General features: G+C 43.0%; 4 protein-coding genes and 1 non-coding gene across 18 annotated transcripts in view; 2 read left to right on the top strand and 3 right to left on the bottom strand.

The window, feature by feature from the left end:
- Window positions 1–37007, bottom strand: part of pkn1a (protein kinase N1a) — a 48859-nt gene extending 11852 nt beyond the window's left edge. Inside the window, exons 1-8 of one of the 5 annotated variants that reach the window (XM_086211161.1) lie at window positions 36928–37007; window positions 35194–35388; window positions 8188–8382; window positions 6804–6909; window positions 5507–5655; window positions 4561–4681; window positions 970–1115; window positions 266–479 (exon numbers count right to left, since the gene is read on the bottom strand). In XM_086211161.1, the coding sequence (XP_086067287.1) occupies window positions 266–479; window positions 970–1115; window positions 4561–4681; window positions 5507–5655; window positions 6804–6909; window positions 8188–8382; window positions 35194–35214 (952 nt within the window). In that variant the 5' untranslated portion in view covers window positions 35215–35388; window positions 36928–37007. Of the gene's footprint in view, window positions 1–265; window positions 480–969; window positions 1116–4560; window positions 4682–5506; window positions 5656–6803; window positions 6910–8187; window positions 8383–9065; window positions 9279–35193; window positions 35996–36927 lie in introns of those variants that run through there. The other 4 variants (XM_086211159.1, XM_086211160.1, XM_086211158.1 and 1 more) reach the window with 4 other exon arrangements.
- A 4353-nt stretch (window positions 37008–41360) lies between these two features.
- On the bottom strand, window positions 41361–41433 carry trnar-ccu (transfer RNA arginine (anticodon CCU)). Its single transcript has one exon. It is a non-coding gene; the product is annotated as a tRNA-Arg (tRNA).
- A 433-nt stretch (window positions 41434–41866) lies between these two features.
- On the top strand, window positions 41867–51347 carry ift56 (intraflagellar transport 56). Of its 2 annotated transcripts, none has more exons than XM_086210168.1 (18): window positions 41867–42195; window positions 42355–42498; window positions 43004–43096; window positions 43614–43728; window positions 44467–44516; window positions 44816–44961; window positions 46133–46304; window positions 46560–46634; window positions 46737–46839; window positions 46958–47013; window positions 47556–47609; window positions 47692–47755; window positions 47843–47931; window positions 48055–48138; window positions 48235–48304; window positions 49447–49553; window positions 50066–50158; window positions 50312–51347. In XM_086210168.1, the coding sequence occupies exons 1-18, from the start codon at window positions 42193–42195 to the stop codon at window positions 50321–50323; spliced, it is 1530 nt and encodes a 509-aa protein (XP_086066294.1). In that variant the 5' UTR covers window positions 41867–42192; the 3' UTR covers window positions 50324–51347. The 2 variants fall into 2 exon arrangements, with proteins under 2 accessions (XP_086066294.1, XP_086066293.1); XM_086210167.1 differs by having other exon boundaries at window positions 41868–42195; window positions 50066–50199.
- A 1106-nt stretch (window positions 51348–52453) lies between these two features.
- Window positions 52454–69228, top strand: ubn2a (ubinuclein 2a). The gene is made up of 17 exons (XM_086211156.1): window positions 52454–53046; window positions 53910–54026; window positions 54927–55025; window positions 55804–55914; window positions 56681–56781; window positions 58093–58651; window positions 59163–59233; window positions 60480–60609; window positions 61676–61782; window positions 62126–62236; window positions 62920–63063; window positions 63319–63369; window positions 63482–63524; window positions 63797–65278; window positions 65375–65582; window positions 66496–66564; window positions 67566–69228. Exons 1-17 carry the CDS (start codon window positions 52738–52740, stop codon window positions 67610–67612), a joined length of 3759 nt encoding a protein of 1252 aa, XP_086067282.1. The 5' UTR covers window positions 52454–52737; the 3' UTR covers window positions 67613–69228.
- Window positions 69229–70149: 921 nt separating this feature from the next.
- Window positions 70150–128316, bottom strand: myh10 (myosin, heavy chain 10, non-muscle). 9 transcript variants are annotated; one of them, XM_086211147.1, is made up of 46 exons: window positions 128186–128316; window positions 124953–125334; window positions 117844–118000; window positions 106504–106531; window positions 102643–102745; window positions 101593–101622; window positions 101386–101400; window positions 100721–100738; window positions 98228–98320; window positions 95402–95465; window positions 95145–95243; window positions 94828–94971; window positions 94179–94274; window positions 93176–93294; window positions 92234–92386; window positions 91298–91471; window positions 90877–91050; window positions 89073–89187; window positions 88821–88883; window positions 86916–87109; window positions 86546–86667; window positions 86400–86469; window positions 85578–85738; window positions 84400–84508; window positions 83688–83819; window positions 83304–83510; window positions 82773–82910; window positions 82352–82475; window positions 81959–82130; window positions 78716–78928; window positions 78497–78641; window positions 78128–78334; window positions 77909–78013; window positions 76991–77143; window positions 76190–76438; window positions 75894–76106; window positions 75494–75706; window positions 75213–75374; window positions 74996–75124; window positions 74827–74915; window positions 74527–74650; window positions 74248–74337; window positions 73967–74085; window positions 73615–73723; window positions 73355–73527; window positions 70150–72884 (listed from the first exon to the last, which is right to left on the bottom strand). In XM_086211147.1, the coding sequence occupies exons 2-46, from the start codon at window positions 125295–125297 to the stop codon at window positions 72737–72739; spliced, it is 6060 nt and encodes a 2019-aa protein (XP_086067273.1). In that variant the 5' UTR covers window positions 125298–125334; window positions 128186–128316; the 3' UTR covers window positions 70150–72736. The 9 variants fall into 9 exon arrangements, with proteins under 9 accessions (XP_086067273.1, XP_086067277.1, XP_086067275.1 ...); XM_086211151.1 differs by lacking the exon at window positions 88821–88883; XM_086211149.1 differs by lacking the exon at window positions 100721–100738.
- Between the last annotated feature and the right edge of the window lie 818 nt (window positions 128317–129134).

The following is a 129134-nucleotide window of genomic DNA, read 5'->3' as shown; positions in this document are numbered from 1 at the left end:
AAGACATCAGCTTTCAATTAGCCTATAAGAGATATAACACATGATTATTGTATTTACTCATGCTGAAATAAATGGGGACGAAGAGTTACAAATATAAATGTAGATTTAAAGGTTAAAAACTATCTGCTGAATCTTAGCAACAATTAAGTTTATCAAAAACAAACCAAAAAAAATGTATATTTATGTGTCCTCTTTTGGAATGTCCATGTGCATGTATTTGCCTGTGTTTATCTTTACTGACTTCCTGGCAAGACTGATGTCATACCAGTAAGAGGTGAGGGCTTGTTGAGGGTGCTGTACTGGTTGTGGATATAGGGGGCGCCATGGCGTGAACTGAAGGCAGGGGAGGAGGCCAGAACCAGCTCCTCTTTGATGATATTGGCCTTGGGATGGTCCTCGGGCAGCTCTGCCAAACGCTGATCCAGAGAGTCCCTCAGCAGGTCCAACCGCTGAGAGGCTTCGCTCAGACGAGACTGCGCCTGGAGAGCAGCTTTAAGTTAGGCAGGCACACTTGAAACAAAATCCAGTAAAAAGGCTCCGCCACACATCAATCTGCATGAATGCTTACACGTACAGATGTACGATGCTGGTACATCATCGGTAACAGCAGATATTGGTCATTTTTTTGATATCTCTGTATCGGTTTAGTTGGTGACATTAATATCCTAACCTGCCCAGAAAAATCAAGAATAGTTTCTTCATTGCTCATTGTTGTTGTTTATGACGTAGCAACATTAAGAAATCAGCATTTACAAGTGTTTTAGCAAGAAAGAAAATCATTCTGTTTTTTTGTGTGAACAAAATGTTAATATGCTAACTTGTTTTGACAGAGATGATATCAGTATGTTTAAAAATCGTCTATCAGCCATATCAGTTGTAAAATATCAGCATATCAGATATTGGCAAGAAATCCAATAGCGTGCTCTGTGTGTAGCACGCACGCACGTGCTTGTGTGTGTCTCGTCTAACCTCAGACAAAGCTTTCTTGTCCTGGACCTTGCTGGCCCCCAGGAGCCGGAGCACATTTTTGGCTCCTTCTGCGACAGCGTGCTCCACCCTGTAGTGATGTCTCAGCTCCTCGATACGCAGCTCCACCCCACACAGGTCATGGTTACCTTCAGCGGTGACAACACTGAGCATCAGAGTGGATTAACCTAAATCTGTAATCCCACTGAATAAATATGTCTGCACCTTTTAAACAGACGGCTTCAATGTTTTGATTTTGCAAGGTGCATGTTGAAGCTACCGTTGAGTGTTTGACAGCAGTGTGTTATGAGGAACTCCCTCGGGCTTGCCAAGTTAGCTTAATACCTAAATGCATTTCCTGGATGATACAAGAACCTGACAGAGAAAACATTAGCGGTGCCTGGCGGAGGTAATCACACTCTTCCCCAGGAAGCAGCATTAACTTCAACTCCAAATCTTTTATTCCGACCAGCCCTCTCACCTACTCTCATAACAATAAAACACCTTATCTGATCAGCACCTTTTAACACACAGTTACAAAGCAACTTGCCAGAAACGAGTTAACAAATACAGTGATGCACAAAGACAGTTGACAGCCAGGGAGGGCTCCGAGCGGGATAACCTCACTGTGACCGGTGGCAGGAGCGGCGAGGGACCGTTATCTAGTTACTACGTAACTAACAAACATCTTAGGTGCTTCATTTTGGAGAAAAATGTGAGCGGATTAGAGATGACTTAGTAAAAGTAAGCAAAATTTAAGTTTCAATAAAAATAGATTATAGATGAAGTACTGCAGAACATTAGCCAGAGTAAAATCCACAAGTTACCAAAAAACTAAATGCTTGATTATTTATATCGCGCCACAGAAAGAAAAATAAATCAGTGTTTTTCTCAACCCTAACCCTGGTCAGATGAGTCCTTAGAGCAGATACAGAATGATGTCATACAACAACAACAATAATAGAGCTTGACTGATGTTACTGGAATTAAAAAAATCCAGATATGAGGGTTGATCTGATGGACTGTCGTGACTGGCAGTCACCTCCCAATGGGCCTGTAACCATGGTAACACCGCGACCGCAGTTCAGAGCGCGACAGCTCATCTTATGCCTGTAATAGCCAAGCTTGGTCTGGTTTCTAGTTTTAACTGTTAGTGAGGGGTCCTGGTTGATTATCAGCTGTTTCCCACAATGCTGGAAACCTGGAAAAGCCACATGATGACACGACTTCTTCTGCCTCAAGACAAATGAGAAGTCCGAAAAAAAAAAAAAACGAAATTCCAAGTGGAGGAAAACGAACTAACTCAGAAATACCACTTGGAATCTTGGTCATTTTTTTTCTGAGCTCCAATTACTACAACCTGATTTAACAAAATTAAAAATGGTGGCCTTGTTATGAATTTATTTTTGACATTTATTCCGCTTCTGTTGATTTTTTTAACTGCAGCGTAAACGCAATAATGACAGAAGTCAGAAACATGCGGATTTAAATGCTAAGTTGAACGCAGCATCAATACCAATAGATACCAATACATCTGTTTGACAAATATCTCTGAATAATAATCCATTTGCTTGAAAAAATAACTATGTAGGTTCGACTAATGTTTCAAAAATCACGCATTGCTTGCATACTTTAGGCAGGCAGGTCATTGTAGAAATCCTCACTTTCAAGCAAATCATACGCAGACAGAGCCACGTATGCAAAAAAAGATTTTAGAAAACGTCCGTGTTCATTGTCCTCGTCGGCCACATCGAGGAGCGAGCATGAGAAACAACAGAGCCGACCTGGAACACCTAAATGGAAAACCGCCATCAGTAATGTGATTGATAACACTTGTGCTTTTCCTGCTCTGACAAGTGGGAGAAGCGTTGGCTGTGAAAATGCTCTATTGTTGATTGTTTGACTCTATATTATACTCATAGTTACTAGTCATTTCCCCACTATATTGGCAGATGTGAGAGCAGTAATGAGCTCAGTCCTGAAAATTGAGAGCAACACTCTTCACGTCAGTGAGAAATAAATTCCATTTAGGAATGCAGACACGGGGTCAAGCTCCGAGTAGGATGCATTAAGCATAATAGCAGCTAAGTGGTTAGCATAATGGCCCAGTAGCAGCCCCTCAGAGTGGGCAACAAACACAACGGAGCACAGGTATGAAGAGAGGGGGTGGAAGATAAGGAACACATTAGAGTCATTGGGGTAGTGACTTTTAAATGTGTGGCGAGTGAAGCAGAAGGAGCTAGGAAATGATTATAAATGATTTTCATGTCTTGTTAGCGATTCAGAAGGCTGTATGAGAGAGGAAGAGAAAGAAAGGAGAAGAAGAGGAGGGTAGGGGGAGGAGATGGAGGCTTTTATCTCCTAATAAGGTGTTCTGCCTGGAGCCCAGACCCCGCTAGATGACCCCTCCACCGGGTGTGGTGCCTGGAGAGTGTCTGTGTACACTATACACACAAGCATATGTCTCTCTCTGTGTGTGTGTGTGTGTGTGTGTGTGTGCGTTAAAGAGCGTGTCTACATAACCAAGAAGACTGTGGGACAATGAAGTCAAGAACCAACAGAGGAAGTGTAAAAGGGTTATATTTTTTAATGTTTTGGTGCCTAAATTTAAATAAATTGCATAACAATAATTGCTGTTATTTATATCTATATTGCAATTGTCAAACCACAGCAGTGAAAAAGGAGTGATGGAGAGTAGCGCAGCCTTAAATAATCCCTCCAAGCACACATTTCTTAACACTCATCGGCTGACATAAGCAGAAAAGAGAAGATGGCCTTGAGAAGAATACACCATCTTTAAAATGGTTTTACTCTCACTTCCTTCCCTCAGCTCTTCTGCCCCCTCGCTACATTTTAGCAGAGCATCCAGGGCTCGTGACCATCATTAACCGGCTGTTTTTTTCCCCAGCAGAGGGGCCGTAATTGTCCGTAGTGCTCATTGCCCTCTAGACATTCACTGCCCTTAAATGGCATGAAAACATGTGTGTGAGTGTGTGTGTGTACGTGTGTGTGTCTGTGTGTGTGAGACAAAAAAGTTGTTTCATCTGTTAGCTTGTTTTTTTCATCTCTGTTTCAATTTGATTTATAGTGGTAATTTGCCAGGTGGGATTTTTAAAGGCTTTGTATCACTCATTCCCAAATTTGTCCATACCCCCCCCCCCTCCCCCGCACACACACACACTAATTTTCTTCCTCATAAGCAGACACGTGAAAACACTGAGCCAGCTCTTTGTTGATCCGTTTATGCTTTTGTGCAGCTGCCGTCTGAAGCTGCTGCTCAAAAGCATCCAGTCGCAGCCAGCTGGCAGTTGTCATAAAACACTCCGCAACGGAGTACCGTTCAAAACATCTGCTATCACTTATATTGTCTGACAACACTCTCATAGCTCACTATGACGGCTGAGCAAGAAAAAAACAATAATTACCATAATCATAACCAACGCATGGTGGTCAGCAAGGACAAATAACAGAAAAAGACCCAAACTGTTACCAGACATCAGATATTTTCTTGGTGCTCTGATGCTGATTTATCAAGGCTGATCGAGTTTTTTGCCACATTGATAATTTAAGTTGGATATTCCGCCTCAGACTTACCCTGCGTGTCGTCATTGTGCTCCGTGGCCTGCACAGCTTTGCGGATTTGCATTCGGATGATGTCAATTTTGGTTTTACTGTCCTGCAGCATCTGCTGGGCCGTCTGCAGCATCTTCTTATCCTGAAAGAGACACACAGACGAGGCCAGCAGGAAGATAAGAGATGATAATGCTTGAAAACTTTTTCAGTGTCAATCCCTAACACGTCTGCTGAAAGGAGTGTTGACACTGGAGCCTATATTCTTGATCGTCTCGGTTACTGCCGTTGTTTTTGTTGGCATTACGTTGAAGGTTACACCATGAGGCTGCCGTAAAACCATGCGGCACTTGTCATTTAAGGAGCGAAAAATAAAACTGTGTTCCAACGTGAATGACATTTTACAGTATTGGTGATGTGTTCAAGGTCCAGCGCCAGCAGCAAATAGAAAGTATCAACCGGGTAACCGATCTGTGATTAATGTCAGCGTCTGCGCCCCATGATATCCCATCTCCGTTGCTTTAATTTGGTAAGTGATAATCTATCAATATTCAAATCTACCTCACCGTTATTCAACCCCACTTCCATTAAATCACCTTCAACTCTGCTCACTAATCCTCCGCTAGTGCACGCAAATGGCAGCAAGTGATAATACTCAAGTACTTCAGCTGTAAATACGCCAACCTAAAGCAGATTTTGAAGAGGTGTTGAGGTAGAATTTCACAGGGTCCTATCAGAATGTTGAGAGGGGTGAGTGAGTGTTAAAGGAGAGTGAGGAGCAGACGCTGCATAAACAAAGTAAACTGGGGTGCGGGGCTGAAGTAATGAATCTCTAGATTCTAGATCTCTAGAATATCAGCCCGGTCGGCAGTTTGGAAGCTTGTGCATCGTGAAAGTGCGACGTGTGTGTTCTGTACAAGTCACGGGATATAATTTTGGTAGGTGACTGGCTGAGACGAAAGCGCGGTACCTTGGTGGATCCGTTGGCGTAGATGGGGATCATGTTCTCAACTCCTTGTTTGACTTTGAGCTCTATGTTGAGCTGCCTCTCCAGGGCAGCGATGCGCTCTTTGTGGGCCGACGTTCGACTCTCGGCCCCGGGGGACTGAGGACACTCATCTGTGAAGAGAAGGAAAAAGGTTGGAGAGGATATAAAAAAGACAAAAATGAGGTTTCACATGGTTTGCTCTCATATGAAAATACCCTCAGGGGAAATATCATGTCCTGTCAAAAATATCATTCCACCCTTGAATTTTATGTCACAGCACATCAACAGTTGTTACCCTGGAATATACTGAGAAATAAGCGCATTTTCACATCTGCTGTTTTCATCTGTTTGAATCAAACATTTTCTCCTTGGTCATTTTTGAAGGTCTAAAACCGGTAATCACACTCGGGTCCAGACCAAATACACTGGACTGTGTTGGAGAGGTGGTCTCACATAAAAAAAAATAGCAGTATTTTACCAAACTGTTCGGAAAACTGTGCAACTATGAGTTAAACTGCTCCTGTAACCAGACGCGCTCGAATTTTTCTGCACAAACACAGTAGCAGCTTGTGCAGTAAAAAAAAAAAAAAAAAAAATAGAGGAGAATCATCTCCCTAGAAAAAAAAAAAGTACTAGAAACACGCACAAGTCGTCACAACTTTTTTCTTCAGATGTGATTTGAAGTGACCGAACAATATATAGTCCCGGAACACATGAACTAGAGGCGTAAAAACAACCTGACAGCTAATGTGATGGCTCAGTCAGTACAACTGAATCAAAAAAAAAATCTGCAATAAACAACAAAAAAACAAACACCAAGTTGGAAACGATTCTTTGGTTTCTCAAAATTTGTGTCCAGCCAAGATGGAGTAAGTGAAGAAAGCTCATCAGGCCACAGAATAATGCTTCACTGTCTTGTGGCCCTGTTACTCAAGAGTGTGTGGAGAATCGTTTAAATTATGAATACAACTTTAAATCTCTCCTAAATATTAATATATTTTCATTTTTAACAACAACAAAAAAAAAGGTGTCACTCCAAACACCGACCTTACTGCCTACAAGTTAAGTAAAAAGCAAAAGAGGCTTTTAAGTCAAAATTTGGGAAACGCACCTCACTGTGTTTTCTAACAAAAGAAGGTCAGTTCTTGATCAGCAAAGGAGGAAAATTATCCGACTGGTCGAGGGTCTTCACCCCCTGGATGTAAAATCCCATACACTCAATAATACCACCCTACACACTACCTACTTTTTACACCCCAGGAGTGAGATTTTCACATGCCTTTACTTTCATCGCCTCCCTTCACCACGATATGAGCGTCCAGCTCCTGCAGCTGAGCGTGGAGATCATCCAGCTTGCGGTTCGAGCTTCTTAGCTGGTTGTCCACCTGCAGGCAAAAAGAAGAACATCAGTGTGAAAATAGCAAAAGAGTTTTGATGCAGCACATCAACTGCTGCTGGGCACAACCAGCAATTATACTGGGCAGCTCCAGGAAACTAATGTGAGGGTGATTGTGAGGCTGAGAAACACCGTGTGTGGAAATTTTGCGCTTGGTGATTCCACTGAGTGTTGGAGGGTCAAAACACTGACGGAGGAAAAGTGCTATGTCATTCAGAAAGTCCCAACTTTCTGAAACTAAACAGGAAAACATGTCGACATTCCAGTAAATCACTGCAACTTTAGTGAACTGATGTGTCATCACCAGTTTGTGTTCCAGGTGGAGCTCATTTAACTGCCTTCCTGCAGAGACTTTGTGATTTTATCGCAGCTTTGTTTTACTTTTCAAAGAAGTGAACTGGACTTGCAGCCTTGAACAATCAATTTAGAAGATCCTCATCTGTCTTGAAGGATTTTCTTTGCAAATCCCTGTTAATGTTGCAGGTCTGTGGCAATGAGAGGGAATCTTGTAAAAGGGTTCCGCTCCACCAAACTATTAAAGTAACAGGATGCAACTCTTATTCCAACTCATTCTGATGCTTACCTAAATTATAAATGAAAGAACGGCACCTTTTCCGCCTATTCCAGCACTAGTAACTTGATCGGGTGTGAGAATTGACACACACGTCTGTGCCTCAGTGACCCAAACTGATGATCCTTCCCTAGACCTGACCGAGTGTTTCTGTTCATGAACTGAATCACAACTTGTGGGGGGTGTTTGGAATTAGCTGACACATTTCTGACTCATGATCCTCATCAAACGGAACTGTTATATGCCTGAATATTCCCAATCCCTCGTTGGAAGAGCTAGAATGTGCATGTAGTCTTTAGCTTAGCTTGCAGCCTCACCTGCTTCTACTCCTGCTCTCTGCTGTCTCTGCTCTTGGGACTGAAACATGAAACCTAACTGATCCTGGTGATCTGGTGACAATCTCCACTGGTATCTTTTTGCAGTCTCATGTGAGGTGACTGCATGTTTGGATGATTGTCAAGAGATCACGGAGGCTAAAAATCCCCCAGCTTTCCAGTCTACATGCAGAACTTTTCAGTCAACGCCGTGCGGCGGCATCTGTACAGGCCATCATCTAGACTCTGACGTCCTCGCCACTCTAATATCAACGGGAGGATATTACACGGTGACAAGCTTTGTTCAGGAAAAGATTTAGTAGGTTGCTGAAGGTTCTGAGCTGCACTGCAGAGGATCCAAGAGTACTAACAGTAAGCCCACCTGCTGTGCGTTCCTTTTGTCAGTCGTTGCCCGGCGCAGGTTCTCAGCTCCTTCCTTGATCTTCAGCTCCTTTCGGATTTCTCTTCGAATCCTTTCACGCTGCTCATCCAGAAGCTGCTGTACACTCGAGTCAGAGAAGTCCGAGTTCTGGTCCAGACCGAGTTGCTCCAGAATAGACAACCCGCCTGGATCACTCTGGAGACAAAGAAAAGACTAAATGTGACGAACAAAAACAAAAACCTCTGTCGTGGCGATACAGTGCTGAAGCACAACCTCCCAGTCCGGTCATGACAGGTGTTGATAGTGGGGAAGACAGAAGAGGAAGAGATGGTGAGCAGGATGAGGCCGTAATGAAAGGATGGGAAGAGAAAGTGGGGTTTTTTAGGAGGGGGGGGGGGCTGAAAATAGTAGAGAAGGAAAAAGGAGGATGGGGAAAAAGAGCACTGAAGGTGGAACAGGGAATGACGAAATCTTGTTCAGCCAGCGTTTTATAATGTTTCACACAAGTTTGGAAACCGGTAACAAGAAAATGAAGACAAATCTGGATTAATCAGAATCACAATGAGAAATCCAAACATTCGAGACTTTCAGGAGAGTCTCGCTGCCAAATGGGTTAAAAAACCCAACTACACACCAGGGAGAATTGGAGAGTTGCCTCGGGAAATGTTGTGGTCTTAGCAGAGAGAAACATTACGACTGCTACACAATTCCTGACTTGCTTCTCTCTCTTAATCCTGAGAGTTTGCAAAAATTAAAAAGTGATCTGGAGTCACACAATCAGGAACTCAGCAGGAGAGTGAGAGTGTAAATCGCTCATCCGCTGTTACAGGAACACAAAAAGCAAACAAAACAAAAAAACAAGCCAACGAACACTTTACCTCAGAGCTGTCCTCATCTTCCTCGTCACCATGCCAACACATAGTCGCTCGGATGTAATGATCCGGAAAAAAAACAAAACAACACTATGGAGGAGCCTTGGTACGCTCCCGAGTTCAGCCAAAGAGTTGATGCCACACAGAGTAGAGCAACAGGAGTATTTAGGGGTGACCACGATAAAAAGAGATAAAGAGAGGGAGAGTTAAGTGAGAGAGAGGAGGGGGAACGCCTCTTCAAGAGGATATCCGTCCCAACACCAAGCTGCTCAGGCCTTTCCTGTTTCCTCTGTGATTTTTGCTGCTGTCAGAGGAGACTGAGACACAGAGAGAAGAGGGACAGAGACTCTCGACATCAAGAGTACTTCCTGCCTGTCAACATTTTCGTAAATAATTTTCGGATCTGTGGCGGTGAGCCTCTGTGATGTCGACTCTTCCTCAGCTGCTTATTCTCACCCATTAATCAGATCTGGCTCCTAGTTCTTTTGTGACAACCCCCCCCCCCCCACACACACACACAGATAACATCACCAGGGTGGAACAAGGGAAGGACACGTTTTCCAAGTATTGGATCATAGCCAGAGAACCAGGTTGGGATGTATTTCTGCTGCCTCCTCAACCTTCGACTTCCTTTGGCCTCCTCATTTACAATCCCCAGTGGTGATTTCCCTTCCCCTATATAAGAACTATCTCACACACACACACACACACACACACACACACACACACACACACACACAATTCCTATTTATGCAGAAGTGGGTGGAGAATGTAGGATAACGTCATTGTTGCAGTATTCGTTGAAGTATTGAATGTACCCCTTAGAGTCTGTCTGATTTATGTTGATGGGAAAATTTCCAGTCCCCACATTAAATGCAGAAAACATGCTTTGATACCTCATGACATGATGATGTAAGTATAAAAGTAATCAACGTTCTGTCGTTGTCATAATGGTTCAGTACGAAGCTGCAGCCTGAATCTCAGCTTGATCGAATATTCACTGAAGTAGAATTTAGATGTACTTTCCTTAAATCTGCTGCAGTGTCATGAGTTGAAATCATTATCCATCAAGGAGATAATTAGTTTACAAAAAAGGTGATGAATGTAACACTCTAAAATTTGGCCACGGGAATACTTTTAATACCAGAGAAAATACTTCTGTTGCGTTATATATTTACTAGCTGATCCATGATATCAGAACTTTTTTATTCCCTTTTCAGAATTTGTGACAAAAAGTCCAACATCGGTCGGCTCTACTCTAGATAAGACAAATAGTTTTGGCTGAGCATTGTGTCACAGTGAGGTTGAACTTTGACCTTCTGGATACAAAATCTCGAAAATTTATAACATCATTGTTGAAGATAGTTGCGTAGAATCTTAACAGGGGCAACGAATGTGTGTTACGAGGCCACAGTGACCTTCGAGGACCTAACTGCTGTCATTTCATTTTCTTTCCTTTTGTCAGAGTGGATGTTTGTGCCAAATTTGAAGAAATCTACTCCAGCAGTTCCTGAGGTAATGAGATCCTCTTACATACACGTAACCCAAATACATAAGTCCTCCGTCCCCAGCTGTCACAACAGCACCAACTTGAAATCATGAAATGTGAATCCAGAAAAGAACACAATCTCGATTTCTAACGAAGCAGACAGTCCTTCTGTCCTCTCTACTGCCCTTCAGAGTGTTGATGTGGAACATGTGGAACGTGTGGAACGTGTGGAACGTGTGGAACGTGTGGAACTTGTGGATCGTGACTTTTAACACAAAATGTGTCAAAATCGTGTAAACAATATCAGCAGAGCCAGACAACATCAGATGACAAAGCTGTTGTGTACAAAAAAAACAACAACAACAAAAAAAAAACACACTTTTCTTAAGACTCTCCAGTAATTGAGTTGAGGGGTTAAAGAGAGGAAGCTGCTCCTCTTCCTCCTCCAGTTGTTGACGCGGTATAACACAACAAAGATGGCTGCAGCTAGCAGGCATGAATGACTCAGCTCATGCGGCTTGTTAGCGAACGAGCTGAAGGTTGGAACAAGCAGCAGGGTCGCCCGCGGAAGTAATGACCAGCTAATTCAATGGCTAGCGGTGCCATGCGAGGCTAATTCACTCGGACTGAGTGAGCAGCGTAAAGGAGCCGAGGGCTGGATGGAGACGGACAAGACAGATCATGGGTGAAGTGAAGTTGTGTACTTGTGTGTGTGTGTGTGTGTGCGAGTGTGTGGTTGGGGCATGTCGGCCACTGTGAGGGCAACGCCTGGATTTTTCCTAGTGAGTGGTAATGACCACTCAGTCAGAGGTCATGGAAAGGAGGTGCAGTCATCCAGGCATATATGACCTGCACAAAAAACAGACAAGAAAGATGCACTACTGATGAACGAACACACACACATACACATTCACACAATCTCTTATTTTCCAGTGAAACCAAGGGCCATGTCTCTTGGGACGTTAAGCTGACTGAGAGCAGTGTTATTGTAGAGGGTGTGATCTGTGTATGCTTGCGGCTGCAGTGCACTCTGTCCAAAATCAACTTTGGTGAGTGCTGGTGAATGACACGAGGTGAGGCTGCAACTGAAGAAGTGCTAATATGGCCTCCGCAGCAGATGTATGAAAATGCATCTTTCAAAAGAAAATGCAGAAATATTTTGGAATAAAAAATGCTCGTGATATTCAACTTGGATCGGGCGGGAGGTTGAATGCCTTCTGAGACTTGGGATACTTTTGATATCCAGCATGTGTTTAGCAGGAGTCCGTACTTCCTGAGGTGCTATGTTAGCGTGACTTCAAAACATCTGCATTTAACCTTCTACATGGTCACCTGCTGAATCGTCTCCCCCAGTAACAGAAGAACATATACAGCCTAAGAGTTACGAGATTGCACTTTAAGGTGCATCTGTAATGAGGACATGAAAATATGAGCAACGTATGACATCATCTGATCATATTGTGAATTCAAAGAAGTTTGAAAGTTATTATGTTGTGAAAACAGGATATTTGTAATTGTAAAGTGGATTAGCTTCTTCATTGGGGTCCATCCATCCATCGTCATCTTCCGCTTATTCCTACACATTAAGGGTCGCGGGGGGGCTGGAGCCTATCCCAGCGTAAACGGGCGAGAGGCGGGGTTCACCCTGGACAGGTCGCCAGTCCATCGCAGGGCCGACATAAAGAGACAGACAACCATTCACACTCACAGTCATACCTACGGTCAATTTAGAGTATCAATCAGCCTAGTCCCCAGTTGCATGTCTTTGGACGGTGGGAGGAAGCCGGAGTACCAGAGAGAACCCACGCAGGCACGGGGAGAACATGGAGACTCCACACAGAAAGATCTGTGCCCGAGCCGGGACTCAAACCCGGAACCTTCTTGCTGTGAGGCCACAGTGCTGACCACTGCACCACCGTGCAACCTCTTCATTGGGGTTTTCAAATCAATTTGGGAATAAAGAGAATTATAACTCTTTCAAATTCAGCTTGTTTATGTGTACTTTTCAGGATGAACAAAATGTTGAATATCTTCATATAAACTTGTTTTTACACGAATAATGCCGGCCAAATCAGTTACAAAATACGGGCACACCTGCAATCCGCAAAAAACATCCAATATCCTGCATGCCTATTTTAGTTTAGTGTCAACAAGCTAAACTGGCAAAACTATGGGAACTCTGTTTAAAATAGGCCAAGTGTAAGAAAAACATATGCAGAAACTAAGAACGCTGACTGCAACCACACACACCAGCATATGTAGACGACCGAACTGCAGGAGTGAGACGGCAAAAGTCTGTTTGTCCAGTTACACTCATGAAAGCAGGCAGAATGAGAAATTACTGGTGAGGAGAGAAATGGATGAGTCAAACCGGGAGGGGGGGGAGAGGGAGAGAGAGAGAGAGAGAGAGAGAGAGAGAGAGCGAGCAATGGATGAGGCGTAGCTGAGAGGGTCATGGGTTTAACCAGACAGAAGAGACAAATAAAGCAAAGACAGGAGAGAGAGACAGAGAGGGAAATGAGGGCAAAGAACAGCATGGAGTCAGCAACTCACTGCAGCTGCAACATGCAACAAGTGTGCCAGTCTTGAAGCGAGGAAAGAGGTGATTGGTTCTTAAACTTGACTGGATCAATACTGGATCAATACTATCGGCATACGCTTAAAATAACATGGACAATAGCAGAAAGAAGAGAATAGAATGTTAAAATCAAACAGGTGGAGTGGAAAGTAGAAGAGAGATGTTAGCTGTGAGTAAAACTGGCATAGGATAACCCCCCCCCCCCCCATACAAACCCACCCACATGCACACTGTGAGAACAAGGACAGCCAGTGTTTGACCTTTGACCCCACTGGTCATGTGACACATCGCCATCACTTGCCTTCTCCTGCTGTTGACTTCCTCTGTGTTTAAAGAAGGTCAGCACAGGAGTTAACTGACTGGTGAATCTCCTTGTGAGTTTCCACTGTCAACTCTCTCAAACACACACACACACACACACACACACACACACACACACACACACGTGTTCACGCTAAGAGGAATTCATGGACAGTCAGCAGCATGGATGAAAATGTTGAATTTAATACGCTTTGCATCTGTTGCGGCAGCTGGATCCTTCATTTTGAGTGACCTGAAATGAACTCGGCTCAAATGGGCAGCCATTGTTGCCACCAGTCTTCAGCTCAATCCTGGCTGAGGCGGATCCTTCTGGTAACTTACATTCAAAGTTTTTACTGACATCATGGCCAAACTGACACATCAGTCTGAGAAGCTATGACTTCTTTCAGTAAGAGAATCAAATCTGCTTCCTCATCTCTGCTCCTCCCTGACGAATTGGGAAGTTTCTGTTTTGTTATGCAAACCTGGGGCGGAGGCTCCACTCTCACCTGCCTTCGTTCTCAAACATGACCCATGAAAGGCTTTACACGACATCAGCAGGCGCAGAAACATTCCAGAGAATCTATTTTCGATGTGAACAGAAGTCATGTCAGGATACCACCCAATCACTATGAGACTTACGTGCGCTGCGACACGTTGAGTCTGTTAGCTTGAATTCGGGATCTCCCCGGCTCTCGGCTTGTATCATAAAAGGAGACTTTTTTTTTGCAATTTATTTACACATATGATGATTTAAAAGGTTTAAATCAAAATAAAGCAACCGGATCCATTTTCATCCAAGTCATTGTAATTGATATTTTTTATTAACATTTTTCATATCCTTTTTTCGAGACGGTTACCATGAAAGGAAAATTTTGCACGGTTACGCAAAAGACCAATGAGTGAGAAAGTAAACAGGTAGGACATCACCTTTAATCACTTGTCATGAGAGATTGAGTTAAGAATGAATGATCCAGAGGCAGACGTTTCAATGACAAACACCGGGTGGGAATGGAAACCAGTCGAGGTTAAGTGGCTCCGGATCTGTAACCCCTAGTAACTTTTCCCAGACTGGAGACAGGAAGAGGGAATGGCTGCTGAATAGCTTCATGATCTATGGACTAACAACTGAACACTGGCATTCACCTTCCTCACCAGCACCGCATGCCACCTGTCAATCATCATGACACGGATCGCTGCCCGGCTGCGTGAATGACTCTGTCAAGCATCGTCCCGAACAGAGTTGGCCAAACTTTCCGTCTTCAACTCCCGAAACATGAAAGTACAGGAGGCTCGTGAATCCCACTAAGCCCTAAGTTTCTGAACAATGCAAATGTAGGCACACCCACTGATAGGCACTTCAAAACCGAGCATATTAATAGTTAACGTAACAGATTAAAACCTGACTAGAGTATTTACAGTTTATGACGACCACAGCAGCTGAAATAGCACATTTACTTTGTCCCGTGTCCTAAAAATTCAAATACATACTGCCTTTTTGGTTTACCAGCCAAAACTAGGTTGCATGCTTCATTTCCTCAAGTACACACACACACACAGAAGTTTACTTTACTGCAATCCTATTTACACACACACACACACACATCTTGCTGCCAAATAGGTATTAACCCAACAGAAAAAGAACACACCCAAAACCCTCCAAACAAATACACTATTTGTGTCTGAGTAAATCTTCATCTGTTACCTTTTCTGTACTTGTTTGCACTGAATCCAGAAGGGAATGTAAACACACATCTGCCCAGTACAGACGTTTTGAACCGTCTATTTATTCAGGGAGGATTAACACAGCATGTTGAGCTTCTCACAGTGCAGGATAGTAACGTGCAACAAAGTAACCCAAATGCAGCATTTCATTCGTGTTTAACATCAAGATTGTCTTGGAAATATGCTATCACGTGACTAGAGGGAGGGGCATGAAGGTCGAAGTCGCACACATTAAGAAGTGCGTAAGATGAACTGAGACCCTTCACACACCCACAGACCTGAGAATAGCCTAATCTAACGTGTGTGTTTCCCCTGACTGTGTTTTTAAAATCCAAAGCTACAGACAACAATTCTGATTGAATATAAACCTTAACTGGCCGTTAACATATGGAATTGTTGCAGTAACTCCTCTCCAATTTTGGTCTGTTATCATATGAATCTACCTTAAGAAAGAGCAGTAAAGACAGCAGGAGCACTCACGTGTGTGACACACTACATCACATTCATCTGGCAGACAGACACATTCAACCGCTCCATACACATGATTTCATATTCTAGGAGCACAGATAGAGCACTTGTGTGTGAGTATCAGAAAACATAAGCGAGTCTTTTGAGAAACTAAATACAAAAATTAAAAAAACAACAACTTTATTATGCTATTAAGAATTTGTGTTATTTGAGTTATAGCTAAGGGTGGCACGGTGGTTAGCACTGTCACCTCACAGCAAGAAGGTTCCGGGTTCAAGTCTCGGCTCGGGCACAGGATCTTTCTGTGTGGAGTCTCCATGTTCTCCTTGTACCTGTGTGGGATCTCTCTGGTACTCCGGCTTCCTCCCACAGTCCAAAGACATCAAGGATGGCTGGAGTTATGGCTAAAACCACATTTTGTGAAGTCACGCTGCTCTTGACCTTTGACCACAAAAAACCTAGAAAGTTCCAAGAGTCCAAGTGAATATTTGCATCAAATTTGAAGAATTTCTCTAGACCTCTCCACTGTGACATCAGTCACCAGAATGATGGGACAGACGTTCAAGCACACTGTATAAACAACAAAATATCTGCTAGCAATCATGACAAAAGTGTTCTTCTAAGCCAGGAAATGAAACTGCTGCATCAGTCTGATTATCAACAAACCAGTAATTTGCATACGTACTTGCAAGCTAACAGCATCAAGCTTAAATGTGTGATTATCAGTCAAGAATTCCTGTTTTAGTGATTGAAGATTTTGATACCAAAGATTAATGCTGAGATGACAAAGATGACACACACGATACAGAGGAACAAACTAGGACGGGAGAATTCAGCTCTTTGGTGCTGTACTAGTCTATATGACACGTCTACAGTCATTACATGCGTGTATGCGTGTGTGTGTGTGTGTTATTTGATATAACCAGTGTGTAAGTGAGTGAACGAAGCTCAGGCGTGATGTTGATTGCTCTGACAGGTCTGGGTATCTGCTTCAATGAGCTGCACGGGAGTACAGCTCTGCAGCACTGATACCACTATTTCTCTGTCTTGTATGTGTGTATGTGTGTGTGTGTGGGGGGGGGGAGAGAGAGAGAGAGAGAGAAGAGAGGGAGAATCTCTTAAGTGAAGAGTTGGAAATGGGTCGGCATGGCTGATTAGCGGTGAAGCACTGATCTGATGTCAGTTTCGGTTAGTCACTCTTTCTAAAACACACAACAACAGAAGGAGGCTGAAGTTGGTCCTGGGTAGAAGTGCGAGACACACAGACTTCTACCGTTGAACAACGTAAGCTTCTCACTGTTTACCAGCACAAGAAAGGAAATGTGTCTGAGAGACTTTGTGTGTGTGTGTGTGTGTGTGTAGCTGAGTCATATACAGAAAACATCTGGAGGCATTCCTGAGACGCCTGAGTAGTGACAAGAGCCAACCTGGCAGGAAAGAAGGGAAGCAAAGAGGGCGGCAATGAAGGGAAAGTCAAACGAGGAGCAGGGCGAAAAAGAGCAAAGTAATAAAGTCAGTGAGCTACAATTTGTTTCACTTCACTTCCCTGCAGCAGGTCTCTTCATTAGCAACCTCTCACCATTTTTATTGGGACAAATATGGACAAAATTATACAAAACAAGGCTGGTGTCAGGTGAGTTGTACTGCGTGTAATTTCCGAAGAGGATTAAAAAAAACAAAAAACAAAAAACAAAAAACAACCATTTCTGAAGTGAAAAATGAGAGGGGATGGATGAGTCTTGATGGAACAGGAAAGTGGCTGACATAAGCGCGGTGTCACAGTTGAAGACTGTGATTACAAGTGTGAACCGGGGATGCACCGACATCAGGGTGGGATCAGGGTGAGCGGCGCTGGCACGACAGCCATGGCTACAGTCAGGATGGTTGGCGTCCTTGAATTTGACCCACTTTTAAAGAAGTTGTGAATTTGCACAAAAATAAATAGTAAAAAACAACAACAACAACAACAACAACAAACATTTGATGATGATGATGGCCATGATACAAGATGGCCAAGGATTCAAAGTCAAAGTCAACTTTATTGTCAAATATACTATACATGCATGACACACAGCATAGATGATCGATTCCTTAAAGATAGTGTAAAAGTGGAGGTATCTAAAAAATAAAAGTAGAAAATTATGATTTTTTTTTTTTTGAAAAGAAGTGTACTAGCCTCTTAGACTAGCTGTAAAAAAGTAGCACTAGCCCACGGCTATCTGGACTAGTCAAAGGGTAGCAGGCTTGCATGAAGATTGAACCCTGGATATGAAAATCTTGGATGATATTGACGTAACGATATGACGTTAATGTTTTGGCTGACAGTAAATATTTACGAATGCTGATATTATCTGTACACAGAGAAGTTTATATGATATTCACACTGTGTGCATAGGTAAACACTGTGAATCTGAAAAAAAAGGAACATTTCTTTTATTTCTAGAACATTTGGAACAGCTCAAAAGTAATATTAGTTGCATTGTTTCCACTCTAAAAGTTGCAGGGCCACCATAAAAAAAACAACAAAAAAAACAACAAATGGATCAGTTTTAGTTTGAAGCAATTTTTTTTTACAACTTCAAAACTCACATTTGTGAAAAAGTCTGGATCATAAATCAAACAAGAGGGCCCTGACACTGGTGCGTGATCGGGCCCTATATATCCTGACCGAGATCAATGAATCATCAAATTTGGCAATATGAATAGAAATGAGATACTTGTGACTATTAAAGCATTTTGTTCATCTGACCGAAACAAATGCAGATAACATGGTGCATCCCTGGTAGAGTTTGTAAAGGCCTAGGTTTAACCTCACCGCCATAGAGGAAGTGTACGAGTACGACTGAATATCTGATGAATTGTGTTGTTTAACATCCACTTCATCTTGTGATGTAAGTTGTGATCACTGTGGTCGAGACCATTTCAAAAGGACTTAACCTAAAGACGACGAGACATTCAACTCCTTCCTCTTCGCTCTCAGCTCTGATCTTCCCACTGGCGCTACTAAATCATGCTATTCAGGGGGAAATCTTGCCCATTTTGTTTCGAGTAACCTCAGTTCCCTCGCTCATGCTCCTTTTCATCCCCATTTCTGCAAGCTGAAGGAGGAATCTGACTGCACAGAGGAGGAGAAAAGAGACGCCAGCCTTCCCCATGAGACAGACAAAAGGCCAAGAAAGCCTCAGAGCAGAAAGTGGGAGGGAGAGACAGGAACGGACTGAAGGAGGCGGGGGGGGGGCAGACAGACAGGTGGGAGGGAAAGAGGGGCATAGAGACAGAGAGCGGGAAAGAGAGATGGACAAAACCATGTGAGGCGGGAGGGGGAGGAAGATAGTACGGTCGACCCACAGTGCAAGAGGCGACTGGCGGATAAAAGAGCATGTGAGAGGATGCTGGAAGGCCAGGCTCTCAGCCAAACACTTCAGATATCAGGAGAAAGAGCTTGTGTTCAGGAGTTCAATAGTGAACTCTGTTAATAGTCACAATACTACACATACAGTAGCGCAGGATCGCGTCCTACAACCCAGAATTATATCCGTTTGCTTTGCCCCAAAGGATTTTCTGTTGAATACCAGAAAGGTCTGTGGTTAACACAAGCTTAAGATATTTTAATATTTTATTCTACCGTATGAAATACATCAGAATTTGGAAGATTTCAAAGATTTCTATAAAGCCGTGATCGCTAGCAAGTGGCTGAAATAGACTACGAAGATTGTCCCAGACGTTTACCGTCACTACGGTGAAAACAGAAGAAGCAGGAAAGTGCTTGTGGTATCGTCAAAGTCATGAGTCATACGTTACCTTTCTGCTCCACATGATTGTATTTAGGATTTATGCCTCAAAAGTCATACAAGTGATATAAATGTAACAAAAATCTCTCAGCAATAATCCAGAACTCCATATAAAAATCCCACTGGTGTTTTGATTGAGGGGACCCATGGCAATGCTAACTTTCATGTTGGCCCACAAAAACACATCATCCTTAAATCAACTTCCTATTTGGAGTTTTAAATTATTGCATGACATTGTGTCTTGGACCTTTCTTTATAAAGTGATTCATTTTCCCAACATTTATCTTACAATTCATTATCACAATCAAAATATTGGCTTTAAAAGTAACCCCTCTACCTTCTCCTGCAGCCCTGGACCGAGATGTACTTGTGTTGGAAAGCAGGAGCGAGCGCGATAGCCAGGGAAGGAAAAGAGAGAGGGGATGAGGGGGAAGGATGACGTGGAGGAAGACGAAGGAAGGCCAGAGGTTCACGGCTTTGTTAGAGCAGCGGTATGCAAGAGGCATTAGAGATTGATATGTAGCTGGACGTGGAGCTGAAGGTCAATGTTGTCTTGGCACAGATATTCGTACTAAAATAGATGTTTGGAAAATAGAATTAACAAGAGAATGTCAGGGCAGCTGAGGCATGTAATGATTCAAATATTCACTGAAAATAGCATTTCAGACTCGTGATGAACAGGGGGGAAAAAAAGGATGAAAATCGATGAAGTGGAGCAAGAGATGCTCCCCAAAAAATCTACCATGGCACGAGTTCTCCTTTCTGTGTTTAGTCAAGGCTGAGCCTGGGGATCCCCTACGGTTCTGGACCACTGAGACGGCGTTTGCAGGGCCAAGGAGAGGCTGGAGTCAAGTGACAGCGTGGCCAAAGGTGTCGCGAGAATCTTGGAGACGACTGGCTGGGTAACCAAGTGTCATTCGCCGTCATCTTGGAGAGAAAAGTCTTATTTTTTTCAAGATGTTTTACCACCAACTGCGACTGTCTCCGTTACATCTTGATACATTCGCTTTTGGAAAATAAATGTCTGTGTCACAAATGAAATACAGATTTCAACTGAGGCAGTCAATCTGACTTTGCGCAGCTCCCTGTGGGGCCGCAAAACTTTTCTGGCATTAGCTGGAGTACTCTGAAATACCTTCTACACAGACCGTTTTCTATTCCGAAAACATTTTTGTTGCCTTTCACATTGAATGGTTTCTTCTGACGAGAATCTCACAGATGCAACAGCTCTGACAGACGTGTTGCACGGAGCTGATGATCTCAAACCAACTGTCTTGCGGTCTGGACGAACTCGACACCTCATCTCTAGCCGTCTACAGAACTGGCGGAGAGAAAATGCCCTCCTGCCGCTCTTCACTTTAATATGAAGTTACCTGAGGACAATTACTTTGTTGATCTATCAAATACATCTTTCCTCACTTTTGGTTTAAAAAACTGTTATGACCCACCGGCTGCAGCGGGTGTCTAGAGCAAGAAAAAACGGGACGTAACAAGAGCTGTGGTCTGGCCGTGCGGGTTATTGATCAAGACCACAATCCCAGCACAACTAGAGGCACAGCTGGAGATAGCTGTGGCTCGGGTAGCCAACGGTAAGCCCAAAACAATGAAACAAGCAAAACAAAAATGTCTCTAACCTGAAGTACTGGGGAGTTCAAAGCGCCCTCTACCTAAGCTAAGTCTAGCCGAAGGGGCTCAGCACGCTCGTGAGGCTCCCAACGGGAAAACAACAAAAATAAAAGTGGCTAACTAACTTAACTACACTGGGCACTTGCCTGGAACCAAACAGAAATTACAGAGGGGCTTCCGCTCTACCTCTAGAGGGTCTAACACAAAGCGACACTACGTGTGAAATGCACAAACAAAAAGAACAGTATGTGAAATACACAACAAAACTCTCTCTAACCCGGCCACAGCACTCAGGGAGGAAATGAACAGAAGAAACTCTCCAACATGCACGAAGCTACGCTGTCACACACAAATGTAGCTACAACACACTCTGACTAGCACTAGCACACAACGTAGGCACACGGGCGGCGACGTGGCAACAAGATTCACAAGACGCTCCGCTCGATCAATCATGTTACAGTCAGCATTGTGACATCGCTGCAAGCAGACACGCGACAAGAATGTGTGGAAAAGTTGCCTGATGTATCCTGAATGGGATTTAGTTCATCTTTATCTTAGGGCACTTCCTGTGGTGACAGGAAAGTATCATGTCTGGTCTCACATGCTGCTGCCGTCCCCAACCCCATCCCAAAATATCTATTGCTGGTTACAAAACTAAACCAAGAAGAACATGAAGGAGGCTTCATATTTTTGTATTTATTAGACGGCATCCGGTAGAACAATGACATGAAATAATGAGGAAAAACGAGGGAGGGGGATGCAAGAATCTTGGCCAGACTGTAAACCACAGATACTGCCTTTCAAGTCACAGCCTTAAACCCAAATAACGTCTCTGGAAAATCTTCAGAAAAAATATTATATCTGGACGGGTTCTTTAAAGACGGAAAGACAGGACGCTACAAGCCTTGTGGCAAAAATCCCCCAATAACAATATTCATTTTGATTTAACTAAGAGTTCTACAATAAACCAGTTGTCTGACACTTGGCTGATTCATGACTTAACAGCTGAGAGCAAAACCCGCCTTTAAGTTACACAGTGTGTGTGTGTGTGTGTGTGGGGGGGGGGGGGGGGGGTGTAACTGAGCATTTGGGGAGAGAGCGCACATTACATTCACATTTGGAGAGCACCCAGGGGAGATGTAGAGAATCTAACTGAGAAAGACAAAGCATGGAAGTGCATATTTATGTGCCACAAGAGGATCCCTGGGCATTCCCGGCCTTCTGTGTGTGTGTGTGTGTGTGTGTGTGTGTGTGTGTGTGTGTGTGTGTGTGTGCAGGCACCTCAATATGAATGGCTATGACAGTTAGGCTCAGGTGTGGCAGAGACCAGTGCAGCAGGTCTGGTGTGTGTTCATCGGATTATGTAGTTGGAGCAACATGCCTCATTTGACATGGCAGCTCTAAGAAAAACCCATGCCAGTGACTGATCCATTAAAGTCCCAGCTGGCCGACGATATATGTCTGTTTTTTCATTTCCTGGTTAACTTCACCCAACGCCTGTCCTTGATGTTGTGCAAGCGCGGTTTCTGGTGACAATAAACAAGCAGCTGCTTCTATATGAAGATTAACCTGTTACATCATTTTGATTTAATCCCTGAAATCTGTCAAAAACGTTTAATTCTGTTGAAAGCACTCCAGCCCACAGTAGACAATAACCTAAAAGGTCCGGCTTTAATTTTTGTTTCTTTATTTTTTTGAGCTGAGCGACATACAGGAGGGTGTGATGACACACACCAGGCGGGATGAACATATGCACAGAGTAAAGGGGTGTGTTAGTTGACAGGGGGGGGTAAAGGCCTTCTAATTTAATTGGAAATAAAGCTTTTAGGGTTTTATTTTGAAGGGATAAACACAGGTTATATAAAGTATTCAGGGTTCTGAAGAGATTGAGATGATTGAGTAACCGCAGCTTAATGTAAGTGACAGTTTGATCGAAAGCATTTCAGTCCATTCACTAATTACAGAGCACCCCCCCCCCCCAAAAAAACAACACTTTTTGGGTTATTATTTGTCTGCATACATGACGCAAAAATGTGGTGATAAGTAAACGTCAGGTGAGACTCTGCTGGAGAGCAGGAAGCCCTGACTGTGCCTGTTATTATTAAACCTGCAGCCCGATTGCATAAGAAGCACAAATGGCTGCCGTTTAACCTAATTGTTGCAAACATGCAAAAACAAGGAGCTATTAAAGGCCGATAAAAGATGATTAATCACCATGTAAGGAGGTGCAGGACCCGGAGAGGAGACAAAATTGAAAGCCGCTGTCAAAATGAGCAGAAATGCTATTTTTTTCTTGTACTTTTAATACCAGATCTTTCTCCCGTTGACGCGATTAAATGCACAATCTGGACTGCAACTGCTTTTCAGAGACGTTTCATCAAAACAGACAGCCCCAACTGTTTCTCTCTCTCTCTCTCTCTCTCTCTTGCTGTCGCCCACAATAAAATACACAATACATATCAGTCTCAACTTGTACATCTCCTCCCTTTGATTTTGCATGAAACTTTCACAGGACCCTCCCATGAACGCATATGCACGAGTAGGAAACGGACAAGTTGCCATCCCGTGCTGCTGCGGGAGTCAGAATGCAGCCGTGTCCACGTGAGGTCCGCTCGTACATACGGTGGCACAGTTTTAGGCGCGTACTGAAGTTCCCCCCTCCTTCTCTTAGAATCAGATCATATTTACACACATTTAGCTGTGCCTTAAAAAAATGAAGGACTTACTAAAATGTGTGTGTGTACAGGTGAGTGTGGATTGGGTGTGTTTCGATTCTGTTGCCAGCAGTTTCTATAACAGCCCGGCCTCCAGGTAACACACCGGCTCCTATTTATCCAAAACCAGCACTGGGTTCAGGCTTGTCTACGTTCAAATGGGCAGATGGAGCAAAAGAAAAAAAGGAAGTTGTATGCACACTTGTACGAAGAATTAAATAACTGAAGTGACCCGTGCAGCTGCAAAGACAACAACTCCCGCCACACATAAACTGAATGCGGTGGCAAACATGTGACGAAGCCCCAACACACACATTGTGTGTTCTTTCTATAGCCTCATACTGTTCATTTATTTACACTGCAAGCTGGCGGGAGTGCTCATGAGGAGGCAACAATGCAGGACGTTGTTTCATCTACAAACATGCAGTGTTCAAAACAGCCAGACTAAATGTGTTTTTGCAGTGCCGCCTCATTCTGGAGGAGTCTGCATTCAACAAGTTAACACTACAAGTTTATTCCTTCCGAGAGGAACAGCCTGACAATGTAATTATACATTTTATCTGCCGGGTAAAATGTTAGAAAATCCACGCTTATCCATTCAGGGTCGCGGGGAAGGGCGGGAGCCTCTCCCAGCTGACACTAGGCGAGAGGCGGGGTTCACCCTGGACTGGTCGCCAGTCTGTCGCAGGGCCATCAGGAGCAATTAGGGGTTCGGTATCTTGCTCAAGGATACTTGTGCAAGATACCGAACAAGATACTTGAGCAAGATCCTCACTTCCCCCGGTGACCAGATCGAACCAGCAACCCTTCTGTTGCTGGACGGCCACTCTACCTCTGAGCCATGCCACCCCCCCCCCCCCCCCCCCCCCCATGTTAGAAAATGTTCTTTACAATCAACAAAATACCATGTAGCAGACATACAACAGTAAAACAAAGTCTACAGAATAAATAACTGGCGTAAGAAGGGAGAGGGACTGATATTGACTAATATTGCGATTCCGTTTCATATTGTGAAAATGGGAATGCTAATTTTTTGCATGGTTATTCTCATTTTCATTGAAAACATCATTGAAATGGTGGCGAGACTTTAGTGTGGAACAGATGTGTAGGAAGGGAATCTGCAGTACCACGATATTCGATCAAAAATGGAATTTGGAGAGAAAATTAGCCTTTAAAATATCCTGCGCCATCCTGTTATTTGAAAATAGCAGAGGCGTGTCGAATAATTACAGTCCTAATGGAAACATGACAGAACATAAGAATTTGCCCACATCGACTTCAAAAAAGGTTAAAAATGATGAAGTGATGTGAAAAATGAACACAAGTTTTCAATTTGTTCACGTTCATCTGTTTCCTTAAGAGGAGCATGACTCCGCTGGATCACACTCAAGAAGTATTCATCATAAAGATCAGGACCGGGCTCTAAGCCTTTGTCTCTGTTTTGCCATCACTACGGTAACGACAATGTCACAAGCCGATGGTGCAAATGAAACACCACACCTGTACACGCACCCTATTAATCAACTATTGACAACCGGTCTCAGTTGAGAACAAAAATAGTTAAATCTATCACAATCGTGCGTCTCTGACATTATTCGTCTTATCGACGTCAACAGGTTTTCTGACCATCAATCACGCGCCATCAAGCCGGACAGAAGCGGCGCTTGCTCTCAGCGTACAGCCTCCCCCGCTCGACAGTGAGTTCCGACTCCTTTTTTAAGAAAAGAAGACCTGTAATTCATTTTTATTCATGTGAAGACTATGATTCGACTGATCTGCTCTGTGTAGAATCACCTTCCTGCAGCCTGCGCACACCGGCGCTTTTGCACTCGTCCGTCACACGCAGCCTTTCCTCCTGTCTCTTCACCGTGTTCACACTCACAAAACAATCACATCGACACTGAAAATCTACATACTTTCCATGGCGACTCTGATCAATAAGTTGAATGTATGATGGCACTGGTACCAGTACAATCTTATCATTTCCCAGTCCTACTATCAAGCTATACGATACAGGATGTTGTGATCCGCGGAGGTCGTGTGTATTTGTTACGCACGTTTATATATTTTTTAAAAACCCTTTAAACCATTTGTCCAAAAAAATTGCGTGTCTTTCCTGAGGAAAATATCATTATTGTTTTGCTTTTTTAAAAGAGTTCCTAAGTGCCATTATGTTTAGGATATCCTTGCTACGCTAACATTTTAAGAAACCTTTTTTACTTTGACGTTTTAAACTAATTTCCCTTCTCTCGGACAGCGACGGCACCACCACCCACCCCTCTACCCGTCCATCAAGGCTGTCGTTTTGAGCCGAGCTGGTGGGTCTCCCAGTGGGCCAAATGTAATCAGTGTAACTTGATCTCTAACTCTAATAAGAGGGATTGTTTGTGGGGAGATTTCCATAACTCCCACAGTCTATTTATATCTTAAGTCACACCCTCTGTGTACGATGCAGCCCCTCCACATCCACAAAGACCGATTCTGCTGCTGCTGGCAAATATTTGTTCTGATTCAGTTGAAATAAAGAATTAAACGCAGTATTTCGAAGTATTTCTTTTGCTAGCAAAAGCAGCTGTACTGGCAGTATGAGCCTGGGACCTGTGGCCATGATTGGTGTGAAATTATTTAGCAAGTTAACCATGTTTAGCCTGCAAGTGTTTGGTTTTAGGCTGGTCAACAACATAATGAAAAAAAAACAACCACAAAAAACAAGTCTTTTCTATCTAATGACACCCAGGAGGATCGGTCTGAGGGAGGAAGACACGAGGGAAGGGAGTACAGGGCAGCAGCTGGTGTGTAGGTTAGAGAGACGGGATAGAGGGATGGTGGGAGAGCAGAGAAGAGAGGGAGGGGGGCACGATAACAGAAGGGCAACATGGTGGATCACTTTACACTCCACTGTCCACAAGGAGCATTCACCACAGGCATTTTGGTCAGGTTTCACTGCAGCGAAGAGGCCTGAAACGTTGCCTGGGACTGGCGCTGGGAGGGAGGAGAACGCCGCTGAAACATGAAATACCAGAGTAACGTCGGAGGAAAAGACCTGAGAACATCGCTCGCTCAGGTATCACTGACACCAGGTGTTCTAAAATACGTGCCTCAAAAATGTCCCAAGACAATGAACCAACGTCTCTCTCAGACAGATGAAATAAAATGGAGCTTTTCCAGCACTGAGCACATCAAGTTTAACTGAAAACTCACGAGAGCATGTTACAAAGCTGCTACACTTTCAACTTTAATGCAGAAAAACTTTAAAAAGGTACGACTGGAGGTACTCAACAGTTTTGTTTCGTCAGACTTGGTGTTATTCAATATTTTGACATAGGGTTTTTAAATTAGATAGTAAAGGTATTTTGAATGCAAATATCTGCTATCATTCTTTTTGATTCCAGCAGTTAAGTGAGTTAATTGTTGTAATTAGACTCCTGAGTTTGTTATCACAAAATTGCTGCACAATGAACATAGGAAGGGTTTAATTTCAGTGCAGCACAAAACAAGAAATCATTATATCAGTTGCATAAATTGATAATCCATGATTTTTATTGTCCTGCTCTAAAGTTAGAATCAGTTAGATGCTAAACATCAGTAACACGAAGCTTTGCGCATTGTTTGGATTCACAGATGAGTCACTTATACAGGACTGTCACTGGCGCTGGAAGCAGAACAGCGCCACCAATAGCGTCCCGTCTCTTACACGTATCAGCGTCAATGCTGTCTGGTTGCCGCGTGAGCTTTGGGGAACCATGCCTGGTTTATCCCATTAAGTGGTCCGATATTCCTTTGTTCATGCAGAGTTTACCAGCCAGCCCCCCCTGCTGTGGGGAAATCACCATGCTTGAATCACCATAATGTGTGTTAATGGATGAATGAATTATACACTTTAGGGTTGGCAGCGCAGGAGGTGGCCTGAAATAAAAATATACACCAGTATTTTATAGCTAAGATATGAAAGTATATGACGGAAAATGATGGTCCTCCAGCCATGGGCACGTGTGTACGAGGTGCAGCAGTGAAAACAGAAGTATCTACTGATTGCAGGTAACGAGGAAAAATTGTTTCTGCGCGTTAAACTAGTGAGAGATTTCTGTTCTTCTTTTTAAAAAAAAAAAAAAGTTTGGAAAATCAGCTGCTGGGTAAAGAGAAATCATGAGTATGTTGAGGATAAAATAAATGCTTCCATTTTTTTTTCTACATCTTGGTTCTGAAGTCATGAATTATTAAAGTTTAAGTGCATTAAATCTTTTTCTAAACATACCGTTTCCTGATGGTTTTATCATGCACTTTCCCACGTATCTGACATCAGCTCATACCCTCAAGTATTTTTGATCCAGCAGTTGATGTGTTCATTTCCTTATTATGAAGAAAAACATCTTTGACCTTTTGATTCAGGAACTGAAAGGAGCTAGTTTGGTGTCTGGGTTAGCGTGCTCAAGAGATGAGACAACACTTTCACTTTATTTTCCGATGGAGTGAGTGATTATATCATGAATATAAACACAACTATCTCTTCAATAAATCTGAAATTTTAAGCAGATAATGAAGTCTGCAGTCTTCTGACAACCCCAGAGAGCGTTAACTCCACTGAGCGGCTGTTTAAACATGGAAGTGCAGAGCGATGATGCCGGAGATCGATGCATGTGGCCCGGAGGCCCTGGGCACAGCCATAATGAGGAAGGGTCAGAGGTCAAAGTATGTCAGAGCGTAAGGCTGCTGGTGTTGACAAGCCAGGCCAGGCTCCAAGTGAGGAATTACTGCAGTTATATAATGAAGGTATAGAAGAGGAGTACAGAATTTGTACTGATACTGACTTCAGCATCTGTGAACTGTTCTGCTTCACGGGATGAAAAACAGAGCTCAGCAGGAAAAGACCTGATATATTTATGTTGAGGCTGAGTGAACCAGGCTGATCTGCATGCTCCTGCACATCCAGCTGACTTGTCCTGAAAGCAAACAGGCTTCAATGGCTCAGAGTGATTGGTGATGTCATGACAGGGTGAGATCAGCGCTGCCGCTGGCCCGCCAGAGTATCGAGGGAGAAGGAGAGGTCCTGTCTGAACCTGGAATTCAGGCGGGGGTAACTTTGCTATGAGGTCATGTGAATTATGGGACTTGTGCAAAGTTGGAAGGAGAGATGTGAAAAAAGATTAAGACGTCGAAGCAGCTGCTGGAGCTCAGACCAACTATGAAGCATGAACATTAACAAGAGACCTTAGTTCACATGGAGAAATGAAATCACCCGTACGACCCACACACCATTACACGCATTTAACATGCCGGTGTGTACCGCCCCTCTGAGCCAGGCTGGTTAGTCGATGAGGGTGTGGTCACCGATGGCCTCAGCATAGGATGAGGAAAATGAACTGGCAGTGAACTGAATGCGATCTGGGCTGCTGGTGTCGGACAATATATCCCATTGTAGTGCTGTGGCTCTGGAGCCTCATCAGCATAATGTCCCGTAGAGCCCCACCCCCACCCCCTTCATATTGCCCTCCACACTCATATGAACTTTTCTTATCAGAGAAGCAACGATCCGACTACACCAGTGGTTTGATCATGATGGGGGGGGGGGGGGGGGGAGCAGCCGAATGAGGTTTGAAAGTAAAGGGGTGTAGAAAGATGTGACCGTCCCAGGTCGCCACGGTAGCACTTGCATCCTGATGCTTTGAAGGTACAGCTCAAGTAAGGGCGGTAAAATAATATCCAAATAGCGAAAGATAACTACACCCCCCCCCCCCATACAATATAGATTTTCTGGCTCTTCATAGCATATTTTTTCTCCAAACAATTATGAATGTTTCAGAAGGTTTGCAGCTGCAATATGAACAGTACAGTCAGAAGTCAATGTGGTGAAGAAACTTAAAAAAGACTGGAAAATTTAAAGTGGACATTTGGCATTTGATGCACATATACAGTCATATTTTCAGCTCCATTTTTTTATTTTTTTGGTGACAGTGCAGAAAATGGCAGCATATCATGATATCCCAATACTCGCAATCGTATCGTGATACGTTTCGCAGTGCGAGGTCCTTCCCATGCCCCTAAGCTCAAGTCTCCGTTAGCTTCTCTTAGCAGCGCACATGAGAGTCCGACACCGCCCCTTGCCAAAAGTGGTGAAAAAAAGCTCCCTCTAAAGTGAACCTGACAAGACGGAATGCATTATGAACCATTTTTTTAGTTCTTATGTGCCGAGACTGGAAGGAGAGCGACATGAAAAAGTTGAGTTGTATGGGTGGGAATCAGAGTTAAGCGTCACAGTACTATCACAAATCTTAAGTGCCGCAATTGTTTGATAATTCATCTACAATACACCATGATTACGAAACTGGAAAAGAAAAATACCCCGCCAGAGGTAAAAAGCAGGAATTATGCATTTATTGACCGTCTGGTTCTCCGTCTGATTTCCTGAATGCTTTCAATGCAACTCATCAGGTACTGATTCGATTAAATATCGATTCATTTAGAGATACTTCGGTTTCAATACCAATTTTGCCTGGTTGGGAAAGTTTTAACACATTTTCAGAAATATTAAGTTTACATTACAAACTGACCCAAAAGCAGTTACAGTACATGAATACACGTCCTATCTAATGTGACCAACATTCGGTGAAAGTGCAATCGTAGGCGACAACTGAAGTTTCACTTTCAATGACAATGAAATAAAATGATATCCAAGAAAGTGCAACTGAAGTTTAAAACAGCAGTTATTTTAATCAGAAAATAATATTGATATTTAGTACCAGTGTATCAATACTGTATCACAAGAGGAATTACTGCTATGTACTGATGCATTGCTCCAATACCAATAAAAACTCATTTTGGAATCTCTAACTGTACTTCTGTCTGAGCCTCCTCTGTATGTTTAGCAGCCACTCTATACAGTGATAATAGTTTAATCAATACAATCACTTCCTTGAGGGTCAGACAAAGCCCTCTCACACAACAGCCAAAATGAGGTCACCATCATGTGTTCTTCTAAGTATAGACATATTCTTGTGAAGGATTGCACCACATCATGGTCTGTCCTGTTAGCCTCCACTGTTTCCAGATGTCTGCTGCCACAATGAATGAATCAGAACATGAGCGTTCTGTCTCGGAACAATCAGGTACTCCACTGTTCCTCCGTGTATTATTGAGGATTCTGTCTGAACTGCACGGCCTACAGGGCTGCAATGAGAAAAGCCTATTTTGTGTGCATAGCTGTCTCCTTACGTCATGCTGAGGCTTATGGGAAGTACTCCTATGCATTCCCCGGAGGGTCTGACTCTGTATATATCTGTGTGTGTGTGTGTGTGTGTATATAAGTTGTATATCTGTGTGTGTATTTAAGAACATTTGTGCCCACGAACATTTTGTGAAGCAACTGGAGCGTGCTTTGGTTGTCTGGGTATTTCCAGGGAACACCAACTCTGCTAAACATTTCACACACAAGCAACAACCGCCACAGATTCCTTCATGTACTGTACAGAACAGTGCCCCCCCCCCCATCGTTCCATTCTCGTCTCCCCTCTAACCTTTATGAGGAAGTATGACGCGGTTTGTTTCAGACCTCTATGGGGGGGTTAATATTGTCTTCCTGTGGGGGCAAACAAATGCCACGCCAGGGGCACGACTGTAGCGCTCCATTGCCTGCCGCACATCTAGAATAATGAAATCTGCAGGATTTATAAACAAACTGAAAATCTAATCTTCCCAACAGTTCCAACGAGAGTTTGTTCAGTCTCAGCTTGGAAATGACACAGAATGGATGTTACAGTAGTTCATGAGTCAGCCTACACCTCCATCTGTAAATGTTACTGACAGCACTTTTTCATGTCAGTTTAATTACGAACTGCAGTTTATAAAACATCCGGCTGGATACAAAAATACTGCAGCGTGGTTAAAGCTCGTCTCACATTACAAGCTGCGTTTACCATCTTCACGGTCGACATTTTTCAAACGCCCTCACGTATAAATATCAAATACGTTCCATCTTTATGACTTAATTTACAGGGAGCCTGATCCTGTCCGGAATGTTAAGATTACACTGACAAACCCCCTCACGAAACAGGATTATCTAGGCAGATAATTGGTCTCAGGGAGGGTCAAATCAGGTCCTTTCCACCACTTCGGGTTCATTTGAACAGCTGTATTGTGGAATCTGTGTCAAAGCGACTTTTGCATCAGAGCAAATCTTTACATTTTGAAGATTCCATTCCCTGGGTGAAAGAAAAGATCACATCTCAGATCTTCTCAACTAAAAATACAGACAAATTCAGCTCATCCTTTGAACTGTGTGGAAATTTGTCTCTCGTATCCTGATGATGGACAAAGCAGAGATGAATGGTTTCCAGTGTTCCCGACCCAGCAGCCGCAGAAACAAAGATCAAAGGAAGATCTTAAATCTCCGTCCATCCCAGTCTTTGTTTTCTCTCTTTATTGATCATATTTCTCTTTGGCCCTTGAGCCTCCAGAAGGCCTAAACCAAAAAGAAACAATACCCCATGCAGACGTTAGCAGGACAGCACCGGCGGTACCATTGTGATCGCAGCAAGTGAGCCGGCCTCAACTTTCAATCGATGACGTAGCTCCTAAAGTGCTCAGTGGAGCAGGCCGACAGATTTCCCAACACTGGTTATTTTCCATATAGATTTCTGACACAGGGGAAGTGTAATGGAACAATTAGGCATCTATTTAGTGGCTAAACTGGCACGCCTGAGGACATCAAGGCTCAAAAGATAGAATTAGAACTGGTTGAAGTGGCAAAGTAACCCGGCACAAAGCTTTTAAATCAGTCAGATAAATGCATGCCGACATAATTACCCTCAGACTGCGGCTCATTTTACTACTGACACGTGCCGGCTCCACCACTTCCTGATGCAAATGAAAGAGGGGATGGAAAAACAATCCAGAAGAAGCGGTCAGTGTGTTGGGTTGTGCATTCGATAACTGCTGGAATTCATCATTTTTATAATTATTTTCTCCTTTGAAACTGAAAAATATCAGTTCCTGAGTCTGATGAATGATGCTGATCTGTTCTCACCGATATCGTATGATAACCTGCGTTTTTTCATGAAAAGAGCATTTAATGTTGAAAACCTTCAAAAAGGGATGCTTCGTTTTGAAATGTTATCCTTTATGTTCGTGAGACTGATGTGTTGTACGAATAATATGTAATCTGTAATCTGTTTTTGTTACCACTGCCAAGCAGATAGTATTTGGGGGTATTTGCTTGTGTGACTGTCAGCAGGATTAAACCAACTCTGTGAGTGGAGGGGTGTGGCATGTGCCAACAAGGGGGAGGAACCATTACATTTTGGGGTCAGGATTTGTTTGCTGACTTCATCTTGGAAATATGTTCTTCTTCTCATCTTCACATGATTATTAATCAGAAACAAAACAAAGAACCTTCAGGAGAATATATTGATTGTTGTGTCACTATGACAACCCCCCTCATGAGGCGGGGGGATGGGTTCAAAGGGGTATTCAAAGTCCATCCGATTCCATCATTATCTTTACCACCTAAGTGTGACGTGGGAAGCTTCGGGCGAGAGCAAATCCAGACGGATACCCGCATTCCCCCACAGCCAATGTGGAGTCTCAAATTAGCCTAGCTTGCATGTTTTTGGTCTGAGGGAGGAAGCAGGAGCGCCGGAGAGAACCCACGCAAGCACAGGGAGAAGACTCCAACGGGCCAGCAGTGGAATACGCTACTTCTTCATCAGCTGACCAATTCTGCACCAACGTTATCATCACTACTGTGTCACTTCTGCATTTTCACCTGCACCTGGTCCTCACTCACTTGCTGCTAATTGGGGTGTAGGACGTGTATCACGGAATCACGTGTTTCACGGAATTTAAAGTGCAAACAGGACAGTGTGATGGCAAATACACACCTGCACGACAGCGCAGTGGTTCTTGCTCCATCCAACCACCCATGTTGACTTAAATGTCAAGACTATCAAGCTCTGCTCCACCTACTGGCCTCTGTGTCATAATAACGTGACATGTGGCTATTATCTAGCACTAGTGTCTCCACCTGCTACACCAGGAAGTCGTGACCGTCCTGATCACAAAAACTTGTAAGCAGCAAAGTAAGCAGTCACGAAGAGCGTTGCCTTGGGTGCGTTGTCTGAAAACAAACATAACTATTGTGCCTGCATCTCCTCACACACGCTGATGACACAGCCACAGAGGAAGACCCACATCATCCTCATCCTCATCCTGGCTAATCCAGCGCAGAGGTGACTGAGCCCTGCTGGAGCTCTGAGTGTATACATACACACACCCTCTACAAACCACAAGTGGCAGCCGTCATGCATTATTAACAAGACTCAAACTATCTGGTTCCAGTTATGCTGAGTGGCTACTGGTGGTTCTTCAGATCTTTGTGAAGCTTCCAGCAAATCAGAGGAGGATTTCACACACTTGAAGTGGTCACGGTGCTACGAAGGTGTCAGTCCCTCCACGCCAGGGTGACTGCACACCAGCAGTCAACATCCTTACACAGTTTTACCAAGTTCCATGACTCCGAGGACGTTTTCACAACAATACATTCTCCGATCTGTCTGTTAACGTGAGACTAATGACCACTTTAGCAAATTTACCAGCATACATTTAACTGAAATGGACGACGAGCGATGTGGTTTGATACAACATAGACACGCATAAAGTCAAAAGTACAAGATTTTCCCTCAGTCGATCATAGCTGACCTACACGTACACCGATCAGCCGAAACATTAACACCTCTGACAGGTATCGTTTGGATTATAATACACCACAAATCCACCATCAAGAGAATTATAAAGTTTAGTTTTTATTGTATTTTCATGAAGAGTTTCTTTTTTTTCAGCGATCCTTTTGAAAGCTGTAGTTTGTGGGGCTGTTGAACTACACTGGGGTTTACTGAGAGGTGTGTCTCACAGTTTGTCTTTATGAATTGTCCAAAAAATGGAAATTAAAATAATCAACACCTCTTCAAAAAAATCTGAACAGCATCACCCTCAGGAAGGTGGTTTGGTGTTGGTGTATCATACTCTATATGAGCCCAGTCAGTGGGGTTACTGTTTTGGGTGCTGGTGTATACCAAGATATGCAAGTATTTATAATGCAGATTTTCATGACTTTTATAGAATTGTGTAGTTTTCAAATCCCATTGACTTTACAACGGACCATTTAAAAACATAGTTACATTACATTTCAATATAATTTAGTGATTTGGAAGATGACTCGTCTGGGGTTTCAATCCAAATAGTTAATCTGGTCAGAAGTACAGCCATTTCATTAGAAATCACAAGTATAGAATAGTACAATTAAAGGGCCGGAAAAAAAATGGAAAAAAGTACATTTTTAAAGTACATATTTGGAGCATTAGCCACAGGACCACCCAAGATCCAGACGAAGACAAAAGGGTGCAGGCCAGTAGAGACAAATCAGACAAAAGTTGCGGCGCATTCATCCACTTACTTGAACCGAGTCGTTGGCCATCGTCGTCCCTGTCGCCGTTTTCAGCGGTTTCACAGGCGACCTGCGCACATGTGGTATTCGTCCCCCTCCTCAGCCAAGCGCCGCTCCCCTCTCAGAGACGATCGAACACAAAGATGCCTGGAAAATGACCGGCTGTTGGTCCCGGGAGCGCTATCTCAACTTTATGCAAACAGCCTGTTGACACAAAGGCAGTCAAGAGGTAATCCGCATTGTTGGCTAGCCTGGCCGCGCCTGAATGGATCTCGCTGTCCGAGTCTAACCAACGGTAGATCTCGCTTCACTTCAAAATGATCTCAAATGTGTTCAGTTCAGATTCTCCATTAGCAAAAGAGCATCCAGTCTAAACTGAAGACCTCCGCTATCATTGTTCTCCCTCTTGTCACCAGCAGCTACAGAACACCGTAAAAATCTTCCGACACATCCCTTAGTCCCATCCGCTGAGAAAAAAAAGCACCGTAACACAACCACTTGTACGCACTCCTCTTCTTTTCGCCGGTAACATCCGTGCACACGCCTCGGTCTCTTGTCTGTGTCACATGCCACACAAAAAGCCGCCTGTCAGCCCCTCACCAGCCGCTCCGCCGAGTACAATAGACCGCCAGTCCATCCATGAAACACCCCGCTGGAGTCAACACACACACACACACACACAGGCTGAAGGACGCCGTTTTCCGTTTTGACACACTCCCTCATACACAGACACACAGACACACACACTGGATGGGTAACGACGACAACAGCTCATCACATTCAAACGTTGGGGCGGGGAGCACTTGTACGGTACACCCCAGCGCGCGCACCCGACGACAGGGCAATGCCGCCTGAACGTTCATTGGTCCAGCGACGGGTCGCGGGGACGCGCCCGGATGTGTCATGTGTCCACGCACTGGTTGTGGTTGCCAAGTCAACCGTAACTTATAATGAACCAACTGTTGAATCGGGAGGACAAACCCAGCGAAGTAGAAATAATTTACCCTGCAACATCAGTGCTTTACTGCATTAGCCCACATAGCGACGGGTTACCGTTTTACTTCCATATTATATTAGTTTATGTATTTTTTCTATATTTGTGTATTTCATGTGTTACCTTTTTTCTTTTCGCGTGAGGATTTTTTGGGAGTAGAAAACAAAAGGGGGGGGGCACGTTAGCATTAGCTAGAAAGGCTACACGCACACCATGTGTAAGTCGTTACCGTAACATGCTGTAACGTTTCCTTCATCGTCCCTGACAGATTAACAAATCAAAAATGAAGAAACAGGCAAACACTAACGTGAGAGTACATTTCAATCCACTATCACATTACAATTTCTTATTTCCCTATTCTTAGACTGGACATGTAAGACTTTTTTTTTTTTCATTTTTTATGATTTTTTTCCTCACTAGGTCCCTAAATCATGTCACCAAAAGACTCTAAAATAATACCAGATATTTTCAAAACACTGGAAAAACAAGACACTGGAATTCTTTTTGAATATTTTTTAAATTAATTAATAGAAAATCACAAATTTTCCATGTTTTTTTTTTTAATTTGCCAACAATTCATCTGACCCAGAGACTCTAAATCAATACCAGATGTTATAACTATATGAGACAGACACTACTCCTTTTGTGAAATCTGATTTACAACTTTTCATGTGTATTTTTCATGGGAAATTCTCAGTTTACTTTCTCGAGATCTAAACTGGCAATTAAGCAGGGAACCACGACGTTACCTGGAGCGCTTCATCTTTTCATCTTGGGGATTCCTTCCTGGAGAGTGACAGTAAAACTGTTCTGGCACAGATGACGCGGTACACCGAGCCAAGCTGTTGCTGTGCATTGTTTTGGACTCAAGATGATTTTTGCTAATCTAGGGGGAGCTAAAGGTACTTATGCACAGACCTTTCACCCTCTGGGTGCACGGAGAAATGGGGTTTAAGAGAGACGCATCACAGAGCTCTGCTTCCTGGTGAGCCAACCGATGCTTTAATAGAACCGACTTTGCATAGGAAATCAGCAAGTAAGACATCAAGGTCGTTGAAGTGTGTGCAGTGAAAAAGCAGTGACATAATTCTGAATAAAGCCCTGTCAAGATGTTACAGAGTGAGAAAGACGGGGGACTAGTTCACTTCGTGAAGAAGAACGCACCTGAATCGAAACTGAAAGTTACAGCAGGTAAGAAGATCTGCTGGCGGTATGTAGCTTAACGGTGACACCTGGTGTTACAGATGCGAAATTGCAACTTGAAGCAGATGAATGTGGAGGTACAACTTCAGTGTCCTGCCAGGAAATTGGACAGAATGAAAGGAATAAAGGTCCAGATAAACCAAATACAGCAGTAAAAAAATCCCCTGACTCAGAAGTACTGAGATAATGAAGATGAATGGATAATAACTGAAAACGGTTATAGATGGATCAGTCATATCACGCCTACATTCTCAAACAATCTTCTTTCTTCTCTTCTTTCAGCCAAAAAAAAAACATATAGATGCGTAAAATATACTAGACTATAAGTATCAGATCTGTAATACACAGTTTTCATTTTTTATTTGAGTGATCATGTACAAAATATCAAAATAATTTCCTTTATATTTCTACCACCCTGCGTACATAAACTTTGTTTGACTTTGTCTGTTTTCTGAAATACAGTGCTACGATCAGTTTTCCAAAGACCCATAGAAACAGCAAGCAGGTCTGTAACTCTTTCTCAAATTTTGAAAAAAAAAAATCATCCCTTTCATGCTGTCATGTGGTCTCACTCTTGGGAGATCATGTGAAATGACTTAAGAAACTTTTCATTTTGAATCATTTGTTACAAAGTCATAGTTTGATAATAAATGTCGTACTTTGACATTGATTTTCCATGACTCATATAATTTGTAGATTGGCTTTTTTTAGTTTACATATTATTTTTTACATTTGTTTTGAGAATCCTTACATGTCATTGACCCAGATACAAAAAAAGTCATCAAAACTTTGTTGAAAAACATCCGTATTGAAGAGCGCTATCCAAAACCGAGTCATAAGACGCAATTCTATGTCCTGACTGTTCCACGAGTAACTGTGTATTATTTATGAGGCATTGCAATGGAGGAAAATTAGCATTAAATCAAAAATAACTGAACTCTGGGGAGAATGTGAACAGTGGATCTGCTTTTCCTCCCATTCTTTCTTCCCACCACCAACCTGCTTATCCTCACGCTTCTCTAGATTGCCTTCCTTGGGTTCTTTCCCCGCAGCCTCCTTCATTTCTTCCTACTGCTTCTACAGGTCTTGCTGGTCCTCGTGTTTGTTTCCCAGGCTGGCCTGGTGACTGAGCAGTCCACCACCAGAACTGGATGAAAAGACCCAAAAGCTTTGTGTGACTTCCTGCTGCAACTGCAGGACCAGGAAGACCAGGCCAGTGATGAGGATGTGGATGAAGAGGATTGGCTCGACTAATTTCGGTGGGGCATAACTCCACCTCAAAGTCTGAGTTCTTTTAGTCTACACAGAGGAAGAGAGAGTGGGCAGCGAATGGGTGAAGTCTGAACTGAAGGGACCAGGGGTCACCCTCTGTTGATCAGCCTTTGTGTCTGGTGGGCTGATTGAAGCAAGGGTGGCTTTTGTAGTCTTTGACAAATACGCTTCAGGCTAAATAGCACAGACAAGCCCCTGTGTTGACCAAAGAAAGGACCTGGACCACCAATGGCTGCTGTTTGCTGTTTGATTGCTCCGTGCAAGTCAATAAGAAATGTAAATGTTCTGTAACTAGACCCCCCCCCCCCCCCACACACACACACACACACACTCAAAAGGTTCATCAGCCCCCTCCTCTCAGCAGGAACAGATGAGCTAGTAACCTGAACTTTGCATATATTGCATATACCTGTACATCTTCTGCAAATAACAGGAAAAAGGTGCTGTCAAATAAATTTGCAAATAAATGAACAAAGCGTGTTTGAGGAAATAATGAACAGGAAGAAAAATGTGCCAAGGCATTAAGAATATAATTCTTCTGGAACATGCAGTTTCTTTCTCATGGAGTTCATTAATCCTGTGTGGACAGATGAAAACAAATGACATATCTATGGTAAACTTTCAGAAGTACATTTACTGTTCAAAGATAACATTCAAATGTCACAGCTACATCTTCACAGCTTTAAGATGAAGCTTATAATTTCAGAGAGCTGTGTTTGGGTTGTCTACAGAACAAAATAAATAGTTACCTTTATTTATATAACACTTTTCTTCATAATGTTGCTTCACAATCAAAATAAATCCAAGAGCAAAAAGATAACAGTAGACACAATAACAATCGATGAGATCAGAATAAAAGCACATTTAGACATGTCCAAAAGCCTTTTATCAATCACCCTTAGTCAAACCAGGTCAAAAGGTCTGCCATGTCTTATAAAAACATCCATCCATCCATTTTTCTACTGCTTATCCTGTTAAGGGTCATGGGGGGGCTGGAGTCTATCCCAGCTGCCGTCAAGCAAGAGGCGGCGTTCACCAGTCCATCACATAGAGACAGACAACCATTCACACTCACAGTCACACCTACAGTCAATTTAGAGTATCAATCAGCCTCGTCCCCTCTTGATGTCTTTGGACTGTGGGAGGAAGCTGGAGTACCAGAGAGAACCCACGCAGGAACAGGGAGAACATGGAGACTCCACACAGAAAGACCCAGTGCTCGAGCCGGGGTTCGACCCCGGAAACTTCTTGCGGTGAGGCAACAGTGCTGACCACTGCACCACCGTGCAGCCCTTCGGAAAACAAGTCCAACACAAATCTGTTAACATTATAATTGTTGCTAGGGCTCTTTTTGGGACTGTTGGTGTCCCGGACACATCGACCCAGCAACTCAGGAGTCAGCATTTTCCCAATATGAGACAAAACAACTTTTAAGAACTTTAGGTTAATTGTGTTGGTCCTCCAGAGTTGTATGCAGCTGCTCACTGCTCCACAGAAGATGGTGAAATCCAGAGGATGAATTTTGCTGTTCAGTGTCCATGTGACAAAAAAAAAAAAAATCTGTCTCTCTGTCTCTCTCTCATTCTCTCTCCATCCCAGGTTATCTGAGGAGCATGAGCAGATGTCTCACCAGACCACCTCTTGCTTGTTCATCATGAAGAAGAAAGGAACATTTGGAAAGATTGACAGAGCTGTGTCAAGACCTTATATGGTCTTGCTGGACACTGACATGCTTTATTCCAGCTAATTATTATTGTAGGTATTTCCAATGTGAGACACTTACTCATGCTAAAACTGGAGTTGCACAAGTAAGGCCAGCCTGAAAATATTAGCAGACACCATGATTTTGGATAACATGTACAAGAGGCAGTGTGTAAATGGAAAATAAAGGGGTCCAAGAACAGAACCTTGAAGAACACCACAGCTCAAGAAGAAGTAACCAAAGGTCAGGGTCACTGTGGCAGGTAGACATCAATCATGAGATATGTATTGTTTATTTTTGTTCAAAAATCCAACAGGCCAACCATGAACAAAAAGAAAAAGAAAAATAATCGATAAATAATTTTCCTAGTTTGTTATGAAAAAGTAAGATAGTCTTTTTTTTTCTAATGATTTATAACACCCTCAGAGGTCATATTGACCAAAATATGAAGACATTACCCATTTTTTTGTATTTTCACATTCTGTTCTAAGACTCTCACAGGATTATCTGCAAAAAAAGGCCGTAACCCCATAAGAAAAAGGTGGATTGCCTTCAGTCCTCACATGGAACTCCCAAATATCTAAATGCAAATTTTCATGTTGAAAAAACAAAAATTGCCTGATTGAATATGTAGTTTTTTTGTATGGTGTTTTATTCTTTGTTCAACCTGGGTTCACACAATGATAATGTGATTTTTCAGAGGAATGTTTTCTCAAATGTTTTTGTCCCAATCCAACACTGTTGTGATGCCTCCCGGGCGCAGCATTGGGAGGTGACACTGATGTGAATGTTTATTTATTTTTTTATTATTTCAGGACAATGCACATTGATGATGATGAACAAATTGTCTTCTGGTAAATACAACAGTGAGTAACACTTTTTGACTTTGTTATCTTTACCTCCATGAATGACTAACATAGTTAACAAACATCACATTAGGTAGGAAATATTCTGCCATTTGTTAGAAATTTATTACAATTACGGCGATAAGAATTTAAAATCAATCACCCCAGATGGGACTCGAACCCACAATCCCTGGCTTAGGAGGCCAGTGCCTTATCCATTAGGCCACTGGGGCTCCCAAAGACATATACATCAGAAAATCTTATTTGAAATAGACTTCCAGACCGCGTCTGCCCACTCACGAATTTTCCAATCACCAAAATCATTGCAAAATACATATGTATTTTCCTAGTTAAACATGTTAAGTAATATCATAGCGAGCCTTTGATCCGTTGCTAAGCAACAAGGAACAAACCATTTCGAAGCGAAACATCGACAGGTCGTATCATTTCCTGTTAACAACCAAACTCTTTTCGACTATAAAATAAATGTCACTCGCGGGCAATATGCTGGACGCTCCTATTGAACTCGTTATTTTACTATCATCCCTATATCATCCCTACGATGGCCCACTAAGAAATCGAGAGAATGATGCAGACTGAGTGTTTGACGGACAGTCCTCAACACTTGGTCCGTGACGGACTAAGTTTTGAGCGCTTGCTGGTGCTTTTAATGTGACAGTCAGCGGAAACTGTACCTGTAGTGTGGCGTAATCTTGTGTACGATGCAGCTGCTAGCTAGAGCTAACGGAGACCCGACGAGACATTGAAACTTGCTTTAATTTATCGCGGCACTGTAACGCTTCATATCGTTCCTTGGTAGCCATTTTATTGAAACATTAATGTTGTGGTTTAGACGTGAGTTTACTTTACGTCACGCTAACATTTCGTGTCCTTATAGAGGCAACCCAGGTTACCTCGGTTACTGTAAAACGAGCAAACAGGTCTCAGGATAATGTTAGCTATCTTCTCGTTTTAACAAAAAAGTTGTCAACATGGTGAGAAGATTTTTACTGTCATTAACGCCAATTTACAGTTAATGCCTGGCTGGAGCTTTGCAATGCCGTCGTAGTCTAATATATGTATGAGATTTTCCTAATGGCCCAAACCTGTTAAATAAGTTGTTTAAAGAATGTCTGCGTGTTGTACCTCGGTAGATTCTCTCTCGAGTGAAGCCAGCAGTGGGAGGAGAGACACCGGTGAGCATCAGCGAGAAAAAGAAGAAAAACAAGACCAAAGTTCCCCGCTTGGATGAATACCTGCAACAGAGAGACTACCTCGGGGCTCTGACGCTGTTGGAGGTATCTTTGAGGGAGGCAGAGTGTGGCGAGTTCAAAGGGTTTGAGAATGAAGAACGGCAACTTATTTGTCAGGGACATTTCTGCCAGGAATTGCTTATCGACCTCGCCGATCATTTTTTTTTTAGAAAGATGTCATCCTGAGAGTGACACGACCTATTTTACTCAAGAGGATTTGTTGTTACACCATCTTCAGCCTTGTTGCCAACAGTTCATGATACCACGAAAGGAATTGCCTACAAATATGTCACCTTTAGAGTGACTTCACCATAGTTTTTCAGAATTCCCGGATGAAGTCATTTCCTTTATTAATTAAATCAAATGTAAAAAGTGTATTTAATGGGGTCCTCTCTTAGCTGTAGACGCAATTTATTAAAACGCAAAGCCTCCTAGAGATTTGTCTGTACGTTTACCCAAAATTAAAGATTCCCAAAGAGAATCAGTCCTGCATCTACAACTCTGTTACTGCGGATGTTCTGATGCTGTTCTGTCACTGTGTTCTTCCCAGTTTCAGAGAAGTATTGGAGAGAAAGAAGAACATGCAGACCTCTGGATCGGCTTCTGTGCCTTCCACTTGGGCGATTACAAGAGAGCAATGGAGGTAATTTATGTTGTGTGTGTTTGGATAAGGTTGTGTAATAATACTTCTTTCTGTCAGCGTGTTTTATGGTACTCACAGACACTCAATGGTAACGACTATAAATTCCAAGATATCCATAATTGTGCATGAATAATACTTGAAAGCCGACATCAGCTTAGGGAATAGAAATGAAATGCATAATACTTTGCATAGCCATGATACAGAAAGTGACAGGAGTGGGTGTTTCTTGTTCAGAGGAGGTCGTGGAGGTCAGGTACTGTAGACCATTTTTGAAAAGGTGGCTTTGTTTTTGAATTCTAGTTTGTGTTGGGTGGGAGGAGGGTGGTCCAAGATACAGTGCTTGTTCCTGGTGATGGGGGCATCAGCTTGGCGACTTGACATGAAAATCTACCCTCAGTGCCCGTCTGATAAAAGTATAGTGATGTGTCAAAATATGACTTCCTGTTTTTCATATTAATTTTCATTTTATTTTGTGGCTTTGATCTTGTTTGTGATATTTGCTGGCATGTTGTGGCAGGAGTACAAGTCTCTGACCGTGAAGCCAGACTGTCCTGCTGACGTGTGGGTCTATCTAGCCTGTGCCATGTTTTTTCTTGGGCTCTATAAAGAGGCCGAGGAGGCTGCATCTAAGGGTACGTCAGTACATTCCGCTCCTTCCTACACTGATATACTGTATATGTGATGTCTTAGTTTTCCTACAGGTTTTTTTGTGAGAAAGTATTATAAGCATTTTAATGTTGAAGAATCAATTTATCATGTAGCCCTTCCTCTCAAACTACTGGTAACACTGACTGATCCCTGGATCTATTCCATCCTCACGGGTAAGGGCAGATGTCAACAAGTTGGTGTACACCAATAATGTGGTTTACAAATATTGGCAGGGCCAGCATTTCACTTGAAAGAGTAGGCCAACCATTTAGTATTGCATTGCTGAAACATTAATGAGCAACAGTTTGACAACAAGTGATTCAAATCCGTTTTAGCAGAATCAAAAATCCTCCTCATTTCTTCTTCAAAACTGGTGCTCGCTTTATCCATAAGCCTTTAACAGATGATACTGTGGTCTGCTAACGTCCATTCTTTGTAAATTTTGTTTCCCCCGACATCTTCATTCATCACACAGAGCTTTGTGCTACTTTTTCCCCATGCACATGAATGCTCCCCAAGACTTTGATGTTTAAAAACCAGCTGCTTTTCACTTGAATTGAGGATAACAGTGTCTAGTGAAGACTTTCCTTGAGCTGGACACACATCGAATAGTTCTTTCCCAGATGAAGGTTTACTGCTGCCATCTTCAGTTAAGCGATCAACAGGTTATGAACCTCGTCTTCTCTGTCTAACTACATCTGTTTGTTTCTTGTTCTCGGCAGCACCCATGTCCCCCCTCCAAAACCGGCTGCTTTTCCACTTGGCTCACAAGGTTGGACAAATATGTATTTTTTTTTTTAATACAACTATATATAGGTTGATAAATATGTAATATTTTTACTATTATACAATTCATTTTTATCTTTAAAATCTGAGCAACTTTGTTTGCGTTGTAAAAGTGATGGAAACCCACATGGTAGACCTGATAAAATCCTCTGTTTTGTGTCTCCAGATGTATCAGTGTTCCTACTTTTTGTGAGTTATTTCCCCTTCAGTGCGATTCTGCTTTTGCTCCAGTTCTGTCCTCATTTTCACTTCTTCCTTATTGTCTGTGTTCACATCGTGTGCCAGTTCAATGATGAGAAGAAGCTGATGGGTTTCCACCAAAACCTGGAGGATGTGACAGAAGATCAGCTGAGTTTGGCGTCGATCCACTACATGCGCTCGCACTACCAGGAGGCTATAGACATCTATAAACGTCTTCTACTGCAGAACAGGTGTGTTCTCTCCTTCCTCGCGTCATTTACTGTTTTTAAGCTTTTTTGAAAAGTTTTTATGACAAACTTGTTTGTCTGTCGCTTTAACCTGTTTCGAATGAGTAATATTTGATTTGATGGATCAACGAACAACATACGTGCCGAAGTTGTATTATTTTCTGTATGCTAAATGTTAAGTGCACTTTTCTTTCAATTTTTTTTCACAGTTTGAGAATAAGTAACGTCATTGATTTTCATGAATTTTAATGTAATTTTTTTTTATCGGTGCCACATATTAAATGCAGAATTCAAATCCCAGACATCCATCCATCCATTTTTATTTATTTCTTTTTTTAATAACCTGTCCTGTTCAGCAGCTGGGGCAAGCAGTATAAATGTTCCATGTGCCTCGTTATACTGAAGCAGTTTTGCTCTGCAAAGGAGGAATCTGATAAACTCCTCCTATCGCCATCTGTGTTTAACTCTATTGGGAATGTATTGGTTCATTGATGAAGCTACCGGACTGAGGCTCAGGAGTGGATAGAAAGAGAGAACAGGGACAGGATAGGGAAGACGGGAGAGGGGGGGAGACACAGAAACAACAATAGTAAAAAAACAACAGCAACAACAATAACAGAGAAAATGAAAAACATTGGTTGCAGGATTTCCAATGCAAATTTACCATTTGGTTCAATATAATTTGAAATTAATGTCTGAGTGTTTGATTATGTATCGGTTGTGCACCGCGTGTGTGTGTATGCGCGTGTATATATGTGTGTATGTGTGTGCTACGGTTTGTCATTGAATGCCGTGGGTAGCTGACTGTAGCTGATGTGGGGGACCAGAACAACACGCCCCTAGTCCAGGATTGCAGGCAGGTCAGGACCAAGCCACCAGGGCACCCAGCAACCCCCAGAACACCGGGAGCCCCAGGCTGTCGCAGGGCCATCCATCAGGAGCAATTAGGGGTTCAGTATCTTGCTCAAGGATAGTTTGACATGGTCACCGGGGGAAGTGAGGCTCGAACCAGTGACACTTAAGTTGCTAGACAGCCACTCTACCTCTGAGCCATGCCACCCCCAAATCCCAAACAATGACTGGATAATTATTTGATAATATAAAGAATCACTAAGAGAATGTAGGTCAAATTTGTGTGTGTGTATTTTAAAATCAGGTTCATTTTGTCTTCTAGAGACTTCCTGGCTCTGAAGGTGTACGCAGCTCTGTGTTACTACAAGCTGGACTACTACGATGTGTCCCAGGAGGTGTTGGCGGTGTACCTGCAGAGCATCCCCGACTCCACTATTGCCCTCAACCTCAAGGCCTGCAACCACTTTCGGCTTTACAACGGCAAAGCAGCTGAGGTATACACACACACATGCGCGCGCGCACACACTATTGTGTAAAATGGTTCCTCACATGACAGAACAAACTTTTCTGTCTGCAAATTGAAAATGTCAAAATCACTATATATTGCCACTATCTTTGGCTATATAACCATGAAACAACAATATTTTATGTGCATTTCATGCACCAAGTAACACAGAGTCTTGTGATTTCCTGAGGGAGCGTAAACATTAATAGGTCTGACTGAAGCTTGCTCTTTCTCTCCCTCTCAGGCAGAGTTGAAGAATCTAATCGACATCTCCTCCTGCTCCTTTGAGTTTGCTAAGGAGCTTATCCGACACAACCTGGTAAGCTCCTCCCACGCTCAAACTGTGTGAGTGTGTGTCTGTGTGTGTGAACAAGTGTGTGTGCTGTAGTGCGTTCACACTGACTCTCCCTGTGTGCTGCAGGTGGTGTTTCGTGGTGGGGAGGGGGCGTTGCAGGTGCTGCCTCCTCTGATAGATGTGATCCCGGAGGCTCGACTCAACCTGGTCATTTACTATCTCAGACAAGGTGTGCAGCATGTAACGGCATGCAGATCCAGCAAATTCTTTTTTCATGTCACAGTTTGTTTCCTATTTTGGGTGTAATGTTTGACGTGTTACATGTTACATTGATTTTACACTTCTAGATGACATCCAGGAGGCTTTTAACCTCATACAAGATTTGGTGCCTACCACACCTCAGGTGAGGATTCTCACACACTCCTCTAACATGATGCATTCCAGATCTTCCCCATCTCAGTCTAATCAGATCCAAAGGGCACCTGGGGAAAGTAGCCGGTGTCCCCCACTCTTCTATTATATGCGAGTCTGCAACAGAAGCACTCATGTACGTCTGGAAATTTTAGAGAGATTCTCAATGTTTTTCATAAAGGTCCCTACAGTCTTGGACCAAAACAGTTTTATAAGACAGACGGCACTCTCTGTGCGCCAGCCTTAGCGATGCACAGGCTGAGTTGTGTTTGCAGGCTTGATTAACACATTTCCTTTTTTAGACTGTACAGCGCAGATCAACTCGCATAACAAGTCGGGAGCTGAATCTACACGTCACTTTTTTATGTAGAATATAAGGGAAAAAATCAGTTACATTAGCATGTCTCGTCACTTCTTCTTCAGCAAGGTTGAAGGGTTTACCTGCACAAAAATTCACATGCCGATAAATTTCTTCTTTCAAATTGTTTCACCAAAAACGAGACTGAATGTTGTGATTGTTTTTTATGTTCTCAGGAGTACATCTTGAAAGGAGTGGTAAATGCGTCTTTGGGGCAAGAAATCGGATCGGTGAGTATTTCTGTTGAACTTTTACAGTAACGTGGCGAACGTGATGAGTCAGTGTGCGCTACAGATGTGTTGCATCTTCCAGAGGGATCACCTGAAAATTGCTCAGCAGTTCTTTCAGTTGGTTGGAGGGTCAGCCAGCGAATGCGGTACACTCAATAGAGATTTGATCAATTTGATCTTTTTCTCAGAGAAACTGCTTGTGTGAGTGTGTGTTTATCTTCCTCCTGTTTCAGACACTATTCCTGGCCGACAGTGCATGGCCTCCTGCTTCTTCCTCTTGAGACAATTTGAAGATGTTCTCATATATCTGAACTCTGTCAAGGTCAGTGCTGCTCATTACACGGTACATTCAAGTCACAGGCTTGCTACTTTACCATGGTGACAGTGTGAAGGATGGAGTTTTTAAAAGACTAGTTTGTATGATTCTTCTTGTGTATTTTTGCAGGGTTACTTCTATAATGATGATACGTTTAACTTCAACTATGCTCAGGCTAAAGCCGCTCTCGGCAGCTATAAAGAGGCAGAAGAGGTACTTAAACATCCACAGAACTGCATTTTTATTCATCCTGACAGCCGCCTCTAATTATAAATAATAAATTCGACACATTTCATTTTTTGATTTCAGGTTTTTCTTCTGATTCAAAATGAGAAGATCAAGAATGACTACGTTTACCTCAGCTGGCTGGCACGCTGCTGTACGTGTTGTAGTCATTATGGTGATTGTGGTGTATATTTGAGAACAACATCTTTTTGCCATGCAAATTCATTCATAACAAACGTTCAAAGAGAGCATGAAAGAAAGTGACGAAACGGAACTTTGAACGTGAGACTCGAAGGCAGAAAAAAATAACAGTAGTTCACTCAATATAAAATGATGAGGAATTAATCAGTGACCTGCTATACATACTCTCAACATTCCTCTATTAATCAGGTTTATCCTTATTCCTTAAATTACAATATTCAGACTGATCTGTTTTACATGGCCAAGGAAAAATAATGTGCTTCTTAAAATCCTCTTTCCATGCAGCCACACATCTTCTGTGCATTACTCAAATGATATCAACATATCACGTTCGTACTAAGTAGAAAATGCAAAACTCGGAAAGAAGCCAAATAAAACGAATGTATCTCTGAAATCAGGCTCACGTAGAACAGAACAAACGGGAGGCTTTAGGAGGAGCAATGGTCTTAAACAATCTAAAAACGATTAGGCACCTTTGCCCTTTGAAATGATTGGAATTGAGTTTAACCTCACCTTTATTTGATATTGCACAGCTGCACAATGAGAATCCGTCAGTGGTACGTACAATATATATTAAAACACCAGCAGCCACCCCCCCCCCCACACACACACACACACTGCACACATAAACACTTCAAAAACAGATCTCAGGCAATGCGTTGGCACAGCAGGATTTAAAAGTCTCTCAGCAGCATGAATTCGGTATCATCAAGCTGGGAATAGAGAAAAATAGAGAAATAGCCAAAACGGGAGCACTATAATCAAGTCCAAGCTGCACAATGCAGAGGCCTTTCAGTGAAACATGAGAGAAACCAGCAGAGCCACAAGCCATAACTCTTATATTTGCTCACTGAAGCTGAGGTCTGAACATTAGATAGCTAGACCCAGAATCCAGGGTGAGCCTGGCACGCTGCTCGAGTCACGCTCAACAGCAAAGCCAATAAATAGAAATTTCCATTGAAAATTTTTTTCTCCCTTTCTTTCTTCTACATCAATAAAAGTTATCCACAGGCATTTCATATTTTTCAAATTTCCTCCTGAAAGATGCTGTGAACGACGGCTCATTGAACACTTTTTATGTTTTGCTCCTGTCAGACATAATGAACCAAAAGGGTCATCTTGCCTGGGAGCTCTATCTGAAGATGGGTACCTCCTCAGATTCCTTCAGTCTGCTTCAGCTGATCGCAAACGACTGCTACAAGGTGACATCATCCTCACTATTCTGCCTCTGTGGAGACCAAAATATGGGATGCTTGGATTTTTGCTTTTCAGCTGACAGCTGTTGCCATTCTGCAGCTTGCTTTGTTAACAGTCAGTGAGTCATTTTGGGAGTGTATGGAAAAGACAAAAAAATATTTGAGCCAAAATGATAATATTTGACCACCAAAAAGGCTGAGGAGTAATTGAACCATCATTTCAACTCCCGTCTCATTCTGGAAAAAAGGATTGTTGTTTTTGTTTTGTAATCTTAGATATCTCATGACTATGTGGACCTTCATGTTTCTATGATATTTCCACAGCTTGGCACATCTGTGAGGATCATTTTTAATTTGATTGAGGACATTGGATGTGTTCATCTTGAAAATTGCTCTCCAAATGTTTGAGCAGGCTCCACCATTGTATTATTAGCGTTGACTGAATCTTTAACTAATGCTGGTTTGGTAAAGAGGCGGTTTAATCTGACGGTACTCACGATCGTAGCCTGGTGTTTCAGATGGGTCAGTTCTACTATGCAGCCAAAGCATTTGATGCACTGGAGAAACTGGACCCAGGCTCCAACTACTGGGAGGGCAAGCGAGGTGCATGTGTAGGTGTCTTTCAGCTCATTCTGGCTAACAAGGAGCCCAAGTATGTTTGTCTCTTCATTCAAAATTTCAAACATCTGTGGTTGGAGTTTGTAGGATGTTTAAAGAAATCCTGATTTAATCTGGTTTCCTTGTATATTCTGTTTGTGTGGCAGGGAGTCGCTTAAAGAGGTTGTGCTACTGCTGCGAAATTCCGGTAACCCCCAGGTTGAGTACATCATCAGAGTCCTGAGGAAGTGGGCCAAAGACAACCGAGTCCTCCTGTCATGATGGCAGCCTCCTGCGTTGTACCTGACTCCCTTCGGACTCGTGTCAGCAGTAGCCTGTCACGCAGATATCAGCTGTTATTGTATATACAATCAAGGCCACATGACATATGGAGTTATTACTGCCACCATGGAATTGAGTGATTACTGTGGCGTCTGTTTTACTGTCTTTTTATCAGCAGGATTATGCAAAAACATGTTTCATACTTTGATGTACTCTTCCTAGTGGGTCAACCTGATCCACCTCAACCTGGGACAGAAACACTTCGAGAATGTGAGGGTGTGGTCACTTGGGGGGACAGAGTTTTATTAAACTAGGTTACCAACTCTGATATTTCACCACGGAACAGGGGGCTGTTGTAACTGGACTGCAAATGATCAGATTTACTAGCTGAATTTAATTCCTAGCGCCGCCTAGTGGTTAAAGGAAGTAAGCCTGATAGGCTCCAGCCCCCCCCCCCCCCCCATGAGCTTTGACACAGGATAAGAGGAAGAAAATGGATGGATGAATGGATAGTGCGCGTGCTCCAGTTCCACCTAGTGGAAGTAAGAGGTGATATTTGCACCTCAGTACACACATTAGTGTGTTCATTCATTCAAAATCCAAATATTATGAAGTTTCACCTTCCTTTAGCTCTACAGTGCATGAACAAATAGGTAGGGGGTGCTCAGATTATGCTAAATTATGCAGCTGATTTTCCCAAAACCTGCTGGACGAAGGCAGAACCTGTCACATTTTGCAGCAGATCTTTTTTACCTGATGGAATGTTGCATTAGTTGGGTTCGACTGGGTGAGTCTGCCTTTGGCGGCACGTGCCCTCCAGTGCTTTCATCTCTTATCCTGTTGGTTTTGTACTGAAAATATTCATGAACGTAAAGCACATGTTCTGAAATCTAACTCTCTGTGCTTGTATATTAAAATAAATATGCATTTTTAAAAAAATCGTCATTGATACATTTGCATGGATTTCAGTGCTGGAACTGTATGTCCTTTTTTAAATGACCTTAAACGAACGAGACAGAAAACAGTAAAAAAAAAAAGAAGAAAAGAAATCAGGCATAAAATGTAAGCAAAAGAATATAAACGATATAGGGCTGCTCCCATTTTTCCTATTTATCTTTAATATGAATAGAATTGAATTTACAAGAACAACCTTTTGCGTGATTTGTTAATAATGATATAGTTCAGGCTTTCCTCAGAGCCAGACGTCCGCTGTTCCCCAAAATCAACACCTTTTTTTCCCTTCAAGAAAAGTTTAGTGCATACAGCATAGAAACAGAAGGTATTTGAGGACTATCTACTGAGCTGTTGGTTTTCATCTTTTCATCGAACTTGACAACAACAGCATCGTTATTTCAACTGCTTAATCCTCCATTGAAGGTGGAGTTGGGGCCCAACAGCCTGGTTTTGTTCTGGGGGCCCCCAACAGGTTATTTAAGCTGTGGTTTTATATCAGGAGAGACAGAAAATACAAGGCTCCGTCTCAATTATAAAACCACATACTGTTGAATGTACGTTGCTGTTGAGGCTTGTGTGTCAACAGGTGGTCATTAATGCGTGTGTGTGTGTGTGTGTGTGTGTGTGTGTGTGTGTGTGTGTGTGTGTGTGTGTGTGTGTGTGTAAAGGGAGGATAAGCTGACAGACAGTCATCCGGCTGCCGTCAAGGATTTGATGTTTGAGTGTGTGTGCTGGTGTCATTGTGGAAAAGTGCTCAATTCAGCATTTTCTGATCAGACAAAGAGTCCGAGGCTCAGAGTGAAGCTGTGGATTCCGAGCTGAAGCAGCACACCGACGTCAGGACGCAAACACACCGCACAGTCTGCTTATTCCGCAGGTTGTCCTTCACCCCGACACTTTATAAAGGTCATAATAGTACCGATGGTGTTGTTATTATCGCCTGTTGTGACAGAGGCGGGTTTAGGGTCGGGGCACGCGCTGATTGGACGTGATGACGCCCCCCGTGTCACGATGCTTCCGTTCTGTGCGTGCGCGCAGGCGCAGCGACCCCTCTCTTCTGATATTTTATTTACTCCCGAAACCCAAGATGGCTTCTGTGAATGTCTCGGTCCCATAGCAAATTGAGGATGCAAGTAGCTGCCGAAAAAACAACTTTTCCCCGACCGTCGCATCCCCTGGAAGTCATTTCGTATGGTGCGGAGGAGGCCTTTCCATCCGTGTAGGCACTGAGCAGCCGTCGGGGCTTCGCGAAACCTTCTTCAAGCCACCAATTTGGAGTAGTTTCGCGAAGTAGCTCTTCTCCTCGCTGTCGCTGTCTGTCCGGAGCGAGGTTCAGACAGGCAGGCAGCTCATCCAAATGGCCGAACCGAGAAAAGTGCAATTTGTCACCCTCTCGGCCTTCGCAGCTGGAGCAGCCGCGGAGTCTAGGAAACGCCGGCTGGAGGATGAGGCCGACTTCAACTTCGGTAGAGCCGGAGAAGTGGAGGCAACGGCAGCGACCGGGGCAGGAGGTGTTGCCAGCAACGGTCGCCTCGGTAAAACCGGCGAAAGGGACAAGGCTGGAGCCGAGAAGAGGGCGACGGTGCGGCTTAACCTGTCCCTGTCTGAGCCTGACGACCGCTCCTCCGCCGAGTTTAATTACGGTGAACTCCTCCAGAATGTCCAGGTAGGAAGCCTTAGTTGAACTGAGACAACCAGGCCGAGTCAGACTGCTGCTGGAGTTAATTTTAATGCTCTTTGGAGTGTTTGTGTGGACTTGTCATTGCTAAATAAGGGGGGAAGTGCACCTTGTCCTCCAGTGGACTAGCGTGTTTGAAAGTGACCATTAGTGCTGGTCAACACAAAAGACAGTTTTTTGGGGCTCTCCCTCTCTCCGCCAGCCAGTCCACTTGCTGTCCAACTTCAGTGGCTTTTTTATCGAGGATCCTCCTCTCTGGCACATGTAGAGATAAAGCTTATCTTGTGCTGCTACCTGTGTCCTGTGAACTCAGACTTGCCCAGCAACAGTCACACAGCCATTACGGCTCTGGGAGGCAGCACATGCAGCAGTTGGGCCCTGTGGCTGCGGGTGAGACAGAGATGAGAGAGCAGTGCTGATGGAAGGACCAGGATGTAGCATGGCAGCCAGGCAAATGTCAGCTGGGAGATCAGAGAGGAGATCCACTCAGTCTGCCTCTCTGCACTTTTGGATTTTTCACTTGATGCTCACATTTTTTTTGTTTTATTAAAGTGGGGAAAAGTTTGCCAACTAGAGGATAATCTGATTATGATCTGATTCTGATAATTAGGTATTAGTGTAGATCCATACGGTGGCACAGTGTTTGAGATATTTTTTTGTGTTTTTTTTTTTTTTTTTTTGCTGCTCAAACTTAGTTTTTTGTTTTTTTGTTGTTGTTATTTTTAAGTTTTCTGACAAATTTGTTTAAAAAAAAAAAGTATGATCTTTTCTTTGAAGATAATGTCAGAGGCCAAGTCTGCATGATCAGTGCTGTCACAGTTTTAATATTCCATTTTCAATATTTGTTCCAGGCAAAGAATAAACCTCCATCTCTGACTTCGGCCCCTAATCCCAACGACCCGTTCAACGACGAGGAGAGAGAGCGGCTCCAGGTCGAGGCCCTGGCAAAGAAGTTTGAAAATAAATACGTGAGTTATTTCTTTATAACTTCATTTGAAAAAAAAAAAATTGCCCAACATCAGATGCTTGTTGCTATTGGAGAATTTTTTTAGAATTTGACACGCTTGTTAATTAAGTCAATTGAAAATGTATTATTGTAAAACATTTAAAAGAAAAATAAGCTGAATGTCAGAAGTCTGCAGGGGGATTAACAAGGAGATATTGAGACAGTCCCTAAATTACCCCTTGTGTTTTAATATCTATTTCTTGTCACTCACCATCAGACAAATACAACAATATTGGTATCTGCAATAAGCCAGTATCCAGTCTCACATTACTGTTGGTGATTTTTAAAAAAAACATTTTTACGGACTTTGTCATGTGAATTTATTTTCATATTACCTGAAGTTTCAGGATGGCTTCAGAGTTTTTACAGCATTCTTCAAAGCCTTGATTCCGATAGAAGAAAAGATACGTTCTGAAATGTTAAATGAAGGCAGAGCTGAGAAAACGCAGGCGGGATTACTTTTATTTATTTTCTTTTACAGATTCTAGTTATGAGATATTTGAAGTGGATCCAAATCACCTGATAGCAGTTTATGTTTCATTGTCTGTGTCTTGGTGAATGTTAGAAACTGGTCATCAGTGTGCATTTTTATTTCCTCATCAGCAGTGAATCAACAGTGAGTTGTAAATAGCAAATGTATCGGTCAGGGCTCAGTTGTCCGTCTTCGCTCTTGTTTCTATTTCTTCTCAAGGAGACTAAATGTCCCTAAAACATCAGTCACATGGAGACACTATTCTCCATTCTTGGACATGTTTCCACTGACTTTAATTTAGGTTTATTTAATTAAAGTGGAGTGGATGTAAGTGTTGAGTCAGAATCAAAAAGGTCGTCATCGGTGTGCAATGCTTTGTTATTTTTGCAGGGAAACACAGGGAAGAAGAGGAAGGACAGAATGCAAGATTTGATTGATATTGGCTTCGGCTATGATGAAACCGATCCTTTTATTGACAACTCTGAAGCTGTGAGTACCCCTCGCTTCATTAAACAGTGAGGCACGTAGTCACTTTTCTTCAGGAAGTCATTTTTGAAAACATTGTGCATCATTTTGTCTGCTTGTTGACTTTATTTGCTGTCGTCATCACATTTCTCCTCTGCTGTTCTCTTGTCCCGGTGTGTTGACGTTACTCCTGCCATAGTTAAATATTTATTTCCTGCCTCGATGCCTCAGTACAGTTCATTCAGTGGCACCTCTAAAGATAGACACTTGTCCCTTATTGCATTCAACCTGAGACAACAGTCTCAAATCTTCTGCATGACTCATAAATTTAGTGCTTGCGTCTGCGCATTTTTTTTCATTTCTTTTTTTTTGTCGCTGAGCATTCAGATAATATCTCTCTTTGTGTGATTTTAATAGCCAGTTTTATGGTCTTTGTATGGATTTTTTTGCCGTTATATTCCTTCTGTTTTTTGTTTGGATAGCTGTCCTCTCTGCGCTCACTAACTGGCAGCGCTCGTCTGACCCTCCTCTCTGTTTTGATATGCTTCATAACGGAAAATGTTTCATCTTTGGCCTGGAGTTTTTGTGATTGTTTTCAGTGATTTATTTATTTTGGGTTCTCCTCCGATCATCAAAGATTCACAGGACACTTTGTGAAAGTTTAACACCACCACCCCCCCACTACTTGATATGTTTTGAGATCTGTAGACGACCTCTGCATTTTGTCATGTAAGAGGACTTCTTGTTTACTGCGTTCTTGTTATCTCATACCGCAAACGGTTTTCTTTGTTATTTTTCTCAGTATGATGAGCTGGTTCCTGCCTCTTTGACCACAAAACTGGGAGGATTTTACATCAACACCGGCACGCTGCAGTTCAGAGCAGCCTCGGACTCTGAGGGGGAGGACGACAAGGTGAGGCGGCTTTGACGCGTGCGATACAGACGTTAAAACTGTGAAGACCAATACACAGGAATCAGGTCGAGAATTATCGTCAAATGGACTCAGCTGAAGTGTTAGAAATTATAGTTTTAAGTCATACTCTACTTTAACCCATTTCCACATGATGGAACATGGGTTCTATCTTTGAGACTTCAATTATTTTTAGGTGTTTTTTTTTTTTAACCTTTAAAAACATTTAAATGGAAAGCAGGCCAGTGGTAAAGTTTTTTTGTGCCACCAACTTTTCCAATTTTAGGATCAGATGTATGAATTTTAAGACTTATCAGACACTAATATGATCCCCAGCGGTTTTGAAATGTTCTTTTCACATCATCAGTTCACTAAGAATGTGCCATTCCATGCACATTAGATTAACTTCGGCAGCTTTAACTGTTGACATTGGAAAGTTGAATTTGAAATCTTCGGTCTACTACATCTATTTTTTTCTTTGGTGTTATCTTTATAATCAACTTGTGTCTTGACATGGTGAGCAAATGAAGCATCATAGAGGTCAATAATAACATTGGTACAACTAAACTTTACCAGCCTTGTTGCGGCTGGGACCTTTGTAACAGCTGGATCTCCTCAGTCCTGCCAGCTCTGTCCTCCCAACAGCAACTGCTTGTGCACTGGTTCCCAGTTCTAGTGAGATGTGCTGTATTGATGACTACTACCCACTCGCACATTGGCAGAATTGATGGTTTGATGATTTTAGTGCTTCATCTACTCTTTTTTGCAGAAGGTGAATGACGGCAGGGAGGCAGGGATTAAAAAGAGGAAAAAGGAGGTGAACAACACGGACGAGAAGAACCTCAAGAAGAACAGAGTACCAAAACAGGGGTGAGTCTTGGCGAACTTTAATTTTTATGGTAGCCTTGTGTCAGTTGGAGTCAAAGCCCAACATGTCAGGGGTTCTTGGGAATAAGATGTTGAATTAATGGCTGATGAGGGGTCGAGCGAGCTTAAACTGCTGCTCCGTCTCTCCAGGAATTCTTGTCAGGAGTCCATCACTTTCCGCACATCTGTTCAGCAGCGCTCATAATCGCTCTCTTAATCAAACCATTAATCACCAAGCTATTGAAAACATGTCCCGTTATGAAATGTCAACGACGCACAGTCGCTGTTCGGTCAATCGACACGTTCTTCCCACTCAGCACGATACGTGGAGCTTTTGGACACAAGGATTTGCGGGCCACTGGATGTGCTGACGCATTTGTCTAGTCTTTACCTTGCTAATAATCCACCAGCCTGTGTGACATTATACTCTCTCATACATCTATCGCGAGGCAGGGATGCTGACTCTGACTTGCTCTTAGTAGCTGTGACAAGCCAGCCACCTTCTAGAAAACGCTCCATTATCCACGCTCAGATAGGCCAAATACTCCAACATGAAAACAACTTCCAAAAATAGCTGCAGCTATTGCTATTATGTCATTATGAAATGGATGATGTTACATGTATTTATATGTGTGTGTGCGTGTGTGTGTGTGTGTGTGTGTGTGTGTGTGTGTGTGTGTGTGTGTGTGTGTGTGTGTGTGTGTCGGATCTTTCACTGCAGACTGCAGGTTAATCCCTCATAATCTTCCCACATTTCTGAGTTGTCTTTTTCAGTGTGTGTTGATGTTTACTAGAGAAAATGTCACATTTGTTGCTTTGGTGCCACTTGGTTTTCATCTTGTGCTTTCAGCTGCTTCTCTCCCTCTTTGCTGTGTCTCTTAAATGCCTTCTATGGACTGTGCACACACAAATGCACACAGCTTTCCTGTTTGCCAAGTAAAATCTTGTTACTGAAAGTGCCTTAGTACAGATGAATAGACTCTGTAATTTAAGGAGTTTCAGCCAGGGCAAAGTTTTTCTTCTAATTACGAGGCCATAATAGCTTTCAGCTCTTGATGCACTTCATGACATGTTTAATCACACCCTTTGCGAATAGAAAAAGTGATTCCTACTGGAAGGTCAGCAAGTGTCAGAATGGCACCAAATGGCTTTGTTCCAGCTCACTGCTCAGAATCAAACAGGTCTGATGTTGTGTTGATCTATGATTCCACGGCAGTAGGAACAGTCCGAATTAATAGCGGGACATCATCTCCTTACCTCAAAGCTTCTGTACATTTTTCTAAAAACAAGGTTTTTATGTATTTTTTCTTTTAGTGACAGAGTGACATCTCTAAACCTGCACCGGCCGGAGAAGAAGAAGAGGAAGAAGTTGATGAAGGACTCGCTGTATTTGGCGGCAATGCTCCGCCGGTTTACACGGGAAAAGGAGGAGATGAAGAAAAGAAACCCTAGCGTGGCTCACCTGGGCCTTGCAGGAGGCGTGGCTAACAAGCCGCACTCTGCTGACTCTACCAATCACCTGCTGGCCTCCAACTCCACCCACCCGCAGGGCAACACTGCCGCCAGCGATCTCTCGCTGGCAGATCTCACCTCTGACCCTGCTGTGATGTCACTGCTGGGTTCAGCCAGTGAGAAGGAGCTTCAGGACCTCTTAGGCGACCTCGATTTCAGCTTGTTGGACACCGACCAGCAGCACGCCATGGCAACAGCCAGAGAGAATGGCATTCTGGGAGTCGGTGTTCCAGCAAATAAAGCAGCTGGAGGGGGTGGCCAAGGTCGAGGCCTGGGGTCTTCCAGCGGACTTTTCTCTCCTCCTCCGCTGCCTGATGGACTGCCTGCTCCTCTTATTAAACGCATTGAGGACCTGCGGGCGGTGAGTCAGATGCCTGTGGGTGGTTGCAATTACCTGTGAAGCCTCTTCTCTGAGGTTAAACCGAAATGTCTGTTTTATTGTTGCTGTTTAGAAACGCTTCTCCACACTGAACCCTGTGGGCTTTTATGTAACTAAAACAGGAGACTTAGCATCGCTGCCTTTGAAGACGTTTTCTTGTTGCTCTTGTTTGTCAGAGACACACAAAGTGTAGCAGAGAAATCTTTTTCTAGGTGATGCTAAAAGGAAAGAGAGATGTAATAAAAGGGTGATGTAAGTGAAGGATACAGAGGTGAAAATGAGAAGAGCGAGAACAAAATATGCAAATAGAACATGGCCGTAGCTTGGGAGATTCATTAGTCAGAAGACTTTTGGAAATAATGAAACAGAATTGTCACTTGAAGGCCTCAAAGTGAGTGAGGGGAAGGCAGGAATAGCACCACAATGGCTTCAGAGATGTGTATTTTTACTGTATAGAAGAGTGCTGGTATGCTGACTCATCTTTCTCCTACAGGCCTCCCGGCAGTTTGATCAGGAGGGCAGGAAGAAATTTTTCACCCTGGACATGAATAATATTCTCCTGGAGTGAGTAGGACAGCTTTTTAAGTCCCTATCAGCCAAATCCAAGCTCCCTCTCACTTCCCTTTTAGTCTTTGTCACTCATTTTCAGCCATTTCTCTTCATGCGTCTCCCGTGTCAAACTCTTTATTTTCTCTGTCTCATTGTCTCTGTTGAAGTAACATGCCAACTTTTTGGGCGATACATTTAGAATCCATCATTTTTTAGAGCCAAACAAGCAGATGCATGCCTTTCTTTCTCCAGAAACCCACCAAACTCAGGACTGCTCGTTAGCTAAGCTACTATGAAGGTGTAGTGGGGTAGTGGAGAAAAGCATCTCAAAATAATCAAATTCAATTTTTTTCTGAAATGTTTTTTGCCTGCATTAATAAAACTAGATTAAGCTAGAATACATAAACAATTATGAGATGTTGCTATTTTTATTTGTATTATTTAATTAGATACATAGCCAGAACGACTTTGACTGCCTCTGCTTCCTGTGTTACTCTCTCATCTTCCAAAAACTGCGGCTCCTCCTCTTTGTATATGCTGCTTCAAATTGATCAGGATCTTCGTCCGTTTCTCCAGGAGTTACCCTCTTCATCCTTTCTTACAAAGTTGTGCATGATAAGTAGCAGCAGTCGCTCCTCTGGTAGTTAACAAACGAGTTCCAATTGGTTTTGTAGTGGCGTCAAATTGCTGCTCTTAGTCAGGAAAAGTCATTCCAGGTTTGTTTCTGACTCTAAAGCAACAACATGTGGTACTTTCAGTAGTTATTTTGCAACAGATGTTGAGCAGGCCTAGTCCTGTTTACGCAGGCAGCAACGGTTATGGAGAAAAGTATATTTGGTGACTTTTGAGACAGTTTGCTCCCTCCCTCCCCACTGTTAGCGGTCATTGCAGCTAAGCTAATTAGCAGTCAGTCTTCCAGTGAGGGTCTGGAAAAAAAGAGAAGGGTATCTATCTGCCTGGCTGGCTCTAAAAAATGATGCATAATAATTACATTTCTCAAAAGGTTTGCGTGGTCCTTTAATGGCATGCCGAGAAGTTCATACACTGCCACTATCCCTCCATCCATCCTCTCCATCTGTTTTTATCTCTGTATCCAACCTTCTTTTCCTCCCTCACTTCTCACAGCGCCATAACTCCCTCTGTACTCTTTATTGTCCCATCCCTTCTGTATTACACAACCTTTTCTCTCTATCTCTCTCTCTCTCTCTCTCTCTCTCTCTCTCCCCCCCTCTCCCTCCCTCCCTCCCTCCCTCCCTCTCAGTATTGAGCTGCAGGTCCAGGAGCAGCCTACCGAGGTGCGTTCACACATCTACTCTCACATGGAGGCGTTTGTGCCATGCAACAAAGAAGCTCTCCTCAAACGGCTGAAGAAGCTCAGCCTCAACATCCAGGTGAGTGAGGTCCAGACTCTCCAAGGGCTTCAAGCCAGCAAACTTCATCACAGCCACAACAATTTCCTGTGAATCTTGTCTGTTCTCACTTGAAAACACTCATTAGCCACTCCAAACTCTAGCTGAATTTGCCGTCATACTTTTAGAATAAAGCATTCCCTCTCAATCTGACCGTTGCGCCGAGTCTAACCTTGTAACTGAGGGCAGCTGAATTGTAGCATTATCTCCAAAAATGTGTGAAGCACATTTAGAATTATAACTGCAAAATGATCTAAAAAGACAGACATTAACCAATGAAGCGTTACGTTGTTGCTGTTAACAACATTTTCAGGATGATAAAAGATCCATATTTGTCCTGTTAGGAGCAATTAGATTTGTTGTTTTCGAAGTGCCTCCTCTTTGTTTTTATTGCATCATACCTGTGAGTTTAAGGATCCCTTATGGCTTCACACTTGCTCATCTGTGACGACAAAATATAAATGGAGTATTTATAACAATACATCAGGGAAGCAACAAAGTGTGTCTTAAAGCTATTTGATGTCTCTCAGCATTTAAGCTGCTCGGTTCAGCTCTCGCAGACTGAGTTGATCCGCTAGTTTCCACATTGTCTTCCTGTAGCTAACTGCTAATCCAGCCATCTCTGCAGCCTCCGTGTTGATGTGCAGGGCTGTCAGTTGTAGATGGATGAGTTCAGTGAGGACGGACACTGAGAACTGGCTTCTAAATGGCTTTTTTTTCACGGACCATTAAAAGTAGCTTTGTTGACAAAATACCCCCCCCCCCCCACCTCTTTCATGTTTCTGTCCCTCCAACTTCCTGTCTATTCAATCCTCCTTGCTTTCCCACATTGGCTCTTCCTCACCCTTCTCTCTCTCTCTCTTTCTCTCTGTTTCTGTCTCTGTCTCTGTCTCTCTGTTTCTGTCTCTGTCTCTCTCTCTGTTTCTGTCTCTGTCACTCTCTCTCTCTTTCTGTCTCTCTTTCTGTCTCTGTCTTTGTCTCTGTCTCTCTCTCTCTCTCTCTCTCTCTCTCTCTCTCTCCTACCCCCCCACCCCCACCCCACCCCCAGGATGACAGGCTACGGACGCCACTTTTAAAACTGAAGCTGGCAGTTTGCAGCGTGATGCCGGAGCAGATCGCCAGATATAACATGGACTGTATGGCCAAGGTTGCAAAGTAAGTGTGTCTCAGCAGACAGGTGATTATATTCAGTGAAAACTATGGAAATTGTTTTTATTTTTAAGTCAGCTGAAAGATTAGGAGTGCCTTTATGCATTTAGAGCATTTCTTTGTATTCTTAAATACATAACTTTGAAGCCATTGAAGGATCAGAGAAGCCTGCTTTTTTTTTCTTAAGAGAATGAATTCAGCAGGTGCAACTTTTGAGGTATATGAGCTTCACCTGGTCCTGAAACTCTTCTGTAAAGCTCCAGAACTGAGGGCGTTCTCTTCAGCTGTTTATTTGTGTGTGTGTGTGTGTGTGCGCGCGCGTGTGCGTGCTTGTGTGTGTGTCTTGCAGGCACCAGTCGGAGGAGGGTGATAAGATCGGCTCGGAGGAGGAAGATGAGGAGAAACCAGGGAAAAGGGTGATGGGCCCACGGAAGAAGTTTGTCTGGGATGACAAGCTCAGGTAAAGGTGTAGCTGGTGAGACTGTGCTGCTGCGGTCAGACTCTGTCTCCTGACCACAGGTGATGCCAGTTGAAGATGACAACAGGTTCCAAAGAAAGACTGAATTCACCACGGAAGGCAATTTACTGAAGATGAATTGACACGTTAGCTGCCTTAGACAATAGACCACCGACATGGTTGGGATGTGATTACAGTCAGATATCCATCAGGACATAATGATGTGGCTCTTGACTGTTGATGTTTATGAAAGCTTTGTTAGCAGTGTTTATCAGCTCTGACTGGATTTCTGGTTTTGTGAAATTGCCCCCCCCCCCCCCCCCCATTCATTTTCTTCAGGTCAAGTCATTCCCCGTCTTGCTTGATAGTTCCTCAGCTTTAGAGTATACAGGCCTTCATGATTGCTCAGATCTTCCTGGGCAGGACATGAATGAGGCACAAATATACCTCAGCTGTGAAGAACTCTTAGAATTGATATGTGGGGAAAAAACTTGGGATGTTCCATTTCATAAAACACAAGAAAGGATTTTCACTGAAATATTAGCAGTCGTTTCTGTGCAAGTCCTGAATTGGACACCCTTTATATGGGATGAATGTTTCTCTCCACTATTGACCATCGTCTCAGCTGCAGCCCAAACTCTATTTTGATTATTGAAGAATTTGTGTTGAATTGTGTGTTTATGCAGGAACCTGCTGTGCAGCCTGGTGCGAGTGAAGCTGAGCTGCTACGAGATGGAGAACCAGTGTTCTCTGTCTGTGGAGGACTACCTCAAGGCCTTCTTAGAGAATGAGGTCAAACCACTATGGCCCAAGGGCTGGATGCAGGCCAGGTGTGTGTGTGTGTGCGTGTGTGTGTGCGTGTGTGCACTGTTTTCTATTTTTGCTTCAGGCAGTGCATGAACGTGCATTTCCTAGCGACTTAAGACTGTAAATAGCAGATTATTTTTAAAAATTTCATTTTTTAAAAATTATTGCTGCCCCTCAGTTTCTGTGAATTTATTTCATTTTAAAAACTTTAATGTTTTAATGTCAGATTATAAACACTCTGAAAACATTCTGATGGCTTGTGTGTTTCCTCTGTTCAGGATTCTGTTCAAGGAGAGTCTTGCTGTTCACAGTCACCTCACTGGAAACCTGTGAGTGTTCACTTTTTGCCAAACTGCTCATTTTTACTGCTCAGGTACTTGAGATCATGTACAATATGTAAATAGAAAAAGTGCAATATCTACGTGCCTTTTTTCCATACAGAGTCAAGAGAAGAATGGTGCCTGGACCCAAGGCCAAAGCCAAGGTGAGTGACAGCTCAGAACATCCACTCTTCATCTAAACGTGTCAGGCTTTTCTCCAGTCTTTCAAACCTGCAGTGATTTAAACACATTTGCCAAACAGCCTTGCAGCCATGAATTAATCAAGACTGTATTGTGACTCATATTCTTAGACAGTTTCCTTTGGTTCGAGTGACAAAACTCAAACTGGTCTTCAGTATTTCGTGTCTTGAGTTCTGTTTGTTCGTTATTCCTGCACATTTCTGTAACTGTTTTCCGTCATGTGTCTTTATTCTAGGAGGGTCTGTGGATTCACAAACCCCCCCTCACAATGACCTCCACCCAGTCTCTGCCCACCTCCTCATCCGTGTTGACCTCAAACCGCCAGCCCCCCTCCTCCTCCTCTCCCTCAGAGCCCATCTGTCTGTCGGACTCTCTTGATGAGGATCTGACCGCTCCCTCTCTGGACTCTATCTCCCATGCGCTGGCCCTCCTCAGCAACGCGTCCAAGGGCTTAGGCCCCTCTGATAGCCCCCTGTCACCTCCACCTTTACAAATCCCCACCTCCTCTCCTCCCCCCGTCACCCCTCACTACCCCTCAGCCTCTCAGCTCCCAGCGTTGGTCACATCCACAACACAGCAACATTCCCTGTCAAAGGTGGTCACCGCCGCTGGGAGCCTGCAAACAACAATGCAACCGACCTCCTCTTCTACCTCCTCTTCCTCGTCTCCTGCTGTCTCCATGGCGCGTGTGCAGGCAGCAGGTCTGTCACTGGCCTCCAGGACTGCAGATGGTTCCTACGGCCTGGTCAAAGGATCTGGGGCCTTGGGCCAAACCCAGAACCAGAGACATGTTACCATGGCATCAGTCAATCACAGGCCGAGCTCCATAATAAGCGTGAGTGGGAAGATGCATCCACACCCCTCCCCGTCACCTCCGAAGCAACGGCCTCCTCCCACAGCGTCTCCTCTGCTGCCCCCCCATCAGAAGGGCTTCGTCAGCCCTGCGGGTGTGCTGGGAGCTATGGGAGGACTGGCCAAGAGTAAATCCAGTGGCATGAGCAGCAATGGCAGCATTGTGAGCAGCAGCATCACACCTTCATCCTCCCCTTCGTCCCAGTCCCGCTCCAACTCCACATCTCACCCCGGCCTGCAGTCTTTCTGCCCCCCCTCTCCTGTTTCCTCCACACCATCCCCCACCTCCCAAATGACACACTCCCCTCAAGGTAAATCACACACCCACCACTCCCAGCCCAACTTCATCACCCCCATGCAAGCCACCCTCACCAAGTCCTCCCACAGCAGCAACTCCTCCCCCATCATAAAACTCACTCCCCGGCCCCCTGCACCCACCCCGCCACCCTCGTCCTCCCCCTCCCCATCGTCCTCCCCCTCACACCCACTTCCTCATCAGATTGTCCCCAGCCAACAGCAACAACACCAGTACACCACCAAAACCACCAAAACCTTCCGCCCCCCCTTCACTGTCTCGGGTGCTGGGCAGGCAAAGCAGACGCAGGGCAGCTGCAGCTTCGCCGGAGCACAGAAGTCTCAGTCCTCCACGAGCAACAGTAGCATCAACAACTCCAGCAACAACAACAAGGGGGTGGTCTCAGCGGTCTGCAGTCTCTCAGACAAAACTTCCTCGTCATCGGTCTCAGCCAATCATGGGCAGAGGCAGCGGATCATGGGCGGGGCCAACCAGAACTCAAAGGCAGGAAATGGTTGGGCAGCTTCAGGGACTCTGGCCACTTCCTCCACAACGTCACACCTCTCACAGGTTCATCACACGGAGCCAACATTCAAAAAGCATTTTCTTTATTGACTCGCAGTTCTGAATCTCAGTTCCTGTCATCGTTGCGTCTCGTCTCTGCAGGTATCGACGGCAGGCACGCCCCTCCTCAGCAGCGCCTCCACTCTCCCTCTGGGCTTCGGGATGTTGGGAGGACTGGTGCCCGTCTCGCTGCCCTTCCAGTTCCCACCGCTGCTCAATTTCAGCCCTCCTGGAGCCCCAGGGGCTGCTGGCATGGGCTCCACCCCCAGTTCCAACTCAGGATACCCCCTAGCACAAAGCGACCTAATGGGTGAGTGGTCCTCACCATGCCTTGGAATAGCTTAAGTGGGAAAAAAAGGAGCGGAACGTAGTATTTTAGTGCTGTACGGAAACTTTGGAGCCCTGGAGCAGCCTGAGAGAGATTTGTTTTGGCATAAACAGCAAAAACATCTATATTTTAAAGCCATGAGATAAGATTTGTTCCCCTCAATTTATTAATTTTGAGTTCATGAGAAACAACTTTTTCTACAATTTATTTACAGAGTCAACAAGCTATTATTATTTCCCTAAATTTAAATATTTCCCAACATGTTATACCTTGAGGCTACAAATTAATGAAAATGAGGCAACACAATTTTATCTTGTGGCTTCAAAATAAACATTTCTCTCTCTATGGCCACTGGAGTGCTCCATAGGAAGGCTCCAAGACAGAGCAGTGGAGTGGTTGCAGTGTGAAGCAGTGAGCAGAGGTTTTAGGCTCTTTTTCACACAAACATTTTATTTCCTCTGCTGGTAGAGAATCTATATTTTAGACTTCGAAACATTCTGCTTGTTAACCAGCAACGTTTACATGCAGGTTGCCTTTGACTCTTTGAATTGTGTATAAAAGGAGAAGTCTTTTAATGTCATTGCAGCTTTCACTCGCGTGTGTGTGTGCGTGTGTGTGTGTGTGTGTGTGTGTGTGTGTGTGTGTGTGTGTGTTCATAAACTGTCAGTACCTCCTCTGTTCCTGCTGAGATGGTTTTTTTAAACTGCTCTCTCGCCTTTTTTCTTCCTCTTTTTTGCCCGTCTCTGTCATCTCAACCTTTAACACTCGTTCATCTCACCACCCCTTTACTCTGGACCCCCCCTCGTCTTGTCATCTTGTCAATAATCTGGCTTTTGTGTTGTTGTTGTTGTTGTTGTTGTTGTTGGCTTCTCATGTGTCCATCCTTCCTCCTCAGATCTCTATAAGAGTCTCCAGTCAGGGTCGCAGGCTGCCCTACCTCCCCACTTGCAGCTTGCTTTTTCAGGTAATCTGCACTTCTCCTCCTCTCCCTCCTCATCCGTCTGTGTCAAGTCGACCTGTCATGCCCTGCTCGGCTGCTTCTCCAACTTTCTGCTTACTTCAGTATATTCAGCGTTCAGCATGTCTGTGGTTTGCCCTGATGAAGCGCGGCGTACGGCTCTGGTAGCGTTTGTTGTACTGATGTACAAGTACAGCTCCAGTTCTGCTCATGCACTGACGCTTCTTTGTTTGAGAGCAGAAGTCTGATTCATGTCAAATGTTAAAGTGCAACATGACCTTAGACTGACTAGCTGACATGTTTAAAATTAGCATGATCCGCTGTGACGACTGAAATGAAATTGTTGAAACAGTTGCAGCTGCTGTGCCTCTCCTGTATGTTGGTTTGTATTTAGGAATTTAAAGCGATTCCTCAACAAAAAAAGGTATTTGGCTTTTCAAGTATGAGCAAACAAGCGTCGTGAGTTCCTCCTGCTTTGTGATTCCTGAATGCAAAAAGAGCCAGCAATGTGTGTTTAGCTCGAAGCTAACAAAAGCTAGCAGCTGTGTTGCTATGGCTGCTGTGCTCAGTGATCCACAAATACTTCAATTTCAGCTAAAAACAAACTAGAATCCTTTTGGAGAAGGAAGGTTCTCATAAGCTTGTTTTTTTTAATTTAAAACAAATTGTTAGTGGATTACTGAGCAAGCGGCTGAATAAATATGGCACTGAATTACACCAGATGATGCTGGAGCGTTTGTCACTGCCATTTCTGGACAGTTTAACTGTTGTTAGCCATCAGTTGCTAGAAGCTTCAAGCCAATGTTTGCATCCGGGTTCTTTTCATCATTCGGGAGTCACAAAGAAGTTTTTTTCTCTCCTGTCTAACTTCTTTGTGAGCTCAAGACATGAATTAGTGAGGACTGAAAGGCAAAAAGCCCATTTTGGGGGAAGTGTTGATTTAATCTAACGTCCAGTTTGTCAGGCTGGAGTCAAACTTGTGACCGTCCTTCTGCTTCCTCCGTCAGACGCGAACCAAAGCCAGGGTGGAGACATGAAGAGGAAATCCCACTGACCCATAGCAACGTAGGAGGCAGACAGCAGCGGTGTGACATCACAGCCTTCTGGACACACCCACCAATAGGAATCTTTAATTTGACTGACATGGCGATGTGGCTAGAGAGGGGGTGGGGCTTCACTGCCTCCATTTTAAAGCGGACCTAAAACAGAATCGGCTACGATGATGATATAACTGAACTGCATTTTCTAACAAACCGGGTATGAGAACAAGGCGGATGACGAGAACACTTATTTTGTTTATTTTTTTGTCAACATGTTTACATATGACCGACCTTGATCACTGTGGAATGAGTGTGAGCGAGGTGGTGGTGGTGCTGGTGGTGCTGGTGGTGGTGGTGGTACAGATGACGTAATATAATTTGTATTTAAGCTGATGTGTCATGACGGGACTCTTGTTCTTGCAGTACAAACAGAGAAAAAGAAAAAAAACAGACTGAATAATGAATTTTTATTTTTCTGTCTTTTGTCTCAGATGTGGGAATCGTCGTGTCTGTAGAATTTTATTGTTGGTCACCTCTGCTCCCACTAATGACTGTTAAGTAGTAGCTTAAATTAATATTGATAAATTATTTGTAATTTACAGGGACAAAACCATGTTGTGTGTGCGCGTGCGTGCGTGCGTGTGTGCATGTGTGCGTGCGTGCGTGCAGGTATTTGAGAGTTGAATGTGTATGTACATAAAGAAACAATATACTGTTAATCTCTTTCCAGATTATTCTGTATGAATGGGTGTATCCCCTTTTCACAATGATGGATGAGTGTAAGTTTGATGCCCCTCTCTCGCTCAGTGTGTCGTTGGTGCTGTTTAATCACACTGGACCTTTTCTGATTTAAAAAAAGAAAAAGAAAAAAAAAAGACTTGAATTGCAAACGTTTTGGGCTCCGCCTCTGGCGAGAGGAGCTGCCTGTGAGAGAGGGGAGAAACGTCAAGAATGTAGCCTACTTGAATTTTTTTTTGTGAGTTTAGATTTTACTATTTACTTTCTCTGCTTATCAACTCGAACCAACTTAATATAACACAACGCCTTAGTTTGTATTGAAAAAGTATGAAAAAGATCTATGCAGGACTGTAAAACGCTCAATGCAAAAGTGCAAGTCGTCGCTTGGCTTTCAACTTCTACTCAAACTTGTCAGTGCATTTCTGGAGGGTGTTTGTGTGTGTGTGTGTGTGTGTGTGTGTGTGTGTGTGCGTGCGTGCGTGTGTCCTCCTGGTCTTAGAGATTCCTTCCCTTCACTGAATACCTCTGTTAACAAAACCGTTCTTCCTGAGTCTCTCGCCGACCTCCTTGACTAGTTCTCCACCCCCTTCTTCCTCTGCGTGCGTGCTTGCGTGTGTGCGTGCGTGCTCGAGTCAGACCGGCTGCACCGAGAACGACGCCAAAGATTGTTCAGTTGCTCTCTTGGAAGGGGTGCACCAGTCCCAGTGTGAGTCTTCAACCCATGAGTGTCATCGTGAAGTCATGTGACTGGAGCAGTGGGTGACATTAAGTTTTGCTTTCTTTGGGAGAATGTGGGAGCATAAAATGACATTTCGTGGTTAACTGGTTACTTAATTTGGTCTTTTGTAGATTATTTTTGTGTGTCAAATATGAAATTAAAACAGGTGGTTTTCATGACAACTCTTGTTGTGATTCTATAAACACTCGATGACGTCATGTTCACTCAGGTTCAAGCTGTTCAAGCAACAGAAATTCCACCAATGATGCAGGTCATTAGTCCTGATCCACCGCTAATGCTACGCTAACTCTTACAGACAGGAAATGGTCTTCTTCACTGCTGTAGAACAGAAGCTGCCATTTGAAGCAGAACTTCCTGTGCACGATTTTGTGTTCGAGTGAAGAGTTGACTTCTGTCGGTTGGATGAAGAAGGCAACGCGAGTGACTTGGCCACTAGCCTATATTGTCCGTAACACAACATACTGACATTTTGTTCATACTGAAAAACAAGTTTAATTTAACAGTAGCATTTTTACTTCCTGACCATCCATCCATCTTCTTCCACTTATCCTGTTGGGGGTCAAGGGAGGGCTGGAGTCTATCCCAGCAGCCTTCAGGTGAGAGGTGGGGTTCACCCTGGACAGGTCACCAGTCCATCACAGGACCAACACATAGAGACAGACAACCATTCACACTCACAGTCACACCTACAGTCAATTTAGAGTATCAATCAGCCTCGTCCTCTCTTGATGTCTTTGGACTGTGGGAGGAAGCTGGAGTACCAGAGAGAACCCACACAGGAACAGGGAGAACATGCAGACTCCACACAGAAAGATCCTGTGATGGAGCCGGGACTCGAACCTGGAACCTTCTTGCTGTGAGGCGACAGCGCTGACCACTGCACCACCGTGCAGCCTACTTCCAGACCATCATTCATTAATATTGACAATAAACAGAATTGAAGAAACACAGCTTTATTTGCAGGATGGATCAGCCCCAATACCAATATATTGAAAAGATGACCGATGCTATCCTGCGTCCTTAAAATGTACAAACTATTCATGTTTCATTTAGCTTGCAAAGTCCAGTTTAATGAACTCAGCTACCCACAATCCTCTTCCTCCAGTCAACATCAATGTTTGGGCTTCTGAAGTTTGAAGCTGCATTTAAATCCTACTAATCATTAGCGTGATGTGATGTTTTAATGATTCAATGATGCAATTGTTTTTAATTCATTCTAGTTTTTATGCCGCTTTTAACTTTTGCACCTACTGAATGTTAGTTTTTAATGTTTTAAATTTATGGTGTCATTACTCTGGATGAGTCAGATCATCCAGCAATGGTGACATCACACTCAGACGATTGGTAGTATGTCGTCGCGGATCAGTACTCGTACTGGTCCATCAGAACATCCTCACACCAGCTAACCAGAGGTGTGATTTATGACTTTTTCAGCTGAGACGAGGCAGAGACCCCAAAAAGAACCCGCAACAGCGTCACAGCTACAATGAATGCTTTATTTTTTTCCTTTTACAAAAACAAACAAATATTACCGTCTAGAAATACAGGTATACAAGATGGGAGTATTTGCAGTTGAGTGCCTGGTTGTCAACAGCCAGCTGGATAATAATAATAATAATAATAATTATAATAATAATTATAATAATAAAAAGACAAATGAGTTAACTACTTGTGAATGTTAAAGCTTCCAACCAAATGAAATCCCCAGCGTCATCTCCCAAACTAACCCCAGTACTCAGACGTGGTCTGGTAGAAGTATTTTGGGAAGTGGGGCTGAGGAGGCTCCTCTTCTTCTTCTGTGTAGTTGAACTTAATACTGATTCTGAACCGCCAGGAGCTTGTTGTGAACAATCGAGGTACACGTCAGATATGATATGAAGCACAGCAAAACACAAAGAAAAACAAGTGTAGTGTATCGTCTGGGTTTCAACTCAGCGGGGGTTCACATCTGGATTTAAATCCTTGTCCACTTATGTTCTTATTTAGTGTCTAAGGCACTTTTAAAGAAACATACTGTTGAAGTGTTGGGGGAGTCGGCCATCTTTAATCTGCATGTCTATCATCAAAGTGCAGGAGATGGACACCTGACCCTCATAGTGGTTTCCGAGCTGCTGCTGCACTTCGAGCGCAACCTTCATTCATGTTGCTAAAATACTATTAAAGGAACTTGAAAGACAAACAAAAAGAAATACCGAGTGTTACATGTAGTTTTTTTCTGAATCCGGCTCTGACTGGTTGAATCGTGGCACCAACCGGCCCCGGTTTGTTCCTCATCATCATGTGTGAACCGTACGAGTCACGAGTGATTCACTTTGTCTGAAGGTATTTGTTGAATTCATTCTTTTAACTTCAGCATGGATAAAAGTCCTTTGAGTGCTCCGGAAGATAAGGAATTCTGTTTCCTTGACAACTGCATCCGCTACTGAATGAAATGTGATGTCATCAAAAGCTTCCACAGCCTCTTTGGTGAGATGTTCCTTTCCACAAATGACAGAGACATCGGTGAGGAAATAAAAAATGACGTGTCATTAATATGTTGCATCGTTTTTCAGCTTAAATTTGATTTACAGGAAACGCACAGGATTTTTTGTCTTTTTTAGCAGCTGACAGAATTCACCCTCTCTGTGACTCGACTACTTTTTAATGAATGAGTAACAAAATGGGGCTCGATGCTAAAACGCAGTGAAGTTGTCCGATCTGCAGCTGTGGCTTTTTTCGCCAACAGATTTGTATTTATTTATTTTTTTTAAATCTGACTTCCAGTTTGAAATCCTTTGTGCAGTTTTCTTTTTTGCATTTTTCCAGCATCTCTGCATCCTCTGATCCATCTTACAGGACTTTCAACTTTCCTTCACTACATACTGAGATGAAGCAACAGAGAAAATAAAATACTTTTATCTTTTTCTTCACAGTAATTTGCTTTTTCAATTCAGAGTCCATGTCGTTTGTGTGTCATGTCTCGAGATGTTCCTGTAGAACTTTGACCTTTAGCTCTGGGTTGGGTGGGGGTGGTGGGGGTTCTGAAGTTGTGTAACTTTGGAAGGATGAGTGTGTGGGTGTCAGGTTTGGAAATATTTGCAACAACACCAGAGTGAAAGACCTTGTAGTCCTGCATTTCCAGTTTGGAGTTCATTTCGGTTACATACTTGATGTGTGCCTCCACCTATGTCGCCCGCATTCACACACACACACACACGCGCACACACACACACACACACACACACACACACACACACACACACACACACACACACACACACACACAGTTTCATATGGATTAAAAGCACTTTGTACCTACAGTATGCATACTTTGTCAAAAAGCGGAGCAGAGAGCGCCAGGCCTGATGGGTGGGGGGTTATGACGCTGAGTTGGGACTAGCAGCTTGCCGGGGTGAACAGAGTAAGGCAGAATTGTTCTGTTGCCCTCATGACTCTCTGGAACCGGAGGAGGCTTCACTTCAGGAGAGGGAGGTGGAGTTTCCCTGCAGCGCTGACCGATAGAAGAGCAGCAGAGACGTGACGACCGCCGCTCCGCTCCAGTCTTCTGTCAGAGTCAGTGGTTGGAAATGGATAAAGACGCAGAGGAACACATCACAGATGAGGTGAGGTGAGGTGGGGGAGGTGGTGGTGACGGAGTGGGAGGATGAGAAGGTGTTGGTGTTTACTCCACGTTGGGGGTTTGTGTTTCGTTGAAGTCACTGGTGCGGCTGTCGGCATCGTCGTCTGACAGGTCAACGGAGGCGCCGTCCAGATTGAGGTTGCGACGACCCGATCGACTGGAGGAGAAGCTGCTGACGGGACCCCCGCGCCTGCTCGGAACACAAGAACCCCTTAAAACTCTGCTGCCTTTACTTTGAAGAACATAGAGAGAAACTGGAAGTGTTTTCTGTCTACATTTGCGTTTGAGCAGCCATTAGCTCAGCTTAGCATACAGAAGGTAAACAGGGAGGAGCATCGTCTGCCTTCCAGCACATCTGCAGCTCACAACGAGAATATTTTCACGGGAAGAGCAGTTCATTAACCCAAAAATGTCACTGTTAGATTTCCTGTGTGCTGTCTCGAACACTGAGCTGGAGTTAGAGTCCTTTAGGTTGCTATTGCTAGCTTCTGTGCTAAGCTAATCATCGCCTCGTGTCATGTTTAGAGCCTTGAGAGCCTTACAAGACACAAGCAGAGAGAAACTCTCTCAGTACTTTGTGTGTCTAGAAGATCACCAGCTAACTTGGCTCCAAACATATTTCTTGTCCTGTTCCGCTTCCTGTCGTCTGGCTCCTCCTACCTGAGGCGGTTCTTGAGGGAGTTGACCTCCCTGCTGAGGCCTTCGCTGGCTTCAGTGGCGTCATCCAGCTCCCTCTGCAGCTTCCTGCGGGAGGCATTGGCCCTGGTGGCCTCCTCCTCCGCCTCCTCCAGCTGACGCTTCAGCTGCTTCATGCGAGAGTTGGCTTTTTCCATCTGGCACGAGGGTGAGCAGACAGAGAGGCTGAGTCAGACCAGGAGAAGAACAACCCCCCCCCCCCCCCACCCCGTCACTCTTCTCACCTGCTCCTTGAACTGATCGCCATGGCGACGCTCATCCTCCACCTGCATCATCACCTCCTTCAGTTTCTTCTCCGTACGACGGACGATTTTGTTGGCAGCTCCTCTCTCCCTGCGGCAGGACACACACACCAGCTCGATGATTTCTTCTTCTTGATGTAATTAAAAGTTCTAAACCTCTCTCAATAGTGCCATCAGTGTCTAAGCTAAAACTGATGTACTTCGTTCTGCTCTGGGTACTCCCCTGCCCTCATCCCCAGGGCTGCATCTTCACTCCTCCGCTTACGACTGTGATACTCGTGCCAGGTCCTTATGTCTTCAGACAGACAGGAAACTCGTCAGTGTGAACACTCACTTGGCTTCCTGCTCCAGCTGCTCCTCCAGCTGCAAGATCTTGGCCTCCAGGGCGGTGATGGAAGCCTTAAACTTGGACTTGACGGCCCCCTCCAGCTCTGCTAGCTTAGCTTTCAGTTCCTGTATTTGGAATAAAAAAACGTGGGGATGCTAACTCAGAAACCTCAAACATTATGGAGAGAACGTACGCGTCAAAACCAGCGCGCTAGTCTTTCTGCGCCTGTAAGTTTGGATCAAACTGAAAAGAAACTTTATCAGTGTGGATTCTCAAGTTCTCCAGACCTTGTTCTGCCGTTCCATCTGCTGTCGTGCATTCTCGCTCTTCTGAGCAGCGCTGCGTTCTCCAGCCAGCTCTGTGTTCAAGCTGTCCACCTGAAAGGGGTGTGCGTGGGTGGGGGGTGGCGGTGTGGGGGGTGGTGACAGAAGGACAGGTTCACACACATGGACACTTGAACGCACGTAAAATAATGAACGGCTGGCTTTCATTTGTCTAGCGTGTGTGTGACAGCGTTAGTCGATGCTGACGAGGATGAATGTCGGTGGAGACGATCGTCGCTCTACCTGCAGGTTGGACTTCCTGAAGCGGTCGTTGAGCAGCTCCATGTTACCCTGCTCTTCCTCCAGCTCCTCCTCCAGCTGGCTGATACGAGCCTCCAGCCTCCTTTTCTCCTCCAGCAGAGACGACCTGACACACAAGGTTTCTGTTACAGGTCTCATGCTGACTGATACTTCACCACACACATACTCTCTCTCTCTCTCTCTCACACACACACACACGCCTATAACTTCAGTTCTCACTACAATATACTTTCGTCGTCTACAAGAGGACGACAAGCAGAACAACCACACGGTGACACTGACTTTCCAGAGGCACTGTTGGAGATCTCATCAGCCAGCTCATCCCTCTCCTGCTCAGCGTGTCGGCGGGCTCTCTCTGACGCTGCGTGGTCCTGCAAACACACACATCGCTCATGAGTCAAAGACAGCACACGCCGGACGGTAAGCTGATCTCTACGGGTCACGAGTCTACCTCCTGTAGCTGCAGGATTTCAGCCTCCAGACTCTTGAGTTTCTTCTCGTTTTCTTTGGACTGTGTGAAGATCTCGTCCCTGGAGGCTCGGGCCTCCTCCAGCTCCCTCTGATAGTCCTTCATCTGAGCCTGCAGGAGCACACATTTTAGGAGGCGGACAAGGTGGAACAATTTCACACTTCTCCACATACGTGTGTGTGTGTGTATGTGTGTATACCTGTAGTTTTCGGAGCTGTTTGATGGCCTCGTCCCTGCCTTTGTTGGCTGCTTCGATCTGTCCCTCCAGCTCGTTCAGGTCCATCTCCAGCTTCTTCTTGGCAGCCACAGACAGCGTTCTCTGTTTCCTTTCATCCTCCAATTCTGCCTCCATTTCACGAACCTTATGAGTACAAGCAACCCACAGCACATCAGGATAAACATGCTTTTTTTCTGAAAAGGATTGCAAACCTGTGTCACAGCAGGTTTGTAGTTGAAGACAAAGTAATGCGGGCCTGCTACCTGTTTGACCAGCGCCCTCTTCTTCTCATCGCCCTGCTCGTCTCTGGCCTGCAGGTCTCTGTCAAACTGGGCCTTCATGGCCTGCATGTTGACCTCCAGACGCAGTTTGGCGTCCTCGGTGGCCTGCAGCTCGTCCTCCAGCTCCTCCAGCTGAGTTCGCATCTCCTCCACCTGTTGCTCCAGAGTGCGTTTGGACTTCTCCAGTTCATGGACCTGCAGGCGCAGTCAGGAGGGGTCACTATCTCAACCTGAGCGGAACCATCAGTGTCTCCAGGACAGACTGTTATATACATGAGGCTTTGCAAGCCTCCACACCAGCCAGCCAGACAAACGTTAAATAAACGCAAATACAGCTTCAATATAGTAAACAACAGGGATTCATGCGTCAAAGGTCACTCACGTTTTTCCCTACGTCGTCCTTCGAGCTCATCAGGTCCTCCATCTCAGCTCGGAGCTGCTTGTTAAACCTCTCCAGCTCCTCCTTGGCCTCCAGAGCCTCCTCCAGAGCTCTGGCCATGGACAGAGCCTTGGTCTCCTTCTCTCTGGCCTCAGCCTCTGCTTTGTCACGTTCCTCAGCATAACGCGCAGAGATGGTTTTTTCCTCAGCCAGCATCTGTCACACATGAAGCAACAAGATGTTGTTGATTCTAATTTGCAGAAACAGTCATGAAACTGTTTTGGGACATTATGTCGTACCTGGTCAAACTTCTTCTGCTTCTTCTCCAGGTTTGAGACGATCTGTCTCTGGTGGTCCAGGTCCACCATCAGGTCATCCAGCTCCTGCTGCAGGCGGTTCTTGGTCTTCTCCATCTTGTCCATGGACATGGCTTTCTCCTCCAGACGCTGGCTGGTCAACTCCATGTCCTTCTGGAGTTTCCTCTTCACCTCCTCCAGCCCCTCCATCGCTCCCACATCCTCCTCCAGCTTCTTCTTTGTCTCAAACAGCTACAGGAGGGATTTTATTGTGAAACACTCAAGGTTATTTTGATAGTTGTTCTTGAGGTGCAGGAGCAGAATAATCATACGAGAGGTTGTTTAAAATAAAACCAGCCATTTTAAGGGAAACTGAAAAGAACTTCAAAACATTTTTGTACTTAAAGGGCATTTATCAGTGTCATGCTGGATCTGAAAGAGCATTAACTCAGGATCACTATAATCTCTCTTAAAGAGGCATAAATCTGAGATTAACATGATGGGAATTTACAAAGTATGTATGGTGAGTTCATCTACTTGTGTGCATTTCCCTTTACTTGCCTTTACCTCTCTGCTGCTCCCAACATTCAGCATCCTGCTTACATGTCCTTGTTAAATTGAAACACACCTCTCGCTTCATCGTGGGGTCGTTCATTTGCAGCAAGGTTGAGCTGCTCTGCACAACACAACTAACAACAAGTGTTCCTGCCTCGTATACATACATATATGTGTGTGTGTGTGTGTGTGTGTGTATATGTAAGACTAACTTTTCAGTGTGACAGCCAGCACTGCACCACCTCGTACCTGAGCCTGGACCGTCTGCAGCTGTTTCTCCAGGTTGCGTCTCGCCTCCTCGTCCTCCTCCTGCTGCTCCAGTAAAGTGTTCTTTTCCTCCTCCAGCTGGCGGACTCGGCTGCTCAGGTTCAGCTTCTGCCGAGTCTCCTCCTGCAGCAGCTCCTACGCACCAGAAAACAAAGGCAACTATACGTGAGGGCCTAATTGATCACCAAAAAAAACAAAAAACCCAAACAATTCTAAAAACACACACAAAAAAAATCAAACAAAACCAAATAAAATCCGGGGACTTTTGCATTTTCCTTATTCTTCATTTAATGCTCCACTGCCAAGCACTGATGATACTCTACACTAAGAAAATCGATTTAACACATCAAACCTAATCTGGGCTGAATTACATCAGTAACATTTGGGGTCAAAAATATATTTTTTGTTGATTTGGTTTTGTGTTTGTATTATCAGCATAGCATTAAGGTGTGTAACAGTTACCATGATAATAACTGGATTTCAGACAGAACTGGCAACTGGTTGGACTCCACTCCCAGTCTGACTTCACCTCCACTCCAGATCACTTCTGCATCACCACCTGAACGTAATCTTATTTCTAGAAGTCCACACTGATGTGTGGCACGCATAACCACGGCTAGTTTGGGTTTTGAGAGTGATTGGAACAAAGTAAAACTATGATGTCAAGACGTGTCAAAAGTTTGAAAATAACGTTGCTACTAACTGGCTACTCTTCAGTTCTCTGAAAGCAGATCACTGGATCACCCTTCAACTACAAATCTGACCCTGATGCCTGCAGCTTCACAGCGCAGCTCCCAGACTGAACATCAGAAACAAATCCGAATTCTTTTGTGACTCTAGCTCACGCGACTTCTGGCTTTGTTGTGGCAGAAAGGGAGGTGTTGTTGTCGTCTTTCATACTTGTGTGTCTTGCAGTTGGCTTCCCAGGTTGTCAGCGTCTTTGGCCAGTTTGATGCCCTTCTTCTCCGCCTCCTCCAACAAGGCCGACACATTGTCCAACTCCATCTGAAAGAAGAAGCGGAACGGAGTGATGATGAAAACCAATGAGTCAGCATGCCGTGAAAATATGACCTCCATTATCACTGTGCTTCTAAAGTAATCACAGGTGAGACACTGCACCTGGAGTTTGTGTGAGCGTTCAGTCAGCTCTCCTTTCGCCCTCTCCACCTCGGTGGCCCGGGCCATGAACTCCTGCAGCTGAGCCTCCAGCTTCTTCCTCTTGTGTTCTGACTCCGTTCTGGTCTGCTGCAGACTCTTCACCTCACAGCTCAGCTCTTTGTTGTCGTTCTCCAGACTCAGCTTGTTCTTTTCCAGGTTGGCCTTGAACTGCACCACAGAAAACAAGCTGCTATGGTTTGATATGTGTTTCTTCTGTGTAATCTTAGAATATAGACCATAAATACAGTGATAAAATGTTCAAATGTGTGTCTTGATCACACACCTGGAGTGCGCAGCTCATTAGAGTGAAGGCAGTGAGGACACACTCACCCTCTTGGCCTGGTCCAGCTGTTCAGACAGCTCCTCTAGCGCGATGCCGTGTCTCTGCCTCATTTCCTGGATCTGGGCCTCGTGGTTTTTGGTTTCCTCGTCGATGGCCTTCTTCAGCTCTGCCACCTCTTGTTCTCGCTTGGTCCTGGATGCAAACAATGTCTGTCAGGAGGACGCCACATTCTTCAAACACAACTGATTATCTCAAACATTTCAAACCTGAGTTCCTGCTGGGCAGCGGTGGTGTCCAGCGTGTCCTCCAGCTCCGTCTTCAGAGCCTCCAGCTCCTCACTCAGGTCCCTCTTCAGTTTTTCAGCTTTGCTTCGACAAATCTTCTCTGACTCCAAATCCTCCTGGAGCTCAGCTAGCTGGGCCTGCAGCTCCCGGACCTGTTTCAGGGCGTTATTCTTCTGGGCCGCCTCCTCGTCTCCTCTGACATGAGACACACAAGCACAGTGTTAGCCAGCGTGCGTGTGCGTCTGTTACATGACAATAACATCCGTGTTGGTTTTACAAATGCAAGTACTAGTCAATTAGGCTATTAACATAGAATTCTGCAGCAAGAAACTAAATAATGATTAATAGTTTCCATTTTCCAAGCAAAAGTAGTCAACATTTGATAAGCGAGGCTCTTAAATATAAGAAGTTATCTCTTTTCTTACATTGTAGTAATAAAATGATAATATTTATACTTTATTATTTGGGGGTTTGCTCTGTTTGTCCGACAAAACCTCATGTGACACTGTGCTAAAGGAAATTGTCATTGTTAGTTTCTGATGTTTTTGTTTAACCTGTTGTCCTGGAAATAATTCAGATATTTATAGATGATGGAATTGAATGTCAGCGCTTCTTTATTTGTTTTGTTTGCATAAACCTGAACTACTTGAACTTGAATTTTTTTTAAAACATTCACTGATAATTCAGCTTCGCTCTGTGTTTTTTTTCAGCTGAAACTTGAACTTTTTCAAATTTAAGGTTTTTCATTTAGCTTCTTTAGCTGTAAATTTGATTTTTAGAGTAGAAATCAAAAAGGACATTTGTTTTTCCTACTAAGGCCTTCCTAAGGCCACACGTATACATGCAAAGCAAGAATAGAACTGTTTTCTTTCCCCCATAGTGATATAATTTTGTTGGTGTCATTTCAAACTTTTGTCTAAAATAATGAGTCCATTAAACCAAGGGTGAGCCAGTGATGCAATTTCTACAAATGAAATGAGTTCAGAGGTGCACACAGAATGGCAGTGTGGTGATTGGTTCACTGCTGAAGACAAGCGAGCTGTGTGAGAGCACGTGCGTTTGTGTGTTGTTGGTCAGACGAGGGACGTTAAAGAGACAACTGTGTTTGCTGCTAGAAGAGAAGTGAAACGACACCCTTCTGACGCCCCTAATCTATGTAAAAAATCTGCTAATTAAACACACGTTGCCGTAATGAGTGACTGCTTTGATTAAAGTCACTAACCACTTTGATTTAAAGTCCCAACATCCCAAACAAGGATGACATCATTGATCCGAGGACGGCTGCTGGGTGTATAATGAGGCCCATCAAGAGTAATGGAAGCTAAACGATGTGGAGCTGTGACTAAGCTGATGACTCGCGTGTGTGAAATCGGTCGGACAGACGTTTACCGTCGACCCCTGTAGTCAGAGCGGCTGGCTGGTGTGAGGAGGAAACTAACGATGGGAGCTGACTCTCTGATAAATGACCTCGCCGCCTGTTTACCTCATCAGGCTGGAAAAATGATTTAATATGACACCAAACATGCTATGAAGGATTTTTCACAGTGGGGAAAGTCAGACTTGTTAGCTGAATTAAGAAAAATACTTTGATGCTGGCTGAAGCAAACCAACCCCCCCCCCCCCCAACCTCCTCTAATATGTTACACTCATTACTCACAATGACATGTTTTCCTTCAAGTAAATAATCCAGAATTGGGTCAGAAGAGGAGAAATTTCAGAAGAAATCAGAATGAAATTCTATTTAGAACGAGTACACGTGTTTTTAATCATTTGATTTATTAGGCCCCGATACGACAGGTCTTTTCCTACTTTAACTTGCAGTATTTTTCCCATCCAGGACGGAAAAGACACAGATATTTTAATGATAAAAAAAGGCTTGTTTTTTTTTTTTCTCCTCCACTGTGAAATGACAGCCATTTTCAGCACAGCTCTTTTACTCCTTCATCTGGAAAGAAACAAACTGAGAGCTTCAATCACAATCGGTTTGTCTGTAATCAGAGACGGGTGTGTGGAGGATGAAAGCTGTCCTCCAGTGATGACAGGAAACACTGCAGCTGGGACCAGTGAGTGTTGAAGTGAAGGAAACATTGTGATAATATGTGTTCGTCTGCTGAACCGCTGCCATGGCTGATGAAGAACGGCACGCAGCTGCTCTGAGTAACAAAGGACGCTCGATATTTGGCTTCCTATTGGCTCGGCTGTACATCAGTAGAGGGCAGTCGTCATGGAAACAGCTCGAGTGGTTGTACCATGCGCCTTCAGACACCACCAAGAGAAGTTCTGAACCACTTTTCTGATCCCAGTTTACATTCAAAATAGTTCAGATGAGGGAATTTATTCCTTTTTCTTGTCACCAAATGTGCTCTATTATATGATAATGATGAGGCGGAGCAACACACCATTCTTGATTTAATCAAAAGTTTGCAATATAAATGGAAGTGAACTTTTTGAGAGCCAACTGGTATTTATCTGTAACATGGAGCGTCATAAACTGCAACTTCACATGCTGTCAAATCCTCCAAGTAATGGTATTTCTGATGTTATAGCCTGGTAGAAGTCAATTTCATCCTTTTTTATTGTTAAGGGGAAAAAAAACTATAAAGAAGCACAGAGGAGATATTACTATAGCCGAGTGCAACGACGCTTGTGTTTTGGTTTCAGTTTTGAAGCTGAGACATATTTGCATCAGTAGCAGGGTTTGTGTCAGCAGACTCTGGCTTGGTAAAATATGAATTAGGCTCCGTTAGAAACTACACAGTGTTGTTGGTTTACTACCAGCAATAACAGGATTATATTTTGGGTTCCACATTACAGGAGGGGCTTGAGGCAGCTGTGACAGTGATAACATGGCGGTGATGGTTTCCTAAACAACTTGGCATGTTGCAGTTTCAGGACGCTTGGATAACTTCAGACGAGCAGCGTGGAGACGATTAAGGGTTCAGTTATACATGTCTTTGACATCTGACAATTGTCTAGTAGAGTACTGCAACACTTTTTCCTGTCAAACTCCAGCAGTGTTTTGCGGATTAAAAGACCCCAACCGACCTTCCACTGGCATGAGTGTGAATAGCTAATGACTGCGTTATCATTTCAGGGTCAACCATCAGACAAGGTGTGTGGAAGGAAATCAGCTGATACAGCAGGGTTCAGCTGAGCTTCACGTCGAGGCCTGCCTTAACTAGTGCAGTGCTCCTTGTGTGTGTGTGTGTGTGCGCGCGCGCTGACCTGGTCAAAGCAGTCTGCAGCTCCTCCTCCTTTTTGGCCAGTTGGATCTTCAGCTCTTCGATCTGTGTCTGGAGCTCAGCGATCTGGTCCTGCAGGTCAGTTGTCTCTGCGTCCAGTTTGCGTTTAGCCTTCTCCAGCTCCTGGCGGGTTTTCTCTTCCTTCTTCAAACGCTCTACAGGAGGTCACACAACATAGCTCAAAAACAAAGTTCATGAAAATGCTAAAACCACTCGCGCCAATATGGCCAATAATTATAAAACAAATAGGAATACGCTGAAAGCCAGTATTATCTAAACCAGTACTGTTCTGACATCTTACAAGTACATGGACTGTAAACTGTCCCTATTCTTCTTCCGTGGTGATGCACGCAGCATCCTGCTGAGAGTCTCTTACCCTCCAAGTCCACCATCATCATCTCCTGCTTGTTCTTGACCTTGCCGAGGTTCTTTGCTTTCTCCTCCTCCTCTGTCAACAAGGTAGTCGCCTCATTGATGCGATCCTCCAGCAGCTTCTTCTCCTGTTTGGGCAAATCAAAGTGTCCTTCAGACAAGAGTCTTTTGGCCGTGAGACAGTGTGAAGACTTAATTAGCAAGTAAACTGCTGAGGATTACATCAGGTTACCAGAAAATCTGGGTAAACCAATTTTTTGTTGTTTTGTTTTAATGAAAAACAATAAGTGAGGAAAATAAATCACAGGAGGATTATATGCCCATCAAACAAGAATAGAACTCCAATTCGAGCCAGATTTACAAGATTCTTCTTCTAATCTGTATTTGACACAACATCATTTCCACCGACTGTAGAACTCACTCACCTTGAGAAACTTGGAGTTTTGGTCTTCAAGCAGCACAATGTCTTCCTCTAATTTCTTGATCTTGGCCTCAGCTGTCACTTTGTCCAGCTGCAGCTTTTGTCTCGCAGCTTCCTCCTCGTCCAGCTGCTCCTCCAGGTCCTGCCAGGGTGGAGACGGACACACAGAGATTCAGCACCTGACCAGCTCCGTCACCTTCAAGTCTGACGGGTGACTGATGGACAGCTGAAAGACCAGCTTCAAAATATTTGCAGCACTTAAAATTTATGACTCAGTTTAAATAAGCTGGTATTACATATCACAAACCCCCCAACAAATGCAATCACCTGAAGACACAGAGAGTTGTGACTCGGGAGATTTTCAACACAAAATAAAATCTGTTTCAATAGGCATTGAATACACAATACATATACCACATATATATATATATGTGTGTGTGTGTGTGTGTGTGTGTGTGTGTGTGTGCACGCACGCGTGTGTGTGTGTGAGGTTTGTGAATGTAAAAATAAGGTCTAAATAGTTACAGACACAGACCTGGATATGTGACTGCATCTTCTTCTTTTCGTTCTGCAAGCTCTGGTTCCTCTCCTCCTCTTCCTCCACCCGAGACTCCAGGTCATGAAGGATCTCCTCCAACTCTTGTTTCCTGGAGGCTAAACGAGCTCTCATCTCCTCGGCCTCTGCAAACAGTTCAGTTTCCGCCTGGAGCTGCTCTGCTAGAATGTTCTTCTCCTCTACAAGCTGGTTAGAGGGAACAGTTTGTATAAGACTTATTTCTTACGCAGTTGATCAAAGAATCAACAGTAACACAACTTTGATAGAACGCAGTAAATACAGTTACTGACTTAGAAATACTTATCTGACCTCAGTTAAAGGTACGCAAACTTAGCCCTATTTTAAAATGACAGTTCAGTGTACCTGTTGGTGTTTCCTCTCCATCTCCACCAGCTCATTCTCCACCTTGAGTTGTCGCTCTTTCACCTTCACCAGCTCCTCATCTTTGGCTTGCATCTCCTCCTCCTGCCTGGTGACCTGCAGCAGAGGCTTCACCTGACATAGAAAAAACAAAAACAAAGAAACACGTGTCACTTGACCCTGATAATTACGCACTTGCTCTATTTCATATACCACCATTAATGTTTGTCATACAATTGTAGATGTTGCAAGCGTTTTGTTTTATTTTGGTTGTAAGTAGCTCTGAACTTAAAATCAGTTCAGTCTCTTACAGACAGCGAAGATGGGTCTCAGTATGGTAAGGATGGTATGGAGGGGCTGTCTAGTAAGTGGAGGGTTACTGGTTTGATCCCTTGACCCCAGAGATCATGTTGTAGTGTCCTTGAAGAAAACACAGAACCCCCAATCGCTCCTGATGAGCAGCTTGCACAGCAGCCTCTGTTGTCAGTGCTTGAATGTGAATGAAGCACCTCTGAAGGGTTTTGACAACCACTAAAGTAAAGAGGGCGCTGTATCGATGAAGCCTATTTACCTATTTTAATGTATCATTCGACAAATGTGCATCAAGTTTTGAATAAAGGGCTTTTTGACAAGTGTTTCCTCTGAAACACAAACAAACGTTAAACAAGCCAATCATAAATGGAGACATGGATCTATATGTCATCAGTGTTCCCACCTTGGTGAAGAGCCTCCACCACTGCCAGTGTCGCAGCTTCAGGTAAGCAGCACAGTTCCTCTGAAGAACCTTCAGGGCGCTCAGCTGCTGCTGCTTCTTAGCAAAGGCCCTATGAGAGGGACATGGTGCTTTTACTCCACACACAACAATATACATCCATCCATCTTCTTCCATCCATCCATCCATCCATCCATCTTGCCAGGCTACATCGTCCAACTCCTCAGGGGGATCCCAAGGTGCTCCCACGCCAGCTGAGAGACATAGTCTCTCCAAAGGGTCCTGGGTCTTCCCTGAGGCCTCCTACTTGACCAGAAGCCCAAGCTGCCTAATCTGACTCCTCTCGATGTGGGGGAGCAGTGGCTCTACTCCCAGCTCCTCCCGGATTGCAGAGTTTCTCACCCTGTCTCTGAGGGAGAGTCCAGCCACCCTCCAGAGGAAACTAATTTCAGAAACTTTCCCAAAGATGGGAGTTGAGACTCTTTCTGAGGTGACCCACGTCCAGGTGAGCGAAAACTCGATCAAACTTTGTTGATCGTCACTTGGGTCTTTTGAGCTACTGGTCCATTCCCTAGAATCTGTTTGTCTTGGGTGACCCAACCAGGGGCATAAAAGCCCCCAACAACTTAGCTCCTAGGATCAACGATGTACATCTGTTTCCATATCTGATCTCCAGATCAGCTGTGAATAACACAACCTGAGTAATTATGTGTCTTCAGCAGTCGAACACCCCACTGTCTTTCCCCTCATCATTCTGCTTTATTCTCTGGTGCTAACAAGGTGTTGCAGTTTAGGACGTGAGATTTTTGAAACTTATTTCTTGTCAATTTCAGCAGTTAATTGAAGTGTTAAAGCAAATGTTTGCAGTATAAACAGAACGGGAACTAGCAGGTGGAGCTTCAAGTTTACTTCTGTGACTTGACAAGACGAATTAATTTAAACTTGAAAACCATCTGGATGCTTTATTTATACCTGAGATACTGTCTTAACAAAAGTAGAAGTATTTTAAGTGCTGCAGTGGAGTGCAGTATATCATGCTAAGATACAGTGTACTGGAGTATCACTTACTAAACCAATATTAATCAATAAACTAACTTCAACTAAACTCATCAAAAAATAATCAAGCCCTAACTTCACTCTGCAAGTGTTGATGCACTCATTTGCATGACTGCGACACTCACTTGCGTGCCAGGTATCCACGGCACACAGACTGGAAGTAGATGATGATGTCAGTGATCTTCAGATCTCGCTCCTCCTCCAAGTGAGCCAGAACACCGGTTCTGAAGAAGATCTTACTCTGACCAATGCGGAACAGGTTGGGATCCAGCTCCAGGGCTTGAATCTAAACGAGAAGGAGACGGATGGAAAGATTTACTGGAGGGAAGGTAGTCAACATTTGCATTTTGATTTCATTTGAAATGTCAAATCAGTAAAAGTAATTTTAATGTGGAAATCTGCAACTCAAAGAGGAGCGGAGTGAGGAATACCCGCTCATCCTCCCACACTCGTCTAGTGCCTTGATTCATTAACTATGCAGCTCTTCACTGCCACCCTCAGGGATCAAGACAGACATTAGAACGAGGAATCTATGTGGAGAGCGCAGATCTCACCTCTTCTCCTGCATGTCCATCACTAACCAAAAACATCATAAATGTCTGATATATTTCCGAAACTTTCATACGTTTGACCGAATGTGTCTCTTAATGGAGCATATAATAATTCCTGGAAAACAAATGAAAATGTCCAAAATCTTGCTATTTAAAGGTCAGTGGGGGGGGATCTGGAATAAAGATTTGGCCCAACTGTCATGAAAATTGGCCAGGTAGTATTTGCAATCCTGCTAACGGACAAACTGCCAGTGAGACTTTGGCTTCTGTAACCCCTAGTTAAGAATATTCCATTAATTCAAAAGTCTGACTGACCTTAATAAACAGACCTTTGTCTACTTATAAATGTCTTTGTGCACCTCTGATTTCTGTATTTGAGTTGTGCTGTTACATTACCATTCTCTCACAAGCTTGTTTCCCATCCATGAAGCCCTTGGGGATGGCGTTGGGGGTCAGAATCTCATATCTGCCACAAAAAAAGGACAAAAATGTAGCCAACCTATTGCGTCTGTGGTTCATGAATCAAAATGATTGTTTGTCACCTCTGTCTGAACTCCTGGAAGACAATGCGGTTGGGGAAACCCTGTCTGCAGATGCGGATCCCCTCGAGGACTCCGTTACACCTCAGCTGGTCCAGAACCAGGTGAGGCTCCAGTTTACCAGCCTGAAGGAGGAACAGAAATACACACCTTTTTTTTTGTTGTTCCCGTGGACATGGAGGAGACAAGGATCGAAAGGGAAAAATCATGCACTTTTCTCACATTATTCAGGCTCTACATGGCAGCATTACTGGGAAAAAAGTGAATTACCACTGTTGCAATTAATAGCACAGGCTTAAAATCCCAAATAAAGATGAAGAGGAACAGGAGGTTTACAGGCTGCTTCACCAACACATTTCAGCTACGTATTTACTCGTTTCTCGTGGTTGGGGATGATGCAGCGGACAAAGTTGGGGTTGGTGTTCCTCAGTGTGGCCATGAGCTTGGTGAGTGACTCCTTGTACAGCTGGCCCACCGTGCGGAACATTCCTTTTTTCGTTTTGTAGGTGGCCCCGAAGGCTGTCTCGTTCATTCCTGCCACCTGGTCCAGACCCACAATACGATCCACTGGTGGAGAGATGTGGAGATCTGGTTAGAATGGGAGGAGCTCATAGGAAGTGCAGAATCACTGTAAGAAGAGCAGCAGCGACAAACTAACGTAAGGTAGCCACATGGACAAGTGCAGATGGATGAAAAGGACATTACACAAGACTGTCAAACAGCAGCAGGCTAAAAAAGTAGCATCCATTGTCAGGAACTAACACTAGCTTCTGCAGATGGAGATGCAGTGCATGGCTAATTCATAGCCTCAGGGTCAGTAACAGCGCTTAAGTTGATGTGTAACCTTGCAGAGAAGCACATTTTTAGACAGGATTTACTCTCTAAATATGAATGGAATTGAAGCCAAATTTTGCTTGGGAAAAAAAAAAAGTCTTTTACAACCACCAGGAAAGATCTAATGACTGAAGCGATTAAGTTTCATGGGGGAATGGAGGGCCAAATACTTAGGATATCTCCGTGAGTCATCCTTCTTCGGCTTTGTTATTCACAAATCTAGGTTAAAAAAAACAAAACCACACTCCCCTGTTTCTCAGCCCCAAACCCATCCGCTCATCCTAAAAACAGGTGATAAGAGAGTATAGTTTCATTTCATTTCCAGGAAAAACATTGAACAGCTGTAACAGTTACTCAAACAGCAGATATGCATGTGGGAGGGAGTAAGAATCAATCACAGAGCCTGTGTTCAATATAATGGAGGAATATTCACCTAGTCCAACAATGTGGCTCCTTGATGTATTTTTGGCACGGAGGAACAAGCTAAATCTGTTTTTATATAGTCGGAAGATTTCTTAAAAACATCAATTCATATTTGTTCACGAAAAGAAAATTATGAAATTCAATAATCTACATGTATTTCATACATAAGTCATTCTTCATATGACTCTGTAGTACCGTCAACACGTTTATCCTTTAAAGGGCATAGAAAAAAGAGCAAAGACTTAGCACTCAGTTAAATATGGGCTACATCACTTAGCGATGTCCCGCGAGCTCAACTAAAATCACAAGTATTTAATGAGTCGCAGACTGTCAGGACCCTCAACTACAGCGACATCTGAGCCAAGCCAAACACTGCCGACATCTGCTTTCAATCACCCATCACTGTGATTCTATCTGGGCTGGAGAAAGGCGGGAAATTAATGTCATTAAATTTTCTTCAGTCAAGCTTCCAATCTTTAATTTGTTTGTGGATATATCACATCAGACAGGAGAAACACACACACACACACACACACACACACACACACACACACACACACACACACACACACACACACACACAAAAACTGAAATAAGCTAAAGACAGGCAGGCCGCTTCCAAACAGCTGCGTTGGATCCTAAGGCCTTCAGGGGGCTGTAGACCATGCAAAGATCACGAGACCCGTGTCAGCTCATAAAAAGACCGAATGCTTCAACTACAGGAAACAATGAACTATATTCTACTTATTTAGGAATTGGCTGAGACAAGGGAGCCATGCAGCCTGGAAGCAAATGGGAGACACTGTTGCTATGACAGACAGACTCGGCTGAAGCGTGAAACATACAGCCAGATCTGGGCAAAAATATACCACTATGCTTGCAATGAGTTAACCTGCTTGGAGGGGGGTGGGGTGGAGTGGGTGGCACTTATACAGTATTTCACCCCTTGAACCATAAAGCAGCTTGGTCCAACAGCTATTATTTTGGCCCAGGTCGGCTAAAGCACTACCCAGTCATTCACCTGCTGGCTCATCCAGACTAGTGACATTGTCATAGAATGAAGCCCTTTGAATGGTCTGAATCTCTACAACACAGAAAGAGACAGGAAGGGAGGGAGGGAGTGTTAAGATTAAACGTGTAGGCTGAGGCTGTTAGTCGGCTTTAGTGGGAGACATGTTTCTGGTTAATAAGCAAACAAGAACAAACAAATACAAGATGTGTTTATTGTAGGTGATTACTTTGAGTGCTTAGGTAGAAAAAAGTGTTGGCCTACCATCTTTCCACAGCTCCGCCACAAATTTGTCTGTTGACTGATGCAGCAGCGTGGCCACGTTGTCATTGAGGGGGTCCATGTTCTTCATTAACCATTCGTCTGCCTTGTAGTCCACCTGCAGAATTATGCGAAACCACTAAGTAACACGCACGCACACGTATATCAATACTTATGACAGAAATAGGGCAAAACCAACATGTAGCCATATTTATAAAACATTCACAATAACTTAAAAAAAATGAATACAATTCATAAAAATTTCTCCATATCTTAGCTGGTCACAGCTTAGATTTTTTGTGGTTATTAGTCTTGTTAACACTCACAGAATCCAACTCAAAGTCTGCAGGGATGTGTTGACACACAAGACACAAACTATAATTAATTGGCATCAAACAATGCTTCTGATGAGATGATCCCTTCAAACCTGCGTAATGATATGATGCTGGAATGTTACTCTGCTGTTGCTGGGAAGAAATTTCTGTGGTTGGTGGTTTAGCAATAATTTCAGAGAGAGCTCAGTAAAATGTTCAATAAGAAAGACCGTGAAATTGATTAATTACATCTCGAAACATGTGGGTTTTGTTACTGTTAAGTTTGTGTGTGTGTGTTGTTGTTGTTGTTTGTCCTGTCTGATTTTTATACCTCTATGAAGCACTGATGATGTTTTAAATGTGCAACAGAAATAAATCTGACATTGACCAAGATGAGTTTTCTCATTGAGGAAGATTATTCAGCTCATAATAGCCATACGCTTACAAAGTCTAAACACATTTGGCTGCCAGGGAGAAGCATTTCATGGAACACTTGATTTGTATGACAGAATAGGTGACAAATAAATCATGAAATTAGGCGAGATGATTTAAAATGTGATGTCATGGTTTTAGTTACCTATAGAAGTCCATTGTACTCTGGCAGGCATGCAGATGTGTTTGAACCAAGCCTGGGATGCTGACAGATATCATTAATATGGCAGCACTGACGTCATGTGCAGGCCACACATTATTATAGTGATTGGTACTACATACTGAGGACCAATGTTTGTTCATACGTTGACAACTCGTGGCTACGTGGCTCTGCCCCCCCACCAGAGCAGACATTCTTAGAACCCAAATCTTTGAGGTTCTAAAAGATTGTGGCGTAAAACAACCAAGTCCACATAATGGCAAGCAGATGTCCGACTCAGCAGGTCTTGCCGTTTGATAAATGTTGCCTTCTATTGCGTAACACCACTGACAACGTCCAGATCTACTCAGTGTTTCCCTTGCATCATTGTTTTATAAGAGCCCTGACACACTCACCGATTGTTGTTATTCTTTCTTTGGAAGCTCAGAGGAAAAGAAACATATACAGTGTGTGTGTGTGTGTGTGTGTGTGTGTGTGTGTGTGTGTGTGTGTGTGTGTGTGTGTGTGTGAGATATGGAGTTGCAACAGGACAAAAGCCTGTTTCAGCCTTCGAGGAAGTTTTGCTATGGATATATAGCAGAATAGAATGAAGGAGTACAATGATCTATCAGCTGAATCAGTCGTAACAACCGGGACTATCAATATAATTCCGATTTTTTTATGTGTGACTGATTTTATCTCTTATTTTAGAAGAGAATTTGAATAAAAAACAAAAACAAAACAGAAAAAAAACAAGCCCCAGAGAATAAATCTTCAGTAAAATGGGATTACCAAGGAAAGCCACTTTATTTTTCCTTTTGAAAACCAGCCAGGAGTGGCCGTCCAGGGTGACCAGAGTCTGGTTACAGCAGATACAGAAACATGCTGAGCGTGATTTTTGAAACGATAAAAGGCAGCATACCCTGCCGGCGTAGTGGATGATGCAGAAGTCGGCCTTATCTTTGAGCTGGCGGGGCTTCTGGAACTTAGTGTGTGTGCCCTGTTCCTGGATCAGCTTGTCTACAAAGGTCTTGTCTGTGGCTTTGGGGAACCAGCACTCCTCATCAAGCAGAGCTAGGACTCCTGGAGGGTTCGCCTGAGGGAGTCACCGCAAAAGACACAACAACGGACCTCAGAGAGAGAGTGAGCTGTACGTGTCACATGATCGACAACAACTTAATCTTCAAAAGCACCTTAAACTCTGGGAGAAATGTTTTCTGTTTTTTTCATAAAGCACCATTCGTAATCGGATATCAAATTTTAAAACAAAAGCAGAATAAAAGCAAAAAAATAAGAGTTTAAGGAAGTATGTTGTTAAACTACTTCATCCTTCACACACTGACCGGCCTCTCGATGAGGTCGATGCAGGGCTGCAGGTCGAGGCCGAAGTCGATAAAGCTCCACTCGATGCCCTCCCTCTGGTACTCCTCCTGCTCCAGGATGAACATGGTGTGGTTGAAGAGCTGCTGCAACTTCTCGTTGGTGTAGTTGATGCACAACTGCTCAAAGGAGTTCAGCTGACAAATACAAGCAAGGATAACACTTTCACTGGAAATGCAACAAAAACCCAAATAAAAATAGACTTGCTGATGACAAAAATCACAAAAACAAAACAAAAACCCAAAACCCCCAAAAAACCCCACAACTAAAATAAACAACAGAAGCAATGAAAGTTACCCACAACTGGACAAAAGTGGCTTTGTATAATTCTACAATTTCAGTTTCAATGGCAGTCACTTTTCTCCAAAGCGACGTACAACACAAGCAAGAATTTAGACTGGAGGGAAGCCTCAGTAAGTATGACCAAGTGCTTCATGTTTGATTGGCCGCAAGTACTGCCATCTAGTGGCAGAAGAAATGCCAGGTTTTTTTTCCTTGATATAATTTAACCACAACTGGCCACAACCAATAATTCATCACCAATCAACATTCAACAACATTCAACACTATCTTTCAATACTCAACACTGTCAGTGCTAAGTATTCACTGAGCGCTGGATCTTGAACCTTCTGACTCATTCTACCCCTGAGGACAAAGAGGAGAAGGGTCCGATTTAAGCGCCTAGGTGTTGAACAGTTGAGCCTTCAAATGTCTCTTAAAAGTAGAAAGGGACTCTGCAGATTGGATGGAGTTGGGAAGTTGATTCAACCACTTGGGAACAACAGAGGAGAAGAATCTTGCTAGAGATTTAGAGCCATGTTGGGCTGGGAGCACCAGGCGTCTCTCAATATTTTTGAGTGTTTGAGTGTTAAACACACTTAAAAAGGGGATGTTCAAACCTGAAAAATCTCAAATCCTGCAATGTCAAGGATGCCGATGAAGGAGGCCCCCTGCCGCTTGGTCCTGTCCAGAGCTTTATTAATGCGATGGACCAGCCAACGGAACAGACGTTCGTATGTTGCTTTAGCCAGGGCCTCCACGGCGAAGTCAGCCTGGAGGGGGACGAGAAGGGGAGAGGAGGAAGAGACAGTACAGGGAGAGGAATGTCAGTAAAGGAAAAAGTATGTGATTGACTACCAGCAGGCGGGTTGTAAACATGACTCAACGCTCAACAAATGGACTTTTATATCTTTGTTTCAAACTAATGTTCCAAATGCTCTCTGAGTCAGATGTGCTCGTTATCTAGAACAACTCTAACCATTACGATTAAGAAGTCTGCAGGAGGACAGCCCTTTACATGGTAATAAATGATTCAATAGCTTGAAATATGTAGGTGTGGTTTCACCGACTGTAAGGTAGGATTACCTGTGAAGTATATAAACAAACACAGGTCTGAAGAAGTTTACTTCCTTCAGGAGAACAGCCTGGCTAGCGCAGCCAGTAGAGCATGAAACTCTTGATCTCAGGGGTATTGGTTGGAGCTTCACATTGGGTGTGTTCACGGTAGGAGGGTACACACTATGCGTGTTCACTGTGTGCCTGTTTACAAAGATGTATACATCAAGTTGACTTTTCCTTGAAAGGAGTAATAAGCTACAAATGCTAATAGAGACACTCACCCAGACAGACATCTTCCATTAAACAATCGATCTTAAAGACCTTCAAGTTGATGTGCTGGGAAACAATGAATGTACTGAAGTTAAATTTTGAATAAGCACCTCAGAATAAACCCTACTTGTTTGGATAAATCAGCAATTTCAGCATTAAATAAGTGTAGCTTGGTGAGGATGAACTCCCAGCAGCCTCGATGTTACTCAAGCGTAACAGGACACCTGACTGACCTGCTCCTTAGTCTGTGCTTTCTGGACATAGTCTCTTCCCACTTTGATCCTCGGTGACAGGATGGCTCGTGTAAACTCCATGACATTCATCCCCAGCAGGTGACACAGCTTCTGAGCCGCTGCAAAAAAACACACAGAAGGAAACAGTGTTCGTTTAAATAAGAATGGTGGGAAGCTGCGCTACATTTCAAAATATGTGCATGGCTTATTGTCTTGTGGAGGTAAGAGGCAGATATGACTTGCAGTAGTGTGTTATTTTCTCTTGATTTTCAAGAGTGCAAGGATTAGCGTCTTCCAAGCACTATTGCTCTTGGACAGTCTGATCATCATATATATTATATAAGCCTCCATTATGGAGTTATCACAACTGTTAAAAAAATTGTTCAGTTTTATATGAAAAGTCTTGTGGAAAATGTAGTATTTTACATGGCTGGAGTTTGTGGAAAAGCAGGAACATGTCTAGATCAGACGAGTCTAACTGACCCCCCCAAAAAACCCTGAAACAAAACAAAAACAGATATTAAATTGCCTCACACCAGGATTGTGCTTGTCACACATGGGAATATCTTGCAAGGCTGCATCACAGGCATTGGAATCCTCTGTTTCTCACTTTGAAGGGCAAAATACGCAGTGCCACATGTGGAGGAACTGGAGGGCTGCGCCCCATTTCCTTCAGGAGTAAATCTTTCTAATGATGTGGCCTCATGGCAGGTTGACAGGGAGAGAGAGGACGTAAATCACCAGGATCACAATGCGAGGGAGGCAGGAAAACCGGAGGAGAAGAGTTGAAAAATATATGGGAAGAGGAAGAGGAGGAGGAGAATAACAGCTTGACCTGAGAGCTTCAAGCTACAAGGTTACGAAGCAGATGTAGAGGGACAGGGTGTGTGTCCTGGAGTGATTTTACCGGTCATATTGTGAGGACTTGGCTCTCTGAAGGGGGCAAAACCAAATCCCGGTGATAAGGGTTGGGGTATGTGATGTAGAGGCCGTGGATACGTACCGGTATTGTCAGGCATAGAGGCCTGGTCAGTGTTTCTCTCCTTCTTAAAGACGATGTTGCCAAACTGAAGCACTGCAGACACCACCTTCAACATGGCTACAAGAACAGGAATCCAGAGAAACCATCACGATCATACCTGATCTCTGACTCACATGATTATGTAGTGTGTAATACATCTACACACTGACAAACAAGGTTGTTTCTTGAGTACTGAGGGAGGGTCTCGTCTGAGAGCGAAATCAGTTATGTCTCCTATTTTAGGAGAGCATGTTGGAGAAAACTTAAAAAGCGCTATGTGTAATATAGCACCACGTGAACACCAAAATGAATCTGTCCAAGTTTTATTCTTCACTTCTGCTCTGTTTTCTCTAAATATACAATAAATATGAGCATTTAAAACTCTTTCAATATCATGGCAAAATTCCTGTTTGCCAAGAGGTCTATTACATCAGTTACCCAGCTGACCACTCTGTCTTCCTTTTATCTAATTCATTTACTTTAATGTGGATGCAAATAACCTTTCAAAACCAGGAAATAAGCCAAACAGATAAGTACACCTACATCAAAAGTTGCTGCCCAGTGTTAAAATGATGTCACCAGGGCACACAAGACGTGGAATAAGTGAGGTAACGTCTAATGAAAACCATACCCAGAATCTCCTCATGGGAGAAGCTCATGATGTGCATGGCCTCCATGGTCTCATGGAAGTTGTCTTTGTCCTGCTGGCCCGGGATCGGGATGTTACCATTGGACAGGAAACGGTAGTTGCTGAATCCTTCCAGAAGCAAGTCCGCTGTGGACAGAAGAATAGTTACAACTATGGTTAAAAAAGGGCAAAAGTAGCTGGAGATTTACATCAGTTCTCACATTACAACTGTTAAGGGACTGACTTTACAATGTTAAATTTTTGCCCTGATTGTTTTGGTCAACAGCTACGACAGACATCTTTCAAGCTTGTGCACTCACATCGGAGATGCTCTCCAGCTCCAGCCAGCAGCTGGTAGAAAATATGGAAGGTGCGTTCATCTTTGGCTTGACGAATAGCTCTGGATTTCTCCAGTAAGTCTGACAGAACGGTCAAGTGAAAACAAAAACACTTATTTGCTGATCAGTATTTCAAATTGTTTTATGTCGCAATAATATATAATTATTCCCTAATGCAGGCCTCATAGTGCAATAAGAGACAGCATGCTTTTCAGGTGAACAGAGTTGAAAAAGGATACAGGTTTCAATGTTGGCTCCAACGATGTATCCAGTCACGTCAAAGTTGACCCGGATGAATTTCCCCTGCAGACACAATAACAGTAGACGGATTCTCAGGGAGAACACAAGGCAAGATAAGCTGTAATCAATTGCTTCAGTACTGATCGCCACAACATACAAAAAGACTTCTGTGAAGGAGCGTCAGATAAAATAAACAATGATTACATAAATAATAAGCCAATATGATAATCCATCAAGAACAGCGTTACAGACTCATCGACAGGTCTGAGTACGAGGGAGTTTTGCAGCTTTTTTCATTTGTAACACATAGAGGCCAGTTTTGAAGTTTTACTCGTAAAATAATTAAGTGAGGCGGCCCGGTGGTGCAGTGGTCAGCACTGGTCCCTCACAGCAAGAAGGTTCCAGGTTCAAGTCCAGGCTCCAGCACAGGATCTTTCTGTGTGAGTCTCCATGTTCTCCCTGTTCCTGTGTGGGTTCTCTCTGGTACTCCAGCTTCCTCCCACAGTCCAAAGACATCAAGAGGGGACGAGGCTGAGTGATACTCTAAATTGACTGTAGGTGTGACTGTGAGTGTGAATGGTTGTCTGTCTCTATGTGTTGGCCCTGTGATGGACTGGTGACCCGTCCAGGGTGAACCCCGCCTCTCGCCTGAAGGCTGCTTGGATAGGCTCCAGCCCCCCCGTGACCCTTAACAGGATAAGAGGTAGAAAATGGATGGATGGATAATTAAATGATAAATTCACTGCAGTTTTTATTCAGCAAAGGTAAACTCATTCACTTCGTGAGCTGTGTTTCACACCAATGCTGATGTTCATATTGAAAAACTACTCATGGTTTAAGACCATGTTCCACTGTTTTTATCCTAACATTAAAGATGTAAAATAGCGTCTGCTAGCTTTGCAACTTAGTTGTGCATAGTCCCTGTAAAATAAACAAACAAATAAATAAAGGTGATTGGCATAATAGTTGGGATGTGACTATTTCATGTTTTCTTAAAATTAAAATATGTCAATATTATTTTACCCAAGGTGCGCCCATCCTCATGTGTGAGGGTATCAAACTGAACCATTATACATCGTCTCTCCACAGTTCTGTATCGGTGCGAATAAAACCACCGTTCACAGGAGTTTACACTGTTGCCGCTCTGGGAGCTCTGGCCGAGGGCATCGGCGGGGATGTGCACTTCAGGAACAGGGCCATGGACATACGTCTGGTTATGCAAGAGTTCTGTGGCTGGAGTTGACGGCCCTCCACCACGCGCTTAGTGACATCTTGTCCACCTCAAAAGACCCCCCTGTGGCAAAGATGTCTGCTGGGTTGCTTTTACATAAGATAACTTCTGACTCACACAAACACCCACTTCTTTGGATCTTGCATTATTTTTTCATTTTTATTATCTTTAGCATTTATGCAGTGGGTGGAGATCAACTCAGACCTGCTACACATGAATAAATCTGCTGGTTGGAGTTGACTGAAAGGTTCCAATCCACTAGAAGACGCAGCGCCTCACAAAAGTTTTTACCCCGTTTCTTATTTTGCTGCCTTACAACCCAGAGGTAAAATGTATTTTTGGGACATTTATATCATAATTTCCACAACATGGAAACCACGTAACCACAAAAGTCAGTACTTGGTAGAGACACCTTTAGCAGCAGTTACAGCTGCAAGACTCTCAAGGTATGTCTGTAAGCTCGGCCCATCTAGCCACTGGGATTTTTGCCCGTTCTACATAAAACCGCTCCGGTTCCTTCAAGTTGGATGGGTTCCCCTGCTGGTGAAAAAGATCCCAACCACTTGGTGTGCTTGGGATGATGAGAGGTGTTGGATTTGTGCCAGATATAGTGTTTTATCAATTATTTATTTATAAGGTTCTATTTCTGTCTCCTCCGACCAGAGTATCTTCTTTCCCCAATACCTTTGGTAAACTCAACCGGTGTTTCCTAATTTCTTTTTCATGAGCAACGACTTCTTTTCTGGTCACACCCCCCATGAAGCCCACATCGGTGGAGTGTACAACTTTAAGTGGTTCTACGGACAGATCCTCCAATCTCTGCTGCAGAGCTTTTTAGCCCTTTCAGGGTTACATTTAGTCTCTTTGTTGTCTCTCTGATTAATGCCCTCCTAGCTTGATCATGCCTTCCTTGGCAGTTTTTTTTTTTTTTTACAGCGTCATATTCTTTCCATTTAGTAATAATGGATTTATTGGTGTTCAATGCAATGTTCTAACTTTCAGACAATTTTTTTTTCAACCAAACTATGATCTGTACTTCCCCACAACTTTGGCCCAGACCACTCTGGAGAGCTCCTTGGTCTTCGTGCAGTGTTGCTCAGTGGTGTTGCTGACTCGGGGACTCTGAGAACAGGTGTATTTATAATGAGATCACGTGATGCTTAGACTGGATGCAGTTGGGCTTTATTCAACTGATTCTGTGACTTCTCCAGGAAATTGGTTCTGCAAGATCTTATTTTGGGGCTTGTTGCACAAGGGGTCAATACACGTGCACACACTATTTTCTTTTTTTTTTTAGATTTTCTTTTAAACAAAGTTTTTTGTTTTTGTTTTCCATTTCAGTCCACCAATTTCGACTATCTTATGTATGCCCGTGAAATAAAACTAGAATAAATAATTTTACTTCCTGGTTGTAATGCGACTAAATAGGAAAAACGCCAAAGTGGGTGAATAGTTTTGCAAGGCGCTATAATAACACGTCACCTAAATCTGACCCAGCTTCCAAATTCAGATCAGCCAAGGTCACCGACATGGCCAGAGACATTTGGACAAGCATATTAAAAATCTAGCCCCCTTTTATCAGCACAGTACTTACAAAACGAGATGAGTTGTCATTTTTCACTGTCTTAGCATTTCCAAAAGATTCAAGGATAGGGTTGGCTTGTAAAAGCTGACGTTCCAGTTCACCCTGGAAAAAAAGAGGGACGTTAACAGCAATCACGTCCACACTTTAAATTCAACATAAAAATGATTAGAAAATAATTCTCATCCACAGATTTTCAATGGCTACTGAAACATACCGAGAGAAAAAAACAAAACAAAACACGACAACCATGCAGACAAAGACAGAAGGTTTTGTGATTTACACAGAAAAGACCTCACAGAGACTGTCCGTGAAACAACCGAAGTCAGAGAAAAGATGAAAGCGCTTGTGACAGTCAAGAAAATACAGACAACATTAGCAAACAACAGCTCCAGTGATCGCTGTTGGCTGTTGTTTTAAACATCCTTTCCATTCTGGTGTCCAACAACACGACTACCATTCTGCTAAAATAAAATTCCTTTGATCAATTTGAGCATGAAATTAAAAAAAAAAATAGCCTTTAATCAATACTTCACCCAAAATGTACATTTTATCTTTCAAATACTCACTAACAAGTGTCTTGAGTTCACAAATTTTTCCTTCCTGCATCACTATTTTTTTGGATTCCAGACTGCAGAAAGAACCAGCCAAGAATATTTAGCTTGAAGCTAATGACTGCACGGGCTAAAGCAACAAAACAGAACAACAGCCCAAAAACATCCTTTTTGATAATGCAGGAGGGTAAAATTGTGATAAGGTCAGAAAACAATGTTTTGGGTGAAGTATCTCTTTTTAAAACATCTAACTGAGCCAACATTGAAAAAAAACAAAACAACTTAATCTCAAACCACATTTTCAAAGTTTTATTTCTGAAGCAAAAAACTGTCTTTAGAAATCTAACATTTTGTTATGACGGCGTTTCACAGAAGCACGATACTTTGAGAAGCTGAATAAATAAATAAATGTCACTTCTGTAGCTGTTAAGTGGCCCATTATATTCCCACGAGGCCACATTGTGAGCTTTGTCATGACCAGAGAATCAATGCTGGGAGGAAACTGTCTTTTCTCCAACCTTATTTCTCTTCTTGTGGCTAAGTGGAATATTTTCTCAAAATTCAGAAATAAATGTGTAGCTGAGGTTCTAAGGGCCAATTTTCCACAAAAAGGGACTCTGAGGGATGAGGAATCAGCATTGTACTCAGGATGTGAGACATGTAATGTGATCTTTGGTTGGAGAGCACGATGGGCTGCTTTTAATTGAGTTTTTGGAGCGGCTCGTACGAAGCAGAGTTGAAACTGGGTAAACCTGGGTATGTTCCAGCTATCGGGGCAGCGTTACAGTCCACAGAAGGCGAATGATTCAGGCCAGAAGTCTTTGTTTCTATACAAACACACTCCAGTGGCACAGCACGATTGCTGAAATTGTTAATTGGAAAGCTTTACTCATGTGTGGTCTTTATACACACAAAAACAAAAACAGATTACAAATCCCAGTGGGGGTCCAATTGAGCAGCATTAGAAGCTGACCCACATCCCTGTTGTAAAATGTGCATGTCAGCCTCCATGACAGGCTCCTCTACCTCACATGGTCACTCGTTGTGTAGCTGCAATTGAGAAAAAGAAAATCCTCTTCCTCATGTTTCAATTTCTCTGCTTTTGAGAGCAAATATTTACAGCTACACGTTTGTCTCTTCTGAGGCTGTCTGGCAGGCCATGGAGCAGACTTTGGGACAGATTGAACGGAGTAAAAGAGGATCAGTCAAACTGTTCCACTAAATCTTCCGAGGGAGTGGCCAGTTGAGGATGTGTACTCACTCGCTGGTAAACATCTGCTCCTAAGATCACGGGGTCACACAAGTATTACAAGTCACTCTTTTCACAAGCAAGGACACTCCTTGGATGGGATACAAAGAATGTGGACAGGAACAAGCTGATGTGGAGAAGTCATTTGGGCCAAACTGACTCCTACTTAGCGTTGGACCGAGGCTCTGCAAGGTCTAATGATTAAAATGAACTGGCTTCAAATTCAAGAAACCATTTCGATGATTCATTCGTGTTAATCTAGAATAAAAATCTTGAGAGGCGGCTGTTGTCTGATGGCCGAAAAAGTACAAATTTTGCTTCCAGCACACGAGAGAGTTATTGGGAAGCACACAAGAGCTGTATGTATTAGCCAGTAGATGCAGTATTAGTACATAGAACATTCATACATTGTAGTTCATTAATAAAGATTAAAGCTGTGATGGATTCCTATGACAGGAGATTTCCTCACATTGTAAGTAATATTAATGTGAGATTCCTGAAAGAAGAACTCATGCTATGAAGAGGTTGAAGCACAACTACAGCAGGCGGATTAAGGTGGATGAAAAGCATCTATGGCCCAGCTTTAAGCAACAACAGTACAACAGTATTTTAGTGAGTAGAGACTAGATGGCAACAGAGTGAGTAAAGCACCCCTTTTATTTAGTAAGTGAAGTGAAATAGGAAAAACTACATTCTACTCACATAAAACAGGGGTCCACTCTGTAGGACATGAGGAGATTCAGTTGTCATCATTGAAAGTAAATAATAAATTGCATTAATGTCATGGATAAACTAACTCTGTCCCTTTAGGCTGAACTTTTTTGAAATAGTTCCTAAGTGTCAGAAAGGAAGTAAAAGCTATGGCAGTCAGCAGAGATGTGTTTGGTTTCTAATCCTGGCCCCCAAGAACCCCATTACTGCCGGTGTTACAGACTGAGACACGGGCTTGGTTTGTACCCTGAATCTCAGGGATGCTGTGATTCAGTCACCATAAACCTGCAGTCCAGGGTCCTGATGTTTTAAGTAGTGGGGGTAAATATGCTAACATGCTAACTTCAGGATTTCCTCATCTGGCAGGACAGGTGTGCTCACCAATTTGAGCAAATATATTCCTGAACAACCCTATGATCTATCTTGAGCATCATTTTTGCAGCACCAAAACTAGCTACAGTTCATACAATGTAAAATGAGGCAGTGATATAATAAGAGGCTATCACAACAACAACAACACATGCGTGTGATTAGGTTTACTGAGTGTGAATCACAGATAATGACAAGCATTTACAGTGCGGCACATCCAATGTACCTCACATAAATACACAATAAAGGAAATCTGAATATTCATGCCAGTTTGAAAAGTTACTTACAACTGCATTTTGTGCCTGACAGAGAGAGACAAAGTAAAATGCAAAAATATTTTCAGGTTCACCAGGCATCTTTATTAGAAACAGAAACAATCAGCTCAACAGGCTGGTGTCTGTGAAACTCTTGCTTCTGACTCAAGAAAAGTTTGAGAGGTAAATGGTAGAGTAGCATGCACATGAACATTGCATAAGAAAAAAATCAAGACTTGCCTGGAGTTTCACTGGTTTAGGAGATTCTGGCTGTTTGTTACAGATAAACAAATGCAAAGTGTTAGACTGAGTGGCGCGCGCACACACACACACACACACACACACACACACACACACACACACACACACACACACACACACACACACACACACACACACTAACACACACACACCTGCTGCCCAAAGCCATGATGCCTGCATATGTGGTAGGTATCATGGCGATGCCATTTGTAAGATGGGTACGTCGTAGCAACCAGCAATATCACTTCAAAAAAGCTCACAACAATTTCCCGGATCTAAACTGCAGTCGTCTTTTGTCGCGATCATCACTACAGGTTGGTGAAAATTTATTTTCAAAGGGTCGTACGTACAGACATGACATGATATGATATGATACGGCGCAACAGTGTATTTACATACAAAACATTACCAATCGTATCTCTGTTGTATTTCAGTTCATGGCAACAGGTTATTTTTGATTTGTGCGGCACACAGGAGTTAGCAATGCAAGGTAATATCAACAAGTCATCCGTAGCAGCAGATATTGGTCAGGTTTTTTTTAATGTATCGGTTAAAAGTTTTGCTCAAGTTTCTTCATATTACACTTTATTTTCATGTCCATGTTACCAATATTGGATGTGCTCGCTGATGGAGGATTGTTGGGTGTAGCTCCATTGAAGGAGTGTGGTGCTGGACCTGCTCTACTAGTAAAGTGTCATGAGACGACTTTTGTTGTGATTTGGTGCTGCACAAATAAAACTGACTTGACTACATTTGTCACGAAGAAACAACGCGGTAAATACATGATTTATCTGCTTTTCCAAACGTTATTGAAATTATGTTCATGTTGTTATCATTCACAATGTCTACTGTGTTTTTCAGAATGTAAATGCCATGTTAACATTTTTCATACAGATAAAACTGTCACTGACAAATATCAGCTACTTGCCAGTTCAGGCAATATCTGCATGTCAGATATCGAAAAGTCCAATGACGTGCATCGCTAACAAAGGAAGGACGGAGCATCGTTTTGGTTCAGGGAATACTCACAGGAATGTTGTGGTCTTTTCTTCCTTTGTGGGATGAGGCGACGTGCGCCAGGTACTGAATGACCTTTTTGGTGTTTTCCGTTTTTCCAGCTCCGGACTCACCTCTGTCAGACAAGAGAGAGCAACAGACAAACAGGCTTGCTCAGAGGAACGTGTGAAAAACCATTAACGGCTTCAAAGGAATCCTTCACGTCCACACCTCCGCAACAAGCTGAACATAAAAATAGGTGCGGACCGCAGTCACATTTAGGGTTGGGGGGACACGGAGAAAAGGGAAAATTACAGTACAGACATATTTGACATTTACACATGTCACTCTATTTGCAGTGGGATTACAAGTCGCGTGAGAATCGATGTTCATCACCTGCCTGGAAATAAGAGCTGCAACTGTAATTTTCCTCTGACTTTTCAAACATTTCATTTTGTGACACATCAAGTGTATGATACGATTTTTAGACGGCAACATGTTGTTCATCCCCCCCGGACACATTTTCACATTTAGACGATATGTGGTTTATACTAATATACTGCCCAGTACTTGTCACATTTCTTGAGACGATGTGATTAGATTTTACAACCTGTGAAACTTTCAAATATGTCCCAAATATGTTTTTATCATTTTAGTCCAGTCAGCGAGTGGTTAGTCCAGGACTAATCGTCAATTTGGGAGATGGAGAGGAACGCAGAACTTGCAGCTGCTCACCACCTTGCAGATTAATAGTTTAAATCTTTTGTTGGACACATTATTTTTGACTAAAGTCTTCTTCTGAAATGCTGCATGGGACAAGTATTACCTGTAGAACTTAGTGAGAAGCGCTGAGGTCAACTGGCTCTGAACCATGTGCATATCTACCATGTCCATTAGAGATGCACCGAGCCACATTTGTTCAGTTGATTCTGAGCCTCTCTTCTTGAATGTTAAAATTACTGATGTTGTTGTTGGTATTATGTTCTAGATTACATCATGATATGGTAGTGAAATCAATAGACACATTGTTATTGTTATCAAAGGCGCAAAACTAGACACAAACGCTTTAAAATTAAATGTTTTCAAAGCAATGCACCTGAACTGTGAATGGATCAGTGAGGAGTCTCTTTGCTACGTTAATGTGACACTTTGGTCCATCGCAACTTATGAAGTGGAATATGGATCACTTTGAGGATCAGCACCATAGAACTGATATCGGATCTGTGAATAACATCTGTGTCTGCATTCAATTCCAATATTCCCAATCAGATATTCCATCGCTAATGTCCATAATTTGAAGAAAATCTACTTCATGACCTGTAATACGTCACATCACTCGGGGCTCGTGATAATATTAGTTCTGTGGGAATCAGCGTCTCATCTTAGTGACGGGTGAAAGAAGAGAAGAGCAGCAAGCGCTCTCCCAGCTGTCATCAACATCAGCCACAGCCGGTCCAGCTGTGCAGCCCGCTGTCTGTGGGTCACAAACATCTACGGAGTTACTGATCCATTTCTTCCACAGCTACTTTGTGGCTTAAGTCACTACAGCAGTGTTTCAGAGGCGGGAGCTGCTGTTGATGCTGCTGCTGCCTCGTCCAAACCTGAAAATTATACATCAGAAACTGAGCCAGTGGAAATTTGGATGATACGCTGAGTCTTGTCACAGAGGTAATGTGTCGAACAGATACTCCTACAACTGTAAGTCCTGCATTTAGAACCTCAGAAGTACAAAAGCGGCATCAAAATATCTTCAAAGCACCTAAGCTAAATGTAAATTGCAGAATAACATATATGACTTATAGTTATTGATGTGTAAATGTGCTTAAATATATGAATAGTTGTATATGGTAGTAGTGGGGCTCACTGTAATCGTTGCATACTGCTAGATAGCTTCTATAATAATATATTGTGATTTAACATTTCATTTTATCTTAAATCACAAATGTGAATCTGCAAGTATCAACAAAGCATTTCTAAGTAGTAGGATTGAGAGGAAAAATATGGGGGTTAAGCTACATTTTTTTTCCACTCGGAGAAGACAAAAATTTGCAGTAACGCTACCCTCTTTTAAACAACTAATATCAAATAGGATAAATATCGTTTAACGTCTAGACTCACGCTCATCTGATTATGTGTCTTTCTCCGCTGTGTATTTTGTGAGTGTCAGTCCTGTCTACAAATCGTGGTTGTGGTCATGTGGACGTTAAGCCCGCTTTTTGCTGCTCTCTCAAGTCTTTCGGAGCCAAGAAAAAAAACATTTGTGGGGAGCAGTTTAGATTTAGAGCATAGCTGGGGTTTTACAGTAAGTGCAAATTTGCATACACCAAGTATGCACAAAATATTGTTTTTCTCTCAAGGTCAGCAAGTGTGATGTGGCTCAAAGTAAAGCCTGTGAGAGCAGCGCGTGAGTGCTGGCAGTCTTTTTGAGTGCTATAAACCCGGGGGTAAACATGTCTCTGCTGTTAGCCTTGAAATGCTGGCTGTTCGATTCCTCAGCTCCACTGTTTCAAAGGAAAAGCCAAAAAAAAGGCAAGTGCTGGCTAAATCATGTCTGGTGAGGCTTCTACATCTAGCAAAATGTTGATATAGACACACATCACTGCCAAAACCCTTTATAATGCAATAAATACTACACAGTGAACCACCATCATAATGTTTATTCATATAAATGGATGATAACTTACATCTAAAGTGGTTTAGATGGTTTACTGTTATGAAAAAAAAAGTTAGATTTGATCTATATTGATTTTTTTCAAATTCCGAACTTGCAAAATAATGTCAGCTCAAATAGTCAACTGACTAATTTGATGACTAATCCAAATCTCAAGGTCAAGAATGAACTCGTATGCCGGTACACACTAACCTGCACTGCTGCCCTCTAACTGAGACTGTTCTCAAATGCAACATGCAACTAACAAACCTTAGCAAAGGAATAATCCTGCTGCTTTTAGCAACATCATCATCATGAAGAATGTAATGTGTGGAAGCATTTGTATTTGGGGAAAGTTTGCAACAGCCTGAAAGTGACTCTGTGTGTTAGCAGCAGAGCAGAAGCAGCACGGAAATCATGGGAGCTAAATCAATGTTCTATATTAGGTAACAAAGGGGGGGTTTGAATCTATTTGATTAGTTGTCTCTTCTTAGAACTTGATCTTTTTTGAACTTCAACTGTCTTTGGAAATTGCATTTCCTTTTATTGTTATTTTGGATTGGATCCTTTATATATATATATATATATATATATATATATATATATATATATATATATATATATATATATATATATATATATATATATATATATATATATATATATATATATATATATATATACACACATATATACATATATACATATATACACACACACATGAGTGGAAGGACAAAATAGCCCAAACACCTTGACGCTGCTGCATGAGGTACAGGGCTGCAGCGTGGTTTTTGTCCTGTTTTTTACACTTTTCTTTGGCTGCATTCATCTGTAGATACTTGTTACTAAAATGGTGCCAGACGGCTGTGTAACAGAAATGTCAGGCAATCCTCAGTCCCACATTTCTCATAAGTAGCAACGGTCTGGTCAGTGTCACTGAGATTTACAACGACAGCTAGTCCTCCCACACTGCTCCTGAACTTGGGTAATACTAGTTAACTCATAATAATGACATTTTGTTTCATTTTAGCCTCACAAATACATGTGGTGTTATTTTCTGAGTGTTAAATGGAAAGGTAGTGTGTGAGGGTAGGAAATGAACCCCGCCTTTATGTTACCAAACTTTGGTAATAGTTTGGCTAAATAAGATAGATGGGGGTCTATGTACCTAGAATTGTCTTGCACTGAAATAAGAACAGTTTGGATAAAGCAAAGAAACGGGACTGTATACTCTGTATACTCACGTGCAGAGAATGGACTGGTCCTCTCGATCTGTGGGAGACAACAACAGGGGGAGAGAGGGAAGGGGGAGACAGAGGAAAAGTCAGCCTCAGCAGTCTGTCTTTGACCAAGCCTCTACTGGGCTTCGTCAAGTTTTGATTGACAACATCACTGCAATACTGGACCAAAATAAACGTCTTATCAGCAGATTGCACATTTAAAGGTCAAAGTCTTTCTAATGTGTGGATTTGAGCTTGTCGTCGACTTTAAACATCACTTTTTTTTAAATTTATCTGAAATATGAGATTACTTTAATCAGTGTTTTTCTGGCAGTGCTTTCAGGCTTCACGACATTTGGCCACATGTATTTCCTGGAATGCCACCTTAAGAAGTGACACCGTGAGTCCAAGTACTGCACAGGAGATAAAGCTACTGTAATGCCAGCTTCACCCTGGTAAATAGAAAGTTGCTGAGCATGAATTTGATGCTTGGATTATAAACTATTTCAGGTTTCGTGAAGCCTCGTTAAACTCTGTGTTATACTGCATCACGTATAAACAAATTCCATAACATCAGCCGGAACTGAATGATTTTTGCGTCGTGGTTTAGTCATATGTAATGTTTTTGCCCCCAACATGAGCACTTCACAAACACTTGAGGGTTTATCATGAGAGGCACTGCAGTAAAGAATGTCGACAGCAATTTCCTGAGGCCTAATTTACCACGTTTGAAGATTGAGAAACAAGCCAACATTAAAATTGAATAGAACCTCTGACATTTTTTTCCTCATATTTTGATTTAAAAATGACTTGAATAATGGAAAAAAATCTCACGGATTCATTCTTTCATCCAGCAAAAAATTATTTTCATCTCGTGTTCCTGGTTTTTAGGACTTTCATGAACTATCTGCCATCAAATTGAATAATAATGTATTATGACACCAATTTAATAGCACAAATATATCACAGTTTATTGATGTTTCTCCTGTTGCTAACAACTACTGTTAATATCTTTCATTGAGTATAATATCTGGCTTTCTTTTCTTCCATTACACAGAGTTGGGCAACATTTCTAATCTCTGAAAATCCAAATATCCTCCCATCCTGGCCGATGTGTTTCCTGGCTGAAACAGCAACCAGACTTCAGTGATGTAAATGAAGCTTAACATCAGTTTGGGATCTACTGGATGTTGACCAGAGCAATGAAGGATCTCTAGAAACTGCCAACACATTACAAAAACACAGTGTGCAATCAAAAGCAAATGCACAAGTCCCCAGTTGCAACACGTTTGCACAAACAGTGATTCGATTCTTTTGCTGTCAGGAAATGTTAATGTACTGAAGACGATTTTTCACTGTGATCATGAGGTAATAAAACCTTACATTTTATGTGCGTAAGCCTCTGAGGTATTCCTGTTTGGTTTGTCTTGTGAACCTTGAGTGGGGTGAGTTATCAATATAAAGGTTCTTCAGGGAAACATAACAGAGATGATGTCATGGGAAAAAAATATTCCCTCTTCCCGCCAGTGGCCCCCACAAGGACAGGGCCTCCTGCAGAGTCACATGGCTGTCTGAGCTGCAAGAAGTCCAAGATTAGATAAAAGTCATCACTCCTCTCTGCACTACATAACTTCAGCTGCTCATCAGAGCTGAAACCTTGGCCCTGACTTTTCATCCAACCAGATGTCCCAAGCTGACCCTTAGGATCTATATCTGTCGATCCGAGTATATTTCTAAGGATCAGACTGGCTAAACTAAGGGAAATGGTTGTTATTTTATTGTAATCAGCAGTGTTTGCCCATCTCAGGCTGCTACTGTTAAAAACGCTGTGTGTTTCTCTGCAAGTCGGTGTGTGGAATTTGGCAGGGACAGCTTGCAGGGTCAGATACGCCACTGAGCGCTCCTGAACTTTTACAGACTTCAGCAGAGTGATATGGCTTCTCCTGCAGTTTTTCATTATTATTTTTCATTAAACTGCGTGAACAGTTTTATTGTGCAAGTTTTTCAATTGACCAAATAGTCTGAGGCTTAACAGTAAGACTTCCAAATTAAATAATTCCTCAGTAGCCATGAGGACACCAACACATTTCCAACAAAACGAAATGCAGCTACTTGAAACTTGCAGATTTCATCCTGCAGGATAAATGATCTCATCTCTGTATGCAACAATATTTCTCAGCTGAGCCTGCGCATACACCATTATTACACTGGATTTATCACAATGCCTGCAGGTTAGATAATTTCAGAAGTGACTGGTGATTGGCATGCTGGTGCTTTGGTAGATTAGGTTGGGAAGCAAGCCATCAATAACACAGAGAGGTCCTTTCTTCTCTGACTTAAATTATGTCCATTTAACTCAACATGCTAATTCCAGCCTGAATAATCAAATGAATCATAGATATTTCCTAAAATCTATCTCTTGAGGCCTGGCTGTTCCACTGTTCTTCACCCCACTGCCCCGTTTGCATCTGTGATGCCTCTCTCCCGCTGGCCTCAGGACAGTCTTGGTAGCACTCTGCTGTCAAACTGTGCGCTGCAGGGACCCCTGCCCATGCTATGGGCGTCAACCACCGCGGCGCCGTGGAGCCGGTGAGTTTTACGATTTCAAATGAAACAAATTTATAAGTGATCTATTCCTGAATCAGAGGAGGCAGTCAACGCAGAGCTGCAGGGTTCATGGAATTTATGGATTAGGACAATATCTAAATTGAAAATCAATATTCGCACGACCTATAAACATGTCAGTGCGAAAACATGAGCCATTGTCAGCTGCTCATTCTTCAACAAGGGCAAAGACTTCAGTCATTTAGAACCGGTTCAGTCTGGTGCCCAGTTAACTACCATTCACATTAAGAGTTGTCTTCAGGCAGCAGTACAACTTAAGACACCTCCTGTGTCTGTCTCCAGTTGTAATAAATGCATACAAAAAATAACAACAAAAATGAAAAGATTAAAATCATAAATCCAAAGCAGTGTTAAAGAAATCATAGTTTATATTTAGGCCATATTGCCAAACCCTCAGCCAGAATTTGTAAGAATGATGAGCTATTAAATCTTACTGCAGTGGTCAAACACACCCACATACTAATAAATTATCTGCAGTGGAATGATATTTCCCTGAAAGCTGAAGAGATGAGAAAACCATTTCTATGCACTTCCAGCAACAAGCTAAGAGGCTGAGATCGTTTTAAATTCTGCTCTCTGTATTTGGAGTTCATGATCGTGAAATACAGGCTCCTCTACCTGTCTTTTGTTCTTCTCAAACATTCAGGTGTACAACGGATTCATGTCACCTTCAAGAAGATGTCAACAATTCATCAGGTTTATAAATTTAGCTGTCGCATCAGAGGTAAGCAAACTGATCTGTGCATCTCTTGTGACAAGCTAAAAAAGGGTTTAGAAGCACTGCTCGAAACCATGCTGAGGATATTTAAACTCATTATGTACATATTTCATCCTAGGATGGATGACACCGACACAGGTGAAGGTTTCCTGGACTGAAGTGCTGACTCTGTTCCCTTTGCAGTAAAGATGTTGAGAGGTATCTGACTGAGGACACAGCTGGATGGCTCATCAGGGACAACCTGGGTTTCCTGGCTTTCACCAGCAACTTCCCGCAGTTAAATTCTATGACAAGGGGGACGGGCCTCACACACGTACACTAAAGCTAGCCTGATCCTTCAGGAACTCTCAATCTATCATGTCAACTGCTGCTCCACGCTTGACAGCACAAAAACACACACACGCACACATGCACGCACGCGCGCACACACACGCACACGCACACACCTCTTTATTCACAACCCTATCTGAATCGCACACAAACAGTAAGCTGGTGTCTCCCTTATCAGAAGCGCTGCAGACACCGTTGGGAGACATGATCCAGTCATTGTGAGACGCTTCCATTTCCATTCATCAACTTGCTGATACGGCTACCATGTCAACAACATCTGCAGACTGTAATGCACTGATTTGGTAGAGACGGGAGAGGCCCTGCTATTTCTGTAACATTACTTGAGGGTCATAAGGGCTGTTTCGCGGGTTGCGCATGATTGGTGGAGCGCTTGTCAGCTTCACATGACTACATTACTGTATGTCTGGAGCAGCTGGGATATAATAAACAGACACATCAATGTAAGAAAATAATGAATGCAGAGGCTTCCTTACAAAATACTGAATTGTTTGACAAGTATGAAAATGATCTGCCATCCAAAAATGATGGAACATCTTTTATAGTTCTAAATATTCACGCCAAGACGTAGTGAAGCTGTTCTAGTGGCCTGACACATTCCCGACACTTTGTGGTGATTTTCCTACATTTATTCAATTCCCACCTGAACAATATTAGTTGAGTGAGAAGAACTGAATCATTTTGAATACTTGACTAAAATGTTAACAGATGATAGAAATATAATAGAAACCGTACAACTGTACAATAGTGGATTCTTTTTAGCCGATATCAAATACGCCTATAATGTTTACCTTTGGTAACTTCTGATAAAAAAATTGTCTTCATTTCCAAAACATTTGGAAACGCACACACATACATGCCTCATTGTTTTGTTGTCATAAACAAAAATTGATGACGAACGAAGACAACACAACGATATAATTGTCAGACAATGGATGGATGCAGATATTTGATTTTAAAAAATCACCAATATCCACTGTTAAAATGATGTTGATGATATTATCTTTCATCACTGGTGAAAATATGTAAAATTTGAGATTAATGGTTTGAAAGAATATCATAGAAGTGCTGAAGGATACGCAGGTGTTGATGGAGCAGCTCTGCATCAGCAGTGTTACAAATTGTTGACAGAAATATTTGAGGATGTTTTGTCTTAGACACCAATAGCTTTGCATGTGTTGTCTCCCTCCCTGTCAAGGAAAAGGGAGAAAAAGTTGGGGGAGGAGGGGGGTGGGGGGAAGCTGATCTCAGCTCTCAACACTGAGCTCATTGTGAGGCAGTGACACGCTGGGCCTGGGCCTGTGTCCACCAATGACAGCTAACACCTTTATTTAGAAGTGGCAATAAAGATCAAATGCTCATCTAAGAAACTTGTCATGCATGCTGATGTAAGCGTGCATTAGAAGTGTCACAGCAGGACAGAAACCTCCACTAATGAGTAAACAGCTCAACTGCATGAGGTAAGGAAGAGAACCCCTCAGTATGAGCCATGAGATACTGTCTACTTGGATGAAGGAAATAGAGCTGTTCCTACACTGACTGTGAGTCACAACCTCACTGTCGATGTTCCAAACTGACACTTTAAGAAGCCTTTACACAAGTCATCAGCTGCAAATTAGAATCCAAGCTGTTTGAGTAATTGAGCACTTGACTACTCAGCTGTAAAAATTCATTTCCTATCCACGACTTTCCTTGCTGCTAAAGCTACGACTAACTCTGGTTCAAACAAATTCCGTTACACGACTCATTGTATGATCATTCTTCTTGGAAACGTGAATTGAAATAATTAATCTACAACAAAAGCAGCCAGAGGAGTCAAACTGAAGATGGATGGAGTGGTGCTGTGATATCATATGCTAGATAATAAGACTGAACTAGGGTCAGACGTGCAGTGCTGACAGGTGTAATTTCATGTAATCCTGCAAATCCCACCATGCAATCGGCGGAAAGGGGGAAAAGTACATGGACCGTGCATGGACTAGCACACGTATGTTATTTTCCTTAGTGGGCAAATATGGCATGTGTTGTTTATTAGGTCTGAGCACACACTTGGATGGCGTAAGAGTACTGGCATGGAAGTGAACTATAAAGTAGGAGTTTCAAATCTAAAGAGCTGGCGCTTTTTAATATTTGTATCAGGTTTCTGTCGTATCCTTTCTCGCCAATTGTCCCATCAGAGAGAGAGGAGCTGTGATCGTGTATTAGTTGAGCAGTTTGCAAAGGAAAAGTGGACCATAGCGAAGTTTTCAGTGCTTGCTCTTATCTTACCACATCTTCCAAATATTAGAAAACCATTTAGTACTGGACGAAAGGGATTGGACATTTACTTGACACAGATGTCAATAGGATTGAAAAATTCAAGTTAAGTTATTCATTTGAAACCATCTATTTTAGAGGTAAAATGGGGCTTCTGGTGTGGGCATGACCAGGCACTGATGCATCAGCCAAGGACTTCCAAATGGAAACAAATGCAACAGGGACCTTCAAGACGTGTGGAACATTTCTGAGAAAGACTGAATGTAATGAAACTGTATTTGAGGGAAAGTCAACAGTATTGTTAATTTCAAACACGTAAACTGAATGACTATTCTTCAGCGTGACTGAAGAAATCAGGATATCTGCTCAATAATAACCAAACAGAAAATAAATCAGTTGTGACAGGTAGTGTGGTCGCTCAATAGAGGCGGGGGGGGGGGGGGTGGAAAATGTCTGACAGGGAACGGTGAAATTAAGCCATACTGAAGGTTACAGGTATATTCAAAGTGCCTAGAATCAGTATGGTTTCCAACGTATTAAATGGCAGAGTGTCATCATCACCCAACTCTGTGGCTGCCACCGGCTTCATGGAGCTTTGCAGTGAGGTTCAGCTCTGTGTTAACCTGTCTGGCCAGCAGCTTCACCGCACCGGTTCACTCTCACTGTGTTGTTTTTGGCCACAGCAGGCAGCTGCTTTCAGTCAAAAAAGCTGGAAAACTTACTGTATCTTGGTGTTGCACAATATACTCCAGACAGAATGGTGGTGCAAAACCCTGCAGTTGAAGGCAGTACAGGACAAATGTGGTGCCCTTGAGCAAAGCGCTTCATTCCATCAGCTCCAGTGGAGCTGCTCAGCGGCAGCAGATCAGATCGCGGACGTGAATGTGTAACTGTGAATGTGACCAGGGTATCCCTGATCCTGAGGTGAGAGATTCTACAAGTCAAACCTGGCAAAACATATCGCCAACACAATCTGATGTTCAAAGCCTTCAGAAAATGAAATTCAGCAAACGTGAATAATATAATAACCCCAGACCAGCCGATATAAAACGATTCATTTTGTGACAAGCAAATTTCTTTTCCATCATTAACAAGGAGCTCAAGGGCAACAACAACTGCTTAACGTGGCTTGGCCTGTTTAAAAAGTGCAAATATAAAATTACAAATGGTGACATTAACTTTGAAGCTGCTGAAAATTGTCATTCATGACTGGGAATATTTTAAATCATCGTTTAAAAAAACAGCAGCTCTGCCATTTGGGACCAAACTGCTTGCTCTACTGGGATTTATAGGAGGAAACAGGACAGCTCCTTCAGTTACTGGCTGAGAGGTCCACAACCAAATCTATTCCAGTTGTTGGTAGGGGGGGGGGGGGCTAATTTCACAGATTGCAAAGATTGTAGATCTGACTCCTCACAGCTCCTAAGAGCATCTTTCTGAAATGTGGTGTTAGTTCCCTTTTTCCAAAAGATTAGTAGAAATTTCCTGTTTATGTTATCCAGGAGGAGGATTGAGGTGAAGGGCCAGGCATCGGGCACCGCTTCTAAAGGCCATCAGAGCCCAGAGTGTTCGCCACAGACGTGATTGGTGCCAGGTGCAACAGTGTCTGCTGTAAGTGATCCAGCCTAGTGTTCTACTCAGTGTTGTTCCATTATAAACAAGCTCAAGTTGATCTCATCACACATTCTTGACAGTTCACTGAGAACTTCATGCAACATACTTTGCATTCTTTAAACAGCTCATTTAATCTTCTAACAATGTCAGTAATGCTGTTGACTTGCAGGATGAAGACTGTTTTTCATTGTTAATGAAACTGCGGTGCAGAGTTGTGCAGTGGGAAACCTCTCACTAAGCCAAGATGGATCTCATTGGACTTGACCTAATGCCCTGATTAAACACCAGGGAGAGACTCTAAAAGAGGGTCTTTCTCCATTTCCACTGACACAAAGATCTCCTGTTCAACAACCTCACCAGGGGACCCCTCCAGTGCTGTTGATTCATCTCAATTCTTGGAATCCAGTCTTTTAACACATGGTTTTATTCATCACAATGTCTTTACGAAACATTTCCGATGGAATAATAGGAAGTCCGTGTAAAGTAAAGAGTTAATTAGCGGAGCCACATGGGCACCTGTGAATCTGGAGTACTAATCAATGACAGATGTGCAATAAGTTGCATTGGTCTGCTTACACACCCCGTCTTTGTTAGATAACGCCTCATTAAACTGGCCAGTGACTGAGCAGTGACTGGCTTCACAGCACCGCTACAGTAATTAACAGATCCCTGCGAGGCTCAGACACCCTTCGGCTATTAATATGATGTGATAATTTTGTGCAGTTCCAAGGGTTGTGGAGGCAACGCGACTGGGTACCAAGCCAGTGTTTCACTTTGACCGTGTTCATTAGGGAGCAACTTTGAACATTTCAGAGAAGTACATACGATTTTATAAACGTAGCATGGTTTAGTTATATGCTGTAAAATGTTTGAAACATTTTGTAGATATACTAAGATGGAGATTTGGTTTGAAATGAGGAACAACTGCCCGCACGGAGCTGTGATGTCTGTGCCGGGGCCTTTCATGACAAATGTATGTTCAGTTACACCCTTCCTTTATTGGATGAGTTATAATTACGATACATCCCAATGTTAGATTAAAGTTTAAAATTGCATTTGCTCTAATTAATGACTTCTTCTGGGTGTACTGTCTGCTCGCACGATTGACACCAGAAAAAATGTGTGTGAAAAATGTGATATTTGCCACAGTGCTCTGGTTAACATTTTCAATGCTCTAACTGCCAACTTGAAGGAAACAGAAAAACACCCAAGTCCAACTATACAGCTGGTTATTCTCGAATATTAATCAGGCTGCTGAAATGCTCAGGGCCACAGCTGAACAGCAGCTGGCCACCACTAATCTCCAACCTACAAACCTCTTTTTCAACCACCACTGTTAATTCTCATATGACCACCACTGGAAATGGGTTGGTATAGCACTGCCCTGGGCCCAGTAGCTGGTTGGTCTGGACCTATATTAACCTACATCCATCATTCTGGCCGGGAACCTTCATTGCATGTCACAACCCCCAGCTACCTCTCTCCCCTTATTACAGTACCTGTCTGCCACAATAAGATCAAACCGTCCAATTACAGCAAATATATCCCCCTCAAAAAATCAATGACATTAAAGGTATTCAGAAACTAAACAAAACACCCAGACTGATGTGTCATGTGTCTATTTAGAGGGTGTGAGGAAACAGGGAGGAGGAAACAACAAGAACCTTGCAGGTTGGAATGACTTGAGTGCATATCGGCTGCTGAGGGCTTTCACTCCTCACAACTACCTGTACGTATGAGTCAACCAGTAGGTCATTCATCCCTATGAGAACCTCTATGATCTCTGAGTCTCTGCACAACCTCTGTTTTTGTTTGTTTGGGTTTTTTTTACATTGAAAAAAAATTTAATTTCGGCATAGCGTTTGGGTAGACAGTGGAAACTCTGCTAGCTAAACAAGCTAACAGGCTACAAGTGAGCTTATGCGATCTTTGCAGCCATCTCTGAGGTGTATGAAGGTATTCCACACGTCTGGGTGTCTAGACCAGACTAAATTAGCCTCACAATCAGGGCTGATCAACGGATGCTTCAATGTCTTCCTGGGATATATTCCCTCTATACACAAACTGTATGTAACTATCCATATGTGGAAAGAACCGTTACTTCTTACATGGTGTGTGTTTGTAATATAAAGACATAAACACATTCAGTCGACAACCCAACACAAACTCTAGACTAAAGCACAAAACAAAAACACTAAGCAAAATTTTCTTTAGCATTTATGTTAAGAAAGCGAAGGTGTTACAAATGTCTCAACATTGCAAATAACTGCAGCATTATGTTGCGTTTGTTTTTTGTTGTTTTTTTTTCTCCAAAGCTACCATCCAGCTACCTGTTGACACTGGCGACACTTCCTTCTGTGGGAAAGTGAAAGGACTGACAGGACTGTCCAGTCTGTCACCACCCCCACTAATCGGCCCTCTCAATCACACAATGGACCTATTGTCAAGTACAATGGGGTCAACCTCTCTGTTCTCGCTGAACTGATCCCAGTCAGTCACTGCTCATACTACCGGGAAGCTTGCCAACTACTAGGCAAGGACCTTTGAAGACACCATTCAGCGTCAACGTTTTTGTGTTTGTTTGTTTCTAAAGAAAGCTGTGGCAGCTGTGAATCTGTTAAAGATTTACTTTTTGTCACAAAAATTCCAAACTCACTAGAGATCTGCAGAAATGAGACTCGTCTAGCGTGACTTGTGTAACTGAGAGAAATGCTTGATAATCAGGAAATATAAAATTTAGCTGTTAAGGTTGCTGAGGTTGTGTGCAGGTCTAAAATCAAGACGAAGTCAAAACCTGGACTGTGTAGGATAAAATTTGGACGGTGTGTCTTATGATGCTCATCAACAGTGTTCTGTAGGCGTCCCAATTATATTTGTTGTTACTGGAATAATCACAAAATTAGTTTTACTGATTTTGTTGACCACTGGGTTATTCGTTTAAATTGCAACCTGTAACTCTACTGCAGAACCTGGATCTCAGTGGCAGAAGACAAGCGCCTCCTCTGAGGTCATAAATCTGGGCCTGCAGAACCAGAACCTCAGACCTGGGTGTGAGGGTACAAATGTGCAGACACTGCTGTGGGAAAAAAAAATCACTGATTTCCTGAAAGCAGTCTGGACAAGAGGAATGACATAAAACATTCGCAGCATTCAGCAGGAGAACCGGGCAGATCTGTCCACACTAGAATGTTCTGACGTGTCATGTTTCTTACAATCAAAACTTCACTCAGAGCAGAAAATCACCTAAAAAATGATGATGTTTACTTGGACTCCAGGCTAAGTAGGAACACTCAATACATCATTATTTCATTACATAACTGGCAAAATACTTTCATCTTAATTTGAAGAAAGATTTGGAGGAGGACTGTGGGATACCACCACCAAAAGCTCCAGTATATCAACTAAATAATTTGTGGGGAGCTGGTTGGCAAATACTATTCCACATTTTCTTTACAGCATTTCCCCTCTATGCATTATTAAACTATAACATACGTCATATGCATCATTTACATGTAACGCTCACACTAACGGGCGTAATGTCTATTTCAGGTAACAAGGTGAGCAGATGTCCCCTTTGAACAGGGACAAGGCAAGCAGCGTGTACTTAAATATTCCTGGAACGGCAAGACCATACCACGATCTGACATAAAATATCTGAAAACTACACACACACAGAGGCCTTAAAATGAATCCATAAATACATCAATCAGGAACAGTATTATGGGCTCCTGTGCTGTACCTTCTTTGCCAGTGGCGGCTTGAAAGTGAGGTGAATGAGATTAACAGCAGGCACTCAGACTTACCTTGTAGCATGCATCTGTAAGCAGATTCTGAGATGGCGTAGATGTGAGGGGGCATTTCGTGCCTTTTCTTGCCCCTGTACATCTCTACGATGTTCTCTGAGTAGATGGGCAGGTTTTTGTAGGGATTTATAACCACACAGAAGAGACCGGAGTATGTCTGTTAAAAGAAAAAAATGGGGGAAAAGAAATTGACCATGACATGATCAATGAGCAACATTGACGCTATTATCAAATCAATCAATGCATCACATAATTTCAGTATTAATATGCAATAATTGTGCTGAGGAAAGAGGACTCCGAGATGTGTTGAAATACTGCTCGTTGCAATTTACTGCATTTTGATTCATATTATTTGATCATTTTTGCTATCAGAGTAGTACACCTGGTTGTAAATGTTTCATACTTCGTTTTTGTCTTTGCCTGTTGTGCAGAATATGAAATAGTAAGAAGACCCTGCTCAGTGTCCCTCTATTCCCACAGATCCTCCTCAAATGTTCTTATTCTACAGCTTATTCCTTGGACATTAATTCAGAAATCCTTTGAGTGATAACCCAAATCAGATATACTAGGTGGAGATTTAATCCAAAACAGTATTTTGTCGGCCAACTACATCATGCAGCCAGACAGGCCGGGACAGGGTTAATCCCTGACATGTCTGCTACTGCAGATACTCTCTATTAACTCACGGGGGCACAAGGACAGAGTAGACAATGATCAATTAAGGCTTCTGAAACAAGTATCAATGACTGGGATCAAAGTATCCATTCATCTCCTCCTTCCTCAAGAATATGTTGCTGACCGGTTGATTCTGAGCCCTTTATCCTTTTTTCTCCCTCTCCCCATCCTTTCTCCTATTTTCACCTCTCTAATCTGTGTCCCCATTTGGGTTTCAAAGCTACATTCTTCTAATGATGTTGACTATGGAGGCCAGAGATCTCCAGGGGGGCCCAGGATCTACAGACAAAGTTGTTGAGCGGGAACAATGTACGGTGACAAATCACGCTGGCGGACCAGTAGGGATTAGTCTGTTAATATGTGTGAGTGTGCCCAACTCTCCTGGCAGGAGTGTAAAGTCACACATCAACACAGAAGCGAACACAGGTAATTATCTGATCCCATAGGTTAATTATAACATCTGGATGTAGTCACCAAAAAATTCTGCCTCTATCGCAACTCAAACATCGCCATTTTTACACAGCACCGTTAATCATCAGTTTGGTTTTGACAAACCACAAGAAAACAACATTTTTTTACTGGTCTCACAGGAACACAGCAGGATGCTTAGCATCACATGTCTGTTTATACTGACATTCATCTAGTTAGAGCTTAGAAACTGGATAAGAGTTTTAGGGTTGTTCCTGGTCAGGTGGTGTTGTACGTGTGTGTGGTGGGCTGGGATCACCAGATGGCCACAAACACCACCAACCCCCTCCTCCACGTGCACTTATGCTTGAGAAACAGCTCTGTGCTACAACTTGGACTCATCATCAATATTTACCATCCGTGCACTAAAATGACTCTTGATCCCTGATTACGTTGTCCAACACTCACACCTTTACTGGCATTGGCTGAGTGTGCGGGAAGTAATATGGAGTCATCGTCATGATAATAACCCCTCCACTGACACCCCACCCCCCACCCCCCACCCCAATGATGGGCGCAATGCCAGACAGACAGATCACTGCAACTGACCCAGCATGGGCCTCAGGCAGTGGGGCGAGGAATGACTCAGCTGGCAGTCCTTGAGAGTGGAAGCCAGGGAGTATTTAGGGGATTAGTTGGACTCCTGAGGGCAACAGGTTGCCCACCTATACAAGCAGGCAACATGTTGATGTTTGTTTCCCTCTCAAATGCAGTTGTTTACCTGTGTAGCGGCTACTGTGCTCTACTCAATAACAGACTAGGAACAAGCTCAACATAAAGAAGCAGCACCCTACTGACAATTGCAGTTAAACTAGTAACATGGCGACGGACACTGATCCACACACACTTCCCCGCTGCATTCAAGGGTAATGTTACTTCTACCTTCATACTCACCATCACACTCACAAGCACAACACTGTCTCTCACTCAACTGCACTCTTGCCAAAGCCTCAACAACAAACACAATTCCTGAGTTGTCTTAGCATACAAGCTACACCAGGATGATTGTTGATTTGGTCAGTATTTTCATTGATTATATCAATGATAAACCTTTGAGCGTAATCATACTCATTATTTTGAAATGACAGATGGACTTGGGTAAGTCAACGGGTTCCAGAAATACAACAGTCAACGGCGGAGAATCGCACACAGATGAAAGGGATCCCACCCTTCTGGACATGTACATATTAATGTTTGTGGGACAATCAATGCTTAGCAACAGGGGCCTCAGCTTCTGTGACAGAGGAAATGGGAGACAACCACCTCTGCTGCTGCATCAGGGTGTAAGGACGGATAAATCTGTGTTGATATATAGACTCAATGAGCAAACATGAAACATAATTCAAGTGGAAAACATATTGCGATTTTCCCCTCTTGGAGGAACCTTTATTTCTAAATTCCCATGGCACATCCTCTTTCCACTTTCAGCTTTATTTTGTTATTTATAAAGGAAGAGATTGTTTTTCCACAATAAGAGGTGAAGAAATGTCTTCATCTTTTTCACTACATATTAATTGTCAACAACTCTTAGTTCTATTTTCTCTAAATCTTGTGACTGAATATTTCACTCAACAGTCCTTGACCGGAGTGACAAACCTCTCGTTACTGTGCGTCTGCCTGCCTATGAGAGGGAGCTACGCTACATTCAGACAGTTTTGATAGCTGAGATGGGGGAACGATACCTGAGTAAATGTAACAAAAAAAGATGACGGCATTAACACTAGAAATTATATTTATACAACAAATGATGTCACAGTGAAGCTGACCTTTTGGATTTCAAATTGTTGTTTTTTTTTTTGTTGTTGTTGCAAGGATCCTCATATAAATTCTTGAATTGCAGGGTCGTTGAAATGATAGTCATTTCTGAGCATTTAATTCCTTTATCAGATCAACCTTGAGTCTGAGTGGATGTTTGTTCCAGAAGTAATGAAATTCCCTCCAGGTGATCCCGAGAAATGTTTAGGGTCAAAGTTCACTTTAGAGGAGAGTCTGGCCTCAGTGTCCAGTGTGCACTGCAACCAGAGAGAGGGAGGGAAGGAGGGAGGGAGAGAGAGAGAGGGAGGGAGAGAGAGAGAACACCCACTCTCACTACCACAAATAAAGACATTTCCCTTCCCTTTTTGTTTCCTAAGTCCTCAATATCAGAATTGAGGGTTTACAGCCAACACACATTTTAATCTGAGTCATCTATAAAATAAAGAAGAAAATCGAGTGTTTTATTTGTGTTCAAAGGAATCCATGCTCCAGTGGCGACAGCAGGCCTACAGAGATGCAGCCTGTCGATAACGGTGTACTAGAACCCACAAAAAGCTCTGAGCCTGAAGCTGTCTGCCATGCATCCTCTTCAGGATGTACATCACCAGCGCAACAAAAGATGTGCATAGAGGCCTGCACTCAATAACACATTACAGCGGCATCGTCATATTGAGTCTCCTTTCTTCTGAACCACTGAGTAGAAACCAATTTGATCAGCTTTAGTATTTAACAAAGGTAAAGAAGAATTGATAGTCATTGACATAATTTAGTTTCAAGTCTATTTATCGAGCATATAAAGAAATTCTAAATTTGGAATTCACTGATTGCCCGGCCAGGGACTGGAATTGGCCGGTTTCTACATGACTGGCCACGACCACCGAACCGATGACTTGCCAGCACATTGCTTTGCCGGAAATAGCGGCGAGTCTATATTTGAGCAGATCGAGCCAGACAGGAAATCTTCACATACAACAGGGTATATAAGGGCAATTTTCAAAATAAAATACCATGTGCAGGCAAAGCACTCAATATAAACGCGACACGCAGGTCACAGAAAGACACAATTCATGAGACAATGATCAAATCAGCAGAATCTGAGCAAGTTAGCAAAGATGGCCAGCAGCTGGGGATTGTAGCTGTGTGGAGGACCAACGTGATCGGCATCGCAGCCGGAATGCAGTGTGACCAGTGGAAATTCGGGGTCAAGTGTGGAAGTTCTTGACTTCGAGAAATGAGGATATAAAGCTCGCAATTTGTAAAATATACAAGGACAAAACCAAGCAGCAAACCTTATCAGACACATAAAACTCCATCATCCATTGAGCCTGCCCAGCTTGAGGAAGCTAACAAAGGGAAAGCTGCTTAGGCTAGTAGGCAGAGCTCAGAGCCAAGAACTAGCCTGCAGCCTCTCCTGTTCTCCACTGGCTGCTGCATAAGTAAAAGATATTCACACACAGCTGGATATACTCATTTTCAGAAGAATTCAATTTGTTCATCTTTCCAGGAGGAGAGAAGTTCATTTGTTTCCTGATGAATTTTTCGGGTTGTTAAAGTAAGAAAAGATCCACTAACCTCCTGCAGTTTGGGGGAAACTTTAAGGGTAATATATTCTCAAATTATGAAAATGAAGTTTGCATTGAAGAAAAGTTGATTTTTATGCTTTTATATTTTGGCGAGCGTAGTTTTCAGACACAAAATCAGAATCAGCAAATCACACTGACAAAAAAAATAAATAAATAATCAAAAACCAGAATCGGCCCAGAAAAATGCAATCGGTGCATCTTGACTTCATCTTTTTCACCAGGTCCAAACCACCTTGACAGCCACTTGTGTTGGAAGTGCTGGAAATTCAAAATCAGTCAAGAAGCCTGAATCAGCATTGTCTGTTCAATCAATTGTTTCTCTTTTCTGGCTGCATTGCTGTAACCGGATCAGTGCAAGATAAAAAACATTGCAGAATACAAACTTCCAAGGGGCCTTGTTTCAAAATGGCTTCAATATTTGAGAGTTACAGAAAACAAAGAGGGATGACGGGACCTGAAAATAACTGCTTCTCATTTCTGCAGGACCGACTTTGATGTGATAGAATGTAGCTGCACTACCACCTGGACACACTTTACTGGACTTTATTTCTCTAAAATTGGCATTGTCATATAAACGATGATGAACAAAGAAATTCCGATGTCACTCACAAGTAAAAAAATCAGACTCTGGTAAGCCTTTTATCATAGTTCACTTTAACTGGCCGGAGGCTGGGGATAATATTCCCTAATTGCATTTGGACTGAATAGGTTAGTGAGGGGAGAAAAGTTTTAGATGCACCAGCCTGAAGTGCTGACTCTGTGGCAAAGACAGAGAGAGAAAGAGAATGAGAGAGAGAGAGAGAGAGAGAGAGAGAGAGACAGACAGACAGACAGACAGACAGACACAGAGAGAGGGAGAGAGAGAGAGAGACAGACAGACACACAGAGAGAAACATCCACTTCACTCACACTTAAGACACCAGAATTTCCAGGCTTTTTCCATCTTCTGATGGTTTTAGCAGAAGGGTTTGTTGTCAATATATTACTCAGAGCACGATTTATACAACATTTTCTACTCCAGAGAGCATAATGGAAATAGATTATCAAGGCTGCTGACATTGTATTCTGATTTATGGTGTGATTAAAAAGTGATCTTTGTTTAGAAAAAAAATGCACTCCGATATGTCGACATCATGAAACAAGTGTTTATTTGGGCTCCACCATGCAACTATTCACCTGCCGCCATATTCTACACTTAGCAAACTAGTGCAACAATGAAGGTGATCTATGCTGAAAAATGCCACAAGCTACTTTTTCAATTGAAACTAGCACTTTTTACAGTGTTGCCAGTTTTTAAGCTGTAACGTGTACTTTTTTTACAGTGTGGGACCAACGTATGTTGGCAATTAATTACATTACTTTTAATCAACTTCTTGTTTTGGTTTTCTCTTCGACACGATCTCACTTTGTTACTGTTACCTTTAAAATAAATCAGCTATTGCAATTTCTGTAAATGGCCCAGTTATTACGAACACATTGATCATTAATACATTCATGGGGAAAAAAAATTCTCCATTAGAAATCACAACAGTTAATAGTAACATTAAATCCAAGCCGGAGTGGTAAGAAAATAGTGGGCAAGCTCTGCTTTACACAGAACCTCTGAACTTTAACGTAAACTGGCCCGCAGCGTAACAGCTCAAACTCATTTTTGTCTCATTATATCAAATGTCTACCTGGTTAACATCCAATTCCATTCCATTAATGTACTCATTACAGAGCGAGTACATAACAGAGCAACAAGAGTGCGTCTCCAAGCGTGAACCTCTCAGCCCGCCTCCTCCTCGCTGGGTCTCAGGTGGCCCACTCGCTCCGTGTCTGGGCTATTCCAGGAATGCATGTCATTAAGTGGGTCATAATCACGGGGGGAAATCAGCAGCTAATATAGGACATAATGGCTTACTCCCTGAAGGTAACGTCTTAATTCTGAGTCCTTTGAAGGGTACGATTTGTAGACATTATGCCTTGGATATTTTTGATTTGCGTAATAAAAGAGTTTAATATATCCCACAGTCACATGCAGTACATAACCGAAAGATTTACAATTCCAATGTTCGTTCCAGAATTGGAAAGCCTTACTGATATTGTGTCCAACCTCTGTGTCCAAATGTCATCCAGCTTTAGAGGTTTCTAAATAATGTTGATACACAGAAAGATCGGTTTACAGTTAATAACTGCTGAGTAACGTTAGAGTGGGAATGAGTGAGTAGGAGCGTGACTACACAACAGGGAGGTCTAAGTGGCTGAAGTGAAATCATCAAGTACCAAATGCATGATTTGGCAGTTAGGGGTGGAGGCACTACCATCATTCCTGATAACAATGTCTGAGCGGGGGGGGGGGCTCACTTCTTACTAAGTCTGCTGCTCTTTCACCCCCTGTAAGCATACTGCAGTCTTCAGTGCAAGAATGTACCTAAGCACGCGACCCTGCGAGGGCCATCTTTACAGCGCCGCTGCCTGATCGTCCTGTGCAGTTCGTTATGTAAAGCCTCATTGTTTGTTGATGGATCTTAAAAAGAAGCGCAGAACCTTTGTGATGAAGCAAGGAAATCTCCCACAAGTAACTCTTATGGAAACAAACCATTATACTGCAGATCCCACAACTGTTTTGAGCTGATGAATACTCACATAGATGAGGCCGGAGTAGTAGCGGTCTTTGAGGTTGTGGAGCACAGAAGCTTCATTCAGGCAGGTGAGCTCGGCCATGTCCTCCACCTTGCTGAACTTGGGTGGGTTCATCTTCTGTATATCGTCCTTGTTGACCACGGCCTTCTTCCCGTTTTCTGCCAGCTCCACCACCACCTCATCTCCACGCTCCTCCCGAACACTGGCAGCCTCAAAGCCATGGCGTTCTGATGGGATCCACACCAGCTTCTTGGCGGTCCAGTCAGCCTGAGCGGCCGGGTTGTAGACCACAGCACGGTCCACAAAGAGGTACCGCTCTGGGTCCTCCTGCCCACTCCTCTGTGACATTGCTAATGGGAACCAGAAGCAGGACACACTAGGCCACCTGTAGGGAAAGAGAATGTGTGGTGTTTACCTAAAAGCGTTAATGCAGCAACATGTTCTTATGATGCATTTGCTGTTCACTCTGGAGAGCACAGTTGAGATTCTGACTCAAGACAGTTGTGCTGAAGTTGGGAAGGGTTATCACCCGCTGACGCCGCTGATATGTTCATTCAACTGTCTCAAGTCATGACAGTCGTAAGCATCATTATGTCAGGGACACAAGCCTTTAGTTAGTTTACTTGGAGTAATCAACATTCAAAGAATCTTCTATATTTTAGTTTCAAAGCATTAAATGCAACCTGCCATGACACAACAAAATAGACCCTCAGCACACTCTCTCATTGGCTCATGAAGGGCCAAATATATTAATCAACAACGCTGGGTATGAGGAGTGACGTTCTACATGGCCAATCGTCTAACAGGAGGGTAGATTTGGACCAGCTCTGGTAAAATAAAGATTTAACATCACTGCATCACAATAGTTGATTCTTATATGCCAATTCCATACAGTAACATAATCAAAGTTTACTTGCGCAAATCCTTACATACGAGGAGCGGTTTCGCCAAACACTTGCGTTTTTTTGCTTCTAAGAAGGCAAAGCAATAAATTTAAACAGCTGCTGATTGATTTTGACAGTAAACTACTAGATTAATCATCTCAGCTCTAATAACCTCAACATTTCCAGGCACGTATGATTGAGTGACAGGTATCTTAACTCATTACAGCAGCCCACTGTTTTTGCTGCTCGTCTGACACTCACAAGGGACTTGTGATGGCGGACCCTTGTGTAAGAAATCATTACGAGAACGAAGTGGGTCTTCTGAAAACAACGGAGGCTTCTGTGTACCCAAATGTTTGTGCAGTAAGTCTATGTATCACATCAAAAAGAAATAGAGAGTGAGCGTAAAAAAAGAAATGCAACCATCTCTTGACTGGCAAATATCTTCTGAATGACCACCTCCTGTGAAAGAATGAGTATGAGAGAGCGAACACATGTGAAGTTACTGTAAAGATCAAGTATTTTTATTCACCAAAAGATTATTATTTTGTTGTCTTGCAGTTTGGTTTATTTCCTGTCTTTCCTTTGCAATTTTTACCACAAGGACTTATTTGGCCCACAGACTATGAGCCTTACACCTCCATCCTTGCACATAACCAGCCCACATGTACAGCAACTCCACCATTCCAGCCTTCACAAAAGCCTAAGGAAACCGTGACTGTTGTATAATGAAGAATAGTCCAAAATTTGGCTTGTGAATTTAAAGCAATGCATTAATGAAAGCAGATAAACAACCTGGGTATAGCCTTCCAAATCATCTACTTAAAGCTGAAATTATTTCAATAAAGCAATTAATCATTTAAATTCAAGCTAAGAATTCTTAAGATTAAGGATACATGATAATATCAGCACATCATCGGTATCTGCAGACACCAGTCATTCATTTAATGAATGGGTATTGGACCAAAAGCAGTTTCGCTTGATAGTCTTTGCTCATCTGAAGGGAAACAATATAATTTATGTGCTTTTCCAAATGTTACTAAGAAAACCATTTCCAAATTCACATTGTTGTTTTTTTTTTAATTTTCTTTAAAGTATGCACAAAACATGATTATATAAACTTCCAATATCACACATATCCCTAATTAATATATACTCATTTACAGCCTTTCAGTTGTTTCTTTGTATTTACAGACCATATGATTCACAATATAATTAATAGGGAAGATAATTCATAGGTACATCTAACAGTTAATTATTTGATGAAAAAACAAACAGAAAAATTGTGCGGAAATAATACTTCACTTCATCCCCTATGCTGGTCAGTAGGTTAATTGTCACTTTATCTTTAATATGCTTACACAAATTGGGAAAGAAAAACTGGATAATTCAGGAAAAGTAGGCACTTGATGCCCTCAAAGTTGGCAAGTCCATATATCTGCCTTAAGGAAGACATAACCTCAGCGAGCTTCTTATTAATCAAAGACAACCTTTGCTGATGAATGCTAAGAGATATTTAACCTACAATCAAGTCCCATGCTTGAATCAGGCGCTTGTTAGACACGAATCTGGGTCAGGTCACGGGATGGGGGATCAGTGTGGCTGCTGCTGCTGCTGCTGCTGCTGGGGGTCACTGCATCACCCTGCTCCTCTGTGCAAGATACTTAACCTCAAGGAGACACACAAACCTGGAAAACCGCATCTCCGGTGGCATGCTGCTATCAGGAAAGTGCATCTAGTGATATAACTTCCCTGGTACTCCAGCAATGGCCAGGCCAAACAGCTGCATCAGCTAGCTGAGCCTGCTAGCGTTAGCTCAAAGTTGGCGTGCTGTGCCTCATATCCCACCCGCTCGATAGGATGCCTGCTTGGACACGACAGCGCTCATTCACTCATGTAAACCAACCGAGGTTCTTTGGTGGCCGCTACTCAAGGAGAATTTAGTATCAGACGGATGAACATGCAACATTTTCAGTGGCAATGTGAGAATGAAGTGAGCAGCCTCCTCGGGCAAAATCCCATCATGGGTGTGGGTGGCTCAAAAGGCGCCTGGGTGGGGATAAAAGCCGGCGGACAATGACCACACTAATTCAAGCTTTGAGGGATTCAACAATTAAAATACGTATCTGTGCATATTTTCCCTAAAAGCAGATTTAAATATGCTCAAACAGCCTACTGGCTCTGCGGTGCCGGCTAACATTAGCAAAGCTGATGGTCCTCCATCATTGAAAAGTCATGGCACAATAATCCGCTAGCTGTCTGTTACTATTGCTAACCTCGAGCCTCATTCAAATAAACTGCTCTGGCTTTTTTACTGGACACACCAAACGCACCACATAACAAAACCCTTACCTGGAGTTTATCCGCGTCCAGTAGATGAATGTAATATCCCTCCAATGCGTGCTAAAAGAGTCCCTTCTTTACCCGCTCTCTCATCAGTGGTACTCCACCATCCGGCCCCCTCTCAACCGAACTCTTGCCGGCCAGGGAGGTTGCACCACCACGCGCTGGGTAACGCCCATAACTAAAATACGCAACATGATTGGCTCTTAGAGTCTAGTGCTTAAACGTGATTGGTCATAAATAGTTTCCATCCTAAAACTTTATTTGGCAACTGCCGCCCACGCTATCAACACCTGCAGACCGGTGGATGCTGCGTCAGCGACAAACCTAACTTACATATAATGAGAAGGTATTCACAAATATCAGTTTCTCTTGGTCACATTTGGCCAAATAAATGACTATGACTGTTACAATGCTATAAGGAAATAACAATAACAACAATAGATAATAACAACAATACATACCAATAAGTAAACATGCAATATCAAGACAAGATGCTGTCCAAAAAAATCTAATGATCAAAAATTTAAATTAGAAACTGTATGCAAGTGGATGTTAAAAACACAAAAAATGCATAAGTGGACACAAAAAAGGAACATTAAAGAGAACAGATTTGCTGATGAATGTTTTTTGCACAGTTTCAACGAAATACCCCAGTTTCATGATTACAACATTATGTTAGTCTGTCCAATCAAATTAGCTCTTTGTTGTGAGTGATTGGATTTTTACGTTATTTTTTTTACTACATTTATTGATATACCTCAACCGTGCAAAGAAAAACAAGATCCTATTATTGCAAGGTATAACAAGCCATCAATTGTGAAATTACTGATATAAATTAGTCTTAAAAAAGAGATGAATAAAATCAAATTACTACCTTTATCAATAATAATTAGGCCCTACAACAATCACATTTGCATTTGTGAAAGCCCTGATTTAATGTTCATCCAGATCCTCT

The sequence above is a fragment of the Aulostomus chinensis genome, chromosome 8, assembly GCF_037954235.1.
Source record: "Aulostomus chinensis isolate RoL2024-O1b breed Wild chromosome 8, RoL_Achi_v1.0, whole genome shotgun sequence".
NCBI classification, from domain to species: Eukaryota; Metazoa; Chordata; class Actinopteri; order Syngnathiformes; family Aulostomidae; genus Aulostomus; species Aulostomus chinensis.
This window is presented reverse-complemented; position numbering and strand designations above follow the sequence as displayed.

Bases quoted from the DNA above. Each gene is read 5' to 3' on its own strand.
- ift56 (XM_086210167.1), top strand. The intron at 47,610-47,691 runs GTGAGTATTTCT...TGCATCTTCCAG, and splicing joins TGGGGCAAGAAATCGGATCG to AGGGATCACCTGAAAATTGC. The intron at 47,932-48,054 runs GTCAGTGCTGCT...GTATTTTTGCAG, and splicing joins TATATCTGAACTCTGTCAAG to GGTTACTTCTATAATGATGA.
- ubn2a (XM_086211156.1), top strand. From the start codon at position 52,738: ATGGCCGAACCGAGAAAAGTGCAATTTGTCACCCTCTCGGCCTTCGCA. The intron at 63,370-63,481 runs GTGAGTGTTCAC...TTTTCCATACAG, and splicing joins AGTCACCTCACTGGAAACCT to AGTCAAGAGAAGAATGGTGC. The intron at 65,583-66,495 runs GTGAGTGGTCCT...CTTCCTCCTCAG, and splicing joins AGCACAAAGCGACCTAATGG to ATCTCTATAAGAGTCTCCAG.
- myh10 (XM_086211147.1), bottom strand. From the start codon at position 125,297: ATGTCACAGAGGAGTGGGCAGGAGGACCCAGAGCGGTACCTCTTTGTG. The intron at 75,707-75,893 runs GTGAGTGACCTT...CTGCGCCTGCAG, and splicing joins AGGACGACGTAGGGAAAAAC to GTCCATGAACTGGAGAAGTC. The intron at 74,338-74,526 runs GTAGAGCGACGA...CACCCCTTTCAG, and splicing joins TCAGGAAGTCCAACCTGCAG to GTGGACAGCTTGAACACAGA.